The sequence below is a fragment of the Notolepis coatsorum genome (assembly GCF_963971535.1).
Source record: "Notolepis coatsorum genome assembly, chromosome: 11".
Classification (NCBI taxonomy): Eukaryota; Metazoa; Chordata; class Actinopteri; order Aulopiformes; family Paralepididae; genus Notolepis; species Notolepis coatsorum.
Window position 1 is genome coordinate 50,521,034 of NC_140175.1, and position 144,179 is coordinate 50,665,212.

The 144,179-nt window shown below is 42.6% G+C and overlaps 3 protein-coding genes across 5 annotated transcripts; all 3 read left to right on the forward strand.

The window, feature by feature from the left end:
* The first annotated feature begins 7,284 nt into the window (after nt 1–7,284).
* On the forward strand, nt 7,285–80,867 carry ewsr1a (EWS RNA-binding protein 1a). 3 transcript variants are annotated; one of them, XM_084324075.1, is made up of 16 exons: nt 7,285–7,402; nt 8,201–8,237; nt 13,857–13,908; nt 20,363–20,489; nt 33,667–33,850; nt 34,072–34,406; nt 39,507–39,702; nt 51,814–51,851; nt 58,316–58,333; nt 61,407–61,522; nt 71,915–72,044; nt 76,319–76,441; nt 77,034–77,175; nt 77,284–77,381; nt 77,573–77,828; nt 80,456–80,867. In XM_084324075.1, exons 1-16 carry the CDS (start codon nt 7,387–7,389, stop codon nt 80,493–80,495), a joined length of 1,908 nt encoding a protein of 635 aa, XP_084180201.1. In that variant the 5' UTR covers nt 7,285–7,386; the 3' UTR covers nt 80,496–80,867. The 3 variants fall into 3 exon arrangements, with proteins under 3 accessions (XP_084180201.1, XP_084180203.1, XP_084180202.1); XM_084324077.1 differs by having other exon boundaries at nt 34,072–34,397; XM_084324076.1 differs by having other exon boundaries at nt 20,366–20,489.
* A 7,794-nt stretch (nt 80,868–88,661) lies between these two features.
* On the forward strand, nt 88,662–129,610 carry LOC311236858 (RNA-binding protein EWS-like). Its single transcript, XM_084324644.1, has 14 exons — nt 88,662–88,785; nt 91,318–91,354; nt 91,621–91,672; nt 93,944–94,085; nt 102,477–102,699; nt 109,804–109,841; nt 111,193–111,210; nt 120,920–121,056; nt 122,192–122,321; nt 125,622–125,744; nt 126,272–126,413; nt 126,522–126,619; nt 128,759–129,017; nt 129,319–129,610. Exons 1-14 carry the CDS (start codon nt 88,770–88,772, stop codon nt 129,356–129,358), a joined length of 1,455 nt encoding a protein of 484 aa, XP_084180770.1. The 5' UTR covers nt 88,662–88,769; the 3' UTR covers nt 129,359–129,610.
* A 2,682-nt stretch (nt 129,611–132,292) lies between these two features.
* On the forward strand, nt 132,293–137,224 carry LOC311237116 (uncharacterized protein; the record flags this gene model as incomplete). The annotated part of the gene is made up of 6 exons (XM_084324922.1): nt 132,293–132,377; nt 133,233–133,355; nt 133,885–134,026; nt 134,135–134,232; nt 136,373–136,631; nt 136,933–137,224. The coding sequence occupies 6 exons, from the start codon at nt 132,293–132,295 to the stop codon at nt 136,970–136,972; spliced, it is 747 nt and encodes a 248-aa protein (XP_084181048.1). The 3' UTR covers nt 136,973–137,224.
* Between the last annotated feature and the right edge of the window lie 6,955 nt (nt 137,225–144,179).

A 144,179-nucleotide genomic window follows, 5' to 3' on the forward strand; every position in this document is an offset into this window, starting at 1 on the left:
CCAGCGGTTTGGCCATATGGCCCGGGGATGTAGGGAAAGTAGGAGGTGTGTGAGGTGTGGGGGGGACCATGAGTATGGGGAATGCAGGGAGGTGAAGCCTAGGTGTTGCAGCTGTGGTGGGGAGCATAATGTGGCTTCTGGGGAATGTGAGGTCATGAGGAGGGAGACGAATGTCCAGAAGGTGAGAGTGGAAGGTCGGCTCTCATATGCTCAGGCAGCGAGGGCAGAGGGGGGACAAGGTGGAGAGGCGAGGGGGCGGGAGGCGAGGGAGGTAGTGGTCGGTGAGGTGGATAGGCAGATGGCTGGTATGATATTAGTGGAGAAGAAGGCGCTTGTGATTTTTATAGCTGAGGTGATTAATAGTACTTACGGGGTCACATCTAGGACTGCAAAGGTTCAGTTGGTAGTGAAGGCAGCAATGAGTCATTTGGGAGTAGAGGGGCTGGGGTGGGAGGAGGTGCATAGGGTGCTTTATGCGGTCGGGGAATCACAGAAGGCTTGAGGGATGAATGGTTGTTTTGCTGCAATGGAACGCTCGAAGCTTGTTGGCTAATGGACAGGAGTTTAAACATTTTTTGAGGGAGATGGAAAGCAAGCCAGATGTCATATGTATACAGGAGACCTGGTTGAAGACATGTTTGGATTTTGTGCTGTGTGGGTATTCAGGGGTGCGGAGAGATAGGGAGGGCAGTGGTAGGGGTGGGGGGTGTGCTACGTCCGTTAGGCAAGGTGTTCCATTTAGGGTTGTGAAAGTGGGGGAGGAGCTGGAGTATATTGTTGTGGAGTTGTGGGAAGAGAGAGAGCGAGTAGTGGTGGTAAATTTTTATAATCCGTGTAAGAGGCTTGAGGCTGGGGTCCTAGTGGGGGTCGGGGGGCAGGACAGGAGGAGGGAGATTTGGTGCGGGGATTTTAATGCCCATAGTACGTTATGGGGGGGGTCCCATACGGACGCTAATGGAGAAGCGGTTGAAGAATTGATGGATGAAAGGGGATTGGTGTGTGTTAATGATGGGAGGGGAACCAGGGTGAATGTGGTGGCGGGAACTGAGTCAGTGCTAGACCTGACGTTGGTTTCGGCCCATATGACGGGGAGGTGTGAGTGGGAGGTACTGGCAGAGTCAACAGTGGGCAGTGACCACTACCCTGTGAGGTGCGTGTTGGGAGGTAGGGTGGGGAGGGTTGCAGGAGGTGGGAATCCGCGATGGGTGATGGGAAAGGCAGATTGGGATATTTTTCAGAAAGATAGTGAAGAGAAGATGGCGGGTGCTGATCTGAGGGGGGGAGTGGATGCAATTAATGAAAGGATCACTGCGGTGGTTATAGGGGCAGCGGAGGGAGCTATTCCCCAGAGCAGGGGAGTGAGGGAGAGGAAGTTGGTCCCGTGGTGGTCAGAGGAGTGTCAGAGGGCGGTGGGGGAAAGGAATAGAGCGTTCAAGGTATTAAAGAGGAATCTTACAGAGGAGTATGTGAACAAGTATAGGAGAGCACAGGCGATAGTGAGGAGGACGGTGAAGGGGGCAAAGAGGGCAGCGTGGAGGGGATTCTGTAGCAGGATAGGGCGGATGACTCCGTTGGGGGAAGTGTGGGGGATGATAAGGAAGATGGGAGGTGTTAGGAGAGAGTGGGGGCTCCCGGTATTAGTTAGTGGGGAAGAGATAGCAGTATTGGATGGGGAGAAGGCGGAGATGCTAGTCAGGACGTTTGCTAGACATGGGCTTGATAATCTGTCGGAAGAGGGGATAAGGAGGCGGGAGGGAACTTTGAGTCTTCACCCGGGGGCAGGGGTGTAAAGTCCTTGAGTAATTGTACTTCGTTACAATACTTAAGTACTGTTTTGGGGGATTTGTACTTTACTCGAGTATTATTAGGTTTGTATACTTTGTACTTTTACTCCATTACATTTCAGAGAAAAAATACATACTTTTTACTCCTTACATTTAAAATGCAGACCTACAAAGTACAAAGTACAAATCTCACAGGTCCAACCATTTAATTAGTATATTTTAATTGTTTATCTGGCCGAACTAACGTTAACGTTATTAATCCTGCGACCGCAGGTAAACAGCCAATCAAATCCCCATCAATGGAAAATGAACCCGCCCATACCCATGCTGATTGGTCCTTGTGCAACACTAGAAAGCAGGGATCTTTGATTAAACACCTGCTATCAGAAGAATAGACAGTCAGATCCGCATTATGCTGTGGTTAATATTGTGATATTATTCAGGGTACTCCAGTATTCTGTCTTCTGTCTGTCTTCAGCATTGTCTATCGCAGAACACATTCCATTGTGGGCAGAGTGTATGCTTGGTTTCATTCCAGCCTTGCCTAAACACCAGCTGATGATTTCACTAATTGGCTCACCTCTTCAACTAACTCACCTGGTGCAATGTATAGTTAAAATGAAAACTTGGCCCACGATGGAATGAATTTGAGACCCCTGGTCTATCCCTTTCAAAAAAGATTTTACTTTAACTTTTTAGTACTTAAGTACATTTAAAAGTAGGACTTTTTGACTTTTACTCAAGTGTGTTTTTAGCCAGATACTTTGACTTTTACTTGAGTCCGATTTTGAGACGGTACCCATACTTTCACTTAAGTATAATTTCTGGGTACTTTTTACACCCCTGCCCGGGGGTGGTGTGTAGGAAGGAGGGGGGGTATGGTGAGTTAGATGAGCCGTTCTCCTTGGGGGAGGTGGTGAGAGCTATAAAAAGGGCTAAGCCTACCACTCCAGGTAAGGATAGGGTGTGTTATAGGATGTTGCAGAATTTGGGGTGGGGGGCTATGGGGGAGTTGTTGAGCCTTTACAATAGGGTATGGGAGGAGGGGGAGCTGCCGGGGGCATGGAAGGAAGCTGTGGTGGTGCCAGTCAGGAAGCCAGGGAAGGATCTGACGCAGCCAACGAGTTATAGGCCTATTGCCTTAACGTCTAATATTTGCAAGGTAATGGAGAGGATGGTGGCGGATAGGCTGACGCATGTGCTTGAGAGGAGAGGGGTGTTGGAGGGATATCAGAGTGGGTTTAGGAGAGGGAGAAATACAATGGATGCAGTACTGAGGATGGAAGATGAGGTTAGGAGGGCTCAGTGTAATAGGGAGTCAGTGGTAGCTGTATTTTTTTATATAGAGAAAGCATATGATATGATGTGGAGGGAGGGCTTATTAATAAAACTGCATTCTTTGGGGATAGGAGGGATGGTTTTTAACTGGGTGAGGAGTTTTCTTTTGGGTAGGAAGATTCAGGTTAAAGTGTGGGGGGGGGGTGCTGTCAAGTCAGGTCCAGGTTAGTAATGGAACCCCGCAGGGGAGTGTGATTAGCCCACTCATTTACGTAATTATGATAAATGATGTATTTGGAGGGGTAGTGGGGGGGATTGGAAGGTCTTTGTTTGCGGATGATGGCGCTTTATGGAAGAGGGGGAGGAGTGTAGAGTATGGGGTACGCAAGGTTCAGGAAGCAATAGATAGGGTAGAGCAGTGGGGGTTAGATTGGGGGTGTAGATTTTCAGTGGAAAAGACGAAGACTATGGTCTTTACAAGGAAGAGGGTGCAGGAAGGGATCAAGCTTAGGTTGTATGGTCAGGAGCTGGAGAGGGTAGCAACTTTTAAATACCTAGGGGTTGTTTTTGACTCCCATCTCACGTGGGAGGGCCATGTGAGGAGGATAGGGGAAAGGGGGAGTAAGGTGTTGAATGTAATGAAGTGTTTGGCTGGTAGGGACTGGGGAAGTAGTAGTGAGGCGTTGAGGTCAGTATATGTAGCGTTAGTTAGGTCTATGATAGAGTATGGGTGCTTGGCGTATGAGTCAGCGGCCCAGGCGCATTTGAGAAAGTTGGATGTGCTTCAGGCGCGGGCGCTGAGGATCTGTAGTGGGGCTTTCAAGTCCACTTCAGTTCAGGCTCTTCAGGTGGCGATGGGGGAGATGCCCTTGGAGATTAGGAGAAGGCAGTTAATGACGAATTATTGGGTGAGTCTGCAGGGACATGGGGACTCTCACCCGACTAAGGGGGTTCTGAGGGATTGCTGGGAGAATGGGAAGGGTAAGAAGGAAAATTTTGGCCGGGTGGGGCAGGGAGTGGCGGTGGAGTTTGGAGTCTTAATATAAGCCCCTCGGTGGTATATCCAGCCGTGGCTCCGTTGTTGTTAGAGTGGCCTGAGGTGGATTGGAGGATGATGGAAGTGAAGAGGTCAGGGGAAAGGGTGGAGGTGGTTAGTGCTTGTGAGGGATTGATGCGTGATTCGTATGGGGACTTTACAGCTGTATATACAGATGGTTAGAAGGATCCGGAGACTGGGGTGACAGGGTTTGGAGTGGTGGTTCCAGGGAGGGGAGTGGTGGTAAGCCGGAGGACTACGAACGGTCTGGGTGTGTACACGGTTGAGATGGTGGCTGTGCTGGTGGCGCTGAGGTGGGTGGAGCAGGCTCGGGTGGGGAGGGTGGTGATATGCAGTGATTCAGCGTCGGTGTTGGCTAGCCTGAGGTCTTTTCGATCCAGTAGCCGGCAGGATCTGCTGTATGAGGTTTTGATGAGTGTGACTAGGTGTGTGAGCCGAGGGAAAGAGGTGAGATTTTTGTGGGTCCCGGCGCATATAGGAGTGAGGGGAAATGAGGAGGCGGACGAGTTAGCAAAGGGGGCCTTGAGGAAGGGGGCGGTGGAAATGCAGGTCAGGGTCAGTAAGGCTGAGGCGAAGGGGATGATTTGGGAGAGGGCAGTTCAGATGTGGCAGGAGAGGTGGGAGGGGGGGGGGGTAAAAGGGCGTCACTTCTTTCAGGTCCAACGCAGTGTTAGGGGTCGGGAGGGGGGTAGTTTGGGAGGGAGCATGTCTATGTTCCCCGGGTCCTATGTTCCCCGGGTTCTATGTTCCCCGCTTTGATTGATTGATTGATTGAAAATTTTAGACCACCAGCCCTGATTCCAAACTCTAACCTTAACCAGTTCGAAAGAGGGCTTAAGCTTAACCGTTCGAAACAAGGTGGACATTAATAATTAATAAAATAAAATAAATTTATAAAATGTTCAATCTATTAATCAATCAAAGCGGGGAACATAGAACCCGGGGAACATAGGACCCGGGGAACATAGGGATGATCCCGTTTGGGAGATAGGAGGGAGGAAATAGTGTGGATGAGGTTGAGGCTGGGGCACTGTGGGTTTAATAAAAACCTGAAGCTGGTGGGGAAGCATCAGAGTGGGCTCTGTGAGGGGTGTGAGGAGGAGGAGGAATCAGTGGGGCATGTACTATTGGAGTGTAGGGCTTATACGGTGCGGAGGAGAGAGATGGAGGGAAGATTGAGGGAGATGGGGTTAGGGAGTTGGGGATATCGGAAATACTGAGTGGGGGAGGGGGAGATAAGGCGAGGGTGGTGATGGGGTTTTTGAGAAAGGTGGGGGTGTATGATAGGGTTTGAGGGAAAGGGTCAGAGTTGGAAGTTAGATAGAATTGAAAGTTGAAATATATGTGAGTCAGAGAGTGGGATATGTAGTATAATGTAGATGGAGGTTGATAGGGATGGTGAACAGTGTGGTTGTAGGAAGGTGTTTGTAGGTTAGGTAGTTAGAATAGGGGTTAGAGAGGGGAGACGGGAAGACTGGCCGATCTCCGGGTCGGTAGGTGGCGGTAAATGCCCCAATTTTGGTGGCCGTCCGCCGTAAAACTCCAAGAAGAAGAAGAAGAAGAAGGGTTTTTCCCAAACTGGCAACCCAAGAAATCTCGTGCCAGGAGTTTGGACATATAGCTAAGTTGTGTAGGAAGGGACAGAGATGTGGTAGGTGTAGTGGGGAGCATAAGTATGGGGAGTGTGAACAGGGAGTGGAGCCGAAGTGTTGTAGTTGTGGTGGGAAGCATAGTGTAGGGTATTGGGGTTGTGAGGCGGTGAAACGAGAGGTAGAGGTCCAGCAGGTGAGAAGGGAAGGTAGGATTTCTTATGCAGAGGCAGCTAGGAAGGTAGGACAGGGACAGCAAGGCAAGGGTCAGGGGTTTAGAGAAGGGGAGTTGGCAGTGAGGATAGTGCAGGAGGATCAGGGAAAGCAAGATGGGGATCAGGGTTTTAGAAGAGGGCATCTGACAGTAGAGGAAGTTCAGGAGGAGAAAAGGAGGGTGTGGGGGGAGAAGTTGGATTTAGTGGGCTTTGTGGCAGGAGTAGTGAATACAACAGCGATGGTTAGTAGTAGGACAGTTAGAAGGACCCAGTTGATAGTTCAAGCAGCAGTGGGACACTTGGGTATGAAGGGGTTGACAGTGGAGGACGTTATAAGGGAGTTAAATAGGGTGAGGGATCAAGTAGAGTTGGAGAAGGGGGTGGTGAGTGTTCAAGGACGCCAGAGTCAGCCCACAGGAGGCAAGGAGGGACTCATAGATTAGGTTTGGATAGGGTGGTGATGTTAGGGATGGGTTTGTTGTTTTGTGTGTTATGGGGTTGAATGGATTGTACAGTAGGTGGCGGTATGCAGCTTTTGTGGTTGCAATCTGCCACTATACCCAGTGAAGAAGAAGGTTATTGTGGAATGGTGTGTGCAGTAGGTGGCGCCGCCAAATCAGAATGGATTTGACTCGAGAGAGATCATCAGCAGGCTATATGATATTCAGACTCTAGATCTATTTGCAGAGCCAGATGAGATGAGGCAACCTGTGCGATTGGCTCTTGACAACTAATTTTGTACGTACTGTATACAATGTGTGTATGCACGCACTGCGGGAGGTGGCCAGAAGCGCGCAACTAGCCAACTACTATTATTACTACTATATTAATACAGTCTATTCCATTATATAGCTATAGGTGCTGTATGATGACAATACATTTGATTCCTATCTAATTTTGATCCATCGCAAAGCGCTCCAGTGCTTGAATACGGCCGGGGGATCCGCTCTATACAATGCAGAGTGCAGACCCACGGCTCTCGCATTATAATGAGCCCGCGAGGCGTGTTATTATTAGAGTTAATAATATTGTATATTGTTTACACTGCCTTTTTATTCTATTTTTACTTCTCCACTGTACTATAATTATGTGACCTGTACCTCTATGTCTTCTACTACTACCTGTACCTCCCCTCCCCCCGGCCCTCCCCATGCTGCTGAATTTATCATAAACGTCAGACGTAATTCGAGATACTTCCATACTTTCCGCCAATCAGCGCATTGCCCTGTCACAGGAGTAATAATCTTGTGGCTGGGCGGAAGTGCCCAATCTGGACCGAGGCTCCGAGTCTGCAGCTGGACCCTATTGGAGTACGCCTAGATGCGTAGTCCGCCGGAAATTTACACGAAGAAGAAGAAATCTCGTCACGCGGTTACTTTGTAGAACCGGCGAAGAGAAAAGCGCGTCGCTGTTCAGGGATTTCTCTTTGATTCTTCACTCCCGGTCTATACACACCGTACGAAATGGCTGCTGCGGCTAGTAAGAATATCAAACGTTATTGTTGTTGGTTACAGGGATATTTGTTTATATCGTGCCTCAATATTTGAAAGGAAAACCTAGCCAGTTAGGTGACTAACATGGCAGCCTAGCGAAGCTAACGATGCGATGGATGGATGAATGGCTTGTGTCCGTGTTGTTGTTGAATGAAGCAGGCCTGGTCAAGGACCGACTGGCCTACATTGGGTTGAATGGTCTGCAGGATGATCCAATTACTATGTTATAATTACACTAACGTTACTTTATCCAGTAAAATGCAACGTTAATGATTTAACGCTAACCAGGCTGAACAATACTAGCTAACGTCACGTGAAGCCCACCACATAATTAGCTAATGGCTAAATAAAGGTTACATCGGTACCGCCGTATTATTATATGATGCTAATCGTCATCACATGGATGTGTTTGATTGATTGAATTGATTGAAAACTTTAACAGATTGCAGAATGGGTACAATACAGTACAGCGACAATACACACAAAAGCGCCTTTGAGGTGCTTTGGTACCATGAGGTGCAGGCATAGTCGTAGTACCCTTGAATGTAAACAAGACTAAAGTCTTTCTCCTGCATTCCCTTAACAATTGTGTGTATTGAGCCGTACTGTATTGTATCAATTCTGCAAACTGTTAAATAAAGTTTTCATTCATTCATTCATTCATTCATTCTAATGGCTAAATAAAGGTTACATCGGTACCGCCGTAGTATAATGCTAATCGTCATCACATGGATGTGTTGCCTTCTTCGATGTGTCGTCTAATGTTTAGTTTGATGTTTTGCAGACTATAACAGCTACAGCCAGGCTGGGAGCCAGCAGGGGTGAGTTATTGAACGTTAATTGCATTTGGTTTCATGTCGTATACAATCAGTTGTCCCTAGTTTTTTGCAGTGGTGCACAGGTGCAGTCGTAATATGGGCCAAGGCCAAACTCCACGTGCACGCGCATACATGTCTCTTTCATGAGTCGGAGCTGGGGACGAGACGGGCGGTCTTTTGTCACATAACACACTCCACACACGCACTATACGACCGGGGTGCCCATGTACATGTCAAAATACTTCCCAAAGGTCAGTGAATACCACAACCACTACAGAGGAAGCTCAACAAATCATGTTAAACCCAGATTCGGCTCAAACAAGGGACTAAACACGTTTCGCAATTATGCCACAACAATGTGGAACGCCCTACCCAAAGCTGTAAAGGAATGTGAATCCCTGCCCACATTCAAAACCGCTCTTAAAGAGCACCTACGGGAGGCTGCAATTCGAAACTGCCCACCGTAAATGCCCAAAACCCCCACCACCTCCTAATAGACAGTCTCCTCCCCACCGCATGTATATATTCCCTCCCCGCCGTATGTATATTTCCCTCCCACCCACCTAGAGCCATATGAAATCTGTTTTATTTTTTTCCAAATTCCATTTTATTTTTTTCCAAATTCCGTTTTTTCCGTTTTAATATTTCAGAATTCTGTATTTTGCTTTGTACGCTCATTTTACCATCGGAAATAGTGTCTAATAAGTGGGAATGAATAAATGTCCACAATTTAATAAGATATAACAGTCCATTTAATAGGGCCGTCTTAAATACTTTGAAGCTTCGAAGCTTCGTTCGATGGGCATGGGATTCGAATATGAAAATAAAATTTGATTATTTAAAAAAAAATATATATATATATTTTTGCAAAATCAACACTGCCTCTCTTTGTTAACTACAACAAGCAATGCTGTTTGTTATTTAAGATGAGGTCGGACTCGGCACTGACTGATTTGTGTTCATTGTGCTGCTTTTATAAAGCCTCAAATGACGGCTTACAATATTTCATGAAAGCAAAGTGTTTTGTTTGTCTAAGATTTTAAAAGGTTTAAACTTTACAGCACTGACCAAGTTGAACAAAGTGCTGTACAAGTCCCACAACATAAAAAAAAGTAAAAAAAAAAAAAAAAAAAATTTTATTTTATTTTTTTATAGTGGATTCCATTTTTATTGCTCAATTCCGCGATTCTGTCCGCGATTCCGTGATCGCGGATTCCATATGGCTCTACACCCACCCACCCCCTCCTAATGTACAGTCCCCTCCCCATCATATGTATATACTCTGTCTAGGATCTAGGGGTAACAGTACTGTATATTTGAATACCGCTTATGTCACAAATGTATCGGTACTAAATACCTATATGTCCCTATGCCATAAATGTCATGTATGTTGTGTATGTCATAAATGTCTATATGAATTGAAAATGGGGGACCCTGATGGAAACAAGACGAAAGTCTTTCTCTGGTCTGCATCCCCTTAACAATTGTATGTATTGAGCTGTACTGTACTGTACCCATTCTGCAATCTGTTAATAACGTTTTCGTTCATTCATTCATTCATTCAATCCGATTCCAGATGATCTGATTTGATTGATTGAAAATTTAACAGATTGCAGAATGGGTACAGTACAGTACACCTCAATACATACAATTGTTAAGGGGATGCAGACCAGAGAACTGTACAAGCAAAACTGTACATTGGAATATTGACAACCATACTTGGTCATTTACTGTACATTGGAGGGGGTTGGGTTGCGTGTATATTTTCCCAAACGGAGTTGCACTTCCGCGTTCGGTTTGCGCGATCTGATTGGCCACTGACTCTACGCCCAAACAGCGCGTTACGCTAGTTCTGCTAACAGCCTGCAGCCAGCATTATCCAATTCATATCAATCGAAATAACGTATTGTTTTAATCTCTCTATATTAACACATTCCCTGCTGCCCAGCGTTTCCGTTAGCCGGTAATTACCGGTATTTGACCGGCAAAATCTGTTGAAGTCCGACATATTTAATCTCTCCGGTCTTAATGTCCGGTGAAAATAATTCCCTGAGTCTAAGCACAATTTGATTATTTGAATTGTATTAAAATAGGCTAAAATTAAATAGCCTATGCGATGAACGAAACAATCATTACATTTGTTTCATCGTTGCTTCTAATAATGACAATGACGTTGTCAGCGAGAGCTTAGTGCTGGGTGTGCGAACTTTTGTGAAGCTGCAGAGCCGGAGCAGCAGCAGCACAATGCAGTACTCCAGCAGTACTCTAATTCAGCCATTTTCAATTCAATGTTGGGTGGGGGGCGCTGCTGTGCGGTCCCCAGAAAAGAGCCAATAACAGCTGAATCTGCTGCTCTGCATCGACATACTCTCACAAATAAGTCAAGAGAGTCGTCACGCAAACCCACGATAATGTTGCCGTCTCTCTCTGTCAAATTTCTCAGTTCTTCGCTTAATATAATTAATACAAATGTCCAATATAACGGAATTCGTTAGCTCATAAAAATGTGATTATAACAGACTGTTGTTTATTAATGTCGGGCGACTGCCCACAGACACCTATTTGATTTAAAGTCGGCAGCAGCACGAGTCTCAGGACTTATTTAATTTGGAATATAATGACTTTATACGCAAAAGTAGCCTAGTTTTAAGTAAAAATATTATAAATCTACATGCCTTGATGATGTCATTCTTTTGTTTTGTTGTCATTCTTTTGCCTATCAATTGTTTTTAAGCTCAATAAACTCTGACCGGAATTTCTCTCATTTGACCGGTAGATTGAAATCTACCGGACACTGAGGCCGGCAACAATTTTTTCTAACGGAAACCCTGCTGCTGCCACGGTTATATCCATCAATGTAGCCTCACTGCCACCACTCTAAGCCTATGGAGATGTTCACCTTCTTTGCAGGGCTATAACTTTTTAAATTGTATTGCTAAATTGACATTACTATGGCCCATTCAACATCGATTATCTATCGTTCATGATATAGGAACGTTATAATTTTTCATTCATAGATTCTTCCAAAAATACCTTCTAGAATATAAGTATGTTTTTATCGTTTTCTGCAGTAATTCATAGAACGTGAGTTATAGGCATAAACGCATATATAGATTATCAACTGCCGTTTATTCCCGATACACAAAAATCCTATACGTTATGTAGGCCTGCCGCGATAAGCAATAAATCGATTAATTGCAGCGATAATTAAAATGAATGCAATGATTTTGACGGGCGCGATTAATTGCTATTTGCGCGTTTGTTTTAATGAGGCGGACCCAGTGCCCCTTGTCAGTCACTGTCCGTGTTGGGAGGCGGGCCGCTGGCTTTACTACAGAGCACAGCACAGGAGCTCTGTGGGGCTAACGTTACCCCTCATTGTGTCTATTCTACTAGCATTAACGTTACTCATACAAACAGAGTAAACACAGTTTTCAATCAATCAATCAATAACAACATTAACGAGACCCTCGTTGTGTCTATTCTGCTAACGCTAACGTTACCTCTCATTGTGTCTATTCTACAAGCGTTAACGTTAGCTAGGCTGTCTATGCTAACGTTAGCATTAGGCTAACAAGCTGTAACGTTACCAGTCGCGTCTATTTGCTAACGTTAGCATTAGGTAATAACCGGTTTAAAATGGATGGTGATTACCTCACGTTGTGTCTATTCTACTAGCATTAACGTTACTCATACAAACAATCAATAGCGAGTTATATTGATCACGCTATGTACGATAGCCATGCTAAAACGCTAGCACAACATTAGCACCTAACCTAACAACAAGCCTTAACAAGTCAGCGATCTTTTTGCGAGACTAAACTCTCCGCTCGGTGGCAAATTGTGTTGATGTCGGTTTTGTTTAATCAATAAATGAGGCAGAATACACAGTGACTGTATCCTTTGTTTATTGCACTTGTGCCTGCTGCAAACATAATGATTATGAAATCCTAGAGACGCGTCTCTATTCTGACCAATCAGTGGTCTGCAGTGTTTCACGTGACTTTTCTGGTACCCAAAGTACCTGATAATCGCAACAATACTTCCGGTCCGGTCGGTGGGCTTCAAAATAAAAGTCTAAAACACAGGAAAAGACGGAGCGGTGGGCTTCAAAATAAAAGTTTTGGGAAATAAATTTCTCAAAAAAAAATTCTCTAACCGGTCGCAATAATATCGCTTATCGCGATATTTTCGGGGGCAATTAATCGCCAAGCAAAATGTGTTATCGTGGCAGGCCTAACGTTATGCTTCATCATGCGCGGATGATAGGGGGGGGGGGGTCGTCGTTTATAATTCCGTGATAGTCAGTAAATGCTTTATGTAGTATGGGTGATATATTGATCAGATCGGTTTGCAGTGAAAAGAATAAACAATTGGGCTGGAAATAACGTTATATTCCTCTTACCGTGCGTCAATGAGACTGGCGGTGAAAGATCCCAGGTATAGGACGTCGATCACCTAGGTCCATTTCCGGTTTGTATGTCGCAATAAACGCCGAAATCATATAGATTATTAAGTTTATAAAGCGATCGATATGTACTATAGTATCTGTCGGGAGCCTTGCAACAATGTCTGACGGCCGGATGAATTTAATGGACGCACAGCAATCATATCCTGTTTACCAGTGTAACTCGCCCGACCATCCACCAGGCGGCGGTATTGAGCCGTCGTTTTTGAGCCGTAGGGTCCAGCTACAGCGCCGGAGGTGTATATATGAATTATGAATGCCATGTCGAAATGAAATATTGATCTCAATATCGCTGTACAGCGTGGTCTGGCGGTCAAAGCATGGCGGGCAATAACGTTTTAAAGCGTTTCCGGCGGTGGATGTGTTAACGTGATTCCATGAACGCAACATAAATGTTCAAAACACGACAAGACAGTTTGCATCACTTCCCACGGTTCTCGGCACTTATTCTACCGGTAGTGCGGTACTTGTTGCCACGGTATTGGGTCTTTGGGCAAGCGAGCCCCAGGCCACCCACAGGTCTGGGGCTTGCGGGACGGTGGTCTGGGGCTCGCGGGACGGTCCACACACCGCTATCAGTGTTCTTCTTCCCCGCCAATGAAGTATTCACCCAAAGACCCAATACCGTGGCAACAACTACCGCACTACCGGTAGAATAAGAGCCGAGAACCGTGGGAAGTGATGCAAACGGTCTTGTCGTGTTTTGAACACTCCTTTAGGGAAAATATACACGCGGTTGGGTTACGACATTTACAGGGGCCAGTTTCGAATTGCAGTCTCCCGTAGGTGTTCTTTGAGAGTGGTTTTGAAACTCGGTAGTAGTGATTCACATTCCTTTACAGCTTTGGGTAGGGCGTTCCACATTGATGTGGCATAATTGCGAAACGTGTTTAGTCCCTTGTTGAGCCGAATCTGGGTTTAACATGATTTGTGTTGTGGTGTTGTGATCGTGGTATTACTATTCACTGACCTTTGGGAAGTATTTTGATGTTAGATAATTCACAAGGCAGTGAAAGGCTCTTGCCCTGCCACTGTGACACTGTTTTAAGATAACCATAACCGTATCTCAACCTGACTTATCTTGTGCTGTGAGCCTATTCTCTCCCACATTGCATCAGTGGTCAATGGTTCACGTTGTTGTCTCATATTTCCAGGTATGGCTCCTATACAGCCCAGTCCTCCCAGACCTATGGTCAAAACTCCCAGGTAGGTCATATAATTGTCGACTGTTATGTAGGGATTCACTTATCCCTGTATATGAAGCTTATTTGAGAAAGTGCCCTATACTAGGGTGAGGATTCACTCATTATTCATTCATTCAAACATTTATTTAATATGCATATCTTTTCAGCAACAGTACAGACCTTTTCAGCACACGAGTATTCCTGTCTTGTTGCTCAAGGCAAATTGATGAGATTTTAGTCAGAATTTAGCTGTATGATGCAAGATGTTGAAAATAACCACAATTATCTTTTTAAAGCCCTGATCAGAAATGTTTAGGTCATATAAATATGGGGTATATCCACATACATTCTTGAAGAGTTTAATCTGTAGAATGAAAATGAGCTTTTTGGGACTTTCAATCTGTTGTAAATTGGAATATTTATAGTTATCTTTTACTCCAATGTTTACACACATTACCAACACAAACATACCTTTTACAGCCACAAAAGACACAGGAATCGCATTTGAATATGTTTAGTATCAAGAGCTCAGTCAATCTGCTTGAGAATGAGAATATCTCCATTCCTGTTTGTTATTTGTGGTGTTGGGGCTACCTGTTTGTTTACCGCTTTGTTGACCTGGTTGTTTATGTTTGGCTCACTGATTGGGCCTTAACCTCTTAACACTATGGCGACCGCAGTCTTGCAGCGAGTTAGGCCTCAGAGGACCGAGGATTGTAAACAAACCGATGTACTTTCTAAGAGCTATATATATCATTTATAGTATTGCTATCTGTCCATTCTCATTGTCACTTGAGTGCATAAACCGTGCCTTCATAATGGCTTAAAGAAAATAAAAATCCATCGGTTGGTTGTCATTTTATAGCGTCGTGAATATAAGGTTTATCGCGCTTTTCGTCTAGGCTTTTCTTCAGGAGGCTGCAAAAAAGGCTAAACATTGGCGCTGTTATATCAAACGCCATTTCTGCTGTATATATATACGAATGAAATAAAACAAACTGCGTAGCATCCGGACTATTACAGAGCATCTATGGATGAAATGGGGGCGGCGGGGAACGCCGATCAGTATTATTGATTAGCAATAGAGTGTGCGTTCAGGTAGCCAATGTCAGTAGTCTATCACGTTAGGTTATAAAACAATGTCCAATCCAGCTGTAATTTGGGGTAATATTATCCTACCTACAGGCCATGTGATCGCCGGCAGCATTTCCTCACCAGTCATCGGATTCTGGTAGATTGATATGTACATTGGCTAATCATAAATCCCATTATACCAGCCTGAAAAATACGTTCGGCAAGCTGATCAAAGATGGAGGGTCTTCATTTGGAATCGAGGCTCTATGATCCGCCCACAGGACTGTAAAAGCTATTTTTTTTAAAATCCCCTCAATGATACTGCAGTGGAGCGATGGCGCCCCTAAGCGGATCTGGCCGGTAGTGCATGTTTCGAAAATCAAATATGTGGGTAGGTAATGGATCTCGATAGCGGATGTTAATAGCGTTATAAATTGGAATAAAACAATAACAACTTGCCACGAGTATATACGTGGCTCTGGTCCACAACGCATGGAATCGAAACACGTATATACTCGTGGACGGACGCCATAGTGTTAACACTTTGGCGACCAGTCTTGCGCTGATTTATGCCTCAGAGGACAGAGGTTTGTTTACAAACCGATGTACTTTCTAAGAGCTATATATATAATTTATAGTATTGCTATCTGTCCATTCTCATTGTCACTTGAGTGCATAAACCGTGCCTTCATAATGGCTTAAAGAAAATAAAAATCCATCGGTTGGTTGTCATTTTATAGCGTCGTGAATATAAGGTATATCGCACTTTTCGTCTCGTCTTTTTTCCAGGAAGCTAGATAATAGGCTAAATGTTGGCGCCGTTATATCAAACGCCATTTCTGCTGTGTATATACGAAATGAAATAAAACAAACTGCGTAGCATCCGTACTATTACAGAGCATCTATGGATGAAATGGGGGCGGCGGGGAACGCCGATTAGTATTATTGATTAGCAATACAGTGTGCGTTCAGGTAGCCAATGTCAGTGATCGATCACGTTAGGTTTTAAAACAATGTCCAATCCAGCTGTAATTTGGGGGAATAGTATCCTACCGTCAGGCCATGTGATCGCCGGCAGCATTTCGTCATTAGTCATCGGAATCTGGTAGATCGATATGTCCATTGGCTAATCATAAATCCCATTATTCCAGGCTGAAATATGCGATCGGTAACGTGATCAAAGATGGAGGGTGTTCGTTTGGAACCGAGGCTCATATGATCCGCCCACAGACAGTGAAAAGAATTTTTTTTCAAATGCCCTCAATGATACTGCAGTGGAGCGATGGCGCCCCTAAGCGGATCTGGCCGGTATTGCATGTTTCGAAAATCAAATATGTGGGTAGGTCATGCATGTCGATCGCGGACGTTAATAGCGTTATAAATATGGAATAAAACAATAACAACTTTGAGCGCCAGCCGTGTTTTCCTTTTTACCCCCTTGAATGCCACCATCCACGGCCAATGTTAACGTTAATATCGCCTAATCTATGTTATGGCTATGTGTCTAATCTGCCCGTCGCTTATCAAAGAATAATTTTCCAGTCAACATTGTCAACAGTGCGGTACGCGCACCCATGCGACGAATACGCCCCACAGCGCACACACACCCACATGCAGGCACTCGCGAGGTACGTGTGAGAACAGCGCGCGTGGCCGGGCACACCGAGCTCAGACTTCAGAGTGGCGAAAGTGCACGGAGGAGAAAGCCAGGCACATTTACATTGGAACAGCTGCAGGGTCATCATTACAGTTTTCTTTCGTTTTCTTGTGCGCCCAATAACGTTAACCAAATGAAACCAATGAAAAGAAACACACACGCGTCGCCGACACACACACACACACGCGCCAACAAACACATCAACATTCTCCCCCGCCGGACAGCCACAGGCACAGCTCATCAAATAAAAAGAAGAACCTACTTTTCCGGACAGATCATCTGAGCTCCACTGTTTAAATCCAAATAATCCTCTGCCATTGTTGTAATATGTCATCTGTTCTCTAGTATTCAGTCTCGTGAAGTTAAATTATCTCTGGAAGTGAAACTGAAACTTAGCAAGGATAAGTTTAAAGGGGCAGTAAGCAAGTGGATGCCTGAACACAGAATTACACCAGTATCACTAATTACCACGGCAAGCAGGCATTAAAGCGTTCCGTCTTGGGACGGATATCCGTCCATTTGATTTGGAGATTCCGTCATTTGATTTGGAGTCGTGACGGATTTTAACCTGAGCCAATCAGAGGCGTCAAATATCATTTTTTCCCCTACCGCGGCCGCACCAAACAGTCATTTGCGAGCAATCGGCAAATTCTCAGGCAAATGCAACCAACCAGAAGGCGAGATTGTTCTGAGTTTACAGCCCTTTCACCCGCCTCCGCTGTGCTCAGCACCAATGGGAAGCGCCCATTTTGAGACTCTCTAGCGTCTAGCTCTACTCGCGAGTAAACTTGACTCATCAACACCATGCGGCAACTTTTTACGAGACCGTAAGTTCATTTGACTTATTCTAGTCTAAAGAAACATATATATTACTATTGCTATTGATAAATCTAGGTAACGTGAATGCCACAAAACGAATGCCTTTTGTTAATCAGAACGTTATTTACGCGACAAGCAGTGTGTTGTTGTCGTTGTTGTTGTTGTTGGTGGTGTTTCGTGTGTGTGCTTGCGCCGCTCGCTTTCTGATAAATGTATGAATGTTGATAAATCTAGATAACGTTAATGCCACAAAACGAATGACTTTGTTAATCAGAACGTTATTTGCGGTATCAATTGTTTTTAAGCTCAATAAACGTCTTTCTCCCATTTGTCCGGGAGATCTCTGGGTAACAGTACTGTATATTTGCATATCATATATGTCACAAATGTAACATTACTATATACCTGTATGTCATGTATGTCACTATGAATTGAAAACGGGGGACCCTGATGTAAACAAGACGAACGTCTTTCTCTGGTCTGCATCCCCTTAACAATTGTGTGTATTGAGCTGTACTGTATTGTACCCATTCTGCAATCTGTTAAATATTGATTGATTGTTATTAACAGATTGCAGAATGGGTACAGTACAGCTCAATACACACAATTGTTAAGGGGATGCAGACCAGAGAAAGACTTTCGTCTTGTTTACATCAGGGTCCCCCATTTTCAGTTCATCATAACATATATGACACACATGACATACAGATAGACAATACTGCTACATCTATACATTTATGACATACCAGATTTACAAATACAGTAGCCTATTGTTTGTTTGTGATACAAAAATAGTCTAAAAAGAGTATATACATTTGACGAAGAAACTGTACATTGGAGGTGGTTGGGTGGGATGGGGGGGGGGGGTTGTAACTATACATTGGATTATCGACAAAACCTTACTTGGTCCCAAGAAGAGGGTCTCGTGTATTAAATAAAGTTTTCATTCATTCATTCACTCTGGATCTTGTAAATCCAGTAGCAATACACACAATTGTTAAGGGGATGTAGACCAGAGAAAGGCGTTTGTCTTGTTTACATCATCAGGGTCCCCCATTTTCAATTCATAGTGACATTTATGACATACACAACATACACATGACATCATGACATTTATGACATAGGGACATACATGCCTTACAGGTATATAGTAATAGTACTGTTACATTTGTCACATATACGATATGCAAATATACAGTACTGTTACCCAGAGATCCTAACAGTAAATATATACATATGATGAGGAGGAGACTGTACATTAGGAGGGGGTGAGTGAGTGGGTGGTAAATAAATATATACAAACGGTGGGGAGGAGACTGTCCATTGTTGTTGTGGCATAATTGCTAAACGTGTTTAGTCCCTTGTTTGTATGATAACAAGCCATTTAGTTCATGGTTCAAAGTGGGGAGGGGTGCTAGCTCGCCATCAATCAGAAGCTAGCCACAAGACTTGCATTCACGCTCTCCAGCACACAACAGTAGGGTCTCTATAGTCACAGTCAGGACAGTAGGCTCGCTCTACAAGTAGGCTCCCTTAAAACGCTAACGCTATTAAAAAAAAAATACAGTAGAGGTTAAAATAAGAATATGACTTGGCCAGAAAAAAAGTTCAGTCAGGAGATTTTTTTTTGCTTTAATCCCTGGGCAAGCCTATAGAAAATTATTCTATTTAATAATAATAATAATTATCATAAATATAATATATACATTTAAAAAATGTAAAAAATTAATTATATTAATAATTATTATTATACATTTTTTTTTTCTGTTGTACCGAACTCGTACCGAACCGTGACCCCAATACCGATGTACGTACCGAACCGTGGCTTCTGTGTACCGTTACAACCCTAATCCAAAAGTATATTTCCCAAAACATTGGTATGGCTGAAAACAGCCTGGGTCCATAGTAGGGATGCTCGATATTGGCTTTTTTACCGATACCGATATTCCGATATTGTCCAACTCTTAATTTCGATACCGATACCGATATCAACCGATACCGATATATGCAGGGTTTCCCCCCAAAAAAACTGAATAATTTCAGGTAATTAATAATTTCACTGGATGCATTCAAAAGGCTTTCTAAATGTAAGCATTATCTGTGCAAAATATGATAATTAAAAAAGTAAAAATTAACATTACATATCTCTTGTTGTTGAATTAAACCAACATGCTTACTTTTGACAATAAATAAAATAAGAATTGGTTCTTACTTGCTTGCCTGGGTAAATAAAGGTTAAATAAATGTAAAAAAAAAAAAATTTGTGTTTTTTTTTTTTTTTTTACCGATACCGATATTTTCCGATATCACATTTTACTGCCTATCGGCCGATAATATCGGTCGGCCGATAATATCGGACATCCCTAGTCCATAGCCTTAAGTCTTGTATAGTACATGTCTAAATTTCATAAAAATCCATTCAGAAATGAGTGATTAGGAGCGATTTTGGTAAACACAAAAAAGAAGCTTTGCCGGTTTCAGTTTTCTCATGGACTCCAATGCATTCTGCGTTATTTTTCTCTTCCTGTTTTCGCTTGTGACTTTTCACCTAGATCCCTGATTTGCTCATCCCCACTTGCGGTATCATTGGAAAGCCACACACATTGGTTACAAGTTACAACCCTGTCTAATAATTTCCGAGATCGCCAAATGATTGACGGAGCTAGAGCCTCGGGAGTCGCGGGTCGTATTCGAAAAAAAAATAAAAGTCTGCAGTGTACTTTGGCGCACGCCTGACATTGGCATGTAACTCGAGAACCGCTGAACGGATTTTGTCGCCTGAAACGGCAATCGACAGGCAACAAATAGGGCTTTAATTCGATATATTGTATGCACACCCGAGCCGCTAGAGGTCCTCAAAACACCAGTTAAGAGGTTAAAGGACATTCAGTGTGAAATGCTTACACATCACTGTTTTCCATTCCAGCAGCAGGCAGGATACGGTTCCTACGGCCAGCCTGCTGCTGAATCTGCCTACTCCCAAGCTGGCAGCAACTCTACCTACTCCCAGCAAGGCTACGGCTCCTCCTACGGACAACAACAACCTGCTTCAGGTGAGATTAGTGGGTCCGCATCATTAGTATGCTGGCGTACGCCTTTGGTGGGGTGGAGTCTGCCCACCATTTGGCAGTTATCAGCCGGTCGACACGTCAGATCTTACACTAGGGTCACCACCACCACATGACCCTCAAACACATCAAGGGAGATGATTAAGACGAGAGAACTGATGAATGTCATTCAGGCTTACATTAAATCATAGTGTGAACATTGCTGTCCATGCTGCCAGGTATACGTCACCTAGGACAACTACCACAGCTTCTGTAGGCTAGGGTTGGGCGGTACGGCTTCTAAATGATATCACAATATTTTTTGGCTATGTCACGATACACAATATATATTTATATAGATTTAACCCTTTGGTGCATATAGTCACGCCAACATGATGCTTATAATAGCCCCTGCAATGTCTGCATTAAACCATGAAGATGCTTTCAAAAATAATTAAATTAAAAGTTTCTAAAAATCTAAGAGTAGTTTACTGACACACTAATACAGAAAAAATGTATTAACATCTAAGACAATTTATATAAAAATTCTTGGGTGCCTAAGACTTTTGCACTGTACTGTGTTTTCTATCCACTTCAGCCAAAAATACACACACAGACACACTATTGTGAGAAAATAATAATAATTTGTATCAGCAATGTTATAACATCCTACTGGTAAACAAAACACTGTAAAGGTGTGTGTGCATCATGTGTATTAAATATATATAATATATATTTACTTTTGAATTGCATGAAACATTATGAAGTATTCTCTTATGCCGCTTTTCAACGGTCTGCATTGTGCCCTACTACCTACTCGACTCGAAAGTGTATCGTTAATGAACTGTACCCGATATTTATTTAATATCGTCATATCGCCCACCCCTACTGTAGGCCTACATTGTAGTTTGTTTTGTCAGCTGACTATCACACGCTTGCTGCTGCTGGCTGGCGGACAACATTCCATTTAAGCAGTTTTCTCTGTCTATGCTGTTACATTTGAACCTCTTAACCTCTGAAATAAAGGGAGCTAACAATATACTCGTTATCACCATACATAACGCTTATATTGAAACGTTGAGATTAGGGCCGTTCTTTCAACCTGAAAGTGCACTTTCTTCAACCTCGAAGTAAACAAATCACAGAACGGTAGCCAGTTAGTAGGTATCAACGTGAGCTCCCGGGACGGTAGCTAGTTAGTTAGCACCATCCAGGTATCAACGTGAGCTCCCGGGACGGTAGCTAGTTAGTTAGCACCATCCAGGTATCAACGTGAGCTCCCGGGACGGTAGCTAGTTAGTTAGCACCATCCAGGTATCAACGTGAGCTCCCGGGACGGTAGCTAGTTAGTTAGCACCATCCAGGTATCAACGTGAGCTCCCGGGACGGTAGCTAGTTAGTTAGCACCATCCAGGTATCAACGTGAGCTCCCGGGATGGTAGCTAGTTAGTTAGCACCATCCAGGTATCAACGTGAGCTCCCGGGACGGTAGCTAGTTAGTTAGCACCATCCAGAGGTCTATAAGAACTGTGACCTTGACAACATCATCCTGGAGTTCTGCAACCATGCCCTGATGAAAAACAACCAGCCTGATATGTGGTCTCTCTCTAACATCATCCCAGTGCCTAAGTCCGGAGATCTCTCGAAGCCAGACAACTACCGTGGCATAAGTCTGACATGTGTCATTGCAAAGATGTACAATCGCATGATACTAAACCGGATAAGGAATGCCATCGACCCCACCTCAGGGAGAACCAAAATGGTTTCCGAGAGAAGAGGACCACTGTGGCCCAGATCTTGGCCTTGAGAAGAATCATCGAGGAGGTGAAGAAGAACAACCTGACAGCGGTACTGTGCTTTATCGACTTCAAAAAGGCTTTTGACTCGATACACAGAGCCGTAATGATGAGGATACTCGAGGCCTACGGAGTCCCTCCCAATCTACTCCGGGCCATAGGGACTATGCACACAGGTACATGGGCCAAGGTGGTAACCCCAGACGGCAACAGTGAAGAATTTGACATCCTGGCTGGAGTGATGCAAGGGGACACCCTTGCCCCCTTCCTTTTCGTCATAGTCCTCGACTATGCGCTCAGGAAGGCCATCGATGGACGGGAGCAGGAACTTGGTCTCACAATAACCCCAAGGAGATCGAGACGACACCCCGCCATAGTCCTAACAGACCTTGACTACGCGGACGACATCAGCCTGCTCTCTGACCAGGTGGAGCAGGCACAGGAACTCCTGTGCAGAGTGGAGACGGAGTGCGCCATGGTTGGCCTTAGGCTAAATGCCAAGAAAACCGAGGTCGTAATGTATAACATCCTCCCGGATCATCCACCGACAACAGGAGGCTCTGCTCTAAAGGAAGTCAGTGATTTCAAGTACCTGGGCTCGTGGGTCAACTCGTCCGAGCAAGACCTTAAAGTGAGGAAGGCACTTGCGTGGAGGGCTCTGAACGGCATGACCAGTGTGTGGAAATCCAACCTCCCCCGTCAAATCAAGCTCAACTTCTTTCATGCAACAGTTTAGTCTGTCCTTTTGTATGGCAGTGAATGCTGGACCTTGAAGCCCACCCTGCAGAAGTCCTTGGATGGGTGCTACACCAGAATGATGCGTGTGGTGCTCAACATCAACAGGGATGAGCATGTCACTAATGCAAACTTGTATGGGGGGTGCTAAAGGTGAGCGATAAAGTGGCAGTCAGGAGAATGAGGCTGGCAGGTCACTGCCAGAGACACCATGAGATGCCAACCAGCAAACTTGTGCTGTGGGAACCAACACACGGGCATCGATCACGAGGATGTCCCACGTTAACCTACGTGGACGTACTCAGGAGAGATGCGGGAACAGAAAGCACCGGCGAGCTACCCAGATGCATGGAGGATCGGGATGACTGGAAGCACCGATGGAGGGCCCGTCCGAGGACGAATTAGATATAGGTATCAACGTGAGCTCCCGGAACGGTAGCCAGTTACCCCGCACCATCCAGGTACTACTATAACGTTAGCTCCCAGAACGGTAGCCAGTTACCCCGCACCATCCATTTACTACTATAACGTTAGCTCCCAGTCCCAGAACGGTAGCCAGTTACCCTGCACCATCCAGGTACTACTATAACGTTTGCGCCCAGTCCCAGAAGGATAGCCACGTAACCCTCTGCTGGCGCGTGCTGTGCACTACAATCAACTCAGTGTCAGTGTAATAGCAGTCTGTGATGTCACGGTATTGAGAATCATACCGGCGGGATCTCGAAATACCAAGTTCAAGTTTCTTTAATAGTTGTCATACAGAAGTACAGAATACTTTCATACAAAATGCTTCTTACTGTTACGCTCCAGAGACTGTGCTAGACAAGATAGTATCAAATAACATAGTATAGCATGTAATTTTAGAAGAAGAAAATGAGGTCAGTGTTCGGTATAGACATATGTACAATGTTCTGAGTTACCATATAATATACAATACTATGCAGTGTACTAATGTACAGTACTATATAGTGCAAAGCAGAAATGGGATGAGGTACAATTTAGGTACAATTTACAGTAAGGTGTACGAGTTGTAGTGCAATCCTTCATCAATAAATATAAAGTGTGGGGAGTGGGTGCTACAGTGTGTTTGTTTAAAGTGGGTGTGTGCTATAAAGTGTGTGGAGTGGGTGCTACAGTGTGTTTGTTTAAAGTGAGTGTGTGCGTGTGGATGTGTGTGCTATGTGCGTTTGGTGGTTGTTGTTGTGTAGTGTTCATTCATTGTTCGTTAAGCAGCCTGATGGCCTGGGGATAGAAGCTTCTTCTGAGTCTTTCTGTGCTCGCCTTGAGACTCCGGTATCGCTTGCCTGACCGCAGCAGTTCAAAGAGGCAGTTGTTCGGGTGACTGGAGTCTTTAATGATTACCCTGGTATACTGTAATACTGTCATACCGCCCAAGCCTAACCTCTACATCTACATGGTGAACATTAGTGTAGAATCTCATATACCTCCAGATCTACATGGTGAACATTAGTGTAGAATCTCATATACCTCCAGATCTACATGGTGAACATTAGTGTAGAATCTCATATACCTCTACATCTACAAGGTGAACATTAGTGTAGAATCTCATATACCTCCAGATCTACATGGTGAACATTAGTGTAGAATCTCGTATACCTCCAGATCTACATGGTGAACATTAGTGTAGAATCTCATATACCTCTACATCTACAAGGTGAACATTAGTGTAGAGCAGGGGTCGGCAACCTGCGGCTCCGGAGCCGCATGCGGCTCTTTAGCCACTCAGCTGTGGCTCCCTGTTAAAAAATAAATAAAGAGTATATATATATTTTTAAATTTAATCTCTTATTTTGGAGATTGAGGTTATACTGTGACACTGAAATTAAGTAAATATTTCGTCAACTAAAATATTTCATCAACTAAAATATATGTCCCAGTCCCACTCTCCCTGCCGTCTGCAAGTGGCTAATCTTGAGTTTCCGACCCCCCAGTAGATAACCATGGATAAAATCCAAAAAAGGAAAGTCAGAGAAATAGAGGGTTTAATTCAGCGTGGACAGATTAATTTGCTTTCACGACTTAACGATGCAGGCTTACCTGTATGCCTGATATGTGGTGAGAAATTTGCGAACAACAAGACCCAGTGCCTCATCCGTAGCTAACTGTGTATTGCACTATCGCAGGACCTTAGCATGTCTTACCATGCTCTTGTAAACTTTATGTACATATACCTGTTATTATTATTACTTGTATTATTGCATTGTATTACTGCACATTGTATTATTGCACAAATGTCCTATTCTCATTCCTGTCTTATTACTTGTGTTGCACATCGCTGCGGGCATGACCCCCCCCCCCGCATTTCACTGTATGCTGTGACAAATATAACTCTTGACTTGACTTGAACAACTAAATATTTACTTTGGATTTAATAAATTGTCCACAAATAAGGGAAGGACTCAAATAGAGCTGCATAGTTCTGTGTTTTATTTCAAAGTAGGTCTACAGATGCCAGTCTTTTTTCAAAGTGGACTACTTTTTATTTGATACATTTTCCACAAATAAGTAGAGATGTTCCGATACCATTTTCCCTTTCCGATCCGATTCCGATACCTAAGCTTTGGGTATCGGCCGATACCGATATTTATCCGATACCAGTGCATAAAAAAAAAATTATATAAATTATACTTTTTTTTTTTTTTTTTTTTAGATACTGTTATACTGTTTTTTAGTAATAACTAGAACGTATGGTATTTATTCAACAACAGGTGATTGTATAGATTTGTATTAGTATCATTAATCAATGAGTATGGGCTGCAGCACTGCAGATATACCCTACTCCAATGATCCACACGGACATTAAACGGTGTTGCACTCGCTACTCAGTGGCTCTGCAGATATACCCTATTCAGTCTGTAAGCTAGTGGCATGTTCATGTTGTGATTTTTGATGCAAAATAAATATTCAACATTCTCTTTTGAAACTCCGCCTGAGACTCTTATCCTTTGGCACTTGCTGTACTTTGCTTGCAGGTCTGCAGCCATTATTGCTGGATTATGTGAATAGCACCAACTTTAGACACGGTAACGTTATCAAGCTAAGCTAACTGACCTAGCTCGCCTTCCCGCATCGACATTAAGATAACGTTAGTAATAGTCAGCTAACGCTAGTCCGTAGCTACTTAACTTAAATACAATTCACCGTGGGTGCATTATTGTTGATAGACGGTCACGGACAGTGTTAGGTCCTGGAGAACGGACAGGCGATCATCTGATTTGATGTAACGTTAAAAGCGGATGTTGTTCCAACTAGCTATCTTTCCAGCTAATGCTATCATAACACCAGCCAAACACATCCCGATTCCCGTCCGAGCTCCCCGTCACACGGCACTGTCGGGGACAATGGAATTTAAGAAAGTGTATCTGCTGTTAAAATGACACAGCATCACACTTTAAAACATGTTCATTTTATAATCCTCACTCTCCGCAGGACTCGGCAGGAGATAAATTACATCATGGGATCGGAGGCTAGAATTTACGTGTACTCGCCGATACCGATACTAGCATTTTAGGCAGTATCGGCGGCATTTCCGATACTAGTATCGGTATCGGAACAACTCTACAAATAAGGGAAGGACTCAAATACTGTATACCTGCTTAGTTCAGGGTTTTATTTCAAAGTGGTCTACAGATGCCAGTGTTGTTTCTCCTCTTCTGTGTTTTATTTCAAAGTAGGTCTACACATGGTAGTCTTTTTTCAAAGTAGACTACTTTTTATTTTATAAATGTTCCACAAATGGGACTTCCGGTTTGACCGCGGAAGAACATGGCAGCTTAACTCACGAGCTCCCCGACAGCAAAATGATATAGCCCCGGAAAACATTTATTAACAACACCAGGGTATATATTTAATAGGGATGAAAGAAGGGGCTATCACAAGACGTAGGGCGAACACGATTACAACTGGAAAAGACGACGGAATGGCAGAGAATGGCGATACAACGGGAGGAAAAGATGGCGACGATGATTCTGAACGAGAGGCCACGCTGGTGAACATCTTCAAGGAGCTTAAAGAGTTCAGAAGAGATAATGAGCGTCAATTTCGGGAAATAAAAAATGAGATGAACAAAATGGGCGACAGACTCGATGAGGCGGAGGGAAGAATCGGAGAAAATGAGGATGTGCTTGATGCGGCGACGGTGTTGATCAAGAGGATAATGCAGGGACAGGCCGACATGGAGGCTAAACTGCTCGACCAGGAGGGCAGAGCGAGGAGGGACAACCTACGGGTATATGGTATCCCAGAGGATAAAGAGGGAAAGGACATGCATGGATTTCTAGACGGCCTGTTTAAGGACGCACTCGGCCTGCCTCAGGACATGGACCTTCGTATCGAACGAGCACACCGGGCATTAGCCCCAAGGCCTAACGGCCCGCAGCTGAAGCCACAGTCAATCGTGGTTAAGTTTGGGAGCTACAAAATGAAGGAAGAGATAATACGCCGGACGTGGCAGAAGAAAAACGTCTCATGTGACAATGAGCGTTTCTATGTCGATCATGATTTCCCCACTGAAATACTGAAGAAACGAGGAGAATATGCCGAGGCCAAGAGAATGATGAAGGAGAAGAATCTCAAGTTCCAGACACTGTATCCTGCGAAAATGAGGGTGTTTTACGAAGATGGCACCCGCCTGTACCAGAGCGCGGCGGAGGCGACGGCGGATATGGCAAGACGTGGCTTCAAGATCACCGTGGTGAACCCTGCTGCCGACCCGGATCGAGGGGAGATGCTGCGGTTGTCTACCTGGCAGACAGTGGGAAGAAAACGGGGACCGGGAGGCGGCATACAGGCGACGGAGAATGAAGGCCCCCCCACAGCAGGGCAATGAACAACACGGGTACCGGGAGAAACTCCAGGGATTCAGACGGGGACAGTCGGAGGCGGTCAATTAAGATAACGATCAAGAAGCACATGGATACAGATAAGTCGCAGGGGCATCGTCATAGAGTAACATGCATCGCAAAGTGCCAATTTGTATAAAAAAAAAATATATATATCCTGGATAGATAAAAAAGGGATGGCGAAATTAACCACAGTCCAATATGGCTGACATAGAAGTTACAATGTACCAATATATATCTAGGGGATATACAAATGTTAATTGTTGGACGAGAAAAAACGTCACCATTTTGACAAGTTCAGTTGAATTGATCACACTGTATATAGACTACAGTGTGAGCCATACGTTACATTAGGGTATACAAAATAGTAGGGGCACAGTTTTGGGCAACCTGCCTTGTGCCAAATGCACTCCTCTGTTAGACAAGGGGGACCAAAGTGCACGGGTGAGTATCGATCTCACCCTCTGTACAATTGTTCTATTTGGGGTCATATCGAACGTAGCTTGGGTAAGTGTGGGGGGGGGAAATGTATTTATGTTTTTATGTGTTCCTTTTTATTTCATCATATACTATGCTGTTGTATGTATATCATCACAGTCTCAGGTCCTAGATATGGAAATATGGGATATAGCGCCCCAGACATAGAAGCACTACGTGCAGGAATGCACAGGGGAGATACATTACAAGGGATATGGGGCTGATTAAAATAGTATCGTGGAATATAGACGGATGTCATCATCCCATTAAGAGAAAAAAAATACTGACGTTCTTGAAACAAAAAAAGACGGATATTGCACTAATTCAAGAATCGCACCTGAATGAGGAAGAGTCAGCCAAGCTTAAGAGGGATTGGGTGGGACAAATATTCTATAGTACGTTCTCTTCTAGGAAGAGGGGGGTGGCAATATTAGTGAGAAAAAACATAGACATTAAGGTGCACAACAGTTTCTCGCTTGATGAGGGGAGATGGGTTATATTGGATGCTGATTTGGAGGGACAGAGAACTACATTAGCTAATATATATGCGCCCAACGTGTCGTCCTCAGACTTTTTTCATGAAGTATGTGAGGTGATTAGGAAGATAGGGAATAGCAACGTAATCATAAGGGGGGACTTCAACCTGGTTGGAAACACCTTGCTGGACAAATCATCTCAACCCAGGACCGCTGACAACGCAGGGAGACTTGCGGTCGGTGTACTGGTAGAGGAATTGGGTCTAGTGGATATCTGGAGGGTTCTGAACCCACATGAAAGAGACTACACGTTTTACTCTCACCCACATGCCTCATACTCTAGAATAGACTATTTCCTAATCTCTAGCGCATTGGTAGAACAAGTAGCAGATAGTAGGATAGGGAACATTGTAATATCTGATCATGCTCCGGTTGATTTGGTAATCACATCCATAGAGGAGGGGCAACAGTCTCGCAGATGGCGATTCAATAACCTAATGTTGAATGATGAAGTGTCATGTGCATACATTAGAACTATATTTAAGGAATTCTGGGAACTTAATGAAGGGTCAATAGATGATAGTGGCATAATGTGGGACACATGTAAAGCATACATGAGAGGACGACTCATACAATACAGTGCAATACCAAAAAATGACAGCATTGGACGAGGAAATTAAAGCACTCTCGAAACAGCACAGTCAGAGACCAGACCCAGAAACGTGGAGAAATTTGAACAAATCCAAATATGAATTGAACATATATCAAAAAAAGGCTGAATATGCTTTATTTAGGACCAACCAAAGATATTATGAACAAGGGGAGAGAGCGGGTAAAATACTAGCAAATCGGGTTAAACAAATGCAAAATCAAAATATTATATCCTCGATTCGTAATAAGAATGACAAAATTATTCCGGACAAAAAGGAAATTAATAATGTTTTCAGGTGCTTTTACCAGGATTTGTATACCCCACAGGCGGCGGTGGATCAGGTAAAAATGGACGCGTTCTTCAACAAGATTGAATTACCGTCGTTATCGAAACAACAAGTAAAGTCAATGGAGGGGGAGGTCTCAATAGAGGAAATACATGCGGCAATCAACAGCCTTAAATTAGGCAAAGCACCAGGAGACGATGGGTTTACTCCCGATTTCTACAAACAATTCAGTGATATAATCTCTCCAAGACTATTGAAAGTATATCAAGATTCACTGTTAAAAGGGAGCTTGCCCACTAGCCTGAGATCGGCCACTATTACGTTACTACAGAAAAAGGGCAAAGACCCTCAATACTGTGGGAACTATAGGCCTATATCCCTGAGCAATTTGGAAGAAAAAGTATTGGCAAATATACTAGCGAATAGAATAGAAGATGTGCTACCAAGTTTGGTACACTCAGACCAAGTGGGTTTTGTGAAGGGGAGAAACTCAGCTGATGATATTCGCAGACTCCTACACAATGTGGAAGGTTAGGAATGATGTAGAGCCTACAGTAGCCTTCTCATTGGACGCCGAAAAGGCCTTTGATAAGGTGGAATTTGCATTCTTATTTCACACGCTAGAGCGCTTCGGATTTGGATCATCGTTTACTGGATGGGTAAAGCTGTTATACACAAATCCGATGGCCTCTGTCTTGACTAACGGGATCGTATCCTCGCCCTTTAATCTAGGACGGGGGACGAGGCAAGGTTCTCCGCTTTCTCCCCAAATGTTCGCGCTTTTCCTCGAACCACTTGCTATCGCACTAAGGACTAATCAAGACATCAAAGGGGTAATAGCGGGCAGGTGGAACATAAACTCTTTTTATATGCGGATGATATCTTATTGGTATCCAGCAATCCCCAAACAGCAGCTGGGGTCATTGGAACTGTTATCGAGTCCTTCTCCGAAACTTCTGGATACACAATCAACTGGAGCAAATCGGAAGCAATGCCTCTCTCTAAGTGCTGTCCCCCTGCTATTAGGAGGGGATGGCAGTACAGGTGGATGCCGTCAGGGTTGATATACCTAGGAATAAAGCTGATCCCAGGTCTGAAAGAGATAGTACAAGTCAATATTGCCCCTATAATCGAACACGTTAGTGCTCTGACCCAGAATTGGGCCAAGATGAATATGTCCCTCCTGGGGAAGATAAACTTAGTAAAAATGATATTGGCTCCCAAATTAAATTATATCCTATATATGCTGCCGCTGACTCTCCCGACTCAGTTACTCAAACAGTATGACAAAGTCATTAATGTATATTTATGGGGGGGCAAAAGGCCACTATTTGGTCGGGCCAAAATGTATGCAGCAAAGGAAAATGGCGGCTTGTCCCTGCCTAAGCTAGACTGGTATCATCACTATGTGTTCTCGCTCTCCCAGCTCTCCAAATTGAATCACTCGACTGAGGAGGCACCTGCTTGGGTCAAGATAGAGGAGGAAATGGTATATCCCTCGTCTCTGGAATCCTTCCTGACACAATCAGACAGACCTATACCTCTTAAGAACCCTCTAATGGCGTTTGCCAGGGAAACTTGGAATCAGTCGCACAGGCTGACTGGTGATAGCCCATATCTGACTACAAGAGCCTCTATATGGTATAATAAAAAACTAAAGATTGGTAAGAAATCAGTCATATGGGACGACTGGATTAAAAGGGGGATACATGTACTGGGTGATATAGCCGGGGAAGATGGGGTTTTACCTTTTGAGGATATTAAAGAGGATTTTGGTATAGATAATAAAAACTTCTATAAATTCCTACAGATTAGACATTGTATATCGTCATCAATGGGAGGGCCAAAGTGTGGCCCGATTACTGCAATTCAAGAAATATTTTATAAAGGATGGCGTAGGAAAGGCGGTGCATCAAGATTCTATGATGTTATAAGAGAATACAATGCACCCAAGTTGGCGGGTCTGAGGCTGAGCTAGGAGAACGATGTACGTGAGGATATTACTGAGGAAATGTGGGAGAAACTGGTGTCCAAATGGGGTAAATTCTCTCGGGAGGCGCAATAACAACTTATTTTTTACAAAGTGTTGAACAGAAGCTATTGGACGCCTAGTAAACTGGCCAGACTGAAATTAAGGGACAGTGACATCTGCTGGAGATGTGAGAAGGAGACAGGCACTTTACTACACATGCTATACGAATGTGAGAAGGTCCAGAAAATGTGGGATCAAATTGTGATATTCCTAAGTAAGGTTCTGAATGTGAAGATAAATAACGCCCCAATGGCATGTGTTTTGGGTATAGTACCGAAATGGATTAAACTGCCTAAATACCGGGGAATGTGGTATAGAATGGCCATGATATCAGGATGTAGAATTGCTTTACGACATTGGAAATCACCTGTTGATTTTACTTTTAAAGAATGGATGGAACTAATGTTCCGGACAGCATCATATGAAAGGGTGACATATAGAGTCGCAGGAAGAGAGGATATCTTCGCTGAGGTATGGGACAGTTTTCTACACCTGACTGAACGGTCTGGGGACAAATGACTAAGGTGGGGTTACAATGGTATCAAGGATGAATATAAAAAAGGGGATCTGATCTGATGGTACTTGTACTTTGTATTGTATTATGTATGTATATGCATAGATTTTATGTATGCAGCACATACCTGCTCACAGGTAGATCGGTCTACATGTATCAGGGATATATGTGCACAATGTATAGTATAGTATCTTTCTTTTTTCGTAAGTCTTTTTTTAATTTCCATGTCAGTTTTTAATGTATTTGTATGAGTATTGTACATGTTTTGTATGTTCTTACAAAAAAAGAAAAAGGCAAGTCTTGGACGTTGCATACTGTGATGTGGAAAAATATGTTTTGAATATTTGAGATTTGTGCAAAAAATATCAATAAAAAAAAATGTTCCACAAATAAGGACTCAAATATACCTGCATAGTTCAGGGTTTTATTTTTAAGTAGGTCTACACATGGTAGTCCTTTTTCAAAGTGGACTACTTTTTATTTTATAAATGTTCCACAAATAAGGGAAGGACTCAAATATACCTGCATAGTTCAGGGTTTTATTTTAAAGTAGGTCTACACATGGTAGTCCTTTTTCAAAGTGGGACTACTTTTTATTTTATAAATGTTCCACAAATAAAGGAAGGACTCAAATATACCTGCATAGTTCAGGGTTTTAGTTTCAAGTTTCTTTAATAGTTGTCATACAGAAGTACAGAATACTTTTATACAACATGCTTCTTTCTGTTACGCTCCAGAGACTGTGCTAGACAAAAGATAAGTATAAAATAAAATAGTATAGCATGTAAAAATAGAAGTAAAAATAGAAGTCACGTACGTAGACACAGTGTTCAGTATATACATATGTACAATGTTCGATGCAGAATAGAGTAACTGAGTTACCATACAATATACTATGCAATATTTATTTTATAAATGTTCCACAAAGTCGGTCTACAGACGCCAGTGTTTTGTCGTCTCTTGTGTTTTATTTAAAAGTAGGTCTACACATGCCAGTCTTTTTTCTCCTCTTAGTTATAACAGGTAAAAACGGCAATAAAATGTCAACTTTTCTTTTTGTTTTATAATTCCATTAATGCAACAAACTGTGTGCTATAAGTATAAAGTATAATACATCGCAAATTACTTTGGGTATGCAATCGTCAGGCGTTTTTATGCTAAATGTGGACTATGCTTGGGGATAACTATATATAAAACGTTATACACTTATCTTCATTTTAAGGGTAAATTGGTTTTGCGGCTCCAGATGAATTACATTTTGTAGGGGGGGGGGGGGGAATGGCTGACCCCTGATGTAGAGCATCGTATACCTCTACATCTACACGGTGTGAATATTGTTCTTTCTCCCTCCAGCTGCTTATAACCAGGCTGCCGCCACTCCCCAGGGTTACAGCCAGCCTGTGCAGGGCTATGGAGCTGGGGGATATGATGCCAGTGCCCCTGCTGCCTCCGCCGGCAGCACCAACCAGAGCTCGTACAGCGCCCAGCCGGCCTACCAGGGATATGGCCAGCAGCCGGCTGCTGCAGCTCCACCCAGGTTGGTATGAGATGACTGGGTGGATGTGGACTGGATGTATATTCTTGTCACTTGGTGTATGTAAAATGTCTTTGAATCTTAATTTCTCTGACATAACATATTGATGGCAGTGTGCCAGTTTCTAGGTTTGCATTGCGTTTATTTATTTGACATTTTTATGAGCAAACAGCCTGTATAATTCTTGACCCCATTTTCGCCTCTGCCGTTTCTCGCTTCTCTAGCTATGGCGCCAGTAGCCAGCAGGCCTCCAGCTATGACCAAAACTCATATTCCCAGCAGCCCCAGCAGGGCTCCTACTCCCAGCAGCCCCAGGGGGGCTACCAGGCCCAGCAGGGGGCCTACAGTCAGCAGAGCTCCTATGGCCAGCAGGGAAGTGGCCAGCAGGGAAGTTACCAACAGCAACAGGCCCCGCCTCCTCAGCCGCAGGCCCCGCCCTCCAGCTATGCCCCTCCCTCAGGCTCCTATGGCCAGCCTCCTGCCAGTCAGTATGGCCAGCAGGGTGGTGCAGGAGGCAGCTATGGCCAGCAGGGGGAGTACAAGCCACCCAGTCAGTACAGTAAGATCACTGCAACATTACCACTGATCATTAGTTTGTTATTGACCTCCAGATAGATACACATTCACCCACAGGCCCTCATTTCCTAATATCTTAGAACCTATCATAGAACCTTTTCTTATACTTGGATATGAATTGTGTATCAATAACTATCTGTCCTGTAGGCGGGGAGATAACGGTGAATAGAGGGAAATGTACAGGGACATTTGTTATCCGTATACATTTTCATTGGGATAACTTGACTCCTAGGGGTCCTCAGACCCCAGTTTATAAACCACTTAACTGCTCACTAAAACGGCATGTTAAATGTACGGTATGTTAATGCTGAAACAGTTTTGTGAATCAAATGTGACATGAATTAATTTGCCATAATCGGATAATCCCTTTGATTTCAAAGTGTTTCCATTCCCCTTGGTGCAAATCCAAACCTGTGCGTCTGTACTGATCCTAGCTTTTAACCCTGTGTGCCTGTATTAATTCCATACAAGGCTCTTAGGAAAACTCCAACATTTTGGGAAATTAGCTTATTTAACATCTTCCCTGGAGTTAGACAAGAAGATGCATACCTTTTTTGTCTCTCTGCATGCATTAGGCTTAGGGAATGCCCGCACCGTTAGCGTAGTTTAGCTTCATCACTGGAAGTGGGTCAGACCTTTACCCTGAAGTTCCCTACAGTCACGAAATAAACTCCAAATACAACTCCAAAACGTTCCTGTAAACATGTTGTGACCTGTGTATTTACCACGTGGAGAAATTAAAAATAATTGAATTCGACATTTACGTTTTCTAAGCAGTGAACAATTTTTTGCCGAACCACTCCTCTCGGGGCGCAGTCAGTGATTTCACGCTATGCAGTGATACTTACTAACGTGATTCCGTGTTTGTTTACATTCTCATTTCATTCAAAGGATCCGAACCGATTGAAGTTTATGGATACCATGACTTAAAATCCTCTTACCTTGACTGTTAAAAGCCTCCCCAATTTAGAAAACCGTATTCCCATGGCTGGTGTTGATATCCTGCTACTAGCAGCCTGCTAGCTAACAAAAACCAACAACCGGACACTCAAGCAGATAACTAGGGTAATAACTTCCGGTCGGGGGGTTCCAAAATAAAAGAGCGACGTCAGCGGAAATACGTTTATTTTGTACATTATCTAACGTTAACACGAACCTAAACTAACGTTACAACTAACCTAAAGTTAGTTTAGGTTCGTGTTAACGTTAGATAATGTACTGAATAAACGTAGCCACATAGGCCTATCGTATCGTATCATAACGAGGCTCGATCGGGCTGTAATTTACGTGAAAAAGATCTTACCATGAGCCGGTTGGATCCCCCCGAGCATTTCCCCGTTATCGATCGCCATCTGGTAGATCGATATGTCCATTGGCTGATGATAAATCCCCTTATTGCATAGTGAAATCCGCATTCCAAAACGTAATCCAAGCTACATGCTGCACATCCAGAATCCTGCTAACTGAAAACTCCATTGAAAGTAAAAAAAAAAGACTGCTCCGTTCAGCCACAGGGCACACTGCATTATCACAATAGCGCCCCTAAGAGGATCTGGCCGGTATTGCACTTTCTCGAATTCAAAGAGTAGGGTACATCTGCAGTGCATCTCGGTGACCTTGAATAGGTTATTAAAATGGAATAAAAGCAAAAACAACTTGCCACGGATATATCCGTGCTTCTGTCCACAACGGGTGGAATCGAAACACGGAGATCTCCGTGGTCGGGCGCCATTGTGTTAAGGGGATGCAGACCAGAGAAAGACTTTGTCTTGTTTACATCAGGGTCCCCCATTTTCAATTCATCATAACATAATATGACACACACGACATACAGATGGACAGTACTGCTACATCTATACATTTATGACATACCAGATTTGCAAATACAGTACTGTTTGTGATACAAAAGGAGTCCAGCAAAGAGAGTATATACATTTGACGTAGAAACTGTACATTGGAGGAGGTTGGGTAGGTGGGGTTGGGGGGGGGGGGGGGGGGGCGGGGCACTGTACATTGGAATATTGACAAAGCCATACTTGGTCATTTATTGTACATTGGAGGAGGTTGGGTTAGGACATATCAAATTCATATATGATGTTCTTACCTTGTATCTGATGTAATGCAAAAGAGATAATCCAAATATTTTATCGCAATTCCAAATAATGCTCGTGGAGGTCCGCACCACACTACCGACCGTTTCACAATGACGGGCGGGCGGGCGGAGTTACTGATGCCATCGTTGTATAGAAGTTAGGGATGGGTACCGAATTCTGTACTTTTAAAGGTGCCTACCGAAACACGTCGGCACTACCGAGTATCGATTCACGTGAGATCCAACGGTGCCTACTTTCGGTTATGAGAAAGGGAAAAAAAAGTCCGATGTCACGTTTTGTTTACGCAAAACGAAACCGCACGTTAATGTCAACGGCACAATACATGTTTTCAAACTCTCTTTGGGTGTTTGCAATTCATGGGGGAGTATACTTGTCTCTGATATCTTGGTACTGTGGGCAGGTTGTTATGTCTCTGATATCTTGGTACAGTGGGCAGGTTGTTAGAAAGTGTAGCTCAGTTTTCCACCTCTGCTCTTGCTCTCTGCTACTATCTCCAAACTTCCATTTTATTATGTGCTCGCGCTGCCGCGGTGGGTTTTATTTTTAGCAGTAGGCTTACTCCTTCCATAGTTTCACATATTTGTAACTTATTTAATGTTATTAAGCTAACGTTAGCTAATCGTCGGACATAACGTTAGCTCCGTAGGCTAAGAGTAGACAGAAGAGTAGCGGATGTGACATCGGTAAACAAGCCACAGGCTGTTATGTAAGACCAAACGCACCGCAGAGCGAGTCTTCTCCAAAGGGTCGAGCGAAAAGAACTGCTAGAATACTCAATCAGCAGCAGAGTAGTTCATTGCTGCTAGATTGTTTTATTTGTTTAATCAGTTTTAAAATACTTTAATTTATTTGTTATTTAAATATATAGATGTGTATTTGACAATTTTTTTATCAGCAGAATAGTTAATTGCTGCTAGAGTGGTTTGTTTTATACTTGTTATTTTGTAAAATACAATACCTTTATTTATTTTGTATTTAAATATATAGATGTGTACCTTTTTTTTAGTTAACACTTTGACTGCCAGGGGGCGTCTTTAGACGTCTTTGCTGGCCATGTTAAAGTTGCCGGGGGACGCTGTACGTCGTCTTTATATCAATATTTCAAAAATCTGCGATCGGATTCATAATGTCCCTCCGCTGGCCTGAGATTCACCAGCAGGACCCACTGAGCTCTCTGGCGGTTCAGGAGCGCCATCTGGTGGCCGATCGGCGCAAGCGCTTAACAGGAAGCGCACTAGAGGTTTTGCTAGACGTCCGTATTGCTTCCGGCCACTCGGTACATGTCCCGTGACTCTAGCTCGTCACTCTACATAGCGATCGATTGCCAATAACTCGATAAACAACATGATTTGGACGTATATACCATTATACAAGCTGGAGATGGACCGGGTAATAATATATCCCATAATGATAAAATTTCTACTCGACGATGATCGCCCAACGGCGCGCGGAGACTGGGGTGAGTTTCAGCGTGTAACGTTACCGTCTTCGATAATAACTGATATTATCAACATTTGACCCACATTAGATGATTGGTATAACGCTGCCCACGGAATTATAAACGCCCCCTCGCCCATCCGGTCAACATCAGATGACGTGTAGTAACTTCTAGAAGTACGTCTAGTTGGAATTTTTTATATCGCGCTGATTGCCATCAAACTGTATTTCATCATCAATATAATGCATTTGGGGCTATATATCACGTTCTGGAGAAAGCTGCAGAAAGAGATGAAAACATACTTATACATTAGACCATACTTTACTATGAATATGTGAATGAAAACGTTTAACGTTGCTACACAATGAACAATACATATAGGACTTTGAATGGGCCCTAATAATGGCAATGTAGCAATAGAATTTAAAAAGTTATAGCCCTGCAAAGAAGGGGACTTTCTCCATAGACAAATAGCGCTGGCAATCTATGGTATATCATTAATTTAACCTTAGGCAACCAAAGTGTTAATTTGTTAAAAACTTTTTAAATAAACATAACATTTATTTAAAGATGTGTGTGACTATTTGTATAGCACCTTTCATACAGGGGATTGCAGTTCAAAGTGCTTTACATCAGTAAGATGTAAATAATAATAAAGTAATAATAATACATTATTTATTTATTAAATATTAAGTTTTGATTATTATAATTTTTTTTACAACTGAGGTAGGTAGATTAAATTTTTAGAGACTAAAGTACAGAAAAAAAGTACCGTTGGGTACCGGTATCGATTCACAGGTACCGGTATCGGTTCAAATGTGAACGGTACCCATCCCTAATAGAAGTTGCTCGCCTGAATATTTACCGTACTTTTCGCACTATAAGCCGCACCTGACTATAAGCCGCAGTAGCTAAATTGAATGATGTGTACATATATAAGCCGCACTGGACTATAAGCCGCAGGTGTTTTAATGTTTAATTACCATATGTAATTAGCATTGGGACACAATACTGTCGGACAAATAACAAGAATTAACTCATTTACAAGTTGTATTAAGTTTAGCAAATAAGGGAACAGATAAATAACATTTCAATGCAGTCAAAAAAGCAATATTTAGATTTTTACATTTTCGGGTTTGGTCACGTCGAGTCACATATAAGCCGCACCGTTATATAAGCCGCAGGGTCGAAAAATGGGTGAAAAAGCCGCGGCTTATAGTCCGAAAAGTACGAACCCCGCCCGCCCGGCTCAGATCGCCTCCTAAAAGACACAAGCCCATTTTCAATGAGATGCAATAGCTCCGCCTGGCAGTAGAGGGCGGTGTTGACAGTCTGCCAGCTCAGACATGGTCTGAAGACTATACCAGAGGCTGCGGCTATGAATTATGAAATAGATATAGCGAATAAATGATATAACGATCCCAAAAACGAGTAAACTCGTTGTTGGCGGCCATTGTGTTAACCCTGTGTGCCTGTATTAATTCCGTACAGAGCAATTAACCCTGTGCTGACTGTTCTTTGTTTTTTCCAGGTAACTACAGACAGGACCATTCCAACGGTGGAGGTGGCTACTCTGGCCCTGAGGCTGGTGGATACGGGGCCCATGGTGATAGCCGGGGGATGGGAGGGGGGGACGGTCGCGGCAGAGGCCGCGGGGGATTCGATCGTGGCGGGATGATGCGCGGCGGCGGGGGCCCGCGTGGTGGGATGAGCCGAGGTGGCATGGGGTAAGTGGTCTTCAGTCTAGAGCTTCCTAACCTTCTCTCCCACAGCAGAGGGGCAGGCCAGCACAGGGCTGGGAGCAACATGGGCTGTTAGACAGTACGCCATGCCAATGACAAACTACTTAGCCTTAAATAATGCACAAACTCATTATTACTATTGAGGATAGATGTCTTTCTTACATTAAAATTCAAAGTTTGGAAGGATCTAATCAGCCGTGATTGTCCAGTAAACATCAGGTTGTATTCTTTCCAAAAAGGATACAAACGTCATATGTAGTTTGTCAGAGGCAGCACGTACTATGTTAGACAAAGTGCCTTGCAGCACACTTGCAAGTCCTCACTGGTTATCAGTACCCATGGCCCATGGCTATGAAAAATTAGGCAAATGATCTTGGGATTAGGACAAATTCCATAAGAGATTCATGGTAACTCGCCTCATGGCCAATATAGTTTGCATCCGTACATTCATTCTATTCTAGTCATAGTTTATTGTATTACAGTCATAATTCAGTGTGTGAGGCCACTAATAATATGTAGTAAGACAAAGTACTATACAAGTCTGTAATATTTTGAACATCCAACTTAGTCCACTCAAATGATGATATTGGAGTGTGAATGTTCTACATCACCTGAGAGCACACAGCTTCTACTGTCTTTATGAATATAGACCAACCTGGGCCCTCATTTATCAATGGTGTGTACGCACAGATATGTGCGTAAACCGTGCGTACGATCATTTCTAAGCAAAGTGTGGGACTTATCAATTTGAACGTGTGCTTGAGATTGTGTGTATATCTACTCACAGCTCAGACCGTGCGTACATGGCGCCCAGCGGTAGAATAAGAAAACACGGAAATAAGCTTTCGTGCATTCGTTTCAACATTGACATGTTCGGTATGACCTGTAATTCATTATAGTTAATTGAAAAATAGTGACATTAGTGTAATTATTGTCAACCCCTATAAATAGCATTTGGAATAGATATTTCCAAATTAATTCAGCCTGGTTCATAGCGTTATTATTATAGGAATACTTATCGTGGTGTGCGCTCAGATGTTTTCAGAGATATATGGCAGTCTATTTGCAGAGAGAGAACATAATAATATTAAGTAGAGTCCGCTACCCGAGACACATTCTCCTTGATTTGTACCACAATTTGTGACCCAAATTGGAGCGTGAAACAAAACGCAGTGTTGAATGTCGTAAATTCCCCAACCCCCAACTACATACAATATACATATATCAATAATAATAGCAGACAGAGGCCAAGGGACAAATCCAGTTATGTGAACGGGATTCCACTCGGTCAATGTACAGATAATCTGCAATGCGCATTTGACTGATAATGTCGTTGCCGGTGGCCGGGAGGAACACGACTCATTCAGGCCTAATTGTATTTCATTCAATTGTAATGTTATTACTGGGGTATCTGTAATTAAAACATCACTTAAATGCAGATTGGGGTTATCCACTGAAGCCATAATGACTCTGACCAAAACCACAGGCTCACGCGCGCACAATAGGCATTATAGTAGCTGCAGAGTTTGCCTGCTGAAAGCAGCAATTCAGTCAAGAGGATCAGACAGCAGTTTTAAGTAAGTAAGTCTACCCTTGCAAGGTCTTAATCTAACTTGAAAAAACCTCAACGAAAAAAGGCATTTATTGTGCTGTATATGGTATAATGGCAAACGCAAGCGCAAAATAGTAGTTACGAGTTTGTATTCTCCATTGGGTTGCACTTGCACAGTGTGCTTCAGCGACTCGTTCATTTCAGTCATTACAGTGTTTAATGTCGGGTCAGCTTGTCATTTATTTCTGTCAATGTGCTGGTTCTGTAGCAGGACTGGGTCGGTCAACATCCTTGGCACCGAAGATAGTCTACACGCTCCTTCCTCCTCAGCGGAGTTATCTGTGAAATTGACAACTTCATTGGATTTATTTATTCTCTAAAAATATCTATAATCATACGATTAAATATTGTTTAAAATAAAACGCTAAATACTATTATTCTGTGTGATGTTTCCAAATAAGATTGTTCACAACGGGAAATGCTGTATACATTCAATTAGTTGGTTAGACCTCCGTGATCAATCTCGCTCTCAGTGAAGTTTCTCATAGTTCGCTCGGCTTAGTCCATTATTTCACATCCCATGGGGGTGTTTCATTACCATATATGGATAATCATGCATGAGCATAGACGGTAAGAACAATGGTATTTATCAACACGGAGTGTGCGTACGACCTGTGCACGCACGGTTGATAAATCCCGACATTCTAAACTCCTTGCGTAGGAACGAAAATAGAACACTTTCTACGCATTATTGTTACATGAGGGCCCTGGACTCTTTAGATAAATTGGAAGCCTTTATCTGAACTTAAAACTGACTTGTATGGTTGTTTTGTCTGAAGGATTTGATTGTTGCTCTCTGCCCTGCCATGCCGTGGCCAGAGGTAAGAACATCTCCACATTCAGCAAAGGTCCCGCTGAATCCATTACCTTTTATCTTTACACCTGAACTCCATATTGGCAGTGTTCAAACCCCAGCAATAATTATCACATTTAAATAACTTGTGTTTAGGTTGTTAAAAACACTAGGGTACCTGGGGCCAAATCACTTTTAACTCAAGCATAGGAGGAAGTTAAAATTGTTTGCGGATGATGGAGCAATAATTCTCTTATCTGAATAGGCTGGATAGAGGAACATTTTCATGCCATTAGACATTTGATTGATTTTAGAAGGGGAATTGCCCTCATCCCTGTGTAGGAGTGAGTTTGAGAAAATGGGGGTTGGGGTGTCTACTAGTATGACCACTATAAGGAAATACCAGAAAGGTATTTAGGAAGGGAAGCAATAATTTATATTAAAAATAAGACTGGGCAATATGGAAAAAAACAAATGCCACAATATGTCTTTTTTTATATTGATATTACAGTATCTGCTTAGGTATGGAAAGTCACATATAATTGGATAATCCAATTGATGATCATTATATTTGACTGCATGGTGTTCTCAAATATTTAAATTTAAATTATTTATTTATTTACATTTAATTTAAATCTTTTTGTGGCAAAGAACAAAATAACAACATTTTGTATCACAACGTGTGATACAATCACTTGTTTTACACACTAAATAAACCTTTAAGAATACAATGAGACATCTAAACTATGATTGGTTTTCTGCCAACATGGCTCTGAGACGAGACAGCCAGGTCATCGGTTTTATCATATCCATACGCCATGGGTTACATATGTATCCTTTTTGGGCACAACAGCTGGTCCCTGAGGAAAACACGTATGCTAAAGCCTTCTATGTTGTCAAGAGTATAGGCCCAATCCACAATAACGGCATACACTATTCTGTCTGCACGGCAGCTTTCCAAAAACGCCAACCTCAACCTCTTTAATTGCTGTCTTTAGGCATTAAAATGCACACTATATATCTTGACTGGGATTTATCAAGTGTTTTTTTTTTAAATGGTACCAGTTTGGCCTTGCAGGTAATGAAAGGGGGTTAACTCCGCTGTTTCATTCATCAAGGCTAAACTTATTTTACATCGACACTTACTCTGTTCTGGGTGGCAGCGTTACCTCAACATTAGAGCTATAAACAACCATACTCAGCCAAAGGCTACAAGCATTTAGCTGGTAAGTTCCCCACCCTGGTGTTGGGTTATTTGGGTGGTTTTAAAGGAGACATATTATTGAAAATGGGGTTTGACTAGTCTTTGGATTATGCAGTCTGAAATATTATTTAGGTGCTGGGGGGAAATTCCATGTGTATGTATTCCTTCAGTTGGGCCTGCAGGGTTTTGAAGTGTTCAGATTAACAAGCCTAAACAAGCTGTTCAGAATGATTGCCCTTAGTGACACAATGTGGACACAAGCATCAATTGGCTTTAGTTTAGTTTATTTATTTAGCACATTAAAAAAATTCAAATAAACAGTGCTAGGAGGGAACAAAGCCCAAAGGGCTTTGGTTAATCAATCGGTTGTTCTTATTCATTTTAAAATGTAGTGCATACTGAATATACCAAAAACAGCATGTTCAGTACAAGGGAAGAAAGAGGTGCTGGAAAATAACTAAAATGTATTTAGGCCAGTTTCTTTGCAAAAAACTTGACAAACATGTTCCACAGATTGAAAGAAGTTGTATTAAATTGTTGAAAAGATAAACAATATGTCTCCTATTAAAGTCCTAATACCAAGTCATGTCTAATTAAGTCCCCAAATATTACGGGGGTATACGGTATTACCGGGTAACATAGATGACTACGTTCTCTATACCGGTACTTGCCAGTGGCATTTGTTAAAAAAAATTTATGAAAGGTGTGGAGCAGCTGGATGGAGAGGTCTCATGTATAACGCCAGCGAGCAGTTGGGGAGGATTTACTCACGATGAACCTCAACATTATTTAGAATACAATTCTACCTCGGAGGCTCCAATACACCTTATACTCAAACCAAGCTCTGATAACGATGAACAGCACATTTGCTACACCCGTATGCCTGCAATAACAATCACTTCACCAAAGCAATATTAATCAAACTCGAACCCAACATAATTTCACTAATGTGAAAAATAAAGCATGTTTGCTTGAGAAAGGAATTAAGTTAGAAAGAAGGGCAACTCACCATGCTAGATAATCCCAGGACAACTCACCATGCTAGAGAATCCCAGGGCAACTCACCATGCTAGAGAATCCCAGGGCAACTCGCCATGCTAGAGAATCCCAGGGCAACTCACCATGCTAGAGAATCCCAGGACAACTCACCATGCTAGAGAATCCCAGGGCAACTCACCATGCTAGATAATCCCAGGGCAACTCGCCATGCTAGAGAATCCCAGGGCAACTCACCATGCTAGATAATCCCAGGACGACTCACCATGCTAGAGAATCCCAGGGCAACTCACCATGCTAGAGAATCCCAGGGCAACTGACCATGCTAGAGAATCCCAGGGCAACTGACCATGCTAGAGAATCCCATGGCAACTCACCATGCTGGAGAATCCCAGGGCAACTCACCATGCTAGATAATCCCAGGACAACTCACCATGCTAGAGAATCCCAGGGCAACTCACCATGCTAGATAATCCCAGGGCAACTCACCATGCTGGAGAATCCCAGGGCAACTCACCATGCTGGAGAATCCCAGGGCAACTCACCATGCTGGAGAATCCCAGGACATGCTCCTCCATGCATAACGTTAGTTGTTGAAAAGTTCAGGTTTGCCAAAGTTACAAAGTACATTGTTCTATTCGCTATGTTTCTGGAATATATTCCATGTTAAGGTAAGAATTGAGTTTACAAACAACTTTTTAAGTGAAAATTGACAAATTCTAGTGAAACCACCTTTTTGCTAATTCCTCATCCACACAAGAGCAAGGTAAAAATGTGCTGGTGGAAATGTGCTGTGATTGGCCCTCAAGGCATGTGGGCCTGTCACAGTGCTTGCTGGCTGATTACCATAATTCTCTGACCAAATGGACCACCTAGCAACACTTCCGGGATTTGATTCTGAAATCTTGGAGGAGAGAGCGGGGGGAGCAAATTAATGAATGTGGATGAGAGCCTTGATGTACCGTACTTTTCGCACTATAAGCCGCACCTGACTATAAGCCGCAGGTGTTTTAATGTTTAATTACCATATGTAATTAGCATTGGGACACAATACTGTCGGACAAATAACAAGAATTAACTCATTTACAAGTTGTATTAAGTTTAGCAAATAAGGGAACAGATAAATAACACTTCAATGCAGTCAAAAAAGCAATAGTTTGATTTTGACATTTTCGGGTTTGGTCACGTTGAGTCACATATAAGCCGCACCGTTATATAAGCCGCAGGGTCGATAAATGGGGGAAAAAGCCGCGGCTTATAGTCCGAAAAGTACGGTAAGTGGTTGTGGGATGGGCGTGAGTAATCGATTACTCGTAGCTATGAGAAAAATCGATCTTAAATTATTAATAATTTTTATGAATTTATTTATTTAAAATATTATTATTTGTTTTACATATTTGTTTCACATGTATGTGTAAGATTATAACTGTTTGTTGGTTTCCTAAAACATATACGTGAATGAACAAAAGTAAGCAAAAAATTTAAAAATATATATTTCAAAATGTTCGAGGTTTTTCCCCCTTTTCGAGTAATACACGATCACTCGAGTATAGCATGCGATCAATCGATCTGGATTCTTCTTAAAAATGCCCACTCAATGGCCAGACGTGTCTTATGGCGACATCTACAATTACCTCATTGAGTCTCCAGGTAGACTAATGTTGATTTCGGTCATCTATGACCTTTTTTGCCTAGATATGTCTATACATCTTAGTCCTGTCCACTTTATATTTAAGTGCAGTGGTCTATAGCCGCTCACATTCCCACCACAAGCTTCCCCCCCTCTGATGGAACATTCCAACGCGACTCGCGCGCCGTTCAGACTCCTTTGGCAATATGCGTATGGGGAGTAGGTGCTGAACAAGGGACTATAGCTCAGCCGAGAAAGTTCCGATCGATTTGGAATTGGTTGCGCCGTGTTCAGGAGACTCGGGCGTATAAAAGTATATTCGATCATGTCTCTAGCACCCCCACAGCCGTAGCTACAACCACTTACATCAAGGCTCTCATCCACATTCATTAATTTGCTCCCCCCGCTCTCTCCTCCATGAGCTCAATGTAACGCGGAAGTGCAGTGGTCTATGGCCAGTTATTAACTGTGAATGGGCCAACAGTTGGTAATGTATTAAATAAATGCAGAGCAGAAATTTGATGACTGTATTGAAATGCATAGTCATTATTTAAAATTACCTGTGTATACTGTAATACTGCCCAACCCTACACAGGGCGTAGTAAAGGGTGTTCAATTGTGGCCGCCATTAAACCTATACATGGCAGGTATTTGCCTGACCTTTTTAAACGGGTTTAGATGTGGTGGGTTTTGTGTAGGGGATTTAACAGCACACAGCCTTGGGCAATAAACCTAAAGCTGTCAATCTTTCTTGAGGCTTAGGCAAGATGTGGCACTCAATAGAAGTTATTAAGTGTTCTATCTCAAGGATACAACATATAACTATACATTTGTTATTTATATACAGTAGGTGGTCAGGAGAACAACAGTTGTGTGGGAAACACTAGGAGGAGATGCCACACGTTTTATATTTGTTGGGAAATTCTTCTGAAAGGTTTTTCTTGAGTGGGATTTAAGGCTTTTAGTGGCATTATCAAGTTTTGGGGAAACTACTATCAATGTTAATACTTAAATAAGTTTGAAAATGTCCAGGTTCTTAGAGTTAAAAGGCATAAACAAAAACCTGAAAAAGAATCCCTGGGATTGATAGTTTCTTGAGGGATTCTTTTTTGAGGAAATAAGATCCAACATTTAGATTTTTAGAAGGTGAATGAATTGCGTTGGAATTTAAGAGACCGTTGCACTACTCTTGTCTATACAGTGTTTGCACAGGTCACTGTGATCGTCAGAAAGGCATTGCATTCACCTTTTAAAACAAAATGATAAAGAATAAGTCTTGACCTTGTCTTTAAAGTCGGGGTAAAGCAATAATAAATATGTGTTTGAGTGTATGCGTTTCTCACATCAAAAAATAAAAACGTTTCAACTATTATAAAACTCAAACGTCTCATCTGGCTACTTAGACTATTTTTCAGGATTGTAGGGGCGTGGTCAGATCATGCTTGATTGACGGCTGCCTTTCAGCTCAAGTGCCATTTTATTTCTCCATTCAATCACAAATGTTTTGCTATAAACTAACTACCAAATCTATAACATGGATCCTACTTGGTTAGAATGCTTGACTAACTAGCAAACTAGGCTAGACCACCCAAATCGGTTTTTTATTTAACTACATCTCCCAGAGTGGTGCTAATGTATTTAGCATCTCCCATTCACATACATGAAACGGTTAGCATTAGCTTAAATGTTTTGTTATAAATGACCAAATCTATCAAATGGAGTATGGAGCTTATTGTTTTAGCATTTTCCATTCACATACATGAAACGGTTAGCATTAGCTTTGCTATACTAAATTTTTTAGCTACCCATCAACCCCGGGAGAACCATGCTAATGCACTCTAGTTTTATAGTGTCAGGGGAGAGGTTATGCTAAGGATGGCTCCAGTGTGTCATCGAGTCATGATTTCAGGCCCGCTCCAAAAATCCTGAACACAACAATTCAGTACTACATAGTTCAGTATTTTCACATGTTTTCAGCTACTAAATTGGTTTCTAACATGTATAATCTGTTTAGAAACAAATCTCTGAATTTGCTTTACCCTGACTTTTAAGTGTTATGCGTAAATGTTTTGAATACTTTTAACATGCTTTGTCGCATTTATATGCTACAGGTAACAAAGTGAGAGCCATGTAAACACCCCTAGACTTTTACAGTCACAACAGTCTGTTCTGGGCCGGCAGTCTTTTGAAAAGGGGACATAGTCGATGATGGTGTCAACTTTAAAGGAAGAGGTGTCCAAAAATAACCAAGTCTATGTTTTACATCAACCACGTGTTTTTTGTGTGATTTTTATTGTCATAAATAGTAGATTTTCTTTGTGTTAACTTTGTGTAACAAATGCTTTCATTGGTCTGTAAGAACGTGTTATCTCTTTTGATGGCTGCTTGTAAAACAATTGTAACAAAACTCTTTCAGATGCAGTGTGGCATAGTGAAGGGTCTTTTCAAATCAAGAGGTTTATTTGTCACATATAGTGAAATGCGGGTGGTCATGCCCACATTGATTGTGCAAAATACAATAATAAAAATAGGCATAGAAAAAATAAAATGGGTAAGACACAAGATATGCATGGTAAAAAAAGACATGCTAAGTTCCTGAGAAACTGGTTCCTATATACACTTACTATACAATAGTACAATACAAATTAACAGAGGATGGTAATATGGAGGGATGCACCAAGGCTGCTTGTGGAAGTCGAGCCAATACCAGGTTTAAATAGGGTATCTGTATGCAATAAATCCCCCAGTACTGAAATTCAATGCCAAGAATTAAAAGCAAATTGTCTTTTTTTCATCTTTTTATACATAGTATTTTAGAGGGGAAATATTGTCAGAGAAAAACTAATATTTGGTTAAAATACTTTTGTCCAATGATCCCAAAAGAAAATCCCATCTTCCAATCAGTATTTTAAGCTTATTTAAAAAATATTATTTTTGATATCGAGCCGAGATTTATTTCACATCATAAATAGTTCAATACTATTGATGTTGTTTCTTTTTCAAGACCCTAACCCTGTCAAAACAGCAGTCATATTGTATATTTTCAGCCCTACATTTGTTTACCAAATGATTTTAAGTGTTCTTAGTAGTGGTGGGACTCGATTAAAAAATGTTATCGAATAAATTCGAGACGTTATAGTTAATTAATCTAAATTAATCGCATTTTCATAATTTTTCAATTCAAATGGATTTTGGTATACAAGTGAATCAATGAATACATAAGTTTAAGCAGCAAAATCTTGTTTATTAGCTACTACACAGACCAACAGATAAATGCAATTTTTAACAAAGTGCAGCAATTTTAGGAATAATATATACATATATAGCGCAAAGGACCTTTTGTAAACTCAAGCACTTTCGAGATAAAAGTTAAACGCAGTAGTTTCAAGTACATTCCAGAACAGTTGACCATTGGGAAAAACTTGTTGATTGATCTCAATTTCTCTTATTTTTTCAATATTCTGTATGAACAAACCAGACTAAGAAATGGTTGGCTCTGCTCTGTAGAGGACCAAAGCACTGTTAGCCCCCTCTGCATCCTCGACCTCTGGACGCAAACAGCAGGAGGCTCTTCTTCTTTGCTGGCTGCTCTGTGGGTTCTGGAGTGACCCTGTATTTTGGTCCACGGCAATCCAGCAAGCCAGCCAGTGTGTTTGTTACTTCGTTAGATGTGGTCTGACTCATCTTTGCTCTGAACCCTGCATCAGCATTAGCCAGCATTAGCTCAGCATCCACATTAGCTGCAACATGCTTAGCATTGAGGTGATAACGTAGGCTTGAAATGCTCCGGTGATATGCAAAGTCATTACAAACACAAGCGCTCTCGTATCAAAACTTCCATCTGTTTTTTTTTTATATCTAAATCTCCCATTCAACGGGCCAAGCAACGCAGTCTCAACTTTTCCCATGATAGACTACAACTGTCTGACGTCACCCAATGCATGCAGTGCAACGGTATAAACTGCTTGGAACTCGTCCACTGAGAAACGTTCCGTGGAGAACTCATCCAGTGCTCCAGATTTAACTCTGCCATTGGAAAGAGGAGATTTGGGCCGATCCATAGATGTATGACTTGGCCATAATAAGGTAATTTATAGGCCTGATATTCTATATTCATATTTCATTATTGCATGTGTCCGGATGGCAAAATGCAGTACTGTATCTACAAAAAAAACCTGTAAATCATCTGCCCTTTGTTAATTTGCATAGATTTTTAGTACACTTGATCTCAAGAAGGTGCTGAATGGGCTCACTTTTAGCATTTTAGGTCAATGTTAGCATGGTGTTATTCACCGTCAAAGATGGGGGGGGAAATTATAATTTATATTCTCCTTTGGTTCATTACAATTTACTCAAGCATAGTAACGGACACAATATTTCTGACACTGGGAATACATTCCCTGAGGTCCATAGATGTCCCAGATACCAAGAACATGCAAATGTTCCTTGTAGAAGTGGAGCAATCTTCCATGTACTTTTATGCAAATTTTCTGAAAATATGGCTAGGGCTTAACGGGTTAGGGAAATCTCTTGAACTAAGTGAGAATATCTTGAAATGAGTCAGTTGACTCATTCTGTTTCAAGTTCTTTTTTTTTCCTCGTTTTGAGAAAATCCTTGAAACAATCTCATTTGTCTTAGAACAAGTGGAATTATCTCATCCTGTTGGCACATTATTTCACTTGTTTTAAGAAAATATTATTTCAAGACGCAATAAAAAAAATAGTTTTTGCAGTGTTGGTATAATTAGAAGTTAAACACTTCACAGTTGGCAGTGAAAATAAGGTATTGGTGCATCCTTTGTCATGTGAACCTCTACAAGCGTATACGATTTGCAGATTCAATACGAGTTCTGACGTTTTGATTTTCGACACATCTTGGTTTAGCTCAGAAGAATACATTTTTTATTTGAAAGTCAAAAGCAATGAAAATTTGCCTTAAACATTATGCTAATGCCTGTAACCCTACCGTTCTACCAGTTAAACTGAGAGAAAAAATAAGAACGAGACCTAATTAATCAGCCAATTTAACTCCCCCTGCAGCCTAAATAGTTGATCAAAAACGCTGATTGAAAATAAGTTTGGCACCTGTCAAGATGGCTAGTAGCATTGACAGGCTAACCAGATACAGGCCGAATGTGTTTGTCTGGTTGTAATTTCAAGCCAGCAGAGATGCTTCTGATATCCTGCTAACTCACTGGCCTTGCACTGCGTCTGAAACGGTTGGATACTTCCTGTCCTGTGTTTGAGTGTCAATAAAGACTAAAGCCACTCTATTTTGCATGACATGGATTTACCTCTAAAACATTCCATCATTACTGAGTTAAAGGAGCACACCAACATTATGGGAAATGCACTTACCATCTTCTCCAGAGTCGGACAAGGACATGGATACCAATTTCCTCTCTAGATCCTAGCTTTGCACAAATTAATAGAAGCGGATACAAACCAGCTACCTTGGTTTGGGCCAAAAAAAACGACCAGAGTTTAAACTAGGCAAGTGGTCCGTATCCGCTTCCATTTTTTTATGTGCACAAAGAGGACATTTGGTATCTATCTTTTCTTCTGACTCTAGATAATCCTAAGCACATTTCCCATAGTTCCTTTTTAATAAAGAATTCTGTTCAGCAAGGGAATTCGTAGAGCACAAACTCTGTATAGGACATAGGCATAGTCACTCTTCTCTTTTTAAGATTTCATAGTTTTATGTTTACTCATGTTGCATTAAAATACTCGTGTAGTAGAATTTCTTTCAGTGGTTAAAGTCTAGTCAGGAATGTGCCCAAGCCTCTCATATTGTCAATGTGATACAGAAGTGGCTGTTTTAAGGGAAATGGTCTTCATATCTCCGCTTATTCCCCCAGCATCGCTGGAGACAGAGGGGGCTTCAGTAAGCCTGGTGGTAAGTTTAACGAGAATAATTACAAGAACATTCAGCAGACTTTATGTGTAAACATTGTTTTGTTCAGTGTTTTATAGTAGAATGGGGGGAAAGGGGAGTGGTGAGCTAATGCATTACTGCCAACTACATAAAGGTTTATATTTTAAATAAATATGGGTTTTAAGTTAAATGCTCTCAAGTCTACATGCACAAAAGTTAAACGAATTCAATGCTTTATGGGTATTTGAGTTTGGCTGCAAACATTCACTCAAACCTCTTGAGTTAAGCACAAACAATAGACCATGGTCCATCTGACACAATTTCATTGGTTTAAAACCTATGTCTCTTCACTATTTGGTTCAGAGTAATTCTAGCCTTCTGGTTAAAAAAATAAATAAAAAATCAGACAAGGTTCTGTTTTTTTCAACCCTTTGTGGTCTTGGGTGTTCAGTGGCTTTCAGACCACATTTTACATGGGTGGGGGAAATGTGGGGTTTGGAGTGTATCTAGTTAAGTTCAGTTGCTCCCTAATTCTAAGGTTGAAACCACACATTTTCTTGGTGCTTTTGATTGAAAACAGAAGGCTCTAGAGGAGCACCTGAGTCTGGATAAAGTCCCACTGCCTTAGTTATGGTAACCTACTGCCTTAGTTATGGTAACCTACTACTTTAGTTATGGTAACCTACTGCCTTAGTTATGGTAACCTACTACTTTAGTTATGGTAACCTACTACTTTAGTTATGGTAACCTACTGCCTTAGTTATGGTAACCTACTACTTTAGTTATGATAACCTACTACTTTAGTTATGGTAACCTACTACCTTAGTTATGGTAACCTACTACTTTAGTTATGGTAACGGTTACTACTGTAGTTATGGTAACCTCACGGTCAGTTATATTACGTCATAGCTTACACTCTGCGCTGCTTAGTGGAACATATCCTATATCAGTCTAACTACTGAATACATTTCTCCATGTACACACCCATCCGCCTGGCCACACCCCCATCCGCTCCTCTACATAAGCAGGGGTGTGGCCATACTAACGGCTCCTTCCTTATTTTCACCACCAACAAGTGTCTGTATACACCACTTGAGTTTAGTAACGAAAATAGTTGGAAAGGAGCTGCGTTGAAGAGAAGGAGCTGCGTTGACATTATATCTTTGTTTTCTCTCAGTGATAATGTCTTCGCCACCGGAGTGTCTAGAAGATGATGATCATTCTGACTTCCACCGGCACTTCGTATTAGGGGCTCGCGTCGCTGAGCAATCTCCGCCGGCATTACCTCCGGCTCTTCAGTTGGACACTTTGCTTGGGAGGCGCTCTGCCGTGTGAGGGCTGACGGCTTCTCTAGGGCGGGTGATGTTTTTGCAACGCGGGCGCCAGGTGTGTTGGTTGTGGGGGGAACAACTACACAGCTTACGAAGGTCCGGCTCCAGGCTAGTATCCCTTTTTGCTGCCACTTAGCGGCGTGGAGGGGGTTCTGGTTTGATGTCCACGTTAACATGAGCTCCTCATCGAGAGCTTTGTTTCCTGGGTCCGTGATACCGAATCTGCGGTTCAATTCCCCGGGTCTCTGGACAAACGGATACCCACTGTCGGCGTGCTGGCCCCTTAAAAAAAAAATGAAAAGCACCCGGTGCGAGGGAGGTGAGCTTGGTGTTTCATTATGAGAATATCTCCGTGCTCAGGTCGGCTATAGTCCGCGAGGGACTTGTTGCCGGCACCGCTGTGGTAAACACCGTTCTGTAGTGGGACGTGTATTGCCTTCTTTTTCCCTTCTCTCTTCGGATGAGAAGAGGAAAAGACAGCAAAAGACGGGTTGAGCTAACTGTTAGCCAGTTAGCTGTTTAGCTACGACGTTAGCTGCCCGTTTTCGCTCGGCTGGGAACGTTAGCTTGATGCTATCAGTTAGCCTAGAGTTAGCTGTTAGCTTGTGCTACAACCATTGGCATTAGCCGTGAGAATAGCAGGCCCTGGCACTCTGACTACGACATCATCTTTGACAGAAGATGTAGTCGGGCCTGCACCATGACCGGCTGCAGGAGGGGGGGCGTCTCGCCGGAGCGAGGCTCTGGCCATAGCTTCTTTTTGCCCCGCCAGCGAGAGGCCTTTCGTCAACGTGGAGACCTGTGTTGCGGCCTTTCGCCCTGCGTTCATTGGTGCAGGTAAGATGTCCATTGGACATTACCCCACTCTTCCTTCCTTCCCCTCCCGAATGTTTTGTTAATAACAATGTTTTTTTCCCCAGGCAAAACATATGTTACTTCACTACATTTGGAGATACGACATGTGCTGTGTGAATTGTCTTGGTCGCTTATATAGCTTTGGTAGCGTTGGCCAAAGGTTGTGCTTTTCTCTCTACCTAGAAACAGCATTGTTTTTTACGTGAGTAAAATGAACTGGGTTTTTGTTGTATGATGAGAAGTTGTGTGTGTTCATGTAACGTTAGACAACGTGGCTGAGCCCACAACTGGCTGGGTTACCCTACAATGCTGTGCATAGTGGCATGTGATAGAGGGATGAGTCCCTCTCTCAGCTTGTGATGACAAAAACAAATGGCAAGTTTTTTTCACACATAAGCAGGGCTGTGCCTGTTCAAACAAGGTCTTCGGCTGTGCTGGCGTGCATGATGTAAAGCTTACTCTACACATTGGCGTCGTATCAGGGGTAAGGTGGTGAGGGGTGCGTTTCCCCGGTTTTCCCCTGGGCCCCCCCCCCCCCTCCCCTCAAACATCAACATTTTGTTTACAAGATGTGTGTTGATTCACTATGTTTTTGGGGATACGGTGTAACCCCTCAGCTTCTGCTGGGGTTGTGCTCTTGCTTAGAGAGGCAATTTTTATCTGAAAATTGTTTGGTCGCTGTCATGTGGACTTAGCAAGGCCTGTGACCAGTACTTAATCAAGGACTTGTCTTCTCTCGTCATGAAAAACGGCGTTCCTCTTACAGTAGTGAGAGTGTACTTTTGCCCTTTTTTTGTGATGGAGGGTTGTGTGTGTCGTTTTCACATTTAAGATCCACAACTGGGTTAGGTGTTGGCCTACAGAAGTTACATGTGTAAGCTCTTGTACCAGGGCCCTTGGCCCCTCTCTTGGTCTGTGTTTTTTCTTCCTTTAGGGTAAAGGTGTAAAAATTCAGGTGGCAGGTTCGCACATGAGCCTATGTGAAGCTGTTACCTTGAACAGGTATACATGCGCTGGTGTCATGGCTCTGCTTTGTCATTGCATCGTATCAGGGGTGAGGGGTCATGAGGGGGTGAACTGATAAACCCTCCCTCCCCTTTTTTCTGATTGGTCAGGGGGTTGGACCTCCTGTCCTTCGGGCTTCCTGTCACGCTGCTGGGTCAGCGCGTCACAGGGTAGGGGGGGAGGGGGGAGGGAGTTCCCTGGTCCCACGCCATATTTGGGCAGGTGGGTCACGGAATTCCCCCCGCCATAGAGTACGTCACTGGGCGCGTTTCTATTGGTTGTGAGACTTCCGTGAGTTCTTCAGGCTCCATGTTGTGGACCTCTGTTATTGTCAAGATGAGTTATGCGGTGCGTGAGAATTTCTGCTCTGCGCTCTGTTGCATATGTCTTGAGCTTGGTCACGTAGCTCAATGTTACATATATCTTTTCAATTATTACTCACGTGGGAAGTCTCTCTGGGGGTTCCCTGTCTCCTCTCTTTTATACAGGGCAGGGTTGACAGGGGTGTTTTCCCTCGGACGCGTCATATGGGACCCATATCGGTGTCTTGGCCAGCTTCCTGCGGCTCTCCCAGGCGGCTTGGAGGGAACGTTATCTGGGTTCTTGTTAGAATTACCATTGATATGTTTTGGGTCTTGACGTGTACATAGTGCTGGCCCTGGGTGCTTCTGTGTGGAACCACGCATGGGCTTGCGCGCCTTGGTTGCTCATCATTGAAACAGCGTTTTTATGGGGCAACTAGGATGGAGTTTTGTCTCTTCCGAGCGCCAGTGTACTAGGTTAGTCTCGATGAATTCTCGTTCATCTCTGGGGGGAGATAACGGAATAGATCAAAGCATTGGTGGAGGGGTCTCACGCTTTTGGGGTGGGCCACCGGGCGCAGTGCTTTATGTTCTGACCGTCTTGGTGGCGCCCTCTGTGATGTTTTGGATCGACACGCGTACCTACCCCCCTCTTAGGACTGGGGATGGTGGCGTGATTAGGACACGGGACTGGTTCTGGTCGCGCCGGACCAGGTCAGTTAACCCGTTGTCCGCCGGGGCACAGATCTGCTGTTCTGGTACCCTGAAGGACTTGTGCTTTTTCGGGGGGAAAATGCCGGGTTGGCCCGGGCGTTGCAGGGTTTGATGTTATGGAGGTGTTCGTGGTTCATTTTTCATTATTGCTTGGTCCATATTGTGTTGTACCTTGCGCTGTGCTAAAGGAGCCTGGTCCTTCTCCATTCTTTTTTCGCCCCTCTCTTCTCCTGCTTGGCGGGGCTGGGAGGGGGCTGTCGAGGTGGTTCTTGTACCCCTCTGGCATCCCTGTGTACATCCCGGTCCGCCGGGCCCAGGTCCGGACTCGTTCTCGTCGACCTGTTGGCCTGGGTTAACCCCTTCTTGAGAACTGAAACACTTGTACTGCTGTATAGCCGGTGTATACCCACAGTTGTGTTTTGGAGTTTTTTCTTGGGGGGGTTATAGGAACAACCGCCTCCTGTTAGGTGGTGGTTGGTTTCCAGGTGTGTTGGTAGCGGAGTCGACTCTCGGGTTAGGCAAGGCTTGACCCCATCTGCCTGCGAGTGTGCCCCTGCACCCTTCATGGCGTCTGCCAATCGTGTCTGCCTCGGCCCCTCTAGAGGGTCGGGGTTTTCTTGTGGAGGCTGCGACATGGTGCACAGCATACCGAACACCCCTTCCGCCGGGGTGCTGTTTCCAGCAGACCCCTTAGGCGCCTGTCTAGTCCACAGTGCTCCAGGCTCAGGTCCAGTGGTGCAGTCGTGGTCACACGCGGTTACACGCAGTGTTACTAGATGATCACTGAGGCAGAGTGATTACACTGCTGATGGTCAGTGACGCGCACACATATGCACGCACAGTGTTACCAGTTCCCATATTACGACTGCACCACTGCTCAGGTCGAGTCATTTTGACCCGTTGCCTGGATTGAGGGATCAACCTCTTTGGGGGTTGTCTCCCCGGTGCGCTGCCTGGTCCCGCTGTGGGGGTGTAGCCTCTTGAGTGCTTCAGGGCGGCGTGCTGTAGGGGGGAAGGGCCTGCTCTTGGATGGGCCCTGTCCGATACGCTGGCGATGTGGGGGGTGGTGTCACTAGTAGGGTTGGGCATCGTTTGGATTTGAACGATTCCGATTCTCCATATCGATTCCTGTTCTAAACGATTCTTGGTTCCGATTCTTTGAGGTGCAGGTCAAAACAGGTCACAGCTTATTTCGCAGGAGATTTTTTATTTGTTTTGAAAAATGTTAATTTTTTTCATACTATTTACATTTTCAGTTGACTTGATACAGTTTAATTTTGTTGCTGTACTGTAACTAGGGTATTAATTAACAAAGTAAAAAAAATATATATATATATCGAAATGCAAATATGTTAGAACCGGAAGTTAGGAACCGGTTCCTATTAGAACCGGTTTTCGGTGCCCAACCCTAGTCACTAGTGATCGCCTGGTGGGGTCTTGATGATGCGGCGTCGTTGGCCTCACCAGGCCCCCTTTTTCCGGGGGGTCCAGTCCCTTCCTGGGGCTGGGTCCTCCTTCGCGCTCCGCTGCTACGGCCTTGCCACGGGGTTGGGTTTTTGACCTTGACCCCGTGATATTAGGGGTTGTAACGGGGTTTTTTTTTTTTTTTTTTTTTTTTTTTTTCTCCCCGTTCGTTCCCTAGTGGCATGTGGGTTGCGCGCCTGTGTAGTCGTGGGTTCTTCTGTGGGAAGGTAAGTCCCATGGTCTGCTCACCCTGTGTGTTGAGTTTCTAAACCCTCTTCGCACAGTCGGATACGATTCCCTCCCGTCCTCCCCTAGGGGGGTCCGGGGGCTCTGGTCCTCCCCGGTTCTGATGGTTGTGGGGTGCCTCAGCGGGTACATTTGTCGAGCTTCCGCTCTGCTCAGCTCCTGTGTTCCACTAAGCAGCGCAGAGCGTAAGCTATGATGTAATATAACATACGGTTATCCTATAACCATAGTTATATGAGTAATAGCGAGCGCCCTGCGCTGGACTCACTGAGGCCCCCGTGGTCTTCGCCTTTCGGTGGTGAAGGACTTGGGAAGGAGCTGTTAGTATGGCCACACCCCTGCTTATGTAGAGGAGCGGATGGGGGTGTGGCCAGGCGGATGGGTGTGTACATGTACATGTGGAGAAATGTATTCAGTAGTTAGACTGATATAGGATATGTTCCACTAAGCAGCGCAGAGCGATCGCTATTACTCATATAACTATGGTTATAGGATAACCGTATGATATTGGTACTAATGTTGGTGTGTTTCTCCCTTTCCTGTCTTTTTGCGGATGGATGGACAACAGGACCAATGGCAGACATGGGTAAGCTTGTGTAACTAGCTTGTTTAAATAATATTTTTATACTTATTCTGGAAGGTTAAAGTCAAATGTACATAAATGCACCTTCTATAGTACTTAATGGGTGCTAGGCAATGCACAAAGGGTGAAAATAATAATGCCCAAACACTATATTAAGAAAACCTAGTGACATTTATTTCACATTAAGTTGTTGGCCTCGTTCAAAATGTACACCACATCTGGAAGAACCTTTTTGCAGCATACAGGTTTTACCATAGGCTGCCTTCTACATGGCTCCACACATTCAATCGTCTACCAGGCAATACAGACCAGACTATATGATATGGTCCAAATATCAACAGAACCAGATAAAGTCCTTGGGTTCTCCACTCTGTTTTGTGATCAAAGAAGGAATTAGTAGCCTATGTAAGTAGTGATTGTATCGTGGGGAGGGGTGGGGGGAAGACTAGTCTCATCTTCACAGATGAAAAATATTTTGTACATTCACAATACAGTGTAAGTCGAAGCTTGAAAGGCTAGTGAAACACCAAGTATCCGTCACTCCAATCTATCTTTGAGAAAGTAGTCAGCCAGGCACAGAGAATCTTACAGGACCCTTCTCATTATTCTTTATCCCGAATATGAAGTTCTTCCCTCAGGGAGACGGTTCAGAGCAAGTAGATATAAGAGCAACCGCTACAAGCTCTCCTTCCTTCCTACTGTACATCCATCGCTCTCCTAAATAATACTAGAGGTCGATTCCTTTCAGGTGCCAGCTAACAGTGGGCTGTCACCTTTCTTTCTTGTCCAAGTCAATCTGTTGTAATTTAATTAGGGAAGGGTGCAATATGAAGCTTTTGAAATTAGTTTACCTATTTATGTATTATGGTTGCACGTCTCTATGTATCGTCATATTTGTCTGAAGTCCTTTTTACTAACTGAATGAATGATTGTATATATATTTTTTTATTGCAGAATGATGCAGCATTGATGTTCCAAGTAAATTTTTCCCTCTGAGACAATAACGTTTATTCTTATCTTATCTTATTTTCAGTTTTCACCAATACTTATTTTTTTCAGTTCGGTCTTATATTTTCAACTTTATCATGATCTTGCTAAATTGCCATGATTAGCCAAGCAGAAATACTTGCATACAAGCTTTCTAATACAAAGGTTAACAGTTTGAGTGCCAGCCATTAACATTGGAAACATGGTTAAATGCCAGGACCCACTTCAATGATAGCATTGTGAACGCATAATCTCTGTTTTACATGTGTCTAATCTGCCTGTCGCTTATCAATGACTTGTTTGCAGTCAACATTGTCGAAACTGATTGTTTTTTAATTGGTTCATTTTCATTTTATAACATTTTGAAAAGCCCTCGTTTTTCAGGAAAATATATAGATTCCGTGATAAAAGGCATTTACTGGAATATTCTAGCATACACAAACGTTGTTATTTTTCGGCCTATTTATGAATCGTTTTCAAATAAACGCTATATTATCGATAGTATATGTGTACTTATGCACGCTATAGAGGCGGGCTGAAAAATCGATTCTCTCATTTCCTCATCAGCGATCACCGCACATACACACGCATATGGCAAACGCTTATATCTCTGTGAAAACGGCGCTGATTATCCTAAGACTGGTAAAATAAATTCCTTACCTGAGATCAGATGTTATCCAAAAAGATTATTCCAATTCCTGATCGCCATTCCAAATATCGATCACGCTTATTGATTAGTGTTGGGTCCTGTAAATACATAATCCACGCGTTTTCCGGGCCGGCGAGCACAATCGATCCTTCAGTTGGCTTGACGGAAAAGTAAAATGAGCAAACTGGCCACTCCCCCTTCAGCAGTGTAAAGTAATGGGGTGCAGTACCACAGGGAGAGACGATAGGGGGCGGTGTCTTCCCAATTGAGCTCAGAGAGACTCTGCAGCACTAACCCGAGGCTCGATTGATGAAATATGAATTCAAATCGCCAATAAAAAAAAAAAAAGACAAACAAACGCTATATAGCGTCGGGGGCACTCAAAGGTAGGCATGAACTAACGCAGGGGTCAGCAACCTTTACTATCAAAAGAGCCACTTTTCCCCCGTCCCACAAAATAAAATGCTCAGGGAGCCACACAACCTATTTACCCTTAAAATGAAGATAACAGTGTATAACGTTTTATATATCCCCAAGCATACCCCACATTTAGCATAAACGCCTGACAATTGCATACCCAAAGTAATTTGCGATTTATTATACTTTATACTTATAGCACACAGTTTGTTGCATTAATGGGATTATAAAGCAACAAAAAGAAAAATATTGACTTTTTAATTGCTGTTTTTACCAAAGGAAAACCTCAAACTCTTATGAAGAGAAAAAAATACTGGCTGTGTAGACCTATTTTTTAATAAAACACAGAAGAGGAGACAAAACACTGGTGTCTGTAGACCGACTTTGAAATAAAACCCTGAACTATTCAGGTATATTTGAGTCCTTCCCTTATTTGTGGAACATTTATAAAATAGAAAGTAGTCCACTTTGAAAAAAGAATACCATGTGTAGACCTACTTTGAAATAAAACACAGAAAAGGAGAAAAAACACTGGCATCTGTAGACCTACTTTGAAATAAAACCCTGAACTATGCAGCTCTATTAGAGTCCTTCCCTTATTTGTGGAAAATCTATAAAATTAAAAGTTAATTTTTCATTGTTCGCATACAGGTAAGCCTTTTGTTGACTAAATATCTTAGTTGATGAAATATTTTTTCATTTCAGTGTCACAGTATGACATCGATCTCCAAAATAAGAAAAGAAAAAAAAACGTTTTTTTTTTTTTTTTTTTTTTTGGGCCAGGGAGCCGCAGCTGATTGGCTAAAGAGCCGCATGCGGCCTCGAGGCCGCAGGTTGCCGACCCCTGAACTAACGACAAAAAGCATCCGTGGCACTCAATGTGTTAATGGCAATGTAGAATCTAATTAATCTAATTTACTAGATCATTGTGATGATTTGAGAATCTTATTTAAATAAAATTTGAGATTCCCAAAAAGTTGTTTAGAGGAACCAATAGTGATTGCATTGTTGGTGTTCCTACAGGACGTCCAGAAGAACAGGATGACTCCGAGAACAGCACCATCTACATCACTGGTCTGACGGAGACGGTCACCCTGGAAGAGATGGCTGAGTTCTTCAAACACAGTGGGACCCTCAGGGTGAGAATCCTTGCTCGGTTTTTCTCCAACTTTTAAGGCAAGGTACCCGAGTTGTAATAGAAAAGACTCACGCACATCCAAGTGTAGTCACGGGTGCTTGACTCAAAAATAGATCTGTAAAGTTCAGGGTTCGTACGGGTGCTGGAAATCCTTGAAAATGCTTGTATTTCAATGTGCTGTTTTCAAGGTTTTAAATGTGCTTGAATTGTGTATAAAGTGCTGGAAAGTTATTGAAATTGTAATTGCACTTTATACTTAATAATAAATCGCTATATGACTGAATAGTTTGGTTTTTAGACAAAGAAATAAAATAAGTCGGAGCGACTTGCGAGCCTATTTTTGCTTTCGCCTTTCACGCAAAATGAAATGTGGCTCGGCTCTACCCGTAGTGTTTTTACCTGTGCCATCTGAGAACAGCGCGTGTGTGTGGTCAAAATGCCGGGAGGCTGCCGTTTTAATGAGCTCTGGCTCGGAGATATCAAATATAATTCATGGTTAAAAAGAGGAGAACATCCTCGAGTAGCCGTGTGCAAAATATGCAGAAAGGATTTTTACCATGTGGGAGTCTGCACGTTCGAGCCACGTTGAAAGGTGAGCCACTGAGCCATGGGTGTTATTAACGTGTATCGGCCTGGCTCGCCAGGTAACTAAGTTCGAGACTACAAGTGCTCCACACCTGTCTCCGTAAATGTTTGTTATAAAAATACCACTTCAATAATCAAAATAGTCAAGTAACAGGCAGAATACACTATTGGAATTACAAACTCGTGTTTACCGGACTCTGTTTTTCACCGCAGTGTTGTAGCATGTAGCATAGCTTAACGTTAGGCAAATCAACGTTAGCTACCGGTAATTTCCTTTCATGTATTTCAAAACACGAAAACTTGTTGTGTATTGAAATGGTATTTTATTTTTATAACCGAACATTTACGGAGACTGGTGTGGAACTGGTGTGGAGCAGTTGTAGGTTGGAACGCAGTAACGTACTGTCTACCTGTATGTCATAAATGTTGTGATGAATTGAAAATGGGGCACCCTGATGTAAACAAGACGAAAGTATTTCTCTGGTCTGCATCCATTTAACAATTGTGTGTATTGAGCCATAGTGTATTGTACCCATTCTGCAATCTGTTAATAATGTTTTCAATCAAACGTGACGAGCCAGGCCAATTTTAGCATGTTTATTTATGGAATATGCAATCTAACAGCTAACGTGAACTTTACAGTTAATTACATGGATAATAATGTTAAGGTAGTTGGTTCATTCCAGGCCATCATTAGGCTCTAAAATTCATAGGCATTAGATGTCAACATTAAACAATAAACACTCTTTTTTTTTTGATCAAATTTTTTTTATTATTAATTACATGAAACAGGACAACACAATAACCACAGTAACAAAAAACATAACTTCACAGGAGAATAACAACAATAATACAGAATAATAAATTATAAGACAAAAAGAAAAAGAAACAGCGTCCAACCTATCAAATATAGGTGGCTACTTCAATAACAAAAAGGGGTCTTCAAGACATGGCAACCTTTCCCCACCTTTACAAAGTGGAGTGACTTAAAAGATTGTTTATGAGAGTGTTGTCGCAGATTTACTGTAGATAGCCTAGGTCCCTTACACATGTTCAAGACTGCCAGACTCGCAGACGGTAAAGTGTAAGAAGAAAGAAATTCCTCTTCCAAGTTGGTTGACAGGTCAATCAGTCTGCCAATATTAGTCCCTTGGGGAAATGGCATGTGAATTGACATATAGCGCAGAATAGCTAAATACCAACCCCCCCTAAAATCCCCCCAGCCAAAGTTAAGAAGGACAAGACAAAAACCAAGACAGACAAGACATTTCCTCCTCCCCCTCCCCAGAGACCGCCGGACCCCCCCGATCAAGCGCCCCAACCCCGCTCAGCCGCACACGGCGGTCTTTACCTTCTCAGCTGCTGCGAACCACAGGTCAATGCCAGCCTGCCCTACCCCAATCACCCGAGCCGTGGATATCTCAAGATAAATCACATCCAATAGAGTTAGGGACCAGTTGATCATTGTCAGCTTCTCAGGCTCCTTCCATCTCATTGCTATAAGCTTCTTCGCTGCTGTGACGCCCGCTAGGACAACCCTTTTCAGTTGTACGGACGCGGGTAGTGTCGTTATATCGTTCAGGAGTAGCGTAACAGCTGTGAATGGGATAGTTAAGCCACATAGATCTGAAAGTTTGTCCGTTATTGACCTCCAGAAACGGGCCACTGGTGGGCAATCCCAATACATATGCATATAAGTGCCAGTGGCCTTTTGAGAGCACAAAGTGCACCGAGAGTCGGTTATCAGTCCCATAGCAAATAGCTTCCTAGGCGTAAGATAGGTCCTATGAATATAATTAAAATTAATTTGCTGGTGATTGGGGTTGCGGGAAGATAATGCCACATTTGCCCAAACATCATCCCAGTCAAACTCGGGGTCCAACTCCGGGATATCCACACGCCAGATTGTATCCAATGATAAATTTTTATACGTGGATTGAATTAAGAGCGTATAAAAGTCTGAGACAAACCCTCTGGATGTCGTTCTGTCCACTATGAGCCTGAGGAAGGGGTGTGGTTGCAAAGCTTGAGCCCACGGTACGCCATGCGCCCTCAGTGCTGACCTTAGTTGAAGGTAAAGAAAGAAGGACTCGCCGGGAAGATCATAAAATTCTCTTAAGTCCTGAAACGCACGGAGGCCGTTCTTATCATAAATATCCTCCAGAGTATGCACTCCCCTCCTTTGCCATTGAGGAATATTAACCGGCTTGTGTCCAACAAGTAATTGCTGGTTATTAAAAATTGGAGAGTCCAGGTGCCAAGGGCATTTAACCCCACACGACCTCTGTACATTACGCCACGTTTGGATCACGTGAGTTATGATCGGTCCATACCTCAGCCGGCATTTCGCAATAGAGACAGTGGAGTACACTACATCCTGCAATCTTAGCGGAGACACCGCCGCCGCTTCTAAGGAGCGCCACGATACAGCCTCTACAGGGTCTAGCCAGCACATCAGAGGTCTCAGTGAAAAGGACCAGAAATAAAGTTTAAAATCAGGGATTGCGAGGCCCCCATCTTGTTTCCTACGTTGAGTAGTAGCCCTTTTGATTCTCGGGCGTTTGTTATTCCAGACAAACTTAGATACCATCGATTGTACCTTGCGCCAGTGGTCTATTGGAGGGGGCAGGGGGAGCATTGAGCTAATAAAATTTATCCTAGGCAGGATGTTCATTTTGATTATGGAAGCCCGGGCTTGTAAGGAGTTAGGAAGGGACGACCACCTGTCTAGATCCTGGCGTATTTTATCATAAGTACCCGTGAAGTTGTACTTAGTAGTTTGGTTCAGCGTGGGGAATATCTCTATGCCCAGGTATTTAAAATGTTCTACTATGGGGATATCAGCTGGTAGTCGTACCGCCTTGGCCAGTTCATTAAGAGGTAGGCAGGCTGATTTGTTCCAGTTAATCTTAAAACCTGACAATTTACCAAAGTCGTCGATTATCCTCAATAATTTTGTGGCCGACCGGGAGGGGTCGTCCATGAAAATCAGCAGGTCATCCGCATAGAGAGCAATTTTGTGTGGAGTATTGTTGACCATTATGGGGACGATGTCCTCCGATTGCCTAATAAATTGGGCCAAAGGTTCGAGGGAAAGCGCGAACAGTCCCGGGCTCAGAGGGCAACCCTGTCTAGAAGATCTGGAGACTGGAAAGAGTGTGGAACAGTTTTTGCCTGTCAGTATCATCGCAGACGGCGAGGCATACAGGACTTTAATCATATGAATAAAACTCTTTCCAAGACCCATGACCTCAAGTACCTTCCACAGGTATGACCACTCAAGTCTGTCAAACGCCTTCATGGCATCCAAAGACAGAACTGTGGATGGAGTTGTATTGTCTTTACTGTTATCGATTACATGCAACAGCCTCCTAAGATTATCTGCAGCCAGACGCCCCGGGATAAAACCAGTTTGATCGCAGTGTACCAATACAGACATAAATCTCTGCAGGCGACGGGCCAGCACCTTGGCAAACACCTTTAAATCGGCCCCGAGAAGACTCAAGGGTCTATAGCTACCACAATCATTGGGATCTTTGTCCTTTTTGAGAAGTAAAGAAATCAACGCCATATTGACATCTCTTGAGAACTCCCCTTGTTCGATAGCGTAATTGATCATATCGAGCATCAATGGACCCAGTTGGTCCCAGAAAGCTAAATACACTTCGGGTGGAATACCATCCCAGCCTGGCGCCTTACCCCTCTGCATTTCAACAATAGTCTCCCTCAATTCTACGAGAGTAATCGGTCTCCCCAGTTCCTTGGCCTCTTCCTCAGAAATGTGGGGTATCTCAAGCCCGCCAATGAACGATTCAAATCTAGAGTCATCCAGATTACCCTCTGAGCTATATAACTGTGAGTAAAACTCTTTAAAAGTGTCATTGATCTTTTTCGAACCAGTAGTGACTGCACCCTGGCTCGTCCTAATCGAGGGGATATCTGAGAAATGATCATTTGAGCGTATTTTCATTGCCAATAGATGGCTAGGTCTGGAGCCGTGAAAATAGTAATTTTGTCTTGTCCTATGTATTAAGAACTCAGACTGTTGTTTAAGTATGGAGTTTATTTCTTTTTTGACTATCTTACGTTGTGTGTTTAGTCGTTCATTATAGTCAGTTTGCAAGGATGCGTATAGGTCCGCATATAATGATTCCAGTCCTTCTAGCTTTTTTGACCGGGATTTTCGCAAATTGGAGGCAAATAGTGTGACATGACCCCTGATGAATCCTTTCAATGCGTTCCACAGGACCCTAGGGTCTTCTACCGTGCCAACGTTGATCTGCAAAAATTCAGCTAGTTTACTCCTGAACTCAGAACAGAAGTCATCGTTCTTTAGCAAGGTCGAATTAAAACGCCATCTGGGGGCTCTTGCGGAGAGCCTGCCAAAGGTTGCCGTAAGGAAAATCCCCTTGTGGTCTGAGAGAGCCAAGGGAACCAATGAGACATCGAAACTATCAAACATATTAGGGGACGCGAATGCATAGTCAATTCGAGAGAAGCTTTTGTGTCTGGCTGACAGGTGAGAGTAATCTCTGAGGGTGGGGTTGCATAAGCGCCAGAGGTCTGTGAGCCCCGTGTCTTTGGCCCACATCCTGAGGGCCTCAGAAACAATAAACACTCTTAAAGTTAAGTGCAACCAGTGAGATTAAATTAATAAAACACTTTGTTTTATTTATAACATGCTGCTCCTTTTTATTTAGGGAAGAAGCATCAAATTCTGATGAAAGCACGTCTAAATCCAGGTCCTGCATTAGTGGATTATTTCCAGCAGACAAGCAATGCATCAAGCAGCACAGCTACATCCACATCAACAACCAGCAGTGTAGTGAGAGCCAGAGCAGCCAGTGGAGTAGCTTGCAGTGGAGTTGATTAATTGATTGATTGATTGAAAACTTTATTAACAGATTGCAGAATGGGTACAATACAGTACGGCTCAATACACACAATTGTTAAGGGGATGCAGACCAGAGAAAGACTTTCGTCTTGTTTACATCAGGGTCCCCCATGTTCAATTCATCATGACATTTATGACATACAGATATACAGTACGTTACTGCATAACAGATCGGCTCAGCCAGGTTATATATGATGCCAAGTCTACATAATTTTGGTTGTTTAGCACAATAACATCTGATTTAATGTGATGGAAGAAGTGAAATAATAATTTTGAGTAAATATTTAATTTACCACAGCCGCATAAGATGCTGGAAAATCTTTAAAATGCACCTTGAAAATGCTTGAAAAGTGCTTGCATTTTGCCTTGGAAAAGGTGTACAAACCCTGAAAGTTGCAAAAAGAAGTCGGCACACCGTCTGTAGTGTTCCCAAGTTTTATTCAAATAAACACAATGTTTTGGCCTGTGGCCTTTGTCAAGTGTCAAACATGTGAAAGGGGTGGGGTATATATACATAGGGGATGAACCAGGTCAAAGTTTGAATCAATTAGCCGAGTTGGAAATGTTGAATTTGGCTGGATAGGAATTATTTTCTTTTATACAATGCCATGCAAATTTCTCGATTCTGATTGGCTGACACAGTCAAGTTACACATGGGTATTTGTTATAACCAACGCTCTTGGTCCCAGGACCCGCCCACAACCGAATTACTATCAATCTGCCGTGCACGTTTTTAGAAGTGAAAGCAAGATGGCGGACAGTAAACGTTATGAAAGGATATGTTGATAGGGTCATAAAGACTAAATGAAAAACTATTCTGTCACGGCGAATGTGTTAGTTTCTTAAACAATGTTGGATTATGTAATTGGTGGGTCATGAGTCATTGTGGAACAAAATTAAAATCGCGTGAATTGATTGATTGATTGCAAATTTGATTACTGTCCGCCTTGTTTCCAACTGGTTAAGCTTGGCGACTCTTTCGAAGTCGCTCTCTTTCGAAGTTGATTAAGCTTAGAGTTTGTCTTTAGAGCAGGGCGATAGACCACCAGCCCTGATTCCAAACTCTAAGCTTAACCAACTTCGAAAGAGAGAGACTTTGAAAGAGTCGCCAAGCTTAACCAGCAATCAATCAATCAATTCAATAATCCACGCTCACTTAAAACAGCGCACCTCCCGGCTGCTTCTATAGAAAGTAGGTTTAAAAAAATAAATTAAAGAAAATTCCCTCCTATAGGGCAAAGAGAACTTTTCTTTTTTTGTTTGACCTACTTTCTATAGAAGCATCTAAGAATGAAGTTCTATAGAAAGTAGGTACAAATGTGTTAGTTTGTTGGATGTCTTAGTTGAAAGACAGTTGGATGTGTTAGTTTGTTGGATGTCTTAGTTGAAAGACAGTTGGATGTGTTAAGTTTGTTGGATGTCTTAGTTGAGATTGTTGGATGTCTTAGTTGAGAGACAGTTGGATGTGTTAGTTTGTTGGCTGTCTTACTGAGAACAGTTGGATGCACTTCCGAGCTGCTTCCACATGGAGGCAACTTCTCTTTAAAAAAATTTGGGAACTACTTTTTCTGCGGATGGTTTTGTCAATAAATCTTCAATTAATGTGTGTTTATTGTATAGCAATAAGGTTGGATGACATCGGCCATTGTATAAAAACCATTACACCACGTGCAGTCGTGAGTTATGAGAATTAGACCATGCCTAGGGGGGTCTAACGACCACCCCTAGGCATGGTCTAATAAAGCATTACATCACCCGCAGGACTGGGTTGTGAGAATTAGACCATGCCTAGGGGTGGTCGTTAGACCCCCCTAGGCATGGTCTAATTCTCACAACCCACGACTCCACGTGGTGTAATGGCTTTTATACAACTGGCGCATTCATCCAACCTTATTGCTATAACTTGAAGATTTATAAAAAAAAACGATCTGCAGAAAAAGTAGTTCCCAAAAAAAAAAAAAAAAAGTTGCCTCCATGTGGAAGTAGCTCGGAAGTGCATCCAACTGTTCTCACTGTCTCTCAACTAAGACATCCAACAAACTAACACATCCAACTGTCTTTCAACTAGACATCCAACAAACTAACACATCCAACTGTCTTTCAACTAGACATCCAACAAACTCACACATCCAACTTTTCTTTTGTTTTGAACCTACTTTCTATAGAACTTCATTCTTAGATGCTTCTATAGAAAGTAGGTAAAACAAATTAAAAAGTTTTCTTTGCCCTATAAGAGGGTTTTTTTTTTTATTATTATTTTTTTACCTACTTTCTATAGAAGCAGCTGGGAGGTGCGCTGTTTTAAGTGAGCGTGGATTATTGACTTGATTGATTGATTGATTGATTGCTAATTTGATTACTGTCCGCCTTGTTTCCAACTGGTTAAGTTTAGGCACTCTTTCGAAGTCGCTCTCTTTCGAAGTTGGTTACGGTTAGAGTTTGGAATCAGGGCTGGTGGTCTATCGCCCTGCTCTAAAGACAAACTCTAACCTTAACCAACTTCGAAAGAGTGCCTAAACTTAACCAGTTGGAAACAAGGCGGACAGTAATCAAATTAGCAATCAATCAATTCAATAATCCACGCTCACTTAAGACAGCGCACCTCCCAGTTGCTTCTATAGAAAGTAGGTAAACATTTTTTTAAAGAATGTGCAATTAATCAATCAATTCGCACAATTTTTATTTTGTTCCACAATGACTCATGACCCATCAATTACATCATCCAACATTGTTTAAGAAACTAACACATTCGCTGCGACAGAATCGTTTTTCATTTAGTTTTTTTTTTTTTATCTACTTTTTTCTCCCATGTTTCTATTTTTCTCCCATCCCAATTTTTCGTATCGTCCAATTCCCCGTCTCGAACGCTGTTAGGCCATGCCTCCCACAAGCCGGCTGCAATGTGGACGAAGCCTTACATCACGTGTCCCCTCCGGTACTCGAGGAAGCAGACGTCGCATCTTTTCACCTGCACAGCGCGATCTCTCAGCGGCGGGGGTCTGCGTGGGAGGGACACGCCGCCCCCGTCGCTTCCTGATTCTGCTGCGCAGGCGCACCAACCGACCTGTAGGAGTCACTGTCCACAACGTCCGATCCCCACCCACCAGCTTCCCACCCCCTAATACTGCCAATTGTATTAGTATGAACGACCAGCCAAGCTGGTAGCAATGCAGAGAGCTGGGCTCGGACCCAGCGTCTCCTGCATTAGTGGCGAGCGCCTTGCCTACTGCGCCACTTAGCCGCCTGTTTTTCATTTAGTCTTTATGACCCTATCAACATATCCTTTCGTAACGTTTACTGTCCGCCATCTTGCTTGCATTTCTAAAAACTCGCACGGCGGAGTGATAGTAATTCGGTTGTGGGCGGGTCCTGGGACCAAGATCGTGGGGTTATTACAAATACCCACGTGTAACTTGACTGTTTCAGCCAATCAGAATCGAGAAATTTGCATGCCATTGTATAATTCTCATAACCCACTCCTGCGCGTGATGTAATGCTTTATTTTAAGTGTCATAAAATATATAGATGAATCATCCAAATCAACCATAAATATAAAATATTTGCCTTTTTGTACAAGCTGCATCTTGTACACCAAGCTACTGAAAAAACCTAAAGGGATATTTCACACTAGTAGAAATATGAATATTTAATAAAAAATATTACCTCTATCTACAAGTAAGCTAACGACCCGCTTGCCTCAACAAGTTGACTATCGCCCTGTAGCTCTCGCCTCCATAGCCATGAAGTGCTTTGAGAAGCTAGTGAAGGGCTACATCTGTTCCTCCCTCCCCAACACCCTGGACCCCCTGCAATTTGCATATCACCCCAACAGATCCACGGACGACGCCATAGCCCATGTACACATGATATCAAGAAGGTACTGAACGAGATCAGTGGCAGTTTTTAATGTTTGGTCATTATTAGCATGGTGTTACTCAATGTCGAAGATGCAAAGAAAAAATCATAATTCATATTCTCCTTTGTTTCATCACAATTTAAGCAAGCCTAGTAATGGACACAATATTTCTGACACTGTGAATACATTCCCTGGGGTCCGTAGGTGTCCCTAGATACCAAGAATATGCAAATGGACCTTGTAGAAGTGGAGCAATATTCCATTTACCTAGGTATATATTTTAGGCGGATTTTCAGAAAATATTCCACGGGGGAAGAGGTTAACACACTTTATATAGAGATTTGCACCACATTCATACCTCATTTGCACCCTACCCCAAGTTTTGTACCTCTGCATTCTACCTCACTGTTACTCATTTGACTCTGTAATTGTATATTGTATATAATATTGACTTTACCTACTTTTTACTTCTTACATTCTTTTTTATTACTTTTACTGTATGCGGCACACTCTCATGGGCTCATAAGAAACAAGCATTTCGGGTGCTCCAGTAGCACACCATGTACCGCGCTGCGTCGCGGAGTACTGTGCTGCGTCACGGATCAGTTGACTCTGAGTTCGATTCCCGGACCCGCCGTCATTTGCCAAATGTCTTCCCCTGCTCTCTCTCCCGTTTCACCCTGCATCTGTCGGTCATGCTTGACCAGGAAAAAGCGATAAACGCTAAAAAATGAAGTTAAAAAAAAAAGAAACAAGCATTTCATTATAAAGTATTCTGTATTTTGTTCTGACAAATAATAAACAAACTTGAAACTTGACCACAGCCTTCCCTGTCATCCTCCGTAAACTCCACCATTCCACCCAGGTGTCAGGCTCCTCATTACTTCCATTCATTTTGAGGACCATGTCTAAATATCATACTTCAGAATTATAAACTTTCCATCCAAGGCAGAGAGAGACTGCACACTCAAACTTACAACAAATGTACTAGCACACCAGTCTGACTCTGTTCTGATCCACATTAACAATCACACCGGTCTGATTCTTTTCTGATCCAGATTAACAAGCGCACCGGTCAGGCTGCCATCAACATCTACACAGACAAGGACTCTGGGAAGCCAAAGGGAGACGCCACCCTGTCCTACGAGGAGCCTCCGTGTGCCAAGGCTGCTGTAGAGTGGTTTGATGGTGAGCAGTGGACTTGAGTTAAACTTGCCATTTGATGTGCCTGTGTTTGTTTTGTGTTGTTCAGGCAAATAGAATGTGTTTGTTGTTCAGGCAAATAGAATGGCTATGTGTTTGTTTGTTTGTTTGTTTGTTTATGTTCAGGTAAATAGGAGGTGTGCGTTTGTTTGTTTGGGTTGTTCAGGTAAATAGGAGGCGTTTGTGTTCAGGCAAAAATGGGATGCATTTTGTTTGTGTTCCGCAAATGGGATGCGTTTGTTTGTTTGTTTGGGTTGTTTAGGTAAATAGGATGTGTTTGTTTGTGTTGTTCAGGTAAAGAGGATGTGTTTGTTTGTGTTGTTCAGGTCAAGAGGAAGTGTTTGTTTGTGTTGTTCAGTTAACACTTTAATCGCCGGAGACGCCGAAACTCGTCTTTCCCCGCCATGCTCATTCTGCCGAAGACGCCGTAACACGTCTTTGATATCAATATTTCAAAAATCTGTGATCGAAATCATATTTCTCCCCCGGGGACCTGAGATATACTGCTGAGCTCCACTCAACTCTCTAGCGGTTCAAGAGCGCCATCTGGTGGCCGATCGGGGGATCGCCCAGGGGAGAAACAGGATGTAGAAGCTGGTGCTCATTTCAATTCGGTCCGATCACTCGCTATAGGTCCCGGGACTCAAGCTCGACACAATACATAGCGATCCGTTGCCAATAACTCGATAAACAACATGATTTGGACGTATATACTATTATACAACCTGGAAATGGATTGGGTATTTCTACATCCCATAATAGAAAAAATTCTGTTCCACGCTCATCTGCCAACGGCGCGAGGAAGCTACGGTGAGTTTCAGCGTTATTTTCTAATGTCCTCTATACTAACTGCTCTAATGATCATATCACCCACACTAGATGAATGATATAACGTTGCCCACGGAATTATAAACGACCCCCCGCCCATCCGGTCAACATCAGATCATACGTAGTAACTTCTAGAACTACGTGCAGTTGACATTTTTTATCTGGCACCGATCGCTATCAAACTGTATTTGATCATCAATATAATGCATTTAGGGCTATAAATCAAGTTCTGGAGAAAGCTGCAGAAAACGATAAAAACATACTTATACTTTAGACCGTATTTTAGTATGAATATGTGAATGAAAAAGTACAACGTTGCTACACCCTGAACAATAGATATAGGACATTGAATGGGCCATAATAATGTCAATTTAGCAATACAATTTAAAAAGTTATAGCCCTGCAAAGAAGGGGAACTTCTCCATAGACAAATAGAGCTGGCTAGGGATGGTAAATTATGAATTTAACCATGGCGATCAAAGTTTTAAAGAGGATGTGTTTGTTTGGGTTGTTCAGGTAAATAGAATAGAAATACTTTTATTATCCAGAGGGAAATTTGACACTGCAAATCGCTCAACATTTAAACATTTAGACAGAACAGGTTACGAATAAGAATAACAAAACAAATCAAATCAAGTTGCCTAAGATAAGACTAGAATAGAAATGGAATAAAATATACAGTAACGGGGCTCGAAATAAAAATAAAATCCTTGGTAGCACTGGTGTAGAGCACCCACCAAAATGTAAGGAGCACCAACAATATATACGTAATATTATTTTTTTATTGATAAAAAAAAACGACAATACAACAGTACTGTAATGCAGTAAAACAGTGAAAGTAGCCTTAAACTATAGTATAGTGTACACCTAGTAATGTAGCCTATAGTGTAACTAGGCATGTGCCGGTATGACATTTTGAGGGTACGATAATCTTGGGCAAAAATACCACGGTATTCGGTATGTAAAAAAATCCCCCATTGAACAAAACGTATTACAGTGCACAATAAACTTTTCTGTATGTGTTATTTATGAATGTGTGAAGACTGTCTGTATTACACACAGAGGGAACTGTCTGACCACTTTCAAACTAAGTACAGAATATAAAATACTTCCAAATAAACGTTCATGATTATGAATATGTAGGCTACATGTCAAAAGAGCATTTTGCTAATGTAATCTACTTGCAAAGATGTGTTATAATATAGCCTAGTACTATTCTTACTATATTAAACTTTGAATTCGTCTTTTGTGGTGGCTCAACATGATTCACACACGGAACTATGTGTTGGGGATAATGGTTCTGCACGGACATATTGTTTGTTACATTGAGTGTCGGCAAACAAGCTCAGAGTGTCAACAGAGTGTTGACGTTGATGTTAGCTGCTAGCTGGCTACCCGAATCCACAACAGCCAGGCAGCCAACCGTACAAAATACAGTCTCAGCCAATCACATCGATTTGTACAGTTAGCTCCACTCCATTGTGAATTAAGAGGTAGTCAGCCAGCACAGCCCGTATTAGCAAGCTACGTTAGCCACAGCTGCAAAACGAATTTCAATTATGTTATGAGCTATCAGTAGCTAGCCAGCTAGATAACATTAGACAACGCCCCGTGTATTAAACTAAAGTGAATAGTTTACTGAGCCATTGTTTAATGCTTCAGTGATGTTAAAAGAGGAGCTGCGCGCTTGCTATCTCCGGTGCAAATGAGACTGGTCTGTGAGGGGGAGGGCACTGCGAGCAGCGTGTGTGCGTCAAGCTCACGTTTGATTGGTTAGAATGGTCACTGTCAACTCGCAAGGCACATACTGAGTGATAGACAAACTAGCGAATGGACGGAGAAAGGGGGGAGGGGAGGGGAGGACGAGGTTGCACGAATGCTCCCAATTATATTTTGAGGTCGCACAGATAGAATTTCGGTTGCATATGCACCCAAATTGGTTGCAATTTCGAGCCCTGAGTAAATAAATACAGTACAAATATACTGAGGTCTACAGTAGGTGTAATATTGCACAGTGCTGTTTCAAAACTAAGAGTCCAGGAAGATGGTAACTGTCACTCTGTGCTCAGTGATGCAGTGAGGCACAGTGATGCATTGTATAGTCTGATGGCTGTTGGAATGAAGGACTTCCTGTGCCGTTCAGTGCTGCATTTAGGTAGTGTGAGCCTGGCACTGAACATGCTCCTCCTGTCAGCCAAGTCTGTGTATAGTGGGTGGGAGGGGTTTTCCCTGATGGCCTGGAGCTTAGCAAGGCTCCTCCTCTCCGCCACCCTCGCTACGGAGTCCAGCTCCACCCCAATCACGCTACTGGCTTTCCTGACCAGCTTATCCAGCCTGTTTGTGTCCCCTGCTCTCAGTCCGCTGCCCCAGCAGGTCACAGCGTACAAGAAGGCGCCCGCCACCACCGACTCATAGAACATCCTTGTACAGACATTGAAGGATCTCAGCCTTCTGAGGAAGTAGTCGGCTCTGGCCCTTCTTGTAGAGTGCCTCTGCGTGTTTTGACCCGTTCAGTTTGTTGTCGATGTGCACACCGAGGTATTTGTAGTCCTCAACCATGTCCAGATCGACTCCCCTGATGGAAACGGGGGTCACGGGTGCACTCCTCCTCCTCCCCAGCTCCACAACCAGTTCCTTGGTCTTCGCCACATTTAGCTGCAGGTGGTGTTTATTGCACCATGTGACGAAGTCCACTACCAGTTCCCGGTATTCCCCCTCGTCACCGTCCTTTATACATCCCACTATCGCAGAGTCATCAGAAAACTTCTGAAGGTGGCAGGACTCTGACCGATAGTGGAAGTCGTTGGTGTAGACAGTGAAGAGGAAGGGAGAGAGGACTGTCCCCTGTGGGGCCCTTGGTGTTGCTGACCAGTCTGTCTGACACACAGCTCCGTAGGCGCACATACTGTGGTCTGCCCGTCAGATAGTCAACAACCCAGGACACCAGGGGGGCCTCTACCTGCATCGCCTCCAACTTCTCACTCAGCAGCCCAGGCCTTATGGTATCAAAAGCACTGGAGAAGTCAAAGAACATGACTCTCACAGTAAGATGTTTGTTTGTTTGTGTTGTTTAGGTAAAGAGGATGTGTTTGTTTGTGTTGTTCAGGTAAAGAGGATGTGTTTGTTTGTGTTGTTCAGGTAAAGAGGTTTTGTGTTCAGGTAAAGAGGATGTATTTGTTTGTGTTGTTTAGGTAAATAGGATTTGTGTTTGTGTTGTTCAGGTAAAGAGGATGTGTTTGTTTGTGTTGTTCAGGTAAAGAGGATGTGTTTGTTTGTGTTTAGGTAAATAGGATTTGTGTTTGTGTTCAGGTAAAGAGGATGTTTGTTTGTGTTCAGGTAAAGAGGATGTGATTGTTTGTTTTGTTCAGGTAAAGGATGTGTTTTGTTTGTGTTGTTCAGGTAAAGAGGATGTGTTTGTTTGTGTTGTTCAGGTAAGGAGTTCCAGGGGAAGAAGTTGAAGGTGTCGATGGCGAGGCGTAAACCCATGATGGGGATGATGAGAGGAGGCATGCCCATGAGAGGAGACAGCCGAGGGGGCATGATGGGCCGAGGAGGTTGGTTCTGACCATTCTGAGACACATGATGCAGCTAATGACTGGAGTGACAGCTTGATGAACCACTCATTCATTCTAGGATAGGCGTTTGAGTATTAATGTTAATGTTCTATTTAAAAAATGTTTGAATGATCTGTAAACTGAACTACCAAAACCATCGGCTATAATCAAATACTTACGTCACTTTGAGTGTTAGAATAACCAAGTCCATCCCTAATTAATTCATGCTGTTTATTATTATTGGATTGGGGAGTCGGGGGCACTAACTAATTTAATGAACTTTAAATGTGTATTTAGAATCTAATCTGCATTTAAATGTGTATTTAGAATCTCATCTGTACTTAAATGTGTATTTAGAATCTCATCTGGACTTAAAACGTGTATTTAGAATCTCATCTGGACTTAAATGTGTATTTAGACTAATCTGGATGTGTATTTAGACTCATCTGGATTTAAATGTGTATTTAGAATCTCATCTGGACTTAAATGTGTATTTAAACTCACCTGGACTTAAATGTGTATTTAGACTCATCTGGACTTAAATGTACATTTAGAATCTCTTCTGAATACCACTGTCCTTTGTGTTTGTTAGGAATGGTGAACCGTGGTGGAATGGAGCGAGGCGGGGAGCGGGGGGGCTTCATGTCTAGGGGAGGGCCTCGTGGGATGGGCAGAGGAGGACCATCGGGAGACAACGTGCAGCAGAGGGCAGGAGACTGGCAGTGCCCTAATGAGTGAGTAGTGAGGAACACCTGTTTCCTGAGCAGTCAATTGAGTTAAATTGCAACAAACTGCCTGCAGTGGTCGTGGTCAGTAGTTCACTGTGATTTCGTCGTCTCCAGCGGGTGTGGGAACCAGAACTTCGCCTGGAGGGAGGAGTGTAATCAGTGCAAAGCTCCCAAACCAGAGGGCTTCGGACCACCGCCTTTCCCTCCTCAAGGTGAGATGGACAGAGTTGGTGGTTCCCAGAGGTTAGAGAGTTAACTGGTGGTTGAATATTTGAATGCACAGTGCAGTGGACAGACGGTGAGCCAGTTATAGAGGTTATTTGCATCTAAAAACAAACAATATTTGTATTAATTTCAAAGTTGCATATAAACATTTTCTTTACGTTGTGAACTCTGTCCCCAGGTGGTGAGCGTGGCAGGGGTGGCCCGGGGATGCGGGGGGGTCGAGGAATGGACCGTGGAGGACCAGGGGGCCCCGGGGGGCCAGGCGGCTTCAGGGGAGGCAGAGGAGGAGAGAGTGGAGGTGGAGGATTCAGAGGACGTGGGGGGATGGATAGAGGAGGTTTTGGAGGACGGGGCCGTGGTGGTCCCCCCATGGATGACATGGGCGGCCGGGGCAGGAGAGGCATGGGACCACCTGGAAAGATGATGGAAATGAAGTGAGTTTACCACTTAATATGATCATTCAGAAAGTATTTCTCCTCAACTAAGACTGTAATATCAGACTTGATTCTTCACCAACATAATACCACTTATTTCTTTGTTAAAAATAAAGTAAATTAGTAAACATGTTTCAAAACTGCAGCAATTTCCCAATACACAAATTACTGCTGATATAACAACATTCACTCAAACTGCATCTTAACACTTTGAGCGCCAGCTATTATCCTCATCCTGTAGTCAATGGGCCAGCTTTCCATTGCCTATTTTCACGATGCGTCACAATCAGGGGAGGAAACTAACTTTTTGGCTTACCAGCCAACTGGCGAGTAGCTGATTTTTTTAACCAGCCAAAAAAAACGCTAATTGTGATAATTACTTCTTTGTATGTCTTCGTCTAAATAGATTTTCAATCATAGTAATAATCACACCGTGTCTCTACTCTTTAAAATATTTATTAGCATAAAACATTAATAACAGTGTCTCTACTCTTCACAATATTAGCATAAAACATATTAACATGAAAGAGGGATCTATTCTGGACTGGGTTGGGCTGAACTGGGCAGTGAAAGATGCTGGGTTGGACTGGGTTGGGCAGTGAAAGAAAAACCCAAGTATGTTGTGAAGTGTATAGATAGATGTGAAATGTATAGATGTAGCAGTACTGTCTATCTGTATGTCGTGTATGTCATATGTTATGATGAATTGAATATGGGGGACCCTGATGTAAACCAGACTAAAGTCTTTCTCTGGTCTGCATCCCCTTAACAATTGTGTGTATTAATTGAGCCGTACTGTATTGTACCCATTCTGCAATCTGTTAATAAAGTTTTCAATCAACCAATCAATCAAGTTAACTTTGAACCTCGGTTGTCAAGCCACGTCAATGTTGTTTATGCATCTGGGTAGGCATCACAACGGTGTTCACTGTGCCTTTAAGACGGCACGGTGGGCTGGACGACAGGGCTGTGAAATACCGTCAGTGTTGTGGTATCGTCAGTTGGGTTGGTGTGTTGTTGTGCACTGGTTGAGCATGCAATAAAACATATAACCTTATGTCGTAGTTTGGTGCGTTTTTGGAAACATTATAGTCATAACAGATACACCTAGCTAACATGGGGCTGGCTGCTTTGAGCACACACACACAGGGCTAACGTTAGCTAGCGAGCAGCTATATAGCTAAAACGCTAACTAGAAGCTAACTACTGTATACTGTTCCAATAGACTAACATACACCTCTGTGATTTAAATGTGTCCTTGCCTTATACTCGAGGGTTGTACTAGGGTTGGATGCAGTTCCCTGTTGGTCAGTCTGTCTGTTTTCCATCTTCTGCTGTGTTTAACGTTATCTGTTTGCGAGTGCTCCCTTGACTGATGGCTAGTACCGCAGGACTTTTATTCAACATTATATATGTCCGCCGCGGGTTGGCCAGTACTGCGGGAACTTTTATTAAACATTCTATATGTGCGCGAGTCTTGTGCAGTGCTCTCTTGGCACTGTCAACTAAAGCGAGCACTCAGAAGACGCGCACCGTTTGCCAGTGACCGTGTTTGCAGAATGTTTTTTTTTGTTTTGTTTACTAGTCGCCAGACTGGCGAGTGGTCTTCATGAATCACTCGCCAAACCTAGAAAAATACTCATTTGGTGAGTAAAGTGGCCTAATTTCCTCCCCTGGTCACAATGTTTGCAGAGCTATATCTATTTTATATATTATAGCTATGAAGACAATACTACGGCTCATTTGACGGTCACTATCTCTCGTCCAACATGTAAAAAAGAGTAAATTTTTTCATGTATACGTTCGCATGTTATCCCGTGGTGAATATTGTATAGTTTCAGAGTGATCCGGGCTAATTCCTGAAGAGCTGAATTATGGAGCGCTATGTGAATTTAGCTAAAGTCGTTCGCGTTGCTCGCCTGGACACGTTACTATTTCAAAATCAAAGGTATATAATAGGTATTATTTTTCATCATGAATGCATCAAGGGGTATTTTTTTGATGCTCTGATCGTCAGCAACGGCATATGTTTTGAATACTACATACGTTGATCGTTGCGATCAATGTGAAATCATTGCAGGATCAAAGTAGGATTGATGTCATATAGTCCTTACCTTACTAGGAGGTATCCCAAAATGAATATTCCAATTGTCTGATCTCGATTTCCAGTATTGATGTCCATCGTGTCCCTGACATGAAATGGCACAAAATATGCATCAAGTGTGTTCCAAGCGTTCCAAGTTGCTCGAATGAACCGTTTCACTTGCCCGAATCCAAATTCTCCGCCCGGATCATATAAGATGTAACACACGGTGTGAAATAAGGTTTCAAAGGGTACTGCCACCTAGCAGGATTCGGCCGGCATTGCACTCTCGAGGTCTCAGAATAAATTCCAATGGTAGCACCGAGGTCCGTGAGAGTGTATAGGATATTAAAAACGATCTAAAAATGTAATATTACGTTTTTGGCGCTCAACGGTTGGCGAGCAAACACGTCATATTACGTGATTGACGCTGAAAGTGTTAAGTGAATCAGAAATGGCATTAATAGTTGTAGCAACTGAATTAGACCATGGAAGTGAGGCTTAAACATTTGACTAACACATTGTTGTTGTGTTTTTCCTCCAGGGGAGAACACCGCCAGGAGCATAGAGAACGTCCATACTGAAGGATTCTTCTCAAATTCTTACTGCTTGGTTTACTGAAGGATGCTTCTCTAATTTGTACTGCTTGGTTTACTGAAGGATGCTTCACAAATTTGTACGGCTTAGTTTACTGAAGGATGCTTGACCCATTTTTACTGCTTGGTTTTTAGACGCATCTTTATCATGACTTATGATCGGAATTTGTAAAGGCTCTCTGATGACTTTTAGGTTAAATTTTTATGTTTGTAGGATTTGTATGCATGTTATTTTATGTTTGTTAGGATTTTTTGTTTCGAGTCTGTAAACTTGTGAAACAGTGTTGGTTCGTGCACAGGATTGTCAGAACTATTTGTGAAACCTTGTGGAAAACAATTAAATGTGCTTTTATAAATATTTATTGTCTGGACTCATTTGGCCTCAACAGCCTCCTCTTTGCCATGAAACTGGGTGCAGAATAGGGCTGGGAGGTTTATTGAATATACAAATCCATGCAACGGTATGGATTTCTACTATACCCTCATCAACAAATTATACATATATATTTTAAGTTAATGTAAAATTGTTCGTTGCAGCACTAATATTTTGGCACCAAGACAAGCGTGTACTTGTGTAAACCACTACACAGCAGAAGCAGCTTGACACCTTTGCTTGGGAATCAATTGTATCACACCCTCCCATGCAAAGTAGCGTTCTTTTCTGCTCACATATTGGTGATAGATATTGAACTGAACAAATGCTCCACTCCTTAATTTCTCCCTAGGGTCAGCTTGTTTATTTTCTTCCCCTTCCCATGATAGATTGACTGCCTGCTGTTTGTCCCTTCCCTTCTCGATCACCCTGTATTTTTAGACTAGTGTAGGTATCTAAGGCAGCCTAGTTTTAGCCTTCCCCTGTGTGTGTTTCCTTGTCCCTCTTTTTATTGAGCGTAAGCAAAGTCACAGGTTGACCTAGGTTTTACCTTGGGCTAGCAGGTTCCCAAACAGTGACACAGACAAAATATGAAGGAATAACGAGGATATCTATTATTTGCACAATCAAATCAACACAGTATAGGATATGAAAAATGTACCTTTTTGCTTCCTCTGGGGCTCTTCCAGGTCAACCCTGGGGGAGGGGAAAACTGAAACAGTGAGCTGTGGTGTTCCACAAGGAAGCATACTAGGACCTTTACTGTTCCTAATTTATGCAAATGACATGTCATCAGCTTGTGACTGCAACTTGTTCCTGTTCGCGGACGACTCAGCCCTGCTGGTCTCTGACGGGGACAAGTTGCAGGTTGAAAAATACCTCGGCTCTGAACTCGGCAGAATCTGCACCTGGCTCGCTGATAACAAACTATCATTACACCTGGGTAAAACAGAATCCATTCTCTTTGGATCAAATAGCAAACTCGGCAAGGCCAACGGCTTCTCTGTTACAGTGGGTGACAATATTGTCACAAGGAAAGATGAAATTACCTACCATCCTAGAGGCAAATCTTTCCTGTGACAAAATGGCAACCAATGTAATGAAAAAAGTCAACCAACGAACAAGATTATTGTACCGGATCTCCTCTGGTAAACAAGAGAATACCTTGAAGACAGGAGCACTCATTCAAGGGTACTACCGACTATGCTTGCACCTCATGGTACCAAAGGCCCTAAAAAAAAGACTACAAACATCACAAAACAAACTGGTCAGACTACTGCTTGACTACTGCAATTCGAAACTGGCCCCGGTAAATGTCCAAACCCCCACCCACCCAACTCCCTTCAATGTACAGTTTCTTCCCCCTTGAATGTATATATTTTCTTTTATGATCTCTCTCTTAAACAGTACTGTATATTTGTATATCTTGTATAATAAATGTCTGGATGTAACTACTGTATATCTATGTCATAAATGCCATGATGAATTGAAAATAGGGGACCCTGATGTAAACAAGATGAAAGTCTTTCTAATAATCTAATAATCAACTAGGCTGCAGTAAAAAACTTAAAACCAGATTCTCAAACATAAACATAAAGACGGACAACGCGCTCATCAGACAAGCTGGATGTAGCCAATTACTTAAACACTTTCTTCACAAACATAGCCACAACACTGGTAAACAAACTACCCTCCCACTCAGGGCATTATGGGGTAGAACACGGCATACTACAAAAACCTAGGGGTCCGCAAAGACGACTTCAAACTAGAAATGGTAACAACCGATGAGGTACTCAAAAAAACTGAGCGCCCTCCAACCTCACAAGGCCACTGGCCATGACAACTTCCCCTCCAAATTCCTCAGAGACTCAGCAGCCGCCATCACCCCAGTCATCACACACATAGTAAACCTCTCCATAGAACAGGGACACGTCCCCAAGGACTTCAAAATTGCGAGAGTGACCCCTCTGCACAAAAAGGGCAGCAAATTAGACCCAGGCAACTACCGCCCCGTTTCTATTTTTACCTCCATCTCGAAAGTCATGGAGAAAATAGTCTACGAACAGGTCAAAAAGTACCTGGTGGAAAAAAATTTAATCTACGAATTCCAATCTGGCTTCAGAACATCCCACTCCACTGACGCATGCCTTCTCTATTTGAACGACCACATCAAACAAGAGGTGGACGCGGGCAAATACTGCGGCATGGTCATGCTGGACCTACAAAAGGCCTTCGACACTGTCAATCACTCCATTCTGATTGACAAGCTAAAAGCAATTTGTTTTGATAGTTTATCAGTGAGCTGGATGCAATCCTACCTGGAGGGGAGAGAACAGATGGTGGAGGTAAAAGGTACTCTACCCCCCCCCCCCTCACAGTGAGCTGTGGTGTTCCACAAGGAAGCATACTAGGACCACTACTGTTCCTAATTTATGCAAATGACATGTCGTCAGCTTGTGACTGCAACTTGTTCCTGTTTGCGGACGACTCAGCCCTGCTGGTCTCTGACGAGATCAAGTTGCAGGTTGAAAAAACCCTCGGCTCGGAACTAGGCTAAATCTGCATATGGCTCGCTGATAACAAACTATCATTACTCATGGGCAAAACAGAGTCCATTCTCTTTGGTTCAAATAACAAACTCAGCAAGACCGACGGCTTCTCAGTTACAGTGGGTGACAATGAAATTACCTACCTGGGTTCCATCCTAGAGGCAAATCTTTCCTATGACAAAATGGCATCCAATGTAATAAAAAAAGTCAACCAACGAACTAGATTCTTGTACCGGATCTCCTCTCTGGTAAACAAGAACACCCTGAAGACTCTGGCAGGAGCACTCATTCAAGGGTACTACGACTATGTTTGCACCTCATGGTACCAAAGCACCTGAAAGGCGCTAAAAACAAGATTACAAACATCACAAAACAAACTGGTCAGACTACTACATGACCTTACCCCTAGAACCCACCTCACCCCTGCCCACTTTGACAACCTAGGATGACAAGAGTACAGCAACTTGCAATGGGCCTGGTCTACAAGATACACTATACGACTAAGGTACCCATGTGTAGCAGGGTGGATTATCCCTGCTTCGTGAGAACGGGTGTGCACAGCCACTGGGTAGCGAGACACAGTAGATCTCTGTCTGACTGCACCTCCGTCTTTGGGTCTGGAGCACCAACTGGAGGCTGGCAGTGGGAGTGGATGGGGCCCGGGATTTACCAACCTGGTCCGGTACTCTGGTCTTCCTCTCCCTCTCAAGCCGGTCAGCAGTACTCCCCAACACGCTCTCACCTCTCCCAATTACTCCTTTAACCCTCCCACACCTAGTGACTGAATTGTAAATAAATAACTTGGTTCCCCCCGCAAGCAGTACCCTCCCTCAGTGACACTAGAAACCTTACAATAAAAAGGGAAAGGTGGAATAGGAAGGGGTTAATTATAGTAGCGTTACCCACACCAAAATAGCTAATACTGTGCACAGTAATGGACACGCACACAGAATCCCATCTAATGTTTTTATGTTAATTGGTATGTTTGAGTACAAATCTTTAATAGGAGTGGTCCAATGGAATGACATCCTACTACTGCTCAGTTGTAACTCAATACCTTATGTACACGTATATTCTACACACACCTCTGTGTTAGCACCAGGAATAATATACTTTAATGTATTTGACTCATCGCCCACGTCTGGGTCAGTACCATGTATAATACCTCTTATCAGGCTTTAATTATATGGTAGGAATAATACCTCAGGTCTGTAACCTCCCCACTGGGAAAGGGTTGATTAGATGAGAAATTATTATTAAAGAACCAACACGTTATCACACTCGAAGGAAATAAAAAATGTGGGCCCACTGTACCAAAACAAAAGTCCTATACTAATGCCGGCATATAATGTGTATGGGGTACCCCTATGAACTGGATTTAGCAACGTTAGCTTCGCCCGTAGGCCGCATTACACTGTGTACTGTGCAATAAGATCCGGAGCACTGGCGCTCTACTGTACTCAACCAAGATGGCGTCCTCGCCGCGCCACCACTGTTCGGGGTAGCAAGATGGCGTCGAACACTCTCGTCACGGGCACTAGCAAGCGGGGCTTGAGCAGAGGAAGCAGTAGCGGGCTGGGAGCGTGTGCTGGATGATGGCGCCTCTGCTGGACGGGAAGAACTCCTGTGCTGGGCTGAAGACCGCCGGTGCAGACTGGTTGTTGACGGCCGGTGCTGGATAGACGTGCAGCAACACCCTGGCCCTACCTTAACTGAAGCTACTCTTAGGGTCCCAAACAGCCCTCCTGCTAGCCGTGATATATAATGACGCAGGGTGTCTCTAAACACCTGTCTTCTTCAAGCCACGCTGGCGGGGCACCTCACTAGAGGGAATATTTTTAACTTAAGCCACACTTGGCTATACCGCATTTCTTCTAGGATAACTCGTTGTATCACTAGAGTTATTCAGTGGGGAAAACATGCAACGCTCCCCTACGGTTACTTTTCTAGGATAACCCGTAATATACTCAAGTTCAATACGTTCACCCGTGTGGTACACCATGGGGCTCCGTCAAGACACGACCGATCACATCCAAGTCCACTGTCGAAGAGGCTCGTTCTCCCCCCTTCCGTCTCCATTGGCTTGCTTCCTTTCCCGTCTCTCTCGTATGCTCTCTGCCTGCCACCGCGCCCCCTGCTGGTACCGCCAACTAGCCCCACAGGGAAGCACTGGATGAAAGAATATGGCCCAGTGTTACTGTTCATAATCCATATTCCAGCCGGTAGTAGAAGGAGAAGTCTGCGTCATTGTTCGAGGGAATATTAATGGACACTAGTTAGTATGTCTTGGTGCACCAGGGGAGATAAAAGGCAAGTCAGCACTTCTGAATAATAGCCATATTTTCAGGGTGCTACACATGTACATGTCAAAATACTTCCCAAAGGTCAGTGAATACCACGACCACAACACCAGAGGAAGCTCAACAAATCATGTTAAACCCAGATTCGGCTCAAACAAGGGACTAAACATGTTTCGCAATTATGCCACATCAATGTGGAACGCCCTACCCAAAGCTGTAAAGGAATGTGAATCCCTACCCACATTCAAAACCGCTCTTAAAGAGCACCTACGGGAGGCTGCAATTCGAAACTGGCCGTCGTAAATGTCCAAACTCCCTACCCCCTCCTAATAGACAGTCTCCTCCCCACCGCATGTATATATTCTCTCCCCGCCGTATGTATATTTCTCTCCCACCCCCTCCAAATGTACAGTCTCCTCCCCACTGTATGTATATTTCTCTCCCACCCCTTCCTAATGTACAGTCCCCTCCCCATCATATCTATATACTCTGCTGTTAGGATCTATGGGTAACGGTACTGTATATTTGAATACCGTTTATGTCACAAATGTATCAGTACCAAATACCTGTATGTCCTTATGCCATGTATGTTGTGTATGTCATAAATGTCAATATGAATTGAAAATGGGGGACCCTGATGTATACAAGACAAACGTCTTTCTCTGGTCTGCATCCCCTTAACAATTGTGTGTATTGAGCCGTACTGTATTGTACCCTTTCTGCAATCAAAGTTGTCAATCAATCAATCATCAACCTTCTGTTTAAAAAAGTCCAGTCTTGGTTTTTACTTTTTTTTTAAGGGTTTTTCCCAAACTGGCAACCCAAGAAATCTCGTCTCGCAGTCAATAGGGTCCAGCTGCAGCCGTGGAGATTGTTCCAGATTGAGCAACTTCCGCCCGGTCCCACGACATTTCTCCCGGGACAGGACAATGTGCGCTGATTGGCGGAAAGTACGGAAGTATCTCGAAGTACGTCTAACGTTGAACGTCAAAATGAACGTCAAAATCAAAAGCAAGTACGTCTGCGCTGACGAGAGGGGGGGGGGGGGGCTTGTATTGATCAGGTTAGTAGATATTGTTCCGATCAGGTATTACAGATCATATCCGCATGAAATAAACAAAAATGTTAAAACCCATTTAGACTGTTTCTCATTCCTGTACTGTTGTTTATACTCTGCTCCTGTGTTGTAACCCAACCCCCTCCAATGTACAGTAAATGACCAAGTATGGTTTTGTCAATATTCCAATGTACAGTTTTGCTTGTACAGTTGTACAGTGTCCCCCACCCACCCCTCCTACCCGACCCCCCCCCCCCCCCCCCCCCCCCCCAACCACCTCCAAAATGTACAGTCCCCCCCCCCCCCCCCCCCCACCTACCCAACCTCCTCCAATGTACAGTTTCTACGTCAAATGTATATACTCTCTTTTCTGGACTTTTTGTATCACAAACAATACTGTATTTGCAAATCTGGTATGTCATAAATGTATGTAGCAGTACTGTCTATCTGTATGTCGTGTATGTCGTTATGATTAATTGAAAATGGGGGACCCTGATGTAAACAAGACGAAAGTCTTTCTCTGGTCTGCATACCCTTAACAATTGTGTGTATTAGGGCGGCTAGGTGGTGTAGTGGGCAAGGCATTCGCCACCAGTGTGGAGACGCTAGGATTCGCGTGTTCGAATCCAGCTCTCCACATTGTTTTCAGTTTAGCTGGTCGTCCGCAGTAATACACATTGGCCGTATTACGGGGAGGGAAAACTGATGGGTGGGGATCGAACGTTGTGAACAAGCGACTCCTACAAGTCGGTTGGTGCGCCTGCGCAGTTGAATCAGGAAGTGTCGGGGGCAGCGTGAGCCTCCCACGCGTTACTCCTCGACACTGAGAGATCGAGCTGCGCAGGTGAAAAGATGCGACTGCTGTTACCTCAAGTACCGGAGGGGACTTGTGCTATGTATGACTTAGTCCACATTGCAGCCGGCTTGTGGGAGGCAAGAAACAGCGTTCGTGACAGGGGAGGGTTGAATTGGATGATACGAAAATTGGGATGGGAGAAAATATAGAAAAATGGGAGAAAAAGTGGATAAAAAAAAAACAATTGTGTGTATTGAGCTGTACTGTATTGTACCCATTCTGCAATCTGTTAATACAATTTTCAATCAATCAATCAAGACCCGCGTCGCGGGCACTGCATTCCGTTCTCAGAATGGATTTGACTCGAGAGATCATCAGCAGGCTATATATGATATTCAGACTCTAGATCTATTTGCAGAGCCAGATGAGATGAGGCAACCTGTGCGATTGGCTCTTGACAACTAATTTTGCACGTACTGTATACAGTATGTGTGTATGCGCGCACTGCGGGAGGTGGCCAGAAGCGCGCAACTAGCCAACTACTATTATTACTACTATATTAATACAGTCTATTCCATTATATAGCTATAGGTGCTGTATGATGACAATACATTTGATTCCTATCTAATTTTGATCCATCGCAAAGCGCTCCAGCGCTTGAATACGGCCGGGGGATCCGCTCTATACAATGCAGACCCACGGCTCTCGTATTATAATGAGCCCGCGAGGCGTGTTATTATTAGAGTTAATAATATTGTATATTGTTTACACTGCCTTTTTATTCTATTTTTACTTCTCCACTGTAATATAATTATGTGACCTGTACCTCTGTCTTCTACTACCTGTACCTCCCCTCCCCCCTCCCCATGCTGCTGAATTGATCTTATCTTATGAATACAACGTTCAATTAACGTTCGCTAACGTAGAGAAACGTCAGACGTAATTCGAGATACGTCAGACGTACTTCGAGATACTTCCGTACTTTCCGCCAATCAGCGCACATTGTCCTGTCCCGGGAGAAATGTCGTGGGACCGGGCGGAAGTTGCTCAATCTGGAACAATCTCCATGGCTGCAGCTGGAGGCTACTCCTCGCGGTTACTTTGTAGAACCGGCGAAGAGAAAAGCGCGTCGCTGTTCAGGGATTTCTCTTTGATTCTTCACTCCCGGTCTATACACACCGTACGAAATGGCTGCTGCGGCTAGTAAGAATATCAAACGTTATTGTTGTTGGTTACAGGGATATTTGTTTATATCGTGCCTCAATATTTGAAAGGAAAACCTAGCTAGTTAGGTGACTAACATGGCAGCCTAGCGAAGCTAACGATGCGATGGATGGATGAATGGCTTGTGTCGTTGTTGTTGTTGATGAATGAAGCAGGCCTGGTCAAGGACCGACTGGCCTACATTGGGTTGAATGGTCTGCAGGATGATCCAATTACTAGATGTTATAATTACACTAACGTTACTTTATCCAGTAAAACGCAACGTTAATGATTTAACGCTAACCAGGCTGAACAATACTAGCTAACGTCACGTGAAGCCCACCACATAATTAGCTAATGGCTCAATAAAGGTTACATCGGTACCGCCGTATTATTATATGCTGCTAATCGTCATCACATGAATGTGTTTGATTGATTGATTGAAAACTTTATTAACAGATTGCAGAATGGGTACAGTACAGCTCAATACAATTGTTAAGGGGATGCAGACCAGAGAAATACTTTCGTCTTGTTTACATCAGGGTCCCCCATTTTCAATACATCATAACATATATGACATACAGATAGACAGTACTGCTACATTTATGACATACCAGATTTGCAAATACAGTACTGTTTGTGATACAAAACGAGTACAGAAAAGAGTACATTTGACGTAGAAACTGTACATTGGAGGAGGTTGGGTAGGTGGGGGTGGGGGGGACTGTACATTGGAGGTGGGGGGGGGGGTTGGGTAGGATGGGTGGGTGGGGGACACTACAACTGTACATTGGAATATTGACAACCATACTTGGTCATTTACTGTACATTGGAGGGGGTTGGGTTAGGACATTTACAGGGGCCAGTTTCGAATTGCAGTCTCCCGTAGGTGTTCTTTGAGAGTGTTTTTGAAAGTGGGTAGTGATTCGCATTCCTTTACAGCTTTGGGTAGGGCGTTCCACATTGATGTGGCATAATTGTGAAACGTGTTTAGTCCCTTGTTTGAGCCGAATCTGGGTTTAACATGATTTGTGGAGCTCCCTCTGGTGTTGTGAAGATTGTGGTATTCACTGACCTTTGGGAAGTATTTTGACATGTACATGGGTACCTTGGTCGTGTAGTGTATCTACTATCTTGTAGACCAGGCCCATTGCAAGTTGCTGTACTCTGTCGTCTAAGCCATCCTAGGTTGTCAAAATGGGCAGGGGTGAGGTGGGTTCTAGGAGTAAGGTCAAGCAGTAGTCTGACCAGTTAATTTTGAGATGTTTGTAATTTAGTTTTTAGCGCCTTTGAGGTGCTTTGGTACCATGAATTGATTGATTGATTGAAAACTTTATTAACAGATAGCAGAATGGGTACAATTACAGTACAGCTCAATACACACAATTGTTAAGGGGATGCAGACCAGAGAAAGACTTTCGTCTTGTTTATATTCAAGGGTACTACGACTATGCTTGCACCTCATGGTACCAAATCACCTCAAAGGCGCTAAAACAAGATTACAAACATCACAAAACAACCCCTAGTAGAACCCACCTCACCCCTGCCCACTTTGACAACCCAGGATGCTTAGAGTAGACAACAGAGTACAGCAACTTGCAATGGGCCTGGTCTACAAGTTACACTATACGACTAAGGTACCCATGTACATGTCAAAATACTTCCCAAAGGTCAGTGAATACCACGACCACAACACCAGAGGAAGCTCAACAAATCATGTTAAACCCAGATTCGGCTCAAACAAGGGACTAAACACGTTTTGCAATTATGCCACATCAATGTGGAACGCCCTACCCAAAGCTGTAAAGGAATGTGAATCCCTACCCAGTACCCACATTCAAAACCGCTCTTAAAGAGCATCTACGGGAGGCTGCAATTCGAAACTGGCCACTGTAAATGTCCAAACCCCCCACCCCCTCCTAATAGACCGTCTCCTCCCCACCGCATGTATATATTCTCTCCCCACCGTATGTATATTTCTCTTCCACCCACCCACCCCCTCCAAATGTACAGTCTCCTCCCCACCGTATGTATATTTCTCTCTCACCCACCCACCCCCTCCTAATGTACAGTCCCCTCCCCATCATATGTATATACTCTGTCAGGATCTATGGGTAACAGTACTGTATATTTGAATATCGTATATATCACAAATGTAACAGTACTAAATACCTGTATGTCCCTATGCCATAAATGTCATGTATGTTGTGTATGTCATAAATGTCAATATGAATTGAAAATGGGGGACCCTGATGTAAACAAGACAAACGTCTTTCTCTGGTCTGCATCCCCTTAACAATTGTGTGTATTGAGCCGTTGTACCCATTCTGCAATCTGTTAAATAAAGTTTTCATTCATTCATTCACATCAGGGTCCCCCATTTTCAATTCATCAGGACATATGACATACATGATGACATACAGATAGACAGTACTGCTACATCTATACATTTATGACATACCAGATTTGCAAATACAGTACAGTGTTGCCTTCTTCGATTTGTTGTCTAATGTTTAGTTTGATGTTTTGCAGTCTATAACAGATACAGACAGGCTCGGAGCCAGCAGGGGTGAGTTATTGAATGTTAATTGCATTTGGTTTTATGTCGTATACAATCAGTTGTCCCTAGTTTATTTTGTAATGAGATGGTGCACAATCCGATTCCAGATGATCTGATTTAACGTTAGATAGTGAAAGGCTCTTGCCCTGCCACTGTGACACTGTTTTAAGATAACCTTAACCGTATCTCAACCTGACGTATCTTGTGCTGTGAGCCTATTCTCTCCAACATTGCATCAGTGGTCAATGGTTCACGTTGTTGTCTCATATTTCCAGGTATGGCTCCTATACAGCCCAGTCCTCCCAGACCTATGGTCAAAACTCCCAGGTAGGTCATATAATTGTGGACTGTTATGTAGGGATTCACTTAGCCCTGTATATGAAGCTTATTTGAGAAAGTGCCCTATACTAGGGTGAGGATTCTTTCATTATTCATTTATTCAATCCTTTATTTAATACGCATATCTTTTCAGCAACAGTACAGACCTTTTCAGCACACAAGACTATTCCTGTCTTGTTGCTCAAGGCAAATTTATGAAATTTGTCAGAATTGAGCTGTATGATGCAAGATGTTGAAAATAACCACAATTATCCTTTTAAAGCCCTGATCAGATTTTTTTAGATCATAGAAATATGGGGTATATGATATCCACGTACATTCTTGAAGAGTTACATTTACGTTTTATCCAAAGCGACTTACAAGTTTTGTACAACAAGACAGCAGGAAGGGTACAACTCTTATCAGCTGAGTAACAATGTTCATCAAAGTGTTGAGTGCTATAGTGTAGGTTAGTATATTAGGACAGTACAAGTGCATTAAGGACAGTAAGGTTAGTTAGAGTTAGAGTTTTTTTTATTTAATTTTTTTCATTTCAGATAATGATTGAAGAAGTGCGTCTTTAGTCGACGGCGAAAGATTGGACGGGTTTCAGCTGTCCTAACTGTGGTGGGAAGTTCGTTCCACCATTGTGGGGCAAGGACAGAGAATAGGCGACTTCTCTTTTATGACCCTCCCAGAGCTCGGATAGGAGTAGGTCTGAGGCGGCCAGAAGATGCAGAGCGTAGGGGTCTTGAGGGTGTGTAGTTAGAGACCATTGACCGGAGGTAGGCGGGAGCCCTTCCCTTCGCCGCACAATATGCCAGGTCGAGGGCCTTGAAGCGGATTTGTGCGGCCAAGGGGGGCCAGTGCAGATCCCTGAGAAGTGGGGTGACATGGGCTGACTTCGGTAGGTTTGAGATCAGGCGGGCCGCTGCGTTCTGAATGAGTTGAAGAGGCTTGGTGGCAGTGGTCGGAAGGCCAGCAAGCAGTGCATTGCAGTAGTCAAGGCGGGAGATGACTGTTGATTGGACGAGGAGTTGGGTGTCTTCTTTTGTCAGGAAGGGGCGGATCCTTCTGACGTTGCTCAGGAGGAATCTGCAGGTTCTGGTTGTCGCTGCGATGTGAGTGGAGAAGTTCAACTGGTCGTCAAGGACAACACCAAGGTTCCATGACACTTGGTAGGAGCGGTCATTGAGGTGTGATGTCAGCCATGTCAGCCACTCCCATTCCTGCGAGGGACGCGAGGATGATCTGATGGTTGACTGTGTCGAAGGCTGCAGATAGGTCTAGGAGAATCGGGACAGAGGAGATGCCTTTCGCTTTTGCCAAGTGAAGTGCCTCTGTGACCGCAATGAGGGCCGTTTCTGTGGAGTGACCAGTCCTGAATCCTGACTGGTTAGGGTCTAGGAGGTCATTCTGTAAGAGATAATCAGTGAGTTGGTTGGATACAGCACGTTCAAGTGTTTTAGAAAGGAAGGAGAGAAGAGAGACAGGACGATAGTTGCCTATGACGGTGGGGTTCAAGGTTGTTTTTTTATGAGCGGTGTGACTCTGGCTTGTTTTAGGGAGGGGGGACCACCCCCGAGTTGAGGGAGGAGTTGATGGTTGCAGTTAGGAATGGGAGGATGTCTGGTGCTATGGTCTGGATGAGTGGGGAGGGTAACTGATCCAGCTGGCATATAGTGGGATGGTTCGACGTTACCAGTTTCAGGGTCTCTGCGTCTGTAATGGGAGAGAAAGATGACAGAGTGAAGGACGAGGTTCTCGATTCAGTAGTTGGAATGGGTGGGGGTTGGGAGAATGAGCTGCGGATGTTCTCCACTTTTTCCTCAAAGAAGATCGCAAAGTCTTCGGCAGAGAGAGATGAGGGGGTTGGGGGGGGGTGAGGAGGGAGGACATGGTAGCATGCAGTTTGCGAAGGTTCTTGGCAGAGGCCTCGATCCTATGGTGAAAGATCTGTCGAATGAAAACCAGCTTTTTGGGACTTTCAATCTGTTGTAAATTGGAATATAGTTCTTTTTTACTCCAATGTTTACACACATTACCAACACAAACAGACATTTACAGCCACAAAAGACACAGGAATTACATTTGAATATGTTTAGTATCAAGAGCTCAGTCAATCTGCTTGAGAATGAGAACATCTCCATTCCTGTTTGTTATTTGTGGTGTTGGGGCTACCTGTTTGTTTACCTCTTTGTTGACCGAGTTATTTACGTTTGGATCACTGTTTGGGCTATTCAGTGTGAAATTCTTACATGTCACTGTTTTCCATTCCAGCAACAGAGCTATGGGCAGCAGGCGGGATATGGTTCCTACGGCCAGCCTGCTGCTGAATCTGCCTACTCCCAAGCTGGCAGCAACTCTACCTACTCCCAGCATGGCTACGGCTCCTCCTACGGACAACAACAACCTGCTTCAGGTGAGATTAGTTGGTCCGCATCATTAGTATGCTGGTGTATGCCTTTGGTACGCCTTCATCTGATTGATCAAGCAACATTTTGAGGATGGCAATTATGTTGGAATGATCTTGCTCGACCTCCAGAAAGCTTTTGATACCGTGAACCACACTATATTGGCGTCAAAGCTAGAGTGCATGGGTTTTAGTCAGACTGCTGTCAGTTGGTTCACTTCTTACCTCACAGGGAGAACTCAAGTCTGTGAGGTGGAAGGCGTCATAGTATGTGGGGTGCCTCAATGATCAATTTTAGGTCCTCTATTATTTTGTGAAATTATTACAACTTTTATTGTATGCAAATTATTCAGCACTTCTGGTGCCAGGTAGGGATGTCGGGGGGATTGAGAGAGCTCTGAGTTCTGAGCTAGAAAGTGCCAGAGAGTGGCTCATAGATAACAAACTGTCCATTCATCTAGGCAAGACTGAGTCGATCCTTTTTGGCACAACAAGGAGATTAGGCAAAGTCGATCGCATGGAAGTCTCCTGTAATGGAGCAGTAGTCACAGGGAAAACTAGCATCAAATACATAGGACTTACACTAGAGCAGTCTCTCTCATGTGAATCTAGTGCTGCCAACATTATATCCAAGTGTGCAGGCAAACTCAAGTTCCTGTATCCCAGGCTTTTTGAACTTGCTGTTAAAAAGCTGTTAGTGTCATCCTTGCTTCACTAGTGACATTTTGACTATGCAAGCGCAGCATGGTACAGTGGTCTGTCGACTAAACTTAAAAATAAACTTCAGGGCCCTCATTCATCAACGTGACTTACACACAGATATGTGCTTAACCTGTGCGTACGACCATTTCTAAGCAAAGTGTGGGATTCATCAATTTCAACTTGAACTTGACTTCGTGCTTATATTTACGCACAGCTCGGAGCATGCGTAGCTGACGCCCAGTGGTAGAACATCGTTACTACGGCATAAGCGCTCCTCAGTTCTGCATTAGTTTCAACGCGGAAATAAGCTTCCGTGCATTAGTTTCAACACTGGCGTGTTCAACTTCTGTATGACCCGTAATTCATTATAGTTCATTGTAAAATAGCGACAGTAGTGTAATTATAACGGGCTCACACGCGAACAAGATGTTGGCCTGCTTGTTTGGCACGGGGGGGCAGACGCAGAACACCAACCTCCAAACGCGATTAAATATTGTTTCAAATAAAAAGCGAATTATTTTGTGTGTCATGTTTCCAAATAAGATTGGTCATGAAATGCTTTCTACTTCAATTTGTTGGTTAGAATAGATGACCTCCGTTGAAACTTCACTGAGACTAACAGTCTATTTGTGAGCTCCCGCACAGATGTGATAATAATAATAATAGCTTCATTTTATATAGCGCCTTTCAAGAGACCCAAGGTCGCTTTACATAGATAGGGGGGGGGGGGAATAACAAAGTAACAAACATAGTGGACAGACGCAACATATAAATATGATGATGGAATTCATTCAAGTCCTCACCACCCTCGGGTCTTTGCCACCGGCACGGTCCATCGTGATATTGGAGATGGATCGAGCAATAGACTGTTACTGTAGCTGTCAAAGCTCCATCACAAATGCAGTTATGTGAATAGAAAGGGATTCCACTCAGTCAATGTTGCGATGCGCATTTGCCTGATACATGTTGTTGCTGCATGCCGGGAGGAAAGGCATGCTGCATGTTTTCAATTCATTAAATAAAACGGATACTTTTTGCAAGGGTTTACTGACTGTCATACAAATAATCAACCAACTACATACTGTAACTTTTCAGTGCACGTTCTTATTTACATTGTGACAACAGCCTTGTGAGTTCCCGCAGTGACCCGCACACAGACATGATGGAATTCAAGTTCAAGTTTGTATTGATCACATATAGGCAGGCTACACATGGCGTATAGGCTACATCATACATGGCAGTGAGATTCATTGTTCTTGTATATGCTCTCGTATTATTGTTTATATAGGCTACCCAATACTGACATCAAAATAGATTGTATGCCTCTAGAAATCATATGCAGCAGGTAGAAAATTGACGGAAAATCCGTCGCGATTTGGAATAAAATTGAGGAGAACTTTAATCCCTGGGTATTAATCAAACAAAACTGAAAAAGGCAGTCATATTCCAGCACGGTCTTTATTAGTGTTTGCGCTGCCCAGGCAGCAATGGTTAATAGATATCATATCCGACATCACCGTACGTGTACACGTCTGTCAGCCTGTCTCATAACACGCTTCCCTCGGTTTAGTCCATTCTTCCACATTTCATGGGGGTGTCCATTACCGTATATGGTTAATCGGGGCGGTTTTGGTATGCAAATACGTGAAAGTGTGCACGAGCCACGGCGTAGGACCAAGGTGATATTTATCATGACAGGTGTGCGTAGAACCTGTGTACGCACGTGTGATAAATCCCGTTTTTTTTGTGCGTGCACAGATTCTAAATTCTGTGCTTAAGTATGGAAATAGAACATTTTCTACGTCACGTTGATGAATGAGGGCCCTGGTGATGCAAAACAACACTATTCGGTACATACTAGGTGTACCTCCCAGAATGCATGTAGGAAGTGCCGATCTCATAAAGGTGGGACTGCTACCAGTGCACCTAGGGCTGGGCGATATGGCCAAAAATTATATCGCGATAACGATATCGATAACAATATCATATCAAAAAAATAAAAAGATTTTTTTTTTTTCTTTTTATTAAACAACATATGTATGTTTGTTTTGCAGCAATTCTTTGTCGTTGCCGCCATCTTTAGTGTTACATCCCCTCACACTCCAGTTCTCAGGCTGCAGCTGGTTTGAAAGCGAAAGTAAACCGGCTTCTCTGCTGCTGTGGCTCCAGGGGAGTTGAACAGTGCTGGCTCTGCTAGTTTCTTTTCTATCTTTTGGTGCTTTTTTGGTGGACAAACCACCGCACATGTGCACCGTGACTCATGACTGGAGACTAGCTCTGCTAGCACACATAGCCTACTGTGTACAGACGGTTTCAAACTGTATTTTAAATTAGAAAGCAAACAAAATAAATGGACAAGAGAAAAATAAATCTCAATTTGGTCAGTATTGTCATTTGGACAAGCAAAGCTGTAACTGAGGGGTACAATTCCCTGACTGTATTGATAAGTATGGTATCATTAAACCACTACCGCTTTATGTACTTTAATTACTGGCCATACAGTACATGATATATAAATATGATGAACACTTCCCACAATGATCGGTTCCACACAAAGGTGTAATCAAGTATTTATTGCAGCAAAAGGTACATAATATACTTCTCTATTTTACTTTGGATGCGCTTATAAGGCAAAGGAATGTGCGTAGGCAAATCAATAATGAATGTCCATTCTCTGGTTACGCAGGAGGTAATTATACAACCTGAATCTTAGGGAATTATATCTATGGTACACTAGTAATATATAGCGGGAGATACTGAAGGGTCCCCCCGGTTGTAAGCCAGCAGGGGTAGAGGATCTGTCGGTAATAGAGAGTCTGGTCAACGATGACTAAGGAGACTCCAAGTACAGGAGACGGTGCAATAGTCTCTTGATCCACAGACGAATACAGCTGTTCTCCGTAGACTGTAGCTCCACAGTGAAGAAAGCTAGCCGGCCTCAGGCTCTCTGAGGCGCAGACTCGACTTGGCTCCTCACAGGGTAAATCCCACACGTGTAGGCGTCGGCGATTCTCCGCTCCATAAATCACAGGACCAAAACAAATATAATCCAGCCGCAAAGGGCTATGTAGTCGTCGGGTAGATTAATCCAGTGTACATGTCCACACGGTTCTCGTCTAGGTCTCCTCGGGTGAAAGCGCCATGAAAGCAGCCCAGCCTGGATAAGCACTCTAGCTGATACGAGGAAGCGTTGGTGATGCTGGTCACTGTAGAACTTTAGCCGCACGATACACTATACACAAATAGACTATTACTGACTTAATAGAAATATGTCGCACTCGACGGTATAGCGCCAAACTCTGACAATTCAGTTATTAATTCGCACGCGGTCTCAATGCTCTATTTGGGGCCAAACAGGCCATACTTCACCGCACGGAGTATCGTGGGTGAGGCTTCAACTTATTGGGTAACTCTACTTCTGTATTCACCTGCGCCATATTTATATGCACGGCGAACAATCTAGTGCCAACCTCATTTCTGTCTCGTATCCCTGGGCAAGGCCGGGCATGTACAGACATGTCGTGACGGTGGCTTTGAACCTGACTCTGGAGGCACGGCCCCGGCGCCTGTGGACCGCTGTCCAATAGGAGAATGAAATACCATGGTCTGCACTAGGCTAAAGGGATATTCCGTGTATATGTACAAGGAATATACAAGGGATATCAAACGATATACAAATACTATGCAATATATATCAATCAATAAATATATATATTCGGTTTAATCTGATCCTTTGTAACAAAAGCCATTACTTTAAGTTGCAGGCAAGAAAGACAAGTCTGTCCACTGTCTCTGGTTTTAAAACTGCCCTGTTGCAGGTAAGAACATAAAAATCGATGTTTTTCCCCCCCGATATCGATTATTAAAATATATCGTGATAATTATCGTTATATCGCCCAGCCCTAAGTGCACCTCAGGGTTGAACAGATTAAACTGAACCACATGTTCAACATAGTAAATGGTACAGCCCCAAGTTATCTGAAGTATCGGATCCATATGGACGGTTCACATGCAGCATGGACACAATACCAGGGACAGTGTTCGCTCTTGTAAGGTGCCGTGGGTCAAGTCTATGGCTCAGAGCAAATTTTTCTACACCGGGATCTCAACGTGGAACAGCCTTCCACTTAGGATAAAACTGTCAGGATCTAGAGGAATATTTAAAGGTCAGGTTCGCTCATAAAAAAAAGTAAAGTGGCCGGATAGCTGTCGGGTCATACTTGGATTATTGTTTTAATGATGGTATAAGAAATGCGCTATTTTATGGTATTTGGTCAGGATGTTATTGTCTTGTTTTTAGATATGTAGAATATGGATTTGTTGTATTGGACTTTTGCTTTATGTGTTGTTTTATATGTTATTTGTATATGTCCTTTGGTCAGAACATCGGGGACCATGCTGGAAATAAGTGTTGTCACTTTTGCATGTCATCCCTTGGATTTGTTGTGTCTTTGGATCCATAAATAAAATCAATCAGGTGGGCTGGGGGGGGCGGGGTCGAGTCTGCCCACCGTTTGGCAGTTATCAGCCGGTCGACCGTCAGATCCCACACTAGGGTCACCACGACCACATGACCCTCAAACACATCAAGGGATATGATTAAAACGAGAGAACTGATGAATGTCATTCAGGCTTACATTAAATCATATTGTGAACATTTTTGTCCATGCTGCCAGGTATGTCACCTAGGACAACTACCACAGCTTCTGTAGGCCTACATTGTAGTTTGTTTTGTCAGCTGACAATCACACGCTTGCTGCTGCTGGCTAGCGGATAACATTCCATTTAAGCAGTTTTCTCTGTCTATGCTGTTACATTTTAACCTCTTATCCATCGGGCAAGCATGGGGCTAGTTTTGCATAAAAGTAAACGCCTGTCACATACCCAAAGTAATTTGAGATTTATTCTTTAACCACTTATAGCATGTGCATGAGTCTGGTCTCTTTTGAAAGGAAACATTCTGAATTTTCTTCCACAACAGGAAATTAGTGCTAATGTAATGGAGTTACAGAGTTTGAACACACTGAAATAAAGGGCCGGCAATGCTTAACAGGTTTTAAACGGTGCGCGCAAATGGAGCGCACTCACCAATTACAGATTCATGTCATCAATCAGGGAGCGGTTCTCAGGGCTAAAGGAAGAGCGTTCCAGAGCCTTCAGGCAGTCATCCATGGCAGTTTAGCTGCCATTCCAATGCTCAAAGTGTGTATACTCGACGTATCCAACAAAATACTGTACATAAAAATAAAATGAAGACTAATGGTTTAACGTATGTTAAAAGAACGTTCCTTGGGGAGCTCAGCTGAAACACGACCTCACCCCATGTCGCCTAAGCCACGCCTCTCCATACAGAGCTCTTAATCCTGTGTGCCTGTATTAATTCCATACAAGGCTATTAACCCTGTGTGCCTGTATTAATTCCATACAAGGTTCTTAACAGAGCAGCGGTCAGGTGGCGTAGCGGAGATTGCGCTCGTCACCAATGCAAGAGGCTGTGGTCTCGATTCCCGGAGTCAGCATTGCCTTGGCTTGGGCTGATCGTCATACTAACTTGTTTGGCTGGGTTAGGGGGAGGGAAGCCGTGGGTGGAACAGTGACGCCACCTACAGGTCAGGTCTGGGCGCTTGCTCAGCGGAGGCAGGACTTGATGAAGGCAGCGTGACCTCCCACGCGTTACACTTCACCAATGAGAGTCCTCGCTGCCAGGTGAAAAAAGAGTCACTGGCTGTCGCCGCACGTGTCGGAGGAAGCGTGCGGATGACTTCAGGGTTCCCTTGTACCGACCAGTAGGAGAACATGTGCACAACAACCAGGTAGGGGAGGGGGGGGAATTGGCACAACGACTAAATTGGGACGTGGAGAAAACAGAAAAATCGGAGAAAGAGGATTACAAAAAATAAAAAAAAAGGTTCTTAACACTTTCAGAGCCAGCCGTGTTTTCCCTTTTTACCCCCTTGAATGCCCATCATCCACTTCAATGTTAGCGTTAATATCGCCTAATCTATGTTTTAAATTATGGCTATGTGTCTAATCTGCCCGTCGCTTATCAATTACTCATTTTCCAGTCAACATTGTCGAAGCGGATTGTTTTTTCATCGGTTCATTTCCGTTTTATAGCATCTTGAAAAGCCCTCGTTTTCAAGGAAAATTTAAATATTCCATAATAAACGGAATATTCTAGATTATCGATAATATATCTGTATGTATGCACGCTATATAGGCGATCTGATATCTGATCTGATATATTTCCTGATCGCTCGCACAGCCAAACAGCCATATCACATATAGGGGAAAAGCTTATATCTCCGTGAAAACAGGTCTGATTATCCTAAGACTGGTAAAATAGATTCCTTACCTGAGATCAGATGGTATCCAAAAAGATTATTCCAATTCCTGATCGCCATTCCAAAAATCTATAATTTTATTGATCCAATGCTACATACTGTAAACACATATTCCACGCTGTTCCACAATGAATCCGATCGGCTCGGGGTACATGCGTGAGAAGTAAAATGAGGATTCCGGATTTTTTTTCTCTCATCCATTTTCATTGAGTCCATTCCAAAAGGGTGCATTACCATCTGGGAGACGATAGGGGGCGCTTTTTTCACATCTGAGCTCCTGATGGGGCTGGTTTCCCAACGGTAGACTCGGTTGATGAAATATGAATTCAGATTGCTAATAAAACGATATTTGTCGTCGTGGGCATTCAGGGGGCTGGCTAATAACACCCGTTATGTCGTCCGTGGCATCCAAAGTGTTAACAGAGCTCTTTCAGATTAAGATTCAGACAACTTTATTGATCCCGTGTGGGGCAATTCATATTTGTAGCTTCACGAGTAACAAAAACAAAACATCTCAATGACAGCATGGCAACAACAACATTCCATGCAATACACAATCCAGTAAAAGTAAAAACAGACAACTAAGTGTAAAAGGCTACTTAAAATGACTACTGTCTGTGTTTAAAAGTCTGATAGCCGAGAGTACAAAATATTTGGCTTAACGGTTGGTCCTACTTGGTGGAACGTCATAATGGCAGTCAGAAGGCAACAGCGAAAACCGCTGAGACAGAGCGTGGAGAGGTTGATTTGTGATGCTCGTCCCCTTCTTGACCACCTGGTCCGTCCAGAGAGAACATAGGTCTCTCTGTTTTACTCCAATTATTTTGTAGCACACTTTCACAATATACGGTAGGCTGTTCCTATCTTTAATAGATAGGCCACTGAACCAGCATATAAAAGAAAAAGTTAAAGAGGCTTTCAATAAAAGAACTATAAAAAGTGCCCAGGATCTTCGTACTAACATTAAAAGAGTTCAGCTTTCTCAGCAGGTAGATCCTCTGCTGACCTTTTTTGACAATGGACTCTGTATTTAAGTTGAACTTCAGTTTACAATCAAACACAGTTCCCAGGTATTTGTACGATTAAACAATCTGGACGTCCTCGTCGTGAATTACACTAGCTACACTGGCTTGATGATCGGGGTTGTGTCTGAAGTCAATTATCATCTTAACCCTGTGTGCCTGTATTAATTCCATACAAGGCTCTTAACCCTGTGTGCCTGTATTAATTCCATACAGGGCTCTTAACCCTGTGTGCCTGTATTAATTCCATACAGAGCAATTAACCCTGTGTGCCTCTATTCATTCCATACAGAGCTCTTAACCCTGTGCTGACTGTTCTTTGTTTTTTCCAGGTAACTACAGACAGGACCATTCCAACGGTGGAGGTGGCTACTCTGGCCCTGAGGCTGGTGGATACGGGGCCCATGGTGATAGCCGGGGGATGGGAGGGGGGGACGGTCGTGGCAGAGGCCGCGGGGGATTCGATCGCGGCGGGGGCCCACGTGGTGGCGGCCCACGTGGTGGCGGCCCACGTGGTGGGGGCCCACGTGGTGGGATGAGCCGAGGTGGCATGGGGTAAGTGGTCTTCAGTCTAGAGCTTCCTAACCTTCTCTCCCACAGCAGAGGGCAGGCCAGCACAGGGCTGGGAGCAACATGGGCTGTTAGACAGTACGCCATGCCAATGACTACTTAGCCTTAAATAATGCACAAACTCATTATTACTATCAAGGATAGATGCCTTTCTTACATTAAAATTCAAAGTTTGGAAGGATCTAATCAGCTGAGATTGTCCAGTAAACATCAGGTTGTATTCTTTCCAAAAAGGATACAAACGTCATATGTAGTTTGTCAGAGGCAGCACATACTATGTTAGACAAAGTGCCTTGCAGCACACTTGCAAGTCCTCACTGGTTATCAGTACCCATGGCTATGACCCATGGGATTAGGACAAATTCCATAAGAGATTCATGGTAACTCGCCTCATGGCCAATATAGTTTGCATTTGTACATTCATTCTATTCTAGTCATAGTTGATTGTATTACAGTCATAATTCAGTGTGTGAGGCCACTAATAATGTGTAGTAAAAGTATGGGTGTAACGATGCATCGAAATGCATAGATCCTAATGTGACGATTCAACTGCATCGATTTGAAAATGTTAGAATCTATTAGACTATTTTTTTTATTAACTGATAGAAAATGTATCGAATCGTGGTCAAATGAAGAGATTTCATGATGCATTGAATCGTTGCCTGAAGAATCGTAATCGAATCTAATCGTTGTGAGGTCGAATCGTTACACCCCTAGTAGTAAAACAAAGTACTATACAAGTCTGTAATATTTTGAACATCCAACTTAGTCCACTCAAATGATGATATTGGAGTGTGAATGTTCTACATCACCTGAGAGTACACCGCTTCTACTGTCTTTATGAATATAGACATAACCTGGGCCCTCATTTATCAACGTTGCGTACGCACAGATATGTGCGTAACCCGTGCGTACGATCATTTCTAAGCAAAGTGTGGGATTTATCAATTTGAACGTGTGCTTGACTTTGTGCGTATATCTACGCACAGCTCCGGCCGTGCATACCTGGCGCCCGGTGGTAGAATATGAAGCCTGCATGTCTGCAACGCGGAAATAAGCTTCCGTGCATTAGTTTCAACACTGGCGTGTTCAACGTCTGTATGACCCGTAATTCATTATAGTTCATTGTAAAATAGCGACAGTAGTGTAATTATAACGGGCTCACGCGCGAACAAGAGGTTGGCCTGCTTGTTTGGCACGGGGGGGCAGACGCAGAACACCCACCTCCAAACGCGATTAAATATTGTTTCAAATAAAAAGCGAAATACTATTATTTTGTGTCATGTTTCCAAATAAGATTGGCCACAACGAAATGCTTTCTACTTCAATTTGTTGGTTAGAATAGATTACCTCCGTTGAAACTTCACTGAGACTAAAAGACAGTATTTTTTTTTTTTTTTTTTCGTGAGCTCCCGCACAGACGTGATAATAATAATAATAACAATAATAATAATAGCTTCATTTTATATAGCGCCTTTCAAGAGACCCAAGGTTGCTTTACATAGATAGGGGGGGGGGGGTAACAAAGTAACAAACATAGTGGACAGACACAACATATAAATATGATGATGGAATTCATTCAAGTCATCTCCACCTCCATCGTGATATTGGAGATGGATCGAGCAATAGACTGTTACTGTAGCTGTCAAAGCGCCATCACAAATGCAGTTATGTGAATAGAAAGGGATTCCACTCAGTCAATGTTGCGATGCGCATTTGCCTGATACATGTCGTTGCTGCCGGGAGGAAAGGCAATGCTGTATGTTTTCAATTCATTAAATAAAACTGATAAAACTTTTTGCAAGGGTTTACTGACTGTCATACAAATAATCAACCAACTACATACTGTAACTTTTCAGTGCACGTTCTCATTTACATTGTGACAACAGCCTTGTGAGCGCAGACCCGCACACAGACATGATGGAATTCAAGTTCAAGTTTGTATTGATCACATATAGGCAGGCTACACATGGCGTAGGCTACATCATACATGGCAGTGAGATTCATTGTTCTTGTATATGCTCTCGTATTATTGTTTATATAGGCTACCCAATACCGACATCAAAATAGATTGTATGCCTCTACAAATCATATGCAGCAGGTAGAAAATTTACGGAAAATCCGTTGCGATTTGGAATCAAATTTAGGAGAACTTTAATCCCTGGGTATTAATAGAACGAAACGGAAAAAGGCAGTCCAAAGGCATATTCCAGCATGGTCTTTATTAGTTAATATGGTCTTTAAGTTAATAGATATCATATCCGACATCACCATGTACATGTCTGTCAGCCTGTCACATATTTCTCCCATAACACGCTTCGCTCGGCTTAGTCCATTTTTCCACATTTCATGGGGGTGTTTCATGACCGTATATGGTTAATTACGGGCGGTGCTATATGCAAATACTTAAAATCGTGCACGAGCGTAGGACCTGTGTATGCACGGTTGATAAATCCCAATATTTCTGTGCGTACACACATTCTAAATTCTGTGCTTAAGTATGAAAATAGAACACTTTCTAAGAATTGTTGATAAATGAGGGCCCTGGACTTTGAGTCTTTAGATGAATTGGAAGCCTTAATCTGAAAACTTAAAACTGACTTGTATGGTTGTTTTGTCTGAAGGATTTGATTGTTGCTCTCTGCCCTGCCATACCGTGGCCAGAGGTAAGAACATCTCCACATTCAGCAAAGGTCCCGCTGAATCCATTACCTTTTATCTTTACACCTGAACTCCATATTGGCAGTGTTCAAACCCCAGCAATCATTATGACATTTAAATATGGTTAAAAAAAAATTAGGTTGTTAAAAACACTATGGTACCTGGGGCCAAATCAGTTTTAGCTCTAGCACTGGACGAAGTTAAAATTGTTTGCGGATGATGGAGCAATAATTCTCTTATCTGAATAGGCTGGATAGGGGAACATTTTCATGCCATTAAGTAGGGGTGTAACGGTACATGTATTCGTCCCGCGACGTCACGGTACGGACGTCACGGTTCGGTACATCCAGCCATACGACGAATACGTCTCATACCACTAGGTGAAACTAGGGTTGCACGTTTTACAAATGTATGCTCAATATCTTTACTTAACTTTACACTGGCTTACTAACAGTAACAGTAGATTTTCTTTGTGTTAACTTAACAAATGCTTTCATTGGTCTGTAAGAATGTGTTATCTCAGGCGCCTGGGTGGCAAGGCGCTCGTCACCAACACAAGAGACACTGGTATCGAATCCAGCTGTCAGTGTTGCTTCCGGCTTGGCCGGCCGTCATACTGGCTCGATTGGCAGAGTCAGCGGGAGGGAAGCCGGTGGGTGGGTCTGGGTCGTTGTGGACAGCGACTCCTACAGTTCGGTCGGGGCGCCTGTACAGCAAGGGAAGGATCTAAGAGAGGTAGTGTGACCTTCCACACGTTACACTCTCTCAGTGAGAGTCCGCGCTGCCAGGTGAAAATAAGTGGTGGCCTCGGGTACACATGTGTCGGAGGAAGCATGTGATAGTCTCCGCCCTCCCAGACCGACGGTAGGGGGTAGAGTGCGCAACGACCAGGAAGGGGATTGGGAATTGGCATAACGACTAACATTGGGAGGGGAGAAAAACGGAAAAAAAGGAGGAAAAAGATATTAAAAAAAAAAAAAATATCGTTATCTCTTTTGATGGCTGCTTGTAAAAGCCATCCAGCCCCGACGGGGGTTACAGGACGCTGTCATCTACCTGCTGGACCCAGCCTACACTCACCTTGACAAGCCGGCGAACACTGTGAGAGTCATGTTCTTTGACTTCTCCAGTGCTTTTGATACAATACGGCCTGGGCTGCTGGGTGAGAAGTTGGAGGCAATGCAGGTAGAGGCCCCCCTGGTGTCCTGGGTTGTTGACTATCTGACGGGCAGACCACAGTATGTGCGCCTACAAGGCTGTGTGTCAGACAGACTGGTCAGCAACACTGGGGCCCCGCGGGCGACAGTCTTCTCTCCCTTCCTCTTCACCGTCTACAGTACACCAATGACTTCCACTATCGGTCAGAGTCCTGCCACCTTCAGAAGTTTTCTGATGACTCTGCAATAGTGGGATGTATAAAGGACGGTGATGAGAAGGAATAACGGGAACTGGTAGCAGACTTCGTCACATGGTGCGATAAGAACCACCTCCAGCTAAATGTCACGAAGACCAGGGAGCTGGCTGTAGATCTGGGGAGGAGGAGTACACCTGTGACCCCCGTTTCCATCAGGTGGGTCGATTTTGGACATGGTTGAGGACTACAAATACCTCTGAGTCCACATCGTCAACAAACTGAATGGGTCAAAACACGCAGAGGCACTCTACAAAAAGGGCCAGAGCCGACTCTACTTCCTCAGAAGGCTGAGATCCTTCAACGTCTGTACAAGGATGTTGAGGATGTTCTACGAGTCGGTGGTGGCGGGCGCCTTCTTGTACACTGTGACCTGCTGGGGCAGCGGACTGAGAGCGGGGGACACAAACAGGCTGGAAAATCTGGTCAGGAAGGCCAGTAATGTGGTAGGGGTGGAGCTGGACTCTCTAGCGGTGGTGGCGGAGAGGAGGAGCCTTGCTAAGCTCCATGCCATCAGGGACAACCCCTCCCACCCATTACACACAGACATCCGCAATTAGATTATTTCCCAAAATCGTGCAGCCCTACTTGAAATGCTCCGGTGATATGCAAAGTCTTTGCAAACACAAGCGCTCTCGTATCAAAACTTCCATCTGTTTTTTTTTTATATCTAAATCTCCCATTCAACGGGCCAAGCAACGCAGTCTCAACTTTTCCCCATGATAGACTACAACTGTCTGATGTCACCCAATGCACGCTGTGCAGCGGTAAAAACGGTATGCCTGGAACTCGTCCACTGAGAAACGTTCCGTGGAGAACTCATCCAGTGCTCCAGATTTAACTCTGCCATTGGAAAGAGGAGATTTGGACCGATCCATAGATGTATGACTTGGCCATAATAAAGTAATTTATAGGCCTGATATTCTATATTCATATTTCATTATTGCATGTGTCCGGATGGCAAAATTCAGTACTGTTTCTACAACAAAAAAAATATTTAAATCATCTGCCCTTTGTTAATTTGCTTAGATTTTTAGTACACTTGATCTCAAGAAGGTGCTGAATGGGCTCAGTTTTGGTCAATGTTAGCAACTGTTTCGCCTGTTTTATTGCAACACTACTTTCACCGACATCTAAGAATGGAGATCCCCCCTTGAACGGCTCTTCTAAGGTTTCTCTCCTCCACATTGCCTGTGGTGCATTTTTTCCTATTCCCAGGTTTTAGTGAGTTTTTCCTTACCTTCGCGTGGGGTATGTCTGGGAGTGTTGCATTCATTTATTTTATTTATTTAAAAATGTTTGGACTTCATGGTGTTTTTGTTTTGTTCTTGATTTATTGTGATGTTTCTTCTTGACTTGTTTAAAGAAGACGTGTCCGCCCCATGGGGACATTAACGTGTGTTGTCGGGCCTTACAAATACATTTGATTTGATTTGTTATTCACCATCAAAGATGGGGGAAACTAATTATAATTTATATTCTCCGTTGGTTCATTACAATTTACTCAAGCATAGTAACAGACACAATATTTCTGACACTGGGAATACATTCCCTGAGGTCCATAGATGTCCCAGATACCAAGAACATGCAAATGGGCCTTGTAGAAGTGGAGCAATCTTCCATGTACTTTTATGCACATTTTCTGAAAATATGGCTTAACAGGTTAAAGAAATCTCTTGAACTTAGTGAGAATATCTTGAAATGAGGCAGTTGACTCATTCTGTTCCAAGTTCATATTCTTTCTTGTTTTGAGAAAATCCTTGAAACAAGCAATTATCTCATCCTGTTGGCACATTATTTCACTTGTTTTAAGAAGATATGATTTCAAGACTTAATACAATATAAAATCACTTGTTAAGAAGTTTTTGCAGTGTTGGTATAATTAGAAGTTAAACACTTCACGGTTGGCAGTGAAAAGAAGGTATTGGTGCATCCTTTGTCATGTGAACCTCTACAAGCGTATACACGACATTTGCAGATTCAATACGAGTTCTGAGGTTTTGATTTTCAACACATCTTGGTTTAGCTCAGAAGAATAAATGTTTTATTTGAAAGTCATACGCAATGAAAATTTGTCTTAAACATTATGCTAATGCCTGTAACCCTACCGTTCCACCAGTTAAACTGAGAGAAAAAATAAGATCGAGACCTAATTAATCAGCCAATTTAACTCCCTCTGCAGCCTAAATAGTTTATCAAAAACACTGATTGAAAATAAGTTTGGCACCTGTCAAGATGGCTAGTAGCATTGACAGGCTAACCAGCTACAGGCCGAATGTGTTTGTCTGGTTGTAATTTCAACTCCGCAGAGATGCTTCTGATATCCTGCTAGCTCACTGGCCTTGCACTGCATCTGAAACGGTTGGATACTTCCTGTCCCGTGTTTGAGTGGCAATAAAGACTAAAGCCACTCTATTTTACATGATGTGGATTTACCTCTAAAACATTCCATCATTACTGAGTTAAAGGATCACGCCAACATTATGGGAAATGCACTTACCATCTTCTCCAGAGTCAGACAAGGACATGGATACCAATTTCCTCTCTAGATCCTAGCTTTGCACAAATTAATGGAAGCGGATACAAACCAGCTACCTTGGTTTGGGCCAAAAAAAAACGACCAGAGTTTTAAACTAGGCAAGTGGTCCGTATCCGCTTCCATTTTTTATGTGCACAAAGAGGAAATTTGGTATCTATCTTTTCTTCTGACTCTGGAGAAGACTAAGCACATTTCCCATAATATTGCCGTGTTCCTTTTTAATAAAGAATTCTGTTCAGCAAGGGAATTCGTAGAGCACAAACTGTATAGGGCATAGTCACTCTTCTATTTTTAAGATTTCATAGTTTTATGTGTACTCATGTTGCATTCAAATACACGTGTAGTAGAATTTCTTTCAGTGGTTTAAAGTTAAACTCTAATCAGGAATGTGCCCAAGCCTCTCATATTGTCAATGTGATACAGAAGTGGCTGTTTTTTTAAAGGGAAATGGTCTTCATATCTCCGCTTATTCCCCCAGCATCGCTGGAGACAGAGGGGGCTTCAGTAAGCCTGGTGGTAAGTTTAACGAGAATAATTACAAGAACATTCAGCAGACTTTATGTGTAAACATTGTTTTGTTCAGTGTTTTATAGTAGAATGGGGGAAAAGGGGAGGGGTGAGCTAACGCATTACTGCCAACTACATAAAGGTTTATATTTTAAATAAATATGGGTTTTAAGTTAAATGCTCTATACATGCACAAAAGTAAAACTAATTCAATGCTTTGTGGGTATTTGAGTTTGGCTGCAAGCATTCACTCAAACCTCTTGAGTTAAAGGAAAACTCCAACATTTTGGGAAATTAGCTTATTTGCCATCTACCCTGGAGTTAGACAAGAAGATACATACCTTTTTTCTTCTCTGTGCATGCTGTAGGAGTAGGAAGACGTGCACCGTTAGCCTAGCTTAGCATCAGTCACTGGAAGTAGGTTCCACTTTCTCCATTAGCCTAGTTTCCAACGTCTTCCTACTCCTACTGCATGCACAGAGAAGAAAAAGGTATGCATCTTCTTGTCTAACTCCAGGGTTCCCAAAATGTTGTAGTGTTAAGATACATACCTTTTTCTTCTCTGTGCATGCAGTAGGAGTAGGAAGACGTGCACCGTTAGCCTAGCTTAGCGTCAGTCACTGGAAGTAGGTTCCTCCATTAGCCTAGTTCCCAACGTCTTCCTACTCCTACTGCATGCACAGATAAGAACAATGTATGTATCTTCTTGTCTAACTCCAGGGTAGATGGCAAATAAGCAAATTTCCCAAAATGTTGGAGTTTTCCTTTAAGCACAAACAATAGACCATAGTCCTTCTGACACAATTTCACTGGTTTAAAACCTATGTCTCTTCACTGTTTGGTTCAAGAGTATTTCTAGCCTTCTGGTTTATAAAAAAAAAAAAAAATCAAAAAATTCTAAGGTTGAAACCACAAATTCTCTTGGTGCTTTTGATTGAAAACAAGGCTCTAGAGGAGCACCTGAGCCTGGATAAAGTCCCACTGCCTTAGTTATGGTAACCTACTGCCTTAGTTATGGTAACCTACTACTTTAGTTATGGTAACCTACTACTTTAGTTATGGTAACCTACTACTTTAGTTGTGGTAACCAACTACTTTAGTTGTGGTAACCTACTACTTTAGTTATGGTAACATACTACTTTAGTTATGGTAACCTACTACTTTAGTTATGATACCTACTGCCTTAGTTATGGTAACCTACTACTTTAGTTATGGTAACCTACTACTTTAGTTATGGTAACCTACTGCCGTAGTTATGGTAACCTACTACTTTAGTTATGCTAACCTCACGGTCAGATATTGGTACTAATGTTGTTGTGTTTCTACCTTTCCTGTCTTTTTGTGGATGGATGGACAACAGGACCAATGTCGAACATGGGTAAGCTTGTGTAACTATCTTGTTTAAATTATATTTTTATACTTATTCTGGAAGGTTAAAATCAAATTTACATACATGCACCTTCTATAGTACTTAATGGGTGCTAGGCAATGCACAAATGGTGAAAATAATAATGCCCAAACACTATCTTAACACTTTCAGTGCCAGCAGGGGGCGCACGATTTAGTGCTTGAGTGCCACCACCCACTTCAATGATAGCGTTAAAACGCCTAATCTATGTTTTAAATTATGGCTATGTGTCTAATCTGCCCGTCGCTTATCAATGACTTGTTTGCAGTCAACATTGTCGAAACGGATTTTTTTTTTGTTTTGTTTTTTTTAACTTCATTTTTTAGCGTTTATCTCTTTTTCTGGTCAAGCATGACCGACAGAAACAGGTTGAATGGGATATAGATCAGGGAAAGACACTCTGAGAAAATACGGCGAGTCCGGGAGTCGAACTCGTGTACCCCAGATCCGTGACGCGCACGGTTGTCCCCAACGCCGAAATAGCGCCGAGATACGCAGTGAGCTACTGGAGCTCCCCCGGATTGGATTTTTATCCGTTCATTTTCATTTTATAGCATTTTGAAAAGCCCTCGTTTTCAAGGAAAATATAAAGATTCCGTGATAATCGCCCTTTACTGGAATATTCTAGAACAGTGGTTCTCAACTGGTCTAGCCTCGGGACACAACATTTTCCTTAGTCATAAAACCTGTTCCACCCCAGGTGAAAATCTGCATAAAATTTATACCTAGGTAAATGGAATATTGCTCCACTTCTACAAGGGCTATTTGCATATTCTTGGTATCTAGGAACATCTATGGACCTCAATGAATGTATTCACAGTGTCAGAAATATTGTGTCTATTACTAGGCTTGCTTAAATTGTGATGAAACAAAGGAAAATATGAATTATGATTTTTCTTTTCATCTTTGACAGTGAATAAAACCATGATAATAATGACCAAACTTAAAAAACTGCCACTGAGCTCATTCAGTACCCTCTTGAGATCATGTGTACAAAAGATCTAAGGAAATTGATAAAGGGAAGATGATCAAACTGAAGGTTCTGTATATACAGTACTGAATTCTCCCATCCGGACCAATGCAATTTGAAATATTATTATAGAATATATGCTTATACATTACCTTATTATAGCCAATTCGCACATTTATATATATATATACATATAGTATCTTTCAAATGGCCGAGTTCAATTTGGATATAGTATCACCAGGCGTGCATAATAACAGATACTGATATTTACTGTAATCGACTGTACTATTTCATTTCCCCCACAGTGTAACCATTTTGAAACTAATTTCAGATCTAATTCTTCCTACATGGTAACAATAGTGTGGAGAAACTGACTGCGTTTCAATATTTGTCAAAAACGTTACCTTTTGTAGCTTATTATCGCGAATCATAACAATTATTGATATGATTCATTCAGAACGCTGAAATTTGAACCACCATAGTATGTGACAGGAAGTGTAGATCTGAGAAATTTCAACACTGGCAGATAGCTAGCGATCTCCTCTACAAAATGGCAATTTCCATGGTTCAACATTTCCATTTCCGGTTCCGGGTCAGAATAGACGATCGCAAATAGAAAACTTAAAATGATATAAGTACACTTTTAACCTATTGCTAAACTATTGCCAACCTAACGTTTTACATTCTACATGCATTTGTGACATAGTAGTGATGTTAATACTTGAAAACGGTTGATTTTAAAATCACAAATTATTTCCATCATTCATAAAAATATGCCTATATGATAATAATGTCAAAAGGGGTCGGTACCGACCCCGTCGAGTGGAACGGGTTGTCGCGACCCAAATGTTTTAACCACTATGATTTATTTCAAATTTTCTTTTTGCAGTAATACACAATCTTTCATGCACTGTTAAAAACATGAAATAAACACAAAAGTGCAACAAAAGTGCAACTAGGGCTAAAAACCCAATGAAATAAAATAATAATAATAAATAATATATGCTTCTTAGCAGACTTCTTAGCTTAACATAACAGACCTACAGTAAGTTTGGGGGAACTAATGGGATAACTGGGGTTGCAACAAAAGTGCAACTAGGGCTAAAAACACAATGAAATAAAATAATAATAAATAATATATCCTTCTTAGCAGACTTCTTAGCTTAACATCACAGGGAACTAATGGGTTAACTGGGGATATTGTTTGCTCCTGACCAGAGTCTGGAGGTCATGCTCAATGTCCAATGTTTCTCTGCTTTGTCTTCAGCTGGACCAGAGCTGAGAAGCCACTTTCACAAAGATAGGTAGTGCAAGAAAAAACGTTTCGATTTTTTTTTTTATATTTTAAACACACATCCGCGACCCACTTTTGGGTCGCGACCCACCAGTTGAGAAACACTGTTCTAGAATACACAAAAACGTTGTCATTTTTCGGCCTATTTATGAATAGTTTTCAAATAAACGCTAGATTATCGATAGTATATGTGTACGTATGCACGCTATATAGGCGATCTGAAAAATCGATTATCTTATTTCCTGATCGCTCACACAGCCACACACACACATAGGGGAAAAGCTTATATCTCCGTGAAAACAGGTCTGATTATCCTAAGACTGGTAAAATAGATAAAATAAAATTCCTTACCTGAGATCAGATGTTATCCAAAAAGATTATTCCAATTCCTGATCGCCATTCCAAATATCGATCGCTTTTATTGATCCAACGCTACATACTGTACATATGTATTCCACGCTGTTCTGAGGGTCCACAATGAATCCGATCGGCTCGGGTTACATGCCTGAGAAGTCAAATGTGGATTCCGGATTTTTCTTTTCTCATCCATTTTCATTGAGTCCATTCCAAAAGGGTGCATTACCATCTGGGAGACGATAGGGGGCGGTTTTTTCACATCTGAGCTCCTACAGGGGCTGCTGTACCAACGGGAGACTCGGTTGATGAAATATGAATTCAGATCGCTAATAAAAAAATAAAACGCTAATAAACGTCGTGGGCATTCAGGCATTGGGCTGATAAAACTAGATATGACGTCATGGGCACTGAAAGTGTTAAGAAAACCTAGTGACATTTATTTCACATTAAGTTGTCAGCCTTGTTGGCCTTGTTCAAAATGTACACCACATCTGGAAGAACCTTGACCGTTAATTTGCAGCATACAGGTTTTTCAATCGTCTACCAGGCAATACAGACCAGACTATGGTGATATGTATCACATTAACACTTTCAGTGCCAACGACGAGATAACTCGTTAGTTCATGCCAACCGTTGAGTGCCAGAGAGACGAAAGATCTAGTTTTTAATAGTTTTTTTTTTAGCGATTCTATTCATATTTCATCAATCTAGCCTCCCGTTACCACTGGAACTCTCTGAGCTCCATTGGGAAAATACCGCCCCCTATCGTCTCTCCCTCTGGTACTGCACCCCATTGGATTAGACTGAATGAATGAAAAGCATGGGGGGGGGGGGAAATCCTGCTTCCTCATTTTACTTCTCAGGCAAGTCACCCGAGACGATCAGATTCATCCTGGACCATCAGAACAGCGTGGACTCTGTGTTTCGACCACCCAGCGTTGGATCAATAAACGCGATCGATATTTGGAATGGCGATCAGGAATTGGAATAATCTTTTTGGAGAACATCTGATCTGAGGTAAGGAATCTATTTTACCAGTCTTAGGATAATCAGAGCTTTTTTCTTTTAAAGATTTATTTTTTGGCGTTTTATCGCTTTATTTCTACTGGTCAGTCCAGTAGGGAGAGACAGATGAGGAATGGGAGACAGAGTGGGGGGAAGACATTCGGCAAATAACGACGGGTTCGGGAGTCGAACCCGGGTCGGCCGTGTCGCGGCTGAGCGCGCTATGTGGTTCGCCATTGGGGCGCCCCATCAGAGCTTTTTTCACAGATATATCAACGTGGGCTCTATGTGTGTATGTGTGTGTGTGTGCGATCAGGAAATAAGAGAATCGATTTTTCAGCCCGCTTCTATAGCGTGCATAAGTACACATATACTATCGATAATCTAGCGTTTATTTGAAAACGATTCATAAATAGGCAGAAAAATGACAACGTGTTTTGTGTATTACAGTAAAGGGCGTTTATCACAGAATCTTCTGGAAGTTTCAAGAAACTAGCGTTTTTCAAAATGGTATAAAACGGAAATGAACCGATTATTTAAAAAAAAAAAAAAAAAATCCGTTTCGACAATGTTGACTGCAAACAAGTCATTGATAAGCGATGGCCAGATTAGACACATAATTAGCCATAATTTAAGATGTAGTTTATGCGTTCGCAAATATGAGAGCGCTATCATTGAAGTGGGTGGTGGCACTCAAGGGGGTAAATAGGACACGGAGGCTGGCACTGAAGCTGTTAACACTTTGGGCGCCAGCCGTGTTTTCCTTTTTACCGGCTGGAATGCCACCATCCACGGCCAATGTTAACGTTAATATCGCCTAATCTATGTTTTAAATTATGGCTATGTGTCTAATCTGCCCGTCGCTTATCAAAGAATCATTTTCCAGTCAACATTGTCAAGGCAGATTGTTTTTTTATCGCTTCATTTCCGTTTGATAGCATTTTGAAAATCACCCGTTTTCGGGGGAAAAACAACTCATGCCTATGATAATCGCCTTTTACTGGAATATTCCAGAACGTTGTCATTTGTCTGCCTATTTATGAATAGTTTTCAAATAAACGCTAGATGATCGATAGTATATGTGTGCGCACGCCCGCTCATGCCGTGCGCTGATAATCGCTGCTCTTATTTCCTCATGGCTTTTACAGTCAAAACAGCCATATCACATATCACATAAATGCTTATATATCCGTGAAAACGAGTCTGATTATCCTAACACTGATAACATAGATTCCTTACCTGAGGTCAGATGGTATCCAAATGGTTTATTCCAATTTCCGATCGCCATTCGGAAAAATCGATAATTGTATTGATCCATCGTGTGTACAGTATAACCCATATTCGCCGTGGCTCAGAGGCTCCAGAATGAACTCTGGTAGACCCCGGCTGCATCAGTGAGAAGTAAAATGTGGAGTCAGAAATCCGTTCTCCCATTCATTTTCATTGAGTCCATTCCAAAAGGGTGATTTACCATCTGGGAGACGAGAGGGGGCGCTTTTTTCACATCTGAGCGCCGGCGGTCCCTGGATCTCCAACGGTAGGCTCGCGTGATGCAATATGATTTCAGATCGCTAATAAAAATAAAACCCGAGAATACTCGTGACGTGGCATTCAACGGTTGGGGCGTAAACCAGAGAAAAGCCGTGAGTGGCATACAAAGTGTTAAGGGTCCAATATCAACAGAACCAGAGAAAGCCCTTGGGTTCCCCACTCTGTTTTGTGATCAAAGAAGGAATTAGTAGCCTATGTAAGTAGTGATTGTATCATTGGGAGGGGTGGGGGGAAGACTAGTCTCATCTTCACAGATGAAAATATTTGGTACACTCACACTCACTCAGTGTAAATTGAAGCTTGAAAGGCTAGTGAAAGCAGCAATGAAGGTGACCGGAAACACCAAGTATCCGTCACTCCAATCTATCTTCGAGAAAGTAGTGGTCAGCCAGGCACAGCGAATCTTACAGGACCCTTCTCATATTCTTTATCTCGAATATGAAGTTCTTTCCTCAGGGAGACGGTTCAGAGCAAGTAGATACAGTATAAGAGCACAACCGCTACAAGATCTCCTTCCTTCCTACATCCATCGCTCTCCTAAATAATACTAGAGGTCGGTTCCTTTGAGGTGCCACCTAACAGTGGGCTGTCACCTCTTTCTTTCTTGTCCAATTCTTAGTTTGTTGTAATTTAATTAGGGCAGGGTGCAATATGAAGCTTTTTGAAGCTTTTGAAATGAGTTTACCTACTTCTGTATTATGGTTGCACGTCTCTATGTATTGTCATATTTGTCTGTTCAAGTTCTCAAGTTCTTTAATAGTTGTCATACAGAAGTACAGAATACTTTCATACAAAATGCTTCTTACTGTTACGCTCCAGAGACTGTGCTAGACAAGATAGTATCAAATAACATAATAACATAATATAGCATGAATTTAGAAGAAGAAAATGAGGTCACAGTGTTCGGTATAGACATATGTACAATGTTCTGAGTTACCATATAATATACAATACACAATACTATGCAGTGTACTAATGTACAGTACTATCTAGTGCAAAGCAGAAATGGGATGAGGTACAATTTTAGGTACAATTTACAGTAAGGTGTACGAGTTGTAGTGCAATCCTTCATCCATAAATATAAAGTGTGGGGAGTGGGTGCTACAGTGTGTTTGTTTAAAGTGGGTGTGTGCTATAAGTGTGTGGAGTGGGTGCTACAGTGTGTTTGTTTAAAGTGAGTGTGTGCGTGTGGATGTGTGTGCTATGTGCGTTTGGTGGTTGTTGTTGTGTAGTGTTCATTCATTGTTCGTTTAGCAGCCTGATGGCCTGGGGATAGAAGCTTCTTCTGAGTCTTTCTGTGCTCGCCTTGAGACTCCTGTATCGCTTGCCTGACCGCAGCAGTTCAAAGAGGCAGTTGTTCGGGTGACTGGAGTCTTTAATGATTCTCTTAGCCTTGCCCTTGCAACGCTTGTAGTAAATGTTCTGGAGGGTGGGGAGCCCCCCTCCAATTGTGCGTTCGGCTGAACGTGTCACTCTTTGTAGTCTGCTTTGGTCTTGTGCAGTGCTATTCCCAAACCAGGAGGTGATGTTGCCGGTCAAGATGCTCTCTATTGTACATGAGTAGAAGTTCTTAAGGATCTTCTGGCTGACTTGGAACTTCCTTAGGCGCCTGAGGAAGTAGAGGCGTTGTCGTGCCTTCTTCACAACACTGTTAATGTGTGTGGTCCATGTCAAGTCCTCGGATATGTAGGCTCCGAGGTACTTAAAGCTGTTGACTCTCTCAACCGGTGCCCCGTCGATGCTGAGGGGGCTGTAGTCCTTGACCCCCGACCTCCTGAAGTCCACAATCATCTCCTTTGTTTTGCTGATGTTCAGGGAGAGGCTGTTTTCCTGGCACCATCCCGCCAGGACCTTGACCTCTTCCAGGTAGGCCCTCTCGTCGTTGGCAGAGATCAGGCCCACCACCACTGTGTCGTCAGCAAATTTGACGATTGTATTGCTACTCCGCTGAGCCACACAGTCGTGTGTGTACAGGGAGTAGAGGAGGGGACTCAGAACACAGCCCTGGGGGGCCCCTATGTTGAGGGTGATGGATGAGGAGGTGCAGTTGCCTGCTCTCACCACCTGGGGTCTGCCAGTCAGGAAGTCCAAGACCCACTGGCAGAGGTCATAGCCCAAGCCCAGGTCCCTGAGCTTGGCTATGAGTATGGAGGGGACTATGGTATTGAATGCCGAGCTGTAGTCGATGAATAGCATTCTCACATAGTTCCCCTGCCTCTTGTCCAGGTGTGATGCTGCTGTGTGCAGCACATGGGATATGGCGTCCTCCGTGGACCTGTTGGGGCGGTATGCAAATTGCAGGGGGTCCATGTTGATGGGGAGGGAGGAGCAGATGTAGCCCTTTACTAGCTTCTCGAAGCACTTCATGGCTATGGAGGTGAGAGCTACAGGGCGGTAGTCGTTGAGGCAAGCAGGCTTGGATTTTTTGGGTACAGGGATAATAGTGGACTTCTTCAGGCAGGTGGGGATGACAGCCTGTTCTAAGGACAGGTTAAATATGTCAGTGAATACTGGGGCCAGTTGGTCGGCACAGACTTTTAGGACGCGGCCGGGGATGCCGTCTGGACCTGCTGCCTTCCTGATATTCACTTTTTTAAAGGTCCGCCTCACCTCATGCTCTGTTACCCTGAACACTGCGCCTCCATCAGCAGCCGACCCCCCCCCCCCCCATTGCCGAGGCTTGTGAGCTGGTGTTGTTATTACCAGCATCAAACCTCGCATAGAAGGTATTGAGGTCATTTGCTAAGGAGATGTCACTGTTCAGTTTGAGGGAGGCGCCTTTGTAGTCTGTCATCGTTTTGAGCCCCTGCCACATAGCTCTAGAGTCAGCTTGTTCAAACTGGAGTTCAATTTTATCCCTGTAGCGTCGTTTGGCCTCTGACACAGTCCTCCTTACGTTGTATCGCGCCACCTTGTGGTCATTCATGTTGCCTGCCTCTAGGCCGTCGTTGTATGCTTTGGTGCGCTCTCTCAGAGCTTCACGGACGGATTTGTCTACCCAGGGTTTTTGATTTGGGTAAACTTTCATTTTGGTAGTGGGGATTGTTTCTTTCACCCTAGTACAAACATAGTCCAGCACTGTCTCCGTGTAGGCATTAATGTTATCTGTGTCGCGGAACACATTCCAGTCTGTGTTGTGAAACACTGACCGGATCGTATCCTCTGACGTCACATCCCATTTCTGCACCTCTCGCGAGACTACGGGAGTACTTTTAATTCTCTGTCTGTACTTCGGTGTAAGAAAAATTGATGCGTGATCTGACTTACCGAAGCCACTCTCAGAATGAGCCTTGTAGCCACCTTTAAATTGCGTGTAACAGTGATCTAGGATGTTACCGCCTCTGGTGTTGCAAGTCACATGCTGATAGAAGTCCTTTTTACTTACTGAATGAATGATTGCATATATTTTTTTTCTTCTTTGTTTACACTGTTATCGCAGAATGATGCAGCACTGATGTTCCAAGTAAATGTTCCCCTCTGGGACAAAGTTTATTCTTATCTTATCTTCTTATTTTAACCAATACTTTTTTTTTCCCAGTTCAGTCTTATGATATGGTTTCAACTTTATCATGATCTTGCTAAATCCAACAGATTGCCACGATTAGCCAAGCAGAAAGACTTGCATACAAGCTGTCTAATACAAAGGTTAATGGCAATATGTAGAATCTAATCAATCAAAATGACTAGATCATTGTGATGATTTGAGAATCTATTTTAAATCAAATTTGAGATTCCCAAAAGGTTGTTTAGAGGAACCAATAGTAATAATAATAATAACTTTATTTGTATAGCACTTTTCATACAGGGGTTGCAGTTCAAAGTGCTTCACAACAGTAAAAAATACAGGCATAAGCGAGCATAAAAAGATAGACAGGTAGCAAGGTATGGCAAATCACAGTGTTTCACATTAGGATCTAGCATCCCAATAGGCTCTCCGCTTACAGTTTTCAGTAACACAAATAGTTTAAAATGATTCAGTTTAAAAATAGTCAAAAAATTATAAAATAGAACGGACATAAAAAATACAGGCATGAGCGAGCATAGCAAGGTATGGCAAATCACAGTGTTTCACATTAGGATCTAGCATCCTAATAGGCTCTCTATTCAGTAATACAAATAATCACAGTGTTTCACATTTGGATCTAGCAAATAATAAAAATTGTTTAAAATGATTCAGTTTAAAAATGGTCATCAGTAAGAAGTAAAAAGTGCAATAACCGACACATGAATTTGATAGGCAGTGTACAAGAGTAGGCAGGGTAAGAATAGTGCAGGTAAATACTAAAAAAAATTATAAAGTTGTGTCAGGATATCCCTGATGTTTCCTCTTGCCACTAGGTGGTAGCAGATATCTATCAGTGAAATGCCTGAGCAAAGAGGTTTTAAGCTGTCTTTTAAAGATGTGTAGCGAGTTGGCTTCCCTGATGTTTTGGGGTAGTTTGTTCCATAGTTTTGGGGCATAGTTGATAAAGGCTGTGATTGTATTGTTGGTGTTCCTACAGGACGTCCAGAAGAACAGGATAACTCTGAGAACAGAACCATCTACATCACTGGTCTGACGGAGACGGTCACCCTGGAAGAGATGGCTGAGTTCTTCAAACACAGTGGGACCCTCAGGGTGAGGGTGCCAACTTTTAAGGTAAGGTACCCCAGTTGGAAATGGTGAATTTGGCTGGATAGGAATTATTTTCTTTTTTAAGTTTAATAACATATATAGATGAATAATCAAAGTCAACCATAAATCAGGGTTCGCACAAGGTCCTTGAAGTGCTTAAAGTGCTTGATTTTTTAACAAAGTGCTTAAAAAGTCCTTGTAATTCAAATCAATCATTCGCATTTAATGTTTTGCATGATCAAATTATTCTGAATCAAGAAATAATTTTCTTTTGTTCTGTTTTAATCAAATCTGACGAGTTTCTGTCTCGCACGCTCAAACTGCTTTTCCTCATTTCTGCTGGCAAGCAGGCCAAGAAAATGCTGGAAAGAAAACGGCATTTAACTCGATCAGCGCCAGACCCGAGGATAGTCAGGTTATCTCACCGACCGTTCAGCGCCAGACCCGAGTATAGTCGGGTTTTCATCGTTATTTCTTTTATTCGATATTTCCATTCATTACAGGCACACGGACTCGGGGTTAACATGGGGAATCATCCTGAGAATGCCAAAGTGCAATACCTGCCGCATCCTCCCAGGTGGCAGTATCGAGCACCCTTTGAAACCTTATATCTTGGCCTGTGCAACGTTCAAATGTCTCAGGGCGCACTTTTCTTGGTCAGGCGAGTCGAGCAGGTATCCCGATCGCATTGAGAAGCGTCAAATGCCCCTGATGCATCTGTTGTGGTGGATTATTTTGGCGACATGATGGACACCAATACTTGGACTCGCGATCAGACAATTGGAATATTCTTTTTGGGGTACCTCCTAGTGAAGGTAAGGACTAAATTATATAAATCCTGCTTTGATCCAACCATGATTTCACCTCGATTCCAACGTGTGTGTGTGTTAAACGTTACTCCACAACGTATGCCGTTGGTGACGATCAAAGCATAAAAAAACGACCCCCCCCCCCCCCCCCTTCATGCATTCATGATTAAACATAATACCTATTATATACATTTGATTTGGAAATAGTAGCGTGTCCAGGCGAGAAACGGCAACGCTTTTAGTGAAATTCACGTTTTGCTGCATATCGTCTTTTTTTAACAAGCACACCGGTCTGATTCTGTTCTAATCCAGATTAACAAGCGCACCGGTCTGATTGTGTTCTGATCCAGATGAACAAGCGCACCGGTCAGGCTGCCATCAACATCTACACAGACAAGGACTCTGGGAAGCCAAAGGGAGATGCCACCCTGTCCTACGAGGAGCCTCCGTGTGCCAAGGCTGCTGTAGAGTGGTTTAATGGTGAGCAGTGGACTTGAGTTAAACTTGCCATTTGATGTGCCTGTGTTTGTTTTGTGTTGTTCAGGCAAATAGACTGTTTGTTGTTCAGGTAAATAGAATTTGTTTGTTTGTTTGTTTGTTTGTTTGTTTGTTTGTTTGTTTATGTTGTTCAGGTAAATAGGAGGCGTCTGTGTTGTTCAGGCAAAAATGGGATGCATTTTGTTTGTTTGTGTTCCGCAAATGGGATGTGTTTGTTTGTTTGTGTTGTTCAGGTAAATAGGATGTGTTTTTAATTGTTTGTGTTGTTCAGGTAAATAGGATGTGTTTGTTTGTGTTGTTCAGGCAAATAGAATGCGTTTGTTTGTGTTGTTCAGGCAAATAGTAGTAGTAGTAGTAGTTTTATTCAGTCATCTCACACAATACAATATATATCATCATCATCATCATAATTTATTTATTCGTATATATACATACATATATATATACACATATATATACACCATCATTTAACAATATTTGATTTGGCAGTGACTGAAAAGGTACAGACTGAAGCATAATGCTTATATATGCCTGTCCTATATTCTTAACAAAATTAAGACTCAAAACAGTATTCTAAAAGAAAATAGCAAAAAAAAACAGTATTATTCACCATTGTAGTTTTCAAAAATAACTTTACAAACCATTTTCTTAAAAACCAAAAGTGAATTACTCATTCTTACCTGTATATCAGCATTGTTCCACAAGTCAACCCCAATAATAGAAATACACCTCCTTTTAATCCCTTTCTTAGCTTTTTGAACACTAAATTTACAAATATCTCTCAAATCATATTTTCTTTCATGTATTGAAAAAAACCTTTGCACCCCATCTGGGAGTAACTTTGCTTTAGCTCTGTACATTATTTGCATCGTTTTATAATAAACCAAATCATTAAATTTCATAATATGAGACTTTATAAACAATGGATTTGTGTGTTCATAGTAACCAGCCTTGAAAAGGTTCAGAATGGCCCGCTTTTGCAGTAAGACTATTGGATTTACTGTCTTTTTAAATGTCGATTCCCATACTTCCAAACCAGAAAGATATGTAAGGAAGTATAAGTGAACAGTAAATTATGTGCAAGGCTTTGTAGTTTAATATATCCTTACATTTATACAATATTGCTACTGACTTAGGCCCCGTTTAGACGGAAACGCTAGCAGGTGAATCCGCAAAAATATTTTTTCGGATGTGCCTTTCGTTTATACGGAAACTGCGTTTTTACGGGGTGAAACCGCAAAAAAGTGAGACTACCTTCCAGGGTGGAATTCCTAGAAACGGTAAACCTTTGCGCTCTCATCTAAACTGTCAAACCGCATAAAACGATGACGAAAGGGTTGTCACGGCTCTGGTCGCGCGTACTGCTTACATCACAGGCACGCGCCAGCACCGCCAGTAGCCTAGAAGCGTAAACAAAGCATGTCTGATTCTATCCATGGCGATCACCTGAAGGCTACATTGGCAGTACTTTTAACCCTTTCACTGCCACACGACAGAAGGTTAACCCTTTACTATCACACAACCGGCTGTCATGTGGCAGTGAAAGGGTTAAATACACAAGAATCTGTCCCGCGGCGTGACTGGACCCATCTGTCTGTGAGTGACTCTGCTTTGGTCCAATCACATTCCACATCCACAGTCTGCGAATCAGAGGCAGAGTAGGGCGGGTCTTCACAGCACGTCATGTGACATATGCGCCAATCGTGTGACAGCGGGGCTCCGTCGTTACAGCCTCGTCTGCACTGAGAATTCCACCCCAAAACGCTTGTCTAAACGCAAAATTAAAAGTGAAACCGCAAGACGACTTTTGCGGTTTCTGTTCAGACTCTCTCCGTCTAAACGTAGCCTTAGATATTTTCCCTTGATTATAGTTAACATGTTGTTTCCATGTTAATTTCTGGTCAATATTAACTACCCCTAGAAATTTTATCTCAGAAACTCTTTCTATTTTTACATCACATATTTTTTACTCGATATCCCCCTCTATTTCTTTTCGATTACCAAAAACCATAAATTTAGTTTTCTTAATATTGAGAGACAATTTATTAACATCAAACCAAGTTTTGAGAATTTCAAGCTCTCTTTCAATATCAAACAAAGGTTCCTTTAAATTACTTCCTGAGCAATATAAATTTGTATCATCTGCAAAAATAACAAACTTTAACAGTTCAGCAACATTGCACATATCATTTAATATAAAGTATAAAAAGTTTTGGACCTATCACAGATCCCTGGGGTACTCCACAGGTCACCTTCCTAAATCCTGACACAGTGTCATTAATTTGCACACATTGCTGTCTGTTTTCCAAGTAGCTCTTCAGCCAAGAGTTGGCTATACCTCGTATCCCATACTTCTCCAGTTTTCTCACTAATATGCTGTGATCTATTGTATTAAAAAAAAAAAAGGATGTGTTTGTGTTGTTCAGGTAAATAGGATGTGTTTGTGTTGTTCAGGTAAAGAGGGTGTGTTTGTTTGTGTTCAGGTAAAGAGGATGTATTTGTTTGTGTTGTTCAGGTAAAGAGGATGTATTTGTTTGTGTTCAGGTAAAGAGGATGTGTTTGTGTTGTTCAGGTAAAGAGAATGTTTGTTTGTGTTGTTCAGGTAAAGAGGATGTATTTGTTTGTGTTCGGGTAAAGAGAATGTGTTTGTTTGTGTTGTTCAGGTAAATAGGATGTATTTGTTTGTGTTGTTTAGGTAAATATGATTTGTGTTTGTGTTGTTCAGGTAAAGGGGATGTATTTGTTTGTGTTGTTCAGGTAAAGAGAATGTGTTTGTTTGTGTTGTTCAGGTAAATAGGATGTATTTGTTTGTGTTTAGGTAAATAGGATTTGTGTTTTTTTTTTTTTTTTTTTTTTTTTTTTTACCTTTTATTTAGTACAAATAAATTTAGTACCAGGGTAGGTTCGCTGAGCACGGATGCTCTTTTTCAGCTACACCCTGCTTCACATTCACACAGTTCCATTCACACCTGGGAACTGCCCAGTACAACCACAGTCTGACACCGTTGGCCACTGAGCAACTCCACTGGAGCAGTTGGGGGTTTAGTGCCTTGCTCAAGGGCACTTCAGCTGTTGGTGTTAAGGGTATGGGAGAGAGTTATTCATTCACTTTCCCAGTCCAGATTTTTCCTGCCGGCCGGGGGATCGAACCGGCAACCTTCCGGTCACAAACCCGCTTCTCTAACCTTTAGGCCACCGCTGCCCCACCTGTTGTTCAGGTAAAGAGGATGTGTTTGTTTGTGTTGTTCAGGTAAAGAGGATGTGTTTGTTTGTGTTGTTCAGGTAAGGAGTTCCAGGGGAAGAAGTTGAATGTGTCGATGGCGAGGCGTAAACCCATGATGGGGATGATGAGAGGAGGCATGCCCATGAGAGGAGACAGCCGAGGGGGCATGATGGGCCGAGGAGGTTGGTTCTGACCATTCTGAGACACATGATGCAGCTAATGACTGGAGTGACAGCTTGATGAACCACTCATTCATTCTAGGATAGGCGTTTGAGTATTTGAATGTTCTATTTAAAACATTTTAGAATAATCTGTAAACTGAACTACCAAAACCATCGGCTATAATCAAATACTTACGTCACTTTGAGTGTTAGAATAACCAAGTCCATCCCTAATTAATTCATGCTGTTTATTATTATTGGATTGCCGGGGGCACTAACTAATTGAATGAACTTTAAATGTGTATTTAGAATCTAATCTGGATTTAAATGTGTAGTTAGAATCTCATCTGGACTTAAATGTGTATTTACAATCTCATCTGGCTTAACTATTTAGAATCTCATCTGGACTTAAATGTGTATTTAGAGTCTCATCTGGACTTAAATGTGTATTTAGACTCATCTGGATTTAAATGTGTATTTAGAATATCATCTGGACTTAAATGTACATTTAGAATCTCTTCTGAATGCCACTGTCCTCTGTTTGTTAGGAATGATGAACCGTGGTGGAATGGAGCGAGGCGGGGAGCGGAGGGGCTTCATGCCTAGGGGAGGACCTCGTGGGATGGGCAGAGGAGGACCATCGGGAGACAACCTGCAGCAGAGGACAGGAGACTGGCAGTACCCTAATGAGTGAGTAGCAAGGAACACCAGTTTCCTGAGCAGTCAATTGAGTTAAATTGCAACAAACTGCCTGCAGTGGTCGTGGTCAGTAGTTCACTGTGATTTCGTCGTCTCCAGCGGGTGTGCGGACCAGAACTTCGCCTGGAGGATGGAGTGTAATCAATACAAAGCTCCCAAACCAGAGGGCTTCGGACCACCGCCTTTCCCTCCTCAAGGTGAGATGGACAGAGTTGGTGGTTCCCAGAGGTGCCCAACCTTTTTTGAACCAAGATCTACTTTTTAATTTACCACCTAGCCGAGAGCTACCAGCCAAAATGTTACCTACTCTCGGCTAGTATTAGTATTAATAGTATTAGTAATACCCATTCAATATGCACATGACAGAACATATTATATGGCATATAATATTTTCTGTCATGTGCATATTGAATGGGTATATAATATAATATGATATTTTATATATCATTGTAACGGTGTAGTGTAGCAATTACAAGAATGACGAGACTTAACTTCTCACGTTGGGCATGCAGGCAGCATGACCCATTTATTTCACACTCTGCATACACAGACAACACACACACTCAATTCAATGGGCATGAGAAAACATGAGTTTACATTGCCAAAGCAAAAGTGGAACAATACAATGAAAACAAAAATGATATATGTACAATTAAAAGGGAATAGGAATGATGTGTAAACAGAGCTGTCACATTGCAACTGACAACACACTAGTGTTGTCACGATACTGGAATTTCGAACTTCGATACGATACCTTGAAAAGTATCGATATTCGATACCATTTTCGATACCACAGGGAAAAATGTTAAATCTTAAAATGTTAAAAAATAAAAAACAAAGATAAATATATATACGGTATATATATATTCTTTTTTTTTTTTTAAATAAATTTTGCTTTTGTTGCTGGTCGATTCTCCTCAGCTTCTCTCTGGTACTATAAGAGAAGATAAATATAACCCTTTTAAAACCCTTTGTTTATCTTTAGATCAGACATTTAAAAATAACTAAATCATCTAATCTTAGAAATTAAGTAAAGTTAATAGTACTGCATGTTAATCATAACAGATTGATTGAACATTTTATTAACAGATTGGGTACAATACAGTACGGCTCAATACACACAATTGTTAAGGGGAGGCAGACCAGAGAAAGACTTTCGTCTAGTTTACATCAGGGTCCCCCATTTTCAATTCATCATAACATTTCACATACAGATAAACAGTACTGTTACATCCAGCCATTTATGACATACAAGATATACAGTACTGTTTAAGAGACAGAGTTTCTAAAAGAGAGTATATACAGTTAATTTACTTCTGACCATTATAGAAAGTTTTTTCCTATGAACTGAAACTCATAAGACCACATAAGGCTAGCATCATTCAGTTACAGTTATATTGGCCAACATTAGCCAGCTATCTAGCCAGCTACTGCACCACGAACTGCCAGCCAGCCAGCTGGCTACCTTAACCCACAATACAACAGCTATCCAGCCATCTACTGCACTACAAACTGCCAGCTTGATTGATTGAAAAGCTAGCCAGCTGGCCACCCCCAATCCAGCCAACCGTACAAATTACGGTCTCAGCCAATCACATCGATTTGTACAGTTAGTTAGCTAGCCATTCCATTGCGAATTAAAAGGTAGGCCAGTATTAGCTAGCTAGTAGCTAACGTTAGCCAACTGAGAACGATAGCTAGCTAACCAACAGCTGCACGCCTGCAAACAACAACGCTGTTGATATAATGAGCTATCCGTAGTAGGGCTGACCTTCAAATTTTTTCGGGGAATTCGAAGCTTTGGGGCCGAGATTCGATTTTAATTATTTAATTTAATTATTTATTATAATTATTTTTTTTATATAATTTTTTTTTAATGTTGTGGGACTTGTACAGCACTTTGTTCGACTTGGTCAGTGCTGTAAAGTTTAAACCTTTTTAAATCTTAGACAAACAAAACACTTTGCTTTCATGAAATATTGTAAGCCGTCATTTGAGGCTTTATAAAAGCAGCATAATGAACACAAATCTGTCAGTGCCGAGTCCGACCTCATCTTAAATAACAAACAGCATTGCTTGTTGTAGTTAACAAAGAGAGACAGAGTTGATTTTGCACAAAAAAAAAAAATTGAATTGTATTACTCAATACAATCGCGATCGACTGGTTGGGCACCACTGGGTTAGAGAGTTAACTGGTGGTTGAATATCTGAATGCAGTGCAGTGGACAGACGGTGAGCCAGTTATAGAGGTTATTTGCATCTAAAAACAAAAATATTTGTATTAATTTCAAAGTTTCATATAAAATATTTCTTTACGTTGTGAACTCTGTCCCCAGGTGGTGAGCGTGGCAGGGGTGGCCCGGGGATGAGGGGGGGTCGAGGAATGGACCGCGGAGGACCAGGGGGCCCCAGGGGGCCAGGCGGCTTCAGGGGAGGCAGAGGAGGAGAGCGTGGAGGTGGAGGATTCAGAGGAGGACGTGGGGGGATGGATAGAGGAGTTTTTGGAGGATGGGGCCGTGGTGGTCTCCCCATGGATGACATGGGCGGCCGGGGCAGGAGAGGCATAGGACCACCTGGAAAGATGATGGAAATGAAGTGAGTTTACCACTTAATATGATCATTCAGAATGTATTTCTCCTCAACTAAGACTGTAATATCACACTTGATTCTTCACCAACATATCCACTTATTTTTTTGTTCAAAATAAAGTAAATTAGTAAACATGTTTCAAAACTGCAGCAATTTCCAAATACACAAATTACTGCAACATTCACTCAAACTGCATCTTAAGTTAATCAGAAATGGCATTAATAGTTGTAGCAACTGAATTAGACCATGCAAGTAAGGCTTAAACATTTTTTACTAACTCTACATTGTTGTTGTGTTTTTCCTCCAGCGGAGAACACCGCCAGGAGCGTAGAGAACGTCCATACTGAAGGATGCTTCACTAATTTGTACTGCTTGGTTTGCTGAAGGATGCGTCACTAATTTGTACTGCTTGGTTTTTAGACGCATCTTTATCATGGTTTATGATGGGAATTTGTAAAGGCTCTCTGATGACTTTTAGATTACATTTGATGTTTTATATTTTTTGTCTGTAAACTTGTGAAACAGTGTTGGTTCGTGCACAGGATTGTCAGAACTATTTGTGAAACCTTGTGGAAAACAATTAAATGTGTTTTTATAAATATTGTCTGGACTCATTTGGCCTCAACAGCCTCCTCTTTGCCATGAAACTGGGTTCAGAATAGGGCTGGGAGGTTTATTGAATATACAAATCCATGCAACGGTATGGATTTCTACTATACCCTCGTCAACAACATATACAAATTATACATATATATATATATATTTTTTTTTAATTATTATTGTCTTTTTCCCCCTCCTTTTTCCGATTTTTCTCCCATCCGTCATTATGCCAATTCCCAACCCCCTTCCTGGTTGTTGCGCACTTTCCCCTACTGTTGGTCCGAGAGGCCGGAGACTGTCACATGCTTTCCTCCGACTAGGGATGGGTACCGAATTCGGTACTTTTGAGGTACCGAACCGAAACACGTTGGTACTACCGAGTATCGAATCAAGTGAGAAACCAAAAAAAATAAAAATTATTATTTTTTTTTCCTTTTTTTTTTTTTTTCTCCTTTTTTTTACTTTTTTTTTCATGTCAACGTTCACACGCACAATATATGCTTACCTAGGATTTGACTTGATTCAACAACAAAGCAGTCGGAGCAATGACAAGCCGAAAACTGTCGAAATTGTAGTTATTTGAAGTTTGGATTTTCTTTTTACGACTGAGGTAGGTCAATTTAATTTCTTGAGCCTAAAGTACCGAAAAAAAGGTACCGTTGGGTACCGGTATCGATTCACAGGTACCGGTATCGGTTCAAATGTGAAAGGTACCCATCCCTACCTCCGACGCATGTGCAGCCAGCCGGCAGCCAGCCTGGCTGCGCAGATTCTCACTGGGAGAGTGTAACGTGTGGGAGGCCGCACTACCTCTCACCAGATCCTACCTTCGCTGAGCAGGCGCCCCGACCGAACTGTAGGGGTCGCTGTCCACAACGCCCAGGACCCACCCACGGCTCCCCTCCCCCTAACTCAGCCAAACGAGTTAGTATAGCGCTCAGCCCGAGCCAAGGCAATGCTGACTCTCTGGGAGTCAAGACCGCAGCCTCTTGCATTGGTGACGAGCACAATCTCCGCTACGCCACCTGACCGCCATACATATATATTTTAAGTTAATGTAAAATTGTTCGATGCAGCAGCAATATTTTGGCACCAAGACAAGCGTGTACTTGTGTAAACCAATGCACAGCAGAAGCAGCTTGACACCTTTGCTTGGGAATCAATTGTACCACACCCTCCCATGCAAAGTAGCGTTCTTTTCTGCTCACATATTGGTGATAGATATTGAACTGAACAAATGCGCCACTCCTTAATTTCTCTCTAGGGTCAACCTTGTTTATTTTCTTCCCCTTCCCACGATAGATGGATTGACTGCCTGCTGTATAGGATATGAAAAATTTACCTTTTTGCTTCCTCTGGGGCTCTTCCAGGTCAACCCTGGGGGAAGGGAAAACCGCAACAGTCAGCTGTGGTGTTCCACAAGGAAGCATACTAGGACCTTTACTGTACCTAATTTATGCAAATGACATGTCATCAGCTTGTGACTGCAATTTGTTCCTGTTCGTGGACGACTCAACCCTGCTGGTCTCTTACAGGGACAAGTTGCAGGTTGAAAAAGCCCTCGGCTCTGAACTCGGCAGAATCTGCACCTGGCTCGCTGATAACAAACTATTTTATTTACTGCTTGGCCTTACTCACAATGTACAGTTTCTTCCCCTTCGGATGTATATATTTTTATGAGAGAATAAAGAGGCAGCTTCTGTCAGACCATATATGGGAAGTTTGATTGATTGTAGCCACGCCCCATTTGAGAAGATTTTTCGGAGGGGAGGGACATCCGGTTTAGGAAGGGGAGGAGTTATAGGGGGATGGACTTCCGGTTTCAGTTTTTTTTCAAAATAAACGTTTTTTTTTGTAGTTTTGGAATAAAAGTTCAGAATACATTTTCAGAATAAATGTATGTGTGTGTGTGTTTTCTTGGATAAATGCATGTTTAGGGGAATATTTTTTAAGAAAAAATACATTGTCACAATCTTTTTTTTATCCACTTTTTCTCCCATTTTCTATATTTTCTCCCATCCCAATTTCGTATCATCCAATTCAACCCTCCACTGTCACGAACACTGTTTCTTGCCTCCCACAAGCCGGCTGCAATGTGGACTAAGTCATACATAGCACAAGTCCCCTCCGGTACTTGAGGTAACAGCAGTCGCATCTTTTCACCTGCGCAGCTCAATCTCTCTGGCGAGGAGTAACGCGTGGGAGGCTCACGCTGCCCCCGACACTTCCTGATTCTACTGCGCAGGCGCACCAACCGACCTGTAGGAGTCGCTGTCCACAACGCCCGATCCCCACCCATCAGTTTCCCACCCCCTAATACGGCCAATGTGTATTAGTATGAACGACCAGCTAAACTGAAAGCAATGTGGAGCGCTGGGCTCGAACAGGCGAGCCCAGCGTCTCCGCATTTGTGGCGAGCGCCTTGCCCACTACGCCACGTAGCCGCCCCACATTGTCACAATCTTTAGACACTTGTGTTCAGAAAAAGAAAAATACAATGTGTCTATCTTCAGAATAAATTTATGAGGACATAAATTTCAAACGTGTGTGTGTGTGTGTGTAGGGGAATTAAGAAAAATACAATGTGTCTGTGTTCTATATTTTGGATTCTTGGAGAATGGTTTCTTCCATGTGGCTTGCATCTCCCCCACTGTTTTTGTCTCCCTCTCTGTCAAAACGCTATGACAGCCCCTTCGCTGTCACAGAAGGAGGAGTATGAGGATAACGAATTAGGCAGCCTGAAACTTCTGTCAGACCCCCTGGTGAGTATTTATGACTTTAGAAGACAACCCCTTTTTTCTGGGGTATGCAGTTTCAATCAAGCGGGGTTATAGTGACTCTGTATGACTTCCTCTTTTTTCTGGGATGCAGTTTCTGTCACTGGGCAATAGATTTACGACCATGTACATATCCCCCTTTCAGTAGAAAAATTCACGGCCCGTGTGTGTGGAGGATTGTTTTTTTTAAGAAAAAATACAATGTGTCTATAAAGTGGTTTCTGGGATAAAGACAATTGTGTTCGGAAAATATATGTGTAGATAAACAAAAGTATCATAGAAAGCTGTTACAGAATGGTGTTTTAGCCAAAGGGGGACAGGGCTGTGTTTAAGTTATATGCATGAGGCCAGGTTCTCCTAGATGGCTGCATCTCAGGGGTGAGGGGCTGATTACAACCACTCCCTAGGTTTCATAGTAATTAGATTTCGGTGAAACGTTTTATTTAAAATAGATTCTTTTTAACACTATGGTCGCCAAAAACGCCTTACCACGTCATTCCTCGCCATGCTCATTCTGCCAAAGACGCCGTACCACGTCTTTAATATCAATATTTCAGAAATCTGTGATCGCAACTGAGCAACTCCACTGGAGCAGTTGGGGGTTTAGTGCCTTGCTCAAGGGCACTTCAGCTGTTGGTGTTAAGGGTATGGGAGAGAGTTATTCATTCACTTTCCCAGTCCAGATTTTTTCCTGCCGGCCGGGGGATCGAACCGGCAACCTTCCGGTCACAAACCCGCTTCTCTAACCTTTAGGCCACCGCTGCCCCACCTGTTGTTCAGGTAAAGAGGATGTGTTTGTTTGTGTTGTTCAGGTAAAGAGGATGTGTTTGTTTGTGTTGTTCAGGTAAGGAGTTCCAGGGGAAGAAGTTGAATGTGTCGATGGCGAGGCGTAAACCCATGATGGGGATGATGAGAGGAGGCATGCCCATGAGAGGAGACAGCCGAGGGGGCATGATGAGCCGAGGAGGTTGGTTCTGACCATTCTGAGACACATGATGCAGCTAATGACTGGAGTGACAGCTTGATGAACCACTCATTCATTCTAGGATAGGCGTTTGAGTATTTGAATGTTCTATTTAAAACATTTTAGAATAATCTGTAAACTGAACTACCAAAACCATCGGCTATAATCAAATACTTACGTCACTTTGAGTGTTAGAATAACCAAGTCCATCCCTAATTAATTCATGCTGTTTATTATTATTGGATTGCCGGGGGCACTAACTAATTGAATGAACTTTAAATGTGTATTTAGAATCTAATCTGGATTTAAATGTGTAGTTAGAATCTCATCTGGACTTAAATGTGTATTTACAATCTCATCTGGCTTAACTGTATTTACAATCTCATCTGGACTTAAATGTGTATTTAGAGTCTCATCTGGACTTAAATGTGTATTTAGACTCATCTGGATTTAAATGTGTATTTAGAATATCATCTGGACTTAAATGTACATTTAGAATCTCTTCTGAATGCCACTGTCCTCTGTTTGTTAGGAATGATGAACCGTGGTGGAATGGAGCGAGGCGGGGAGCGGAGGGGCTTCATGCCTAGGGGAGGACCTCGTGGGATGGGCAGAGGAGGACCATCGGGAGACAACCTGCAGCAGAGGACAGGAGACTGGCAGTACCCTAATGAGTGAGTAGCAAGGAACACCAGTTTCCTGAGCAGTCAATTGAGTTAAATTGCAACAAACTGCCTGCAGTGGTCGTGGTCAGTAGTTCACTGTGATTTCGTCGTCTCCAGCGGGTGTGCGGACCAGAACTTCGCCTGGAGGATGGAGTGTAATCAATACAAAGCTCCCAAACCAGAGGGCTTCGGACCACCGCCTTTCCCTCCTCAAGGTGAGATGGACAGAGTTGGTGGTTCCCAGAGGTGCCCAACCTTTTTTGAACCAAGATCTACTTTTTAATTTACCACCTAGCCGAGAGCTACCAGCCAAAATGTTACCTACTCTCGGCTAGTATTAGTATTAATAGTATTAGTAATACCCATTCAATATGCACATGACAGAACATATTATATGGCATATAATATTTTCTGTCATGTGCATATTGAATGGGTATATAATATAATATGATATTTTATATATCATTGTAACGGTGTAGTGTAGCAATTACAAGAATGACGAGACTTAACTTCTCACGTTGGGCATGCAGGCAGCATGACCCATTTATTTCACACTCTGCATACACAGACAACACACACACTCAATTCAATGGGCATGAGAAAACATGAGTTTACATTGCCAAAGCAAAAGTGGAACAATACAATGAAAACAAAAATGATATATGTACAATTAAAAGGGAATAGGAATGATGTGTAAACAGAGCTGTCACATTGCAACTGACAACACACTAGTGTTGTCACGATACTGGAATTTCGAACTTCGATACGATACCTTGAAAAGTATCGATATTCGATACCATTTTCGATACCACAGGGAAAAATGTTAAATCTTAAAATGTTAAAAAATAAAAAACAAAGATAAATATATATACGGTATATATATATTCTTTTTTTTTTTTTAAATAAATTTTGCTTTTGTTGCTGGTCGATTCTCCTCAGCTTCTCTCTGGTACTATAAGAGAAGATAAATATAACCCTTTTAAAACCCTTTGTTTATCTTTAGATCAGACATTTAAAAATAACTAAATCATCTAATCTTAGAAATTAAGTAAAGTTAATAGTACTGCATGTTAATCATAACAGATTGATTGAACATTTTATTAACAGATTGGGTACAATACAGTACGGCTCAATACACACAATTGTTAAGGGGAGGCAGACCAGAGAAAGACTTTCGTCTAGTTTACATCAGGGTCCCCCATTTTCAATTCATCATAACATTTCACATACAGATAAACAGTACTGTTACATCCAGCCATTTATGACATACAAGATATACAGTACTGTTTAAGAGACAGAGTTTCTAAAAGAGAGTATATACAGTTAATTTACTTCTGACCATTATAGAAAGTATTTTCCTATGAACTGAAACTCATAAGACCACATAAGGCTAGCATCATTCAGTTACAGTTATATTGGCCAACATTAGCCAGCTATCTAGCCAGCTACTGCACCACGAACTGCCAGCCAGCCAGCTGGCTACCTTAACCCACAATACAACAGCTATCCAGCCATCTACTGCACTACAAACTGCCAGCTTGATTGATTGAAAAGCTAGCCAGCTGGCCACCCCCAATCCAGCCAACCGTACAAATTACGGTCTCAGCCAATCACATCGATTTGTACAGTTAGTTAGCTAGCCATTCCATTGCGAATTAAAAGGTAGGCCAGTATTAGCTAGCTAGTAGCTAACGTTAGCCAACTGAGAACGATAGCTAGCTAACCAACAGCTGCACGCCTGCAAACAACAACGCTGTTGATATAATGAGCTATCCGTAGTAGGGCTGACCTTCTAATTTTTTCGGGGAATTCGAAGCTTTGGGGCCGAGATTCGATTTTAATTATTTAATTTAATTATTTATTATAATAATTTTTTTTATATAATTTTTTTTTAATGTTGTGGGACTTGTACAGCACTTTGTTCAACTTGGTCAGTGCTGTAAAGTTTAAACCTTTTTAAATCTTAGACAAACAAAACACTTTGCTTTCATGAAATATTGTAAGCCGTCATTTGAGGCTTTATAAAAGCAGCATAATGAACACAAATCTGTCAGTGCCGAGTCCGACCTCATCTTAAATAACAAACAGCATTGCTTGTTGTAGTTAACAAAGAGAGACAGAGTTGATTTTGCACAAAAAAAAATTTTTTTAATTGTATTACTCAATACAATCGCGATCGACTGGTTGGGCACCACTGGGTTAGAGAGTTAACTGGTGGTTGAATATCTGAATGCAGTGCAGTGGACAGACGGTGAGCCAGTTATAGAGGTTATTTGCATCTAAAAACAAAAATATTTGTATTAATTTCAAAGTTTCATATAAAATATTTCTTTACGTTGTGAACTCTGTCCCCAGGTGGTGAGCGTGGCAGGGGTGGCCCGGGGATGAGGGGGGGTCGAGGAATGGACCGCGGAGGACCAGGGGGCCCCAGGGGGCCAGGCGGCTTCAGGGGAGGCAGAGGAGGAGAGCGTGGAGGTGGAGGATTCAGAGGAGGACGTGGGGGGATGGATAGAGGAGTTTTTGGAGGATGGGGCCGTGGTGGTCTCCCCATGGATGACATGGGCGGCCGGGGCAGGAGAGGCATAGGACCACCTGGAAAGATGATGGAAATGAAGTGAGTTTACCACTTAATATGATCATTCAGAATGTATTTCTCCTCAACTAAGACTGTAATATCACACTTGATTCTTCACCAACATATCCACTTATTTTTTTGTTAAAAATAAAGTAAATTAGTAAACATGTTTCAAAACTGCAGCAATTTCCAAATACACAAATTACTGCAACATTCACTCAAACTGCATCTTAAGTTAATCAGAAATGGCATTAATAGTTGTAGCAACTGAATTAGACCATGCAAGTAAGGCTTAAACATTTTTTACTAACTCTACATTGTTGTTGTGTTTTTCCTCCAGCGGAGAACACCGCCAGGAGCGTAGAGAACGTCCATACTGAAGGATGCTTCACTAATTTGTACTGCTTGGTTTGCTGAAGGATGCGTCACTAATTTGTACTGCTTGGTTTTTAGACGCATCTTTATCATGGTTTATGATGGGAATTTGTAAAGGCTCTCTGATGACTTTTAGATTACATTTGATGTTTTATATTTTTTGTCTGTAAACTTGTGAAACAGTGTTGGTTCGTGCACAGGATTGTCAGAACTATTTGTGAAACCTTGTGGAAAACAATTAAATGTGTTTTTATAAATATTGTCTGGACTCATTTGGCCTCAACAGCCTCCTCTTTGCCATGAAACTGGGTTCAGAATAGGGCTGGGAGGTTTATTGAATATACAAATCCATGCAACGGTATGGATTTCTACTATACCCTCGTCAACAACATATACAAATTATACATATATATATATATATTTTTTTTTAATTATTATTGTCTTTTTCCCCCTCCTTTTTCCGATTTTTCTCCCATCCGTCATTATGCCAATTCCCAACCCCCTTCCTGGTTGTTGCGCACTTTCCCCTACTGTTGGTCCAAGAGGCCGGAGACTGTCACATGCTTTCCTCCGACTAGGGATGGGTACCGAATTCGTTACTTTTGAGGTACCGAACCGAAACACGTCGGTACTACCGAGTATCGAATCAAGTGAGAAGCCAAAAAAAATAAAAATTATTAATTTTTTTTTTCCTTTTTTTTCTTTTTTTTTTCCTTTTTTTTTCTTTTTTTTTCATGTCAACGTTCACACGCACAATATATGCTTACCTAGGATTTGACTTGATTCAACAACAAAGCAGTCGGAGCAATGACAAGCCGAAAACTGTCGAAATTGTAGTTATTTGAAGTTTGGATTTTCTTTTTACGACTGAGGTAGGTCAATTTAATTTCTTGAGCCTAAAGTACCGAAAAAAAGGTACCGTTGGGTACCGGTATCGATTCACAGGTACCGGTACCGGTATCGGTTCAAATGTGAAAGGTACCCATCCCTACCTCCGACGCATGTGCAGCCAGCCGGCAGCCAGCCTGGCTGCGCAGATTCTCACTGGGAGAGTGTAACGTGTGGGAGGCCGCACTACCTCTCACCAGATCCTACCTTCGCTGAGCAGGCGCCCCGACCGAACTGTAGGGGTCGCTGTCCACAACGCCCAGGACCCACCCACGGCTCCCCTCCCCCTAACTCAGCCAAACGAGTTAGTATAGCGCTCAGCCCGAGCCAAGGCAATGCTGACTCTCTGGGAGTCAAGACCGCAGCCTCTTGCATTGGTGACGAGCACAATCTCCGCTACGCCACCTGACCGCCATACATATATATTTTAAGTTAATGTAAAATTGTTCGATGCAGCAGCAATATTTTGGCACCAAGACAAGCGTGTACTTGTGTAAACCAATGCACAGCAGAAGCAGCTTGACACCTTTGCTTGGGAATCAATTGTACCACACCCTCCCATGCAAAGTAGCGTTCTTTTCTGCTCACATATTGGTGATAGATATTGAACTGAACAAATGCGCCACTCCTTAATTTCTCTCTAGGGTCAACCTTGTTTATTTTCTTCCCCTTCCCACGATAGATGGATTGACTGCCTGCTGTATAGGATATGAAAAATTTACCTTTTTGCTTCCTCTGGGGCTCTTCCAGGTCAACCCTGGGGGAAGGGAAAACCGCAACAGTCAGCTGTGGTGTTCCACAAGGAAGCATACTAGGACCTTTACTGTACCTAATTTATGCAAATGACATGTCATCAGCTTGTGACTGCAATTTGTTCCTGTTCGTGGACGACTCAACCCTGCTGGTCTCTTACAGGGACAAGTTGCAGGTTGAAAAAGCCCTCGGCTCTGAACTCGGCAGAATCTGCACCTGGCTCGCTGATAACAAACTATTTTATTTACTGCTTGGCCTTACTCACAATGTACAGTTTCTTCCCCTTCGGATGTATATATTTTTATGAGAGAATAAAGAGGCAGCTTCTGTCAGACCATATATGGGAAGTTTGATTGATTGTAGCCACGCCCCCTTTGAGATGATTTTTCGGAGGGGAGGGACATCCGGTTTAGGAAGGGGAGGAGTTATAGGGGGATGGACTTCCGGTTTCAGTTTTTTTTCAAAATAAAAGTTTTTTTTTGTAGTTTTGGAATAAAAGTTCAGAATACATTTTCAGAATAAATGTGTGTATGTGTGTGTGTGTTTTCTTGGATAAATGCATGTTTAGGGGAATATTTTTTAAGAAAAAATACATTGTCACAATCTTTTTTTTATCCACTTTTTCTCCCATTTTCTATATTTTCTCCCATCCCAATTTCGTATCATCCAATTCAACCCTCCCCTGTCACGAACACTGTTTCTTGCCTCCCACAAGCCGGCTGCAATGTGGACTAAGTCATACATAGCACAAGTCCCCTCCGGTACTTGAGGTAACAGCAGTCGCATCTTTTCACCTGCGCAGCTCAATCTCTCTGGCGAGGAGTAACGCGTGGGAGGCTCACGCTGCCCCCGACACTTCCTGATTCTACTGCGCAGGCGCACCAACCGACCTGTAGGAGTCGCTGTCCACAACGCCCGATCCCCACCCATCAGTTTCCCACCCCCTAATACGGCCAATGTGTATTAGTATGAACGACCAGCTAAACTGAAAGCAATGTGGAGCGCTGGGCTCGAACAGGCGAGCCCAGCGTCTCCGCATTTGTGGCGAGCGCCTTGCCCACTACGCCACGTAGCCGCCCCACATTGTCACAATCTTTAGACACTTGTGTTCAGAAAAAGAAAAATACAATGTGTCTATCTTCAGAATAAATTTATGAGGACATACATTTCAAACGTGTGTGTGTGTAGGGGAATTAAGAAAAATACAATGTGTCTGTGTTCTATATTTTGGATTCTTGGAGAATGGTTTCTTCCATGTGGCTTGCATCTCCCCCACTGTTTCTGTCTCCCTCTCTGTCAAAACGCTATGACAGCCCCTTCGCTGTCACAGAAGGAGGAGTATGAGGATAACGAATTAGGCAGCCTGAAACTTCTGTCAGACCCCCTGGTGAGTATTTATGACTTTAGAAGACAACCCCTTTTTTCTGGGGTATGCAGTTTCAATCAAGCGGGGTTATAGTGACTCTGTATGACTTCCTCTTTTTTCTGGGATGCAGTTTCTGTCACTGGGCAATAGATTTACGACCATGTACATATCCCCCTTTCAGTAGAAAAATTCACGGCCCGTGTGTGTGGAGGATTGTTTTTTTTAAGAAAAAATACAATGTGTCTATAAAGTGGTTTCTGGGATAAAGACAATTGTGTTCGGAAAATATATGTGTAGATAAACAAAAGTATCATAGAAAGCTGTTACAGAATGGTGTTTTAGCCAAAGGGGGACAGGGCTGTGTTTAAGTTATATGCATGAGGCCAGGTTCTCCTAGATGGCTGCATCTCAGGGGTGAGGGGCTGATTACAACCACTCCCTAGGTTTCATAGTAATTAGATTTCGGTGAAACGTTTTATTTAAAATAGATTCTTTTTAACACTATGGTCGCCAAAAACGCCTTACCACGTCATTCCTCGCCATGCTCATTCTGCCAAAGACGCCGTACCACGTCTTTGATATCAATATTTCAGAAATCTGTGATCGCAATCATATTTCTCCCCCGGAGACTTGAGATCTACTGTTGATCCCCTCTCAACTCTCCAACGGTTCAAGAGCGCCATCTGGTGGCCGATCGGCGGATCGCCCAGACAGGAAACAGGAAATGGAAGCTGGTGCTTATTCCAATTCGGTCCGATCACTCGCTAATAGTCCCAGGACTCGAGCTAGACGCAATGGATAGCAATCCGTTACCAATAACTCGATAAACAACATGATTTGGACGTATATACTATTATACAACCTGGAGATGGATCGCATATTTCTACATCCGATAATAGGAATATTTCTGCTCCACGCTCATCGCCCAACGGCCCGAGGAGACTGGGGTAAGATTCAGCGTTATTTTTTAACGTGTTCAATATAAACTGCTCTGATCATCATATCACCCACACTAGATGAATCATCTAACGTTGGCCACGGAATTATAAACGACCCCCCCCCCCATCCGGTCGACATCAGATGATGAGTAGTAACTTCTAGAAGCACGTCCATTTGAAATTTTTTATCTTGCGCCGATTGCTATCAAACTGTATACAATCATCAATATAATGCATTTAGAGCTATAAATCACGTTCTGGAGAAAGCTGCAGAAAACGATAAAAACATACTTATACTTTAGACCGTATTTTAGTATGAATATGTGAATGAAAAAGTATAACGTTGCTACACCCTGAACAATAGATACTTGATGTTGAATGGGCCATAGTAATGTCAATTTAGCAATACAATTTAAAAAGTTATAGCCCTGCAAAGAAGGGGAACTTCTCCATAGACAAATAGAGCTGGCGTGGGATGGTTTATTAAGAATATAAGCCTGGCGACCAAAGTGTTAAAAGGTTGCATTACAGTGTTATGTATTTTTGTTCACATTAATTATTACAGTTAAAGATATGATAGTTTAGAGTTGTGCTGAAAATATAATGTACAGAAAATCAAGTCAAGTCAAGTCAAGAGTTTTATTTGTCACGGCATACGGATATACAATGAAATGCGGGTGGTCTTGCCCGCAACGATGTGCAATTGGTACAACATATAACATATAATAGAATCCAATACAAAAAAAATTTGCAATAAAATTGTGCAATAACAGGTAGTAGGTAACAATAAATTTGTGCAATGACGGGTAACAGTTGACAGTTAACAGTAGTAGTAATAGTAGTGCAATACACTGTTACTGTTGCTAATACTAATTTAAAGTGGCCTTTCCTTTTGGCAATAAGTGAGGGTGCGTGCGGCCTGAGTGTGTGCCCGCTCATGCTAAAGTGTTACAGTGGTACTCAATGTTCATTGTTCAGGACTCTGATGGCCTGGGGGAAGAAGCTGAGCCTAAGCCGCTCTGTCCTAGTAGCTGGGGTTCGCAGGCGTCTGCCTGACCTCAGCAGCTGGAACAGGCTGTTATTGGGGTGGTGAGGGTCTTTCATTATCCTGCAGGCTCTGGATTTGCACCTCTTGTTGTATAGAACCTGCAGGGGAGGTAGTGCAATACCCGTGGTACGCTCGGCTGAGCGCACCACTCTCTGTAGGGCCTTCTTGTCTTGTGCCGTGCTGTTTCCATACCAGGCAGTGATGTTTCCGGTCAAGATGCTCTCTACAGCTCCTGAGTAGAAGGACTGGAGTATCTTCCCCGATACTCTGAACTTCCTTAACTGTCTCAGGTGGTAGAGGCGCTGTTTCGCCTTCTTTACTACTGTGTCTATGTGTGTTGACCATGTCAGATCCTCTGAGATGTGGACCCCCAGGTACTTAAAGCTGCTCACCCTGTCCACGGTAGCCCCGTTAATCATCAATATCTGTCTGTGAGGGTGTGTGTGTGTGTGAGGGGTGTGAATTGGGGCCCTCTTAGGTGTTAAAACACCCCATGGTGGCGTGAAGATTAGGGGACATGCAGACTTCGAGTAAAACTCTGACATATTTACACGCATCATTCAAATACAAATGGTTTATTTTTTTGTAACATGAAAGTTAGTGTACAACATTATAGTCATAGCATATTTTTAGTTCACACAATGGATGGGGTCGCTGTAACATAATCTGACCAATGCCTAACTAACCTTACAGTCATGCATTTGTCCTAACCTGCACTGTAACACGCAACACTTTGATGAATATTGTTACACAGCTGACAGAGTTGTATTATAATTATAATTTGGATAAAAGCGTCAGCTAAATGACTAAATGTAAATCTAAATGGTGTAATACCAACTATTTCACAGTTTGGGACACAGTGGTGACCATACATTAGAGATAGCTGCAGTTATTATTTCTTATAACGAATACTATGTATAAAGATATAAATGTACCCCTATATTCGAGTCTTTGACAAGGTTAAGAGGTTACAGATCAGAGAAAGACTTTTGTCTTGTTTACATCAGAGTCCCCCATTTTCAATTCATCAGGGCCTATATGACATACATGACATACAGATAGACAGTACTGCTACATCCATACATTTAGGACATACCAGATTGCAAATACAGCACTGTTTGTGATACAAAACAATAGAAAATAGTCCTGAAAATATGTATGTGTCTGTCCAAGCTGTTTTAACTGTTTCAATAGGGTATTTCATATGTCTTAAATTAATAAATTAAGACTTATTTTTGAATATAGAGCACTTCAAAGCATGAATGTCCATAGACTGTTTCAATGGTACACATGTATTTATAATGCATTTATAGGTCAACTACCCTTTTTAGCATGGTTCAAACCTCAACATAACATCAAACACTATTTATATGTCACAGTATCCAGAAAATAGCACAGAGTTTGGGGGAAAAGGCCTTCTCTGCTAGCTATGCCTGTAAAGGATTTCAAAACTTTGAAACTGCATCCCTTCACCGCCCCATCTGATGTTAAAGTTCAAATTAAGGGCATTTAAAGAATGAGACCATTCAATATAGTTTGTTGTACCTCAAATGTAACCCCAAGGCCCACTTTGCCTTTTTGTATGTCTCAGGCTGCTTTTTGTGTATTTTTAGGTCTTTGTTGTTGCTGTCATTTGGAGCCAGGTCTAGCTAAGAAAGGGGTCAATGATCTCAAATGACTACTTGGTAAAAGGTATAACATCTTTCATGCATGAATTGCATCTCTAACGTGTTACACACGAGTAAATCAGACATAATATTTGCAAACACTATAGTTCTAAACAGTGTATTACAAAATCTTTGTATCTACTCTAGACAATATGTTGTTATATCAGTGTCACCTGAAAGCATGTTGTAGGATATTTAGCTGAAACTACGGTAAATGTAAAAAACATGAGTTTCAAGTTTCTTTATTAGTTGTCATACAGAAGTACAGAATACTTTTATACAAAATGCTTCTTTCTGCTATGCTCCAGAGACTGTGCTAGGCAAGAGATAAGTATGAAATAAAATAGTATAGCATGTAAAATAGAAGTAAAACTAGAAGTCACGTAGACACAATGTTCGATGCAGAATAGAAGTAACTGAGTTACCATACAATATACAATATACTATGCAATACTAATATATATATATATTAGTTATATTATGTACTATATATAATAATATATAGTACAAAGCTGAAATGGCGGTGAGGTACAATTTAGGCATAATTTACAG

Excerpts from the sequence above, each read along its gene's own strand:
- ewsr1a (XM_084324075.1), top strand. Across the intron at positions 13,909-20,362 it reads CCTATGGTCAAAACTCCCAG|CAGCAGGCAGGATACGGTTC; the intron begins GTAGGTCATATA and ends TTTCCATTCCAG. Across the intron at positions 72,045-76,318 it reads TGCTGTAGAGTGGTTTGATG|GTAAGGAGTTCCAGGGGAAG; the intron begins GTGAGCAGTGGA and ends TGTGTTGTTCAG.
- LOC311236858 (XM_084324644.1), top strand. Across the intron at positions 122,322-125,621 it reads TGCTGTAGAGTGGTTTAATG|GTAAGGAGTTCCAGGGGAAG; the intron begins GTGAGCAGTGGA and ends TGTGTTGTTCAG. Across the intron at positions 125,745-126,271 it reads GGGCATGATGGGCCGAGGAG|GAATGATGAACCGTGGTGGA; the intron begins GTTGGTTCTGAC and ends TCTGTTTGTTAG.